The 144179-nt window shown below is 38.3% G+C and overlaps 2 protein-coding genes, 1 long non-coding RNA gene and 1 pseudogene across 4 annotated transcripts; 1 reads left to right on the plus strand and 3 right to left on the minus strand.

Moving 5' to 3' along the window:
- Window positions 1-22980: 22980 nt before the first annotated feature.
- On the minus strand, window positions 22981-29380 carry LOC101325213 (von Hippel-Lindau disease tumor suppressor pseudogene; annotated as a pseudogene).
- A 974-nt stretch (window positions 29381-30354) lies between these two features.
- SNAPC1 (small nuclear RNA activating complex polypeptide 1) lies at window positions 30355-55208 on the minus strand. Its single transcript, XM_019923089.3, has 10 exons — window positions 55013-55208; window positions 52464-52623; window positions 52166-52306; window positions 51641-51745; window positions 46610-46768; window positions 45021-45089; window positions 44246-44308; window positions 41559-41709; window positions 33497-33595; window positions 30355-30897 (listed from the first exon to the last, which is right to left on the minus strand). Exons 1-10 carry the CDS (start codon window positions 55138-55140, stop codon window positions 30845-30847), a joined length of 1128 nt encoding a protein of 375 aa, XP_019778648.1. The 5' UTR covers window positions 55141-55208; the 3' UTR covers window positions 30355-30844.
- A 9896-nt stretch (window positions 55209-65104) lies between these two features.
- Window positions 65105-99820, plus strand: LOC109547910 (uncharacterized). Its single transcript, XR_002173903.3, has 3 exons — window positions 65105-65362; window positions 83811-83865; window positions 99621-99820. It is a non-coding gene; the product is annotated as an uncharacterized lncRNA (long non-coding RNA).
- Window positions 68325-109757, minus strand: HIF1A (hypoxia inducible factor 1 subunit alpha). 2 transcript variants are annotated; one of them, XM_019923097.3, is made up of 16 exons: window positions 109424-109756; window positions 92483-92561; window positions 89827-90017; window positions 89190-89335; window positions 89019-89103; window positions 85196-85308; window positions 84067-84269; window positions 79580-79686; window positions 78289-78436; window positions 76289-76509; window positions 75386-75672; window positions 73800-73922; window positions 73263-73687; window positions 70829-70937; window positions 70135-70261; window positions 68325-69649 (listed from the first exon to the last, which is right to left on the minus strand). In XM_019923097.3, exons 3-16 carry the CDS (start codon window positions 89873-89875, stop codon window positions 69498-69500), a joined length of 2295 nt encoding a protein of 764 aa, XP_019778656.1. In that variant the 5' UTR covers window positions 89876-90017; window positions 92483-92561; window positions 109424-109756; the 3' UTR covers window positions 68325-69497. The 2 variants fall into 2 exon arrangements, with proteins under 2 accessions (XP_019778656.1, XP_019778652.1); XM_019923093.3 differs by lacking the exon at window positions 92483-92561 and having other exon boundaries at window positions 109424-109757.
- Window positions 109758-144179: the final 34422 nt, after the last annotated feature.

Consider the following 144179-nt stretch of genomic DNA (forward strand, 5'->3'; position numbering starts at 1 on the left):
TCATAGGCTTCATGCAGATAAAAATCAGGATTTATAAAATGTCTGTTTCTTCAAGGCCTTAATGAAACTAGAACAAGTTCTTTGAAAACAGAAAGATAGTACCAGACACATGTGCAGTTTTGTAGGGATGCTAGGCTATGTGTTAATACAGGAAACACCACACACCTCTTTCAAGTAATGGGTAACTGAAATACAGCAATGTGCTTAATAAAGAATTCCAAAAGAGAAAACAAAGCAGAGCGCCAAGTAGTATTTATACACCAGTGTAACTGGATATACGGATGGTGATGGTCTACATCAAATGTGAATTCAGGCCATGTGGTAGATACAGAGCTGATACGGACGTGCCCTTCCCACCACAGACACATGGGAGCTCCAGATTAAATATAACAAATGAACTAAATCTAATTACATGCATGAGCTCCAAAAGACAAATATACCCCAGATTTCAAAGTCAAAGAAAAGCAAAACCAAAGCCTCAGAAATCCACTGGGGTTTTAGTCTCAGATTTAGGGGTGATGGGCCTACACGAGGATGAATAACAGGCACTAAAGCTCCATCCAGAAGTCCCCGCCAAAACGAAGCCCAGACCACCATGAAGAACTCTTGCAAGCAAAACTTAAGACTATTCAGAGCCTGCTCACCAGCCCAAGAAAGAGCAAAGACATTGCTGAGTGTCCCAGACCTTGAGTTAAAAAAAAAAAATCACCTGTAAAAAATGGAAATTCTAAGCTCACACAAGATGGGGGGGGGGGGGTCTAAGTTTTTTCTCCATGCATAGTTTAAGAATGCAAATGAATAGTTAATATATAAAGTGATCCAAGACCACTAAAATCCCTAGGGATCCAGCAAACACAACATTAAAATCTTTACCCTTAGCAACTCTTCCACCCCTCAGGGCTTACAGAAAACTCTAACAATAAACGACCAAACTTAAATATCACAGACCACATAAGGAAACAAACCACCATAAGAGTGAGTAGCAGACCCCAAAACTGACACACCAAGAAGTAAAAACAATAGACTAGAAAAGAATCATGTTTTTAAATAATTTAGAAACCATAATGAAGAAATAAGATACTATAGGAAAAGAGCAGATTTTTTTAAGTAATCAAACAATTTTTTAAATAAAATCTTATCACTGGAATGAAAAAATGATCAGTAGGTTAAATAGCAGACTAGATCTAAGTTAAAAGAGAACTGCTGAAGTGGAAGACAAATCTGAAGAAATTATGAGATGGGGGAAGGGAGGAAAGAAAAGAGAAAGAATGAGTATCACTGAACGAGTGGTTAATAGATATGAAACACAGAAAGAGAAGCTGCAACATATGTCAGTCTAATAATGTTTAAGAAGGAAAGAACTGGTGTCAGGGGAAATAGGGGGAGAGGTAATGCTCAAAGAGATAATGACTAAGAATTTTCCAGAACTAGGGAGCTGAGAATTAATATTGAAAATGTCTTGAACAAGATAAATAAAAATGAATCACCAAAAAAAAAAAAAAAAAAATACTTCAGGGCTTCCCTGGTGGCACAGTGGTTGAGAGTCCGCCTGCCGATGAAGGGGACACGGGTTCGTGCCCCAGTCCGGGAAGGTCCCACATGCCGCGGATCGGCTAGGCCCGTGAGCCATGGCCGCTGAGCCTGAGCATCTGGAGCCTGTGCTCCGCAATGGGAGAGGCCACAACAGTGAGAGGCCCACGTATCGCAAAAAAAAAAAAAAAAAAAAATACTTCAGTATAAATCTAACAAAATATTACAAGATCTGTATGAGGAAAACTATAAAACTCTGATAAAGGAAATCAAAGAAGAACTAAATAAATGGAGAGATACACTATGTTCATGGATAGGAAGACTCAGTATTTTCAAGATGTCAGGTCTTCCCAAATTGATCTATACATGCAAAGCAATCCCACTAAAAATCCCAGCAAGTTATATCGTGGATATCAACAAACTGATTCTAAAGTTTGTACATTGAGGCAAAAGACCCAAAATAGCCAACACAATATTGAAGGAGAAGAACAAAGTTGGAAGACTGAAGTTACCTGAATACAAGATTAACTAATAGTTACAGTAATCAAGACAGCGTAGTATTGGAGAAACAATAAACAGATTAATGGAACAAAATAGCCCAGAAATAGAATCCCATAAATATAGTCAACTGATCTTTGACAAAGGCTCAAAGGCAATACAATGGAGCAAAAACAGTCTCTTCAACAAATGGTACGGAACTGGACATCATTTGCAAAAAAATTAATCTAGGCCCAGACCTTACACTCTCCACAAAAATTAATTCAAAATGGATTAAAGACGTAAATGTAAAACACAAAAGTATCAAGCTCCTAGAAGATAACATAGGAGAAAACCTAAATGACCTTGGGTATGGTGATGCCTTTTTAGATACAACACAAAAGGCAGGATCCATGAAGAATTGATAAACTGGACTTCATTAAAATTAATAACTTCTGCTCTGTGAAAGACAATGTCAAGAGAATTAGAAGACAAGCCACAGACTAGGAGAAAATATTTGCAAAAGTTACAGCTGATAAAGGACAGTTATCCAAAACGTTCAAAGAACTATATAACTCAACAATAAGGAAACAAACCACTCAATTAAAAAAATGGATCAAGACCTTAACAAACACCTCACCAAAAAATATATTCAGATGTCAAATAAACATATTAAAAGATGCTCCACATCTCATCAGGAGTGTGGACTAAAACAATGAGATACCACTACACTCCTAGTATCTAATGGCCAAGCAGAAAGGCTCTGGGTTCAATGAACCAGTCATCTCTGGTGGTAAGGATGAAGTTCTGTACTGAAAACAGGGTCTTTGGGAAGAGCCCCAAAATGAAGGGAAAGACCACTGGACATCTTCACCTCCCAAACTCACAAGATGATAAAAGCTGGGCCTACATGCTTGCATGCACAGAGTAAGAGACAGAAAACACTGTTCAAGGGTCACTGAAACATGAAAACACTGTTCATGTTATAAAAGTAGTTTTGACCTTGATGGCCCTCTAAAAGTCTTAGGGACCTTGACCACCCTGGGTTCTCAGGTCCACACTGTGAGAACTGTGTAAAGGATGGGATCCAGGAAAGAGGAGGCTCACAGTAAAGAAACAGACTGAATTTAGCAAACATTTGAATGGTTACTCTATGCAGGTCACCATGCTTATTCAATAGAATGACAAAGTTGAGGAAATACACCTAAAAGTAGATCTTTTCCTCAAGGGGCATATAGAATAGACAGAGGTTAAAACAGAAAAATATAACCAAAGAGGTATAGGTAAAATGAATGACGGATTCTGTTTGGGAGAGTTGATAAAGACGTCAAAGACAAAACAGCATGTGACTTGGACCACCATGGGGGAGAGGCACCTTTTTAAGAAATTAATTTCAGACTCTCCCTTTCTATTCATTTTATAAACAGTGATTTTATCAGATAAAAACAGAAATGCTTGTCTCAGGGAGCTAACTCAGTTTCTAAAGACTAAGATAGTCTTATCTCGATTACAAGGAGCTAATGACTCTGGTTACAGCTCTTTTACTATAGAATAGCTTTCAGGTGATAAGTAGTAATCAAAAATGAAATTGCTCCGAGTTTCAAGAAAGGGACATGAAATCAAAATCAATACTTTCCATTAGGCAAACCTTTTCCGAATAGTTTCATTTTCTAAGCTCTAACTAACTAAGGGTCAATAATTTTAAAGGGAGAATTCAAACGGTAGTTTGTCATTGCACAGAACAATACTATCAGGCAGTAAGGAAATGTCTAGTTTCCAGGTATCTGTCACCCTCTTACTAAGTCCAAAAAAAAATGATTTGAAATGGATAAAACCACTTGTAAGAGTATACAGTACAAGCATATAGAGCCTTAAAATTTAAATAGTCTCCTATCCCCACGTGATGCCTCACATGCTAGCAAGCCTTCATAAAATCCATTTGCCCCTGAGAGAGAAGAGCTTCCCTTTGACACAATTCTCACCCCCCTCATTGTTCTTACTGTGCTGTTCACCAACTCTCAGCTCAAATTTCACAGCTTCGTCCTGACGTCCTTTACTTTTTAACTTCTCCAAAAAGAATGTGAGTGTTTTCATTTTTATAATTGTGTAACAGCTTTCATAAAATGAATCCACAAGGCATGCAGTCTTCTGCTTATTCAAGCTCCCTGCAGCAGCATCTCATTCAGACGGGACTTTCCCAGTGACAGTTTAAAGGCCAAACATTACCTTCCCTGCCCCCCTCCCACTACCATCCTTCCTACAGCACATCAGCTCTCTGGCAGGAGGGAGGAGGTCAATTTCTTTTCTGAGAAAGGCAATTATCATTTCAGATTTTACCATCCCAATGTTATCTAAAGTTTAAAAGAGAAATGTGATACTCCAAACAAAAATACAATTGAAGATGTAGATACAAAAGTCTCATGGGAGTATGGCAGATAGAACCTAAGATGGTCTCCAAATGTCCCCATCTCCTAGTAGTCATGCCCTTGTTTAATCCCTTCATTCTGAGTTTAGCCAGAATCTATAACTTGCTTCTAACCAATGGAATATGACAAAGATTTTAATACCTGTCTTGGTAGGAGACTCTGTCCCTTCCTAGCTTTGATGAAGTAAGTGGCCATCCTGGGGAGGCTCACGTCTAAGGATGACCTCCAGCCAAGAGCCAGCAAGAGACTGAGGCCCTCAGTCCATCAGCCCACAAGCCCAAGCCTTTTCAGGGCCTGAGTCTTGCCAACACTATGTGAGCTTGGAAGGTGATCCTTCCCCAGTCACGCCTCAGGCCTTCGGATGAGAACCCAGCCCTGGCTGACAGCTTAATTGCAGCCTGGCAGACTCCTGATCTCCAGAAGCCCTGCCCAGACTCCTAACCTAGAGAGCTGACAAATGTGTGTTGTTTTAATCCACTAAGCTTGTTGTAATTTGTTATTCAGCAATAGATAACAAATACAGGGAGAGCACAAAGAAAATAACACACATAGCTATAATTATGCCAGTAATGATCACCCCGAAAATCTAACAATTGATTTTATGCAAATAGACCCATTAGGGAAAACACTGCCATGCACCTGTAAAAAGTCTAAGGAAAGGATGATAGGGGCTGAGGGGTGAAGGGTTGTCTTCCACCTCCTCCCTGTAGAGAAGCAGGGGCGGGCTGGTTAAAGGCAGCCTAGCTTCTGGGGACTCTACAAACCTGAGATCGACAAAGTCAGCGTGTCTCAGCCAAAACTCAAAGGAATAGTGAAACCAAAGGAAAACAAACAAACAAAAAAGAAACGATCGGCAGGTACAGAGATTACAGAATGAGCTGGGAAGCAAGAGAAACGGGGACTAACAAGATGGGCAGTGAGAGGGCCTCCCAGGGCAGGAGTGAAACAGAGAAAGGCTACCCTCAGAACCTGGATGGCCAAGGTCAGGACCAGCAGAGATAGCAGGCAGATGAGGTCATTATATAAGGGCATTACTAGAAGATTAAGCCTTTTTAGAGCTCAGTAATGGGACCACCAGCAGTATCCTCAGGCTTACCATCATCACTGGACAAGCTTTTATAAGACTTCAGAGCCAGCTCTGAGGACACACCCTAAAGCAACCTCCACCCAGTGCTACAGCTACCCATCAGTCATGGCCAAACAAGAGGCAGGCCACAAAGCCCAGAGAGATCCCCGAGAGCCAATCAGCAGAGAGGATCCCAGAATGCTCCTGGATCTTCAGTAAAAGAAGTAGTTGTTGGAGCCCCTCTAAGAGCCCAGCACTGAAACCTCCCAGGTTGTTAAAGGCTGTACGTACACATATGCACCACAAGCCCACGTACTCACATGCTGCGCCACCCTTGCACAAAACAATGAGCACTGGAAAAGAACACATCACAATTAATACCGCTACGTGAAATCTGAGTTCTGCACCTTCCGGTGATTTCTCCTGGAGTCTCCTCCCTGCAGTCTTACATTTCTAAACAGATCATTTGGTCTTCATTTTATATTCTTCACAAGGAAAAATGGAATCAATGACTAGGGACCCCATTTCTGAAGGTCGGACCTTTCTTGTAACATAAGGCACATACTATGGGAAGGATGTTGCAGGGAACGAGGAGACAGACAATTATTTGATGGCTACTGTGTGCATGATCTCAGTTAATTCTTGGAACGCCTCAGAGTGGAAAAAGACAAAGCCTCCAGGAAGTTAAACAACCTCCCTGAGGGTACCCAGCCAGTAAGTGGCAGGACCAGAGTTCAAAACGTGGGCATCTCTGAAACTAGGCCTGTGCTTTCTTCGACCATCCCACAGAGAGTTCGTCAATCTTTTGAAATTTATATTGCGCTAACTCAATCGAAAATCTAACTTTGATTGGTAACAGATTATGATTAAAGTAGTATATAAATATACTAGTATATAAGCCAGGGAAATTTTCACATAGCGTGGATAAAATCATTATATGTCTTAACCTTTGCTCCACTGTAAGTCAAACTATAAAATGTGACTTAGTGCATTCCTAAAATTAGAACTCTCAAAAATATTATACTCTGGTAATAAGAAAATCTAATGTAAAGGGATAGTATCTATGCATAAATTTAAACTGCCTAAAACCAGTTGTGCATAGTCCCTTAATGCAAGGTTGATAACTGCACATGAGAATTTTGTTTGCAATATGTGCTTCAGATACCTCCCTAATTTATTAGAAAGAGCTGTCAATCATTTTACCATCATTTTAACATACATAATCATTGTCAAATGGCATAATGGGCATGTTTTAAATCAATCCATAATGCTAAATAATAGTAATTAATTACTAAATGATATCCTAGTGATCTAAAAGAATAAATGTCATCCACATCTACCCACACTCAGGAGGTTTACTCCTCCCAAGAGATCTGGCCCGTTTCTATTACAAAACATTAGAAAGTCAGCTCAATCGAAAAAAAATGCTTCACTGGACTTACCAAATCAAAGGTGCCACGCTGAAATTAAAACTTAGGGAATTCTACTCAAATAGTATGAAATTAGTCATTCTAACTTTCAGAATGTTTCATTAGGAAAACATCAAATGAATAAATTGGTCCAGAATACTGTCTCCTTACCCATCTTTATGTTTTCTTCAGGAATTTAATTCTTGGTTTAAAAACAGAAGGAGGAGTTTGGGAAACAAAACAAAAACAAGCAGCTTCTCAGACCCTTTCTTCTACACCATTTGTAATTACCCAGGCTTTGTCAGCTTTTCAAACTTAGAACAAGTGCACAACACATATTTGTCAAATCAGTGCGTTTCTCAGAACTCTGGTTACTATCCTGCAACACTAACAAGTTCTAAATGCTATCATCTTGTATTAGAGAATTGTTACTTTTCTTAAGTGCAATAGCAGCATGAGGGTTATGGGAGGAAAAAAAATGTACACAGAAGCACACTGAACATCAGTGGTTAAAATAACATGATGTCTTGGAATTGCTTTCAAAATAGCACCTAAAAACAGGGGAGGGGGAGAGCGGGTATGTAAATGCAAAATGCTGATAATTTTTAAAGCTGGGTTACCTGAGTACACGGGGTTCATTATACTATTCTCTCTTCTTTCATATGCACATGAAATTTTCCGTAATAAAAAGTTCTGTGAACATCGTCATCTCAAACCAGAATTAGGAGTCCAGAATTGTGTCTTTCGATATTATTTCTTTCCAAAAGTAAACTAAATAGTATTAGAGCACAATGCCTAGAATTACAGATCAGCATCCCAGTGCTGTCATTTATGGGGTTTTTTTAATTGAAGTATAGTTGATTTACAATGTTTTGTTAATTTCTGCTATACAGAAGTGATTCAGTCATACATATGTATCAGAAAGGGAATGTAAAAAAAAAAACAATACCTTTTAAAAATCTCACTAAAAACAAAGAAAAATACTTAGGAATAAACCTGACCAAGGAGGCAAAGACTTAAATGCTGAGAACTATAAAACACTAATAAAGGAAACTGAAGATAATTCAAAGAAATGGAAAGATATCCCATGCTCTTGGATTGGAAGAATTAATATTGTTAAAATGGCCATACCACCCAAAGCACCCTACAGATTTAATGTGGTCCCTATCAAATTACCCATGACATTTTTCACAGAACTAGAACAAATAATCCTAAAATTTACATGGAACCATACGCTTTGTTTTGTTTTTCAAATTTACAGAAGAGTTGCAAGAATAGTACAAAGAACTCCTAGATTCACCAAATGTTAAGATTTGGCATATTTTATCTCCTTCTTTCTTGTATAACACACATATACATAAATCTGCACACATATACACAAACAGTTTTCTCCTAAACCGTTTGAGATTTAGTTGCAGACATCATGTCCCCTTACCCCTAAGGACTCCGGTTTCCCCTAAGGAAGACAGTCCCTTCCAAACTGCAGTAAAAACATCCTATTCAGGAAATCTAACATTGATACAAGGCTATTATCCAACATACAATCCAGATTCAAATTTCCCCAATTATTACAATTTGTCCTTTGTAGCATTTTTTCCTGATTTGGGTCAGATCCAAAACCATCTATTGCATTTACTTATCTCTGTAGTCTTCTTCAATCTGGAACAGTGCCTCAGGCATCTTTCATGACACTGACTTTTGTGGAATGTCTCCAAATGTGGGCTTGTCTGATAGTTCCTCCTGATTAGAACCAGGTTATGTGTTTTGGGCATAAGTGTCGCTGTATCCTTCTCAGGGCTTCAGACCAGGAAGCACAGGATACCAGTTTGCCCCATTACTAGTGATGCTAACTTCAACGGTTTGGTTAAGGTAGTGAACCCCACGTTTCTGCACTGTAACATTACCCTTTTCCCCTTTGCAATTAATAAGAAACCTGTGGGGAAATTCTCCAAAAATGTAACTATTCTGGCCTTCAAGTTTTCACACAATACTTTAGCATCGTGGATGACTACTGTATGAATCAAGTGTTACTACGATGGTTGCAAAGTAGTCATTTTCTAACTCTTTTTGTCTATATTTTTTAGTTGGCATCATTTCCAATCATAATAAATATTAAAAACTTATAAACAAGTTTACTCAAGAATTTGAGTACTTCTTCACTCAAAGTCAAGCAATTTTCTTTTAACTCCTCAACATCCTAAGTCCTGAACATCTCAAGTGTAACTGTTTAGCAGCGATCCCTAACCTTTACCTGCTTAGAGCCTAAATTTGATTTTTCCCTCCCCTGCTTTCTCTTCCTTCTGTCCTCCAGGACTAAGCAGAGTGGAAATTGCTGCTGGGATAAGTAGGATGGGTAAGAAGGAAATTCCAGGTTGTCGACCAGTAAGTGGAGGGAGGAATGGCCTGTGGGGTAGCAACTTGTGGATGCACCCGGCCAAAATGACACACTACCAACCAGTAAACCAGGAGCAACCAGATGGGGACTAGATATTTCCCCGATGAAGCCAAATATTCATCCACAACAGCCCCAAAGACCCATCCACCCAAGAATGCCCCGAGAGTTCCAGGGCATAATACAATTACATATTTCCAACATTGCCCAAACATGCCTGGCAGTTCCTGAGAAATTAGGCTTATAAACAGACTACAGCGACTTTAACAATAAAGACTCATAAGGGGAAGTATTAGTAATGGAACGAACAACATAAATGGAAGAAAAGAGAAAAATACTTCACTATGATCTGGAAACACAAAACTATCGGCAACGCTGTAACCGAAAGTGGGATCCGGCAGCTTGCCACTCAAAAGCCAATAAAGAGGCAAGGTTGGTGGAAAGGAAAGTTTGCTTTATTTTTGGATGCCGACAAACTGGGGAGGGGGGTGGAGGGAGGGGCGGGGGAGGCAGATTTCTGTCCAAAGCCCGCCCCCCACCCGACAATCAGTGGGCAAGAGCTTTTATAGGTGAAGGGAGGGGGCAACATGCAGAAACAGTACAGTCAGCTGTGCCAGTCATCTTGAAATTGGTCGTGTGGTGGTCTGACCAGTATCATCATGATTGTTTTAAATACGATTAATTTTTAGTTCCAGGGTCAGTTTGTTCCCACTTCCTTGAGGCCAGTTCTTGGAATTGTGGCAGCTTATGTCATGGCTACAGCCTGGTCATCATGTAGTTAACTTCTTCCACCTGGTGGAGGTTTTAGTATCCACAAGACAGCTCACAGGATAGGGCTCAGAATATTATCTATAGTCCTTGAGGAGGAACTAAAGGTCCTTAATTATGCTTAATGACTAAACTGTTATTATTTACTCTCGTTGGACTGTTTTCCTTTGTTTCTGCATTTTCTCACTTCTCTGATTAAACTTATTCTACGACTAAAGTTTTCCCACAGACAAAAGGCAGGCGGAGGACATGGGGGGCAAGGGCCATAGGGCCCTGCTCCATTTCAATACTTATTACTGAGAAACTCAAGAAACATAGGTCAAATACGCCACCACTTTATATAATAACCAGGCTGCTCACATTAACAGGGTTTTGGGGGGTTTTTTCCTACTATAGTCTCACCTTCTTTCTATTACAATTCCTCCCAACTGTTTCAACCTTTTAAAGATCTTATAAGCCTGAGTTATACAAATAAAAACACACATAGCCCAAGGGGAATTTAGTTTGAAGGTCTCAAAGATCCTTATCATTTCACCATAACTCTCTGAAAACCAAGGTGAGGCTCTCAGATTCTCCATTCTTCCCCTGGAATCTGCCCTCGGTCACCATGCTGTCCGAACGTAAGGACATTTTCGTTCTATTTGTTACATTCTTTTTGGTGAACATTATAAGTTGCCGGGCAAATATTTTTTAAATATCTCTATTTTATACACATTTACATGCCACATTCGTAAAGGAGGTCCTTCTGGATTCCTTCCAGAAATGACTGGAGAGGATTCAGGTTTTGCTCAGCTTTAAAACTAATTTTTCTCTCAAGAGGAAATTTCCTGGGGGACAAAAATAGAGAAAGCAGTCAGCTATAGCCCTAAGGCAACAGTGCCCAGGTTTGATTTATGTTCATAAGGCCATGTACCCGACACACAGTGACAGGACTGAAGAAGGGACTGTCACTCTGTGCTCCTACCTGCCTCTCACCTGTCATTCCCGCACTTACAGATGAGAGAAGGGCAGGGAGCATGGTTGCTTCGCCTGGAACTTGATAGAAATGTAAAATTCCCGGACTACAACCCAGACTTACTGAATCACAGACTCTGGGAGGGCCAGCAATCTGGTTTAACAAGCCCTCCAGGTGATTCTGATACAGATTAAAATCTGAGATGTATTACTTAAAAAAATAATGATGTCAAAGTATTTCTGAAAGCTCTTGGAGTAATTCTAATAAGTAACCAAGCTGAGATCACCTTTATGCTAACTGTAAGGGAATTGTGGGACTGTAAGCTGTAGATATGGTCAAGATTTGAAGAGAATTTTTCAAGACACTGGCTGAGAATACTTCCCTTCTTTTCATTTCCCTAGTAGAGACACATAGTAAGTCTCTCACTCTACTTCTGAATGAGAACAAAGACAAACTAATTATCCTCTACCTCTGGAAACCTTTCATAGTTTCAGCTCCATGCCAGCTGAGAACGAACATAATTAAGATTGCACCTAAAAATCAGCTCAAGAGCTAAGCTGGTTGAATATTACCATTTTTTCCATAAACAAAACAAATGGGCTAAAGTTTGATTCTTCAGTAGAGCTGAATATAGCGTGTAAGGAAGTCGAAGAAATATTTCTCTAAATAAATTGGGCAGAGAGAGCACGGCTAATTTTTTTTTCTAGGATACCAAATGTATCATCTTTACCCTAAATATAAGAAAATGAATAATGGTACACTGTCCCACAGCATTTGTGGGATGCAAAAAATTGCCTATAGATACTTCAGGCCCCTTTGCCTTTGTTTTTAAGAAATACAAGAATAAGGCCAAATCTAATTATCTTCCTCTTTTTTGAGTATTACTTTGTTAATAAAAGGCTAAAGCCATAATTTCTTTTCCTAGACAAAAAAAAAGTGAACTAAACTACACTTTTTATAAATGAGCAGAGAAAAAGAGAGGCTTGGCTCAAATTAGCCAATTTTATTATAAACACCTGATCTAGATTTTTTCATTTAAAAAGGGGAGAGCATGCTGGTATCTCCACACATATAAACTGATGGCAAAGAAAGAGGGCAACTACCCTGTACTAAGAGCCTACGATGTGCTCATCACCGTGCAGGAGATGTGACAGATTTGTCCTGACTTTAAAGATAAAGAAACTGAGGTCATTTGGAACCTTCCATGGTTCCATGGAAGTGAATTTCAGAGGTTTCAAATACAGGTCTGTTTGGCTACAGAAACCCATGTTCTCTGCACTATAGCAAAGCTGTGTTCTTGTCTGGGATAATAGTTTGTTTAAAAGAAAAATAATAAATTATTGCAGAAATGCTGACCCCCATCTTCCCATCTTTGTCCCTTCTCACCTTTCAAAGATGCCTACCAAAGGGCCTCTCCAGCCAGTACACCATTCATTCATTTAAGCCCCTAACATGTGCCAGGTCTGTACTAGGGGCTCAGACACAACACCTCCTGCGTGCTAGGTACGCGGCAGGTGTGACCAGTGGTTTTACTCGGACCTCCCTTTGAGGTTCCACCAACACGCACCCAGCTTCCAACACAGCTAACTTAACCAGCTTTCATAGATGTGATTCCATTTCCAAAAGCACTGAGCAATAAAGCAGTGGTGCCAAGATGCCGAAAGCAGGCCAACCCAGAGCCTTCCAACACTTCCGTTCAGTAGTTTTAACCTGACACGTCCGCGCGCTCACCTCGTTCACTGTCCATGGTGACCAGATACGGTCTCCGGCCGCTGGGAGCATGGCCCGCCTGGGGCCACTGGGCGGCCGATCGCTCAGGCCACCCTTATGCCCAGAAGGCGAACACGCAAACCCAGCCCAGAACTCGGGGCGAACCCTGAATTCAGCGCCAAGAGCTCGCGGCGCCTGGGTGGCAGGGCTCCCCAAAGGTCGGCTCTAGCCCGGGGACACCCCCCAAAGGGCTGCGTTGGCAAGGCCCGCTGCCCCGCGGCATCGAGCGTCCCCTCCACCTGGGCGTCCACCGCACGCCCTTCTGCCACATCCCTCCGGGACGGGCTGCCAGGGCCGCCTGTGCCTCTCCAGTCCTGCCCGGCCGCAGAGGGTGACGGGCGGAGGGGCGAGAGGGCACCCGGCCGAGGCTCCCGCGAGCCCTGCACAAAGGCGGGCGTCGGAAACAGGAGGACTTCCCACCCCCGGGCCCCGCGGCCTCCCACCCGCGGCCTCCGCCTCCCGAGCGCACTTACTGTCGGTCGCCATGGTCCGGCCCGGGGCTGCGGGGCGGCCGCCAGCGCCTGGGGTACCGGCGCCGAGCCGGGCCGGCGCGCTCCTCGCCAGGCCCCGCGCGCTCGGGGGCCGCGCCGCGCACAGCCCCTCCCGTCGCGCGCCCCCGCCGCGCCGCCCCGCGCCCCGAGAGCCCAGGCCCGCGGGCAGAGCCGGCCGAGCCCCGGAGCCGGGCGGCTGACTCACCCCTCCCCGCCTCGAAGCGCTTGTCCTCCCTCCGCGACCCTCCCCCTAACACAATGAACGCAGCCCCTTGGAAGAACGCTCCCGGCCGCGCTCCTTTCCCACCACGTTCCCCGCTACGTTCTCGTTTCCGTCTCACCTTTTCCAATGTCCACCTCATCCTTGCCTCGACCTTCCTGCCTGCGGCTTGGCACCTCCAAACACTGGAAGGAGCAAAGCAGGAAAAGAGAGTTGAGAGTGGGAGGCGTCGCTCAGCCAGGTGCAGGACACTAATCTCCTGGCCCGAGAGCTCCTGGGAAACCCGCCCAACACCACCCTGGTAGGTTCCAAGGGTCCCGTGCTTCTCGTGTTAACCACCTGTTTTGTCTCCAGTGTGAAATCAGTGTCTGGCCCATAGTAGGCTCTCAGTAAATATCTGTTGGGTGGGTGGGTGAATGGCTATGACGGAGGCCTGCGTGAATAAATGAAGGATTGAATAAATGGCCAACTAACTGGATGCCACCTGGATGAGCAGCTGATTAACAGAGGACCACCGGCCCAACCCAGCCCTACCAGCTGACTGTGAGTGGATCCTCGAGTACCCTGAATCAGACTGAATGAGGGAGCCAATGAATGAGTTTTGTGCCTCCCAGGCCCTTCGTGATTCAGGAGGGCTCCAAGCTGAAGCCATCTGTGAGAGATGTATAAATGTTCCTGAAGTCCAGAAACCAATTTCTGATGGGCTCTTGGTATATCAGGGGGAGTGGTACCTGAGACCCCCCCCCATGTCCCTGATGTAAACAATCAAATGACTCAAACATGTGTCCTGAAGTATATGGTGGCTGTTTACTTCTTACAGACACATCTGTTTGCTGCATTTGGGGAAGCACCTTCCACCCAATCAGTAGGGATCCCAGTAGGGATCACCCCAGCCCTGGGCTAGACACTGAGAAGACCCTGAAGTAAGGCAGGGGCAGAAGCAGCTCCCATTTGGCTGGGCAGACACAGAAAGCAACCAGGGAACAAGCCAGGACTCCTTTCTGATCCATCCACAGAGCACAGATGAGGGAGACATGGATATTCTGATTGGGCCGCATATCCAGAGCCAGTACATCTGAAGTGGGACTGAGGGCATCAATTTTTTGTTGTTTGTTTTTGATCGTTTTGTGTTTAACACAGGTGATTCTGAAGCACACTTATAATTAACCTCAGAGATCTGACTCATTTGGCTTTCACACCAACCCTCTGTGGTAGGCCCCAGTGCAGAAAGACTTGAAATGGGTTAGATGGAGAACGGGGGTGGGGGGGGGGGGAAGGATTAAATATGACCCTGGAGTTTTTTTTGTTTTTTTTTTTTTGCGGTATGTGGGCCTCTCACTGTTGTGGTCTCTCCCGTTGCGTAGCACAGGCTCCGGATGCGCAGGCTCAGCGGCCATGGCTCACGGGCCTAGCCGCTCCGCGGCATGTGGGATCTTCCCGGACCGGGGCACGAACCCGCGTCCCCTGCATCGGCAGGCGGACTCTCAACCACTGCGCCACCAGGGAAGCCCAACCCTGGAGTTTTGAGGCTCACAAACCAGGAGGTTAAGCTGATTTGAGGGGGAAGATGGTGATTTGGGTTGAAGTCATTTGAAGGGTCAGAAGAACATTGGTGAGGTTCTTTATTCATTAATTGAGCCTACCTGTGTAAGTCAGAAAGAGGAAAAATCATAACTCAACGTATAAGTTCAATAATGGTTTTCTGAATGACCAGTTCGAAAGCAAGTTTATTAACCTGGAGCCAGATGTCAGATGAGGAGAGTTAAGGAATAAGTAGACCTCAAAGAGGTAGAGGCCCTGGTATAGATAATTCTCTCCAAAAGTTTGGCAGTACAGGGAATGAGGAATGGAGAGCTTCAGAGGAGAACAGGCTTCAGGTGAGATTGGTTTTTTGTTTTGTTTTTTAAGATAGAGGATTGTTCAGAAGGAAAGATACTTCTGCCCTTATATTCAAATATGTAAAAGAAAGAAATTCGCTTTTCTACAGCTAAGTTAATTTTCTGGCCCAAGTCCGAATTCCACCTATTGTTAGGAACCTTGATTTGAGTCAGTTCGTGATAAACTCCATCAATTCAGAGGCAATTCAAAGACTTCCCTCCCCACTTTTTCTTGCAGTTGTGGAAACATTTGGAGGAAAGGGTTATAAAGCATCAGGAATGTGAAGAGGCATTTGGCCCTCGGGCACCGTGTCCTCCCTGTGAGGGACCACTTGTCTGAATTTCAGAGCTCATCAGACCTCCTCAGTCAGGAATGACCCCCAGTTGTCTGTCCACCAGTGCGGCATCCATTGTCCTCTTGCCCACACCCAAAGCCTCTCCGGGTCTGACTCTTTCTCCTTGACCTTCCCATTGCTTTTGAGGGGAAAAAGCATGACGTGCCCATGCCATTCTGGGGAAACAGGGAAATCTGGGAAGGAGTCTCAGGCCTTTTCTAACAAGCCACACACACAATCACTTTTTTGTTATTCTTTTACTGTAGTGATGAAGAGGAACTCTGCATGGTTTGCCAACAAACAAGACGTGTTTAATACGGTGTTAGACAAAGATCCCCCTAAGTCTCAATTGCCCCAATCTATCTGTAAGTTCTATCATCCCCCACCGGTCATTAGCAAAAGGACTTTTCTCTAAGAAAGTAAAAGGAATGAGTACGGGATGTTTTCAACTACATACAATGCATAAGAGTGGCTTAAACAGTAAGAACGTTGTATTGTCTCCTATTGTGAGGAATCCAAAGGTGGGTGGTCCCTTGGTTAGTTTGGCATCTCAACAGTGTCAGTGGAAAGTCAGACTCCTTCCCTCTTCCTCCTCAGCCGTTCTGAGTCTGTTGGCAGCAGTCCCCGCTCATGATCACAGTAAAATGAAACCTCATGTCCTCACAGGACAACTTTCCAAAAGGAGGGGGAGGGCATTCCTTCTCATCTCTCTCTGCAGTCAGGGAAGACAATCTTTGTGAAAAGCTCCCTCCATCAACTATAGCTGCAGTGGAGGCTGGGAAAGCAAATGTCTGTTATTTTGAGCTTCTCTGACATGAGGTAGGTTCTGTCAACAGGAAGAAGGGAGTAGGGAAGGGCTGTTAAGAATCTCCTCAGTTCTCTCCTTGATGACCCTTCCTCTCTCCATGGCCCAGGAAATCTGTCTCCCAATAAGAGGCTGGAAAAATGACTGTTAAAACACCCAGTTTTCTTGCAAATCTGTGTCTTGTATGTGGACCTTAGCTTTTGAAACTCAAAAGCCAAGGTTTGGGCCCATTTGAGTTCTCTACACAAACTAAGGCCACAGATGCCAAGGTCTACGAGCCACAACTACTGAGCCCACGTGCCACAACTACTGAAGCCCGCGCACTTAGAGCCCGTGCTCCACAACAAGAGAAGCCACTGCAATGAGAAGCCCGCGCATTACGACGAAGAGTGTCCCCTGCTCGCTGCAACTAGAGAAAGCCTGTGTGCAGCCACAAAGACCCAACACAGCCAAAAATAAATAATAAATAAAATAAATAAATTTTTTTAAAAAGAGACATGGTAAATAAAGTTACATATTAGGAGTGAAAACTACCTAAGTCCATATCAAGCTAGGATTCCAACACACTTCCAAGGGGAGAAGAAGGAGCCACCGCAGAGAAAGGATCTGAAATACAGAGAAAGGTGGGAATAGGTTTTGGATGAGAGTGGCTGGCATCACCAGTGTACAGAGTTCCACCTTGGAGAGAAAGATGCATTTTTCATCTCAGAAACTTAAGTTGAGGAAAACAGGCTGATGAAGGTCCTCTTTGTGGTTGGAAGAGGGAGGTTGAGGGAGTGCAGGCATGCTCTGTGGCCCCAGAGTTCCCTGTAATGTAGGACGCATGCTGAGTTGCCAGCAAGGAAGGGAGCAGAGAGAAGGTTGAGGGCTTAGGACAGTGGGAACGGTTTAAACTGCCTCTGTTAGGAAGGTGAAAGGGAATCCAAGGGATGAATAGAAGAAAAGGACTTTCGGTCCACAGCAAGGACCCACCTGGAATTAGGCCTCGGGAGCCCAGGAAGCAAGGCAGCCATGTGGAAGCTTTCTCCAGCATCACTGGGGAAAGCAGGGGATGGAAGGAGATGGGACTTGAAGGAAGGCAAAAGACAGAGGAATTCGAGGTCACCATGTCCCCATAGCTACTAGCTACAGGGCTCAGTGGGTTGGAAGGATAAATGAAGCCACAGCAGGAGTGAGGAGGGACTGGGAGAATGCAGAGGCCCAGGGCCTGGAGCCCCTGAAGACCTAAGTAGGAGGACAGGCTCGAATGGCCTGGGAGAACGTTTGCTCTTGGGGCTGTGTATCCATAAGGGGAGTCGGGACAGGGAAAAGACTGGACCAACCATGTGTTCATAAAATGCTTTAGCTAAGGTGATTACTGAAGTATTACTGCTGCAGGGCTTTTCTGACTTTGCCATAATTGTGACTCAAATGTCACCATCCATGTTGCTTGAGTTCACTTCCAGAATAAGAGAGGACAAATACCTCTTATACACATGGCGTACACGGGGCATGGAAATCACCGTATAGGCCCTCTGAACCTTGACCTGTGACCACATCCTGTTGACTTTATCAGCACTCTGGCTATAAACAAGCCTGAGAGCAGGGAGCGGGGAGGGGCTGCAGCCACTTTCTGTGGGTCTGCATCACGGCAGAGACTAGTTTTGGTTGAAAAAGCTATTGCTTTGTCTCTTTGTTAGAGTAGGTGAAAATAGAAAAATTACTTTAACTATGATTTGTGCATGTAGCCTGCGAGCTTCTGAGCAATATATCTGACAAGAGAAGCGAGGAGTTTTTGTTTGTTTTATGTAAAACTTGCCTTTGATTTTCATTTGGACTCTCTATCTGTCCTAAGCATCTGAACTCTCAGAACATTCAGATATGATATGGATGATGGTAATAGACAGAGACAGCTTTTTCAAAATAGGCATTAGATAATAAGTAGATCATGCTCTGATTTAACCCTTGCAAGTCACACAGGGGATGGGCTAATCAGGTACAAGTCCGGTCCAGAAAGTGGAGGGAAGGCCTGGGTCCTGGCCCTGCAGTTTGGTGATTAAGTTCCCAGCAGTTGCTGGAGAGAATCAAGGGCTTAAAATTAAAAAATCACAGCGCTTATGGTTGCCTGTCTCCCACTGCAGTTGCCTCTTAGCTGGTCCATACATGATGCCAGGTAAATGTTTAAGAAATCTAAGGTGGAATTTAGAAGAGGTAAGGGAGAACAGCCAGTCTCAGGAAAAAGTAAGAGAGAGTCGGGGAACCAGGCAGAAAAATAGGTCAAAATGATGGCTTTGCTGTTCAAAACTCTTTATGAATGCAACATTAATTTCTTTTTCTTTTTTTTTTTGCGGTATGCGGGCCTCTCACTGTTGTGGCCTCTCCCGTTGCGGAGCACAGGCGCCGGACTCACAGGCTCAGCGGCCATGGCTCACGGGCCCAGCTGCTCTGCCGCATGTGGGATCTTCCCGGACCGGGGCACGAACCCGTGTCTCCTGCATTGGCAGGCGGACTCTCAACCACTGCGCCACCAGGGAAGCCCTCTTTTTCTTAATAGTGATGAAGGGCAGCTTATTTGTTTAAAGTACATTTTAGCACTTTTTTTTTAAAGTAAAAAATACATAGTTATAGAAATAATACTAAAAAGCTCAAGCATCGTATACGAACCCTGGGATCATGTGTGCCTGGAGGAGGGGCGTGCAGGGGCCAGAGAATGCATCCTAAGAGTTCTCGATTTTTGCCAAAGGCGGGAGTCGGCCAACGTTTACCAAGTATGGGCCTCAGCGCAACGGGTCTAGAATCACCCCCCAAGAACTTGCTAAAAATGCATATTCTCAGACTCCAACCAGCACTTACTGGATCAGAAGCTGTAGCAGTGGGACCCTGGAACATGCATATTAAATGAGCTCCCCAGGTGTTGCCAACACAACCTAAAACTGGAGAACATTTGACCCAAGTAAGCGTTTCCTCACAGGGTAATAAAGCTGCCTGGAGACCTGGAACTTCAGACCCGGGAGTTTCCGCTTTGGTCTTCTCTGACAATGGAGAGTGGAGGCCTTGATAAGCTACTAAATGCTGAGAGATCAGCCACTAAGAAACAAAGGCAGTGCTAACAAACTTGTTCAATAGGGCTTCCCTGGTGGCGACACGGGTTCGTGGCCCGGTCCGGGAAAATCCCACATGCCGCGGAGCGGCTGGGCCTGTGAGCCGTGGCCGCTGAGCCTGCGCGTCCGGAGCCTGTTGCTCCTCAACAGGAGAGGCCAGAACAGTGGGAGGCCCGCGTACCGCAAAAAAACAAAAACAAAAACAAAAAAACTTGTTTAATAAATGGCTCTTATTTAGATCTAAAGACCTCTGTTTAAAAATGAAGTCCATTCCTTCTTTTTATCCTTCATAAAGATAAGAACTGGTCACAATTCTCAATAATTAATTCTTCATATCATAAGAAAAAGCTCCAAGAGTTATGGGGCCACATAGTTGCTTTCTTGCCTCCAAGCTAAGTAACTCCGATTCTCTGTCAAAATACTTGTTTGTTTTAGCTAAAATAACAAGATATAATTTTTCAGATCTGTGTTTTATTTAAGGAATAACTCTTGGACAAGGAGGGAAGTATGGCTGTCAGGAAATAAAATACCCACTTCACTTTACCTCTGAGTATTTAATATTTTTTCCATTTGATATAAGAAAACAGAGCTGGATAAGTGTAAGGGGAAATGTAACTAAGTTTTAAAACATTGATCTGCAATAATAATATATTTCAAGGTAGAATAAAATTTATGGTTTTAGTAACTCATTTTTATGTCATTCTCCTTAGTTCTATTTTCTAACCCTTTAAACGTCTTGACCTCTTGATCTTGTGCTTCCCTCTCACCAAACCATCCAGTTTCTCTCCTCAAGCAAACTTCTGAAAAGAATGATCCATCCACAGTGCATCACTTCCAATTTAATCCTCAACACGCTACTAAAATTCACCCTCTGGAAAAAAAAAAATTCACCCTCTGTCTTAACGCATTCAGACGGCCATAAACTTGGTGGCTGAAAATACAAGCATTTATTTCTCACAGTTCTGGAGGCTGGTGGTTCCAAGATCAAGGCAATGGCACATTCAGTGTCTGATGAGAACTTGCTTCCTGGTTCACAGAGGGCCATCTTCTCACATGTGTCCTCACAGAGAGGAGAGGGAATAAGAACTCACTGGGGCCTCTTTTATAAGGGCACTAATCTCATTCATGAGAGCTCCACTCTCATGACCTAATCACCTCCTGAAGGCCCCACCCACCTCCAAATACCATCACGTTGGGGATTAAGTTTTAACATGAATTTTGTGGGGACAGAAACATTCAACATTCAGTCTATAGCACCCTCAATAAAGGCAGTGACTTTCTAATTGGCGAACTCAAAAGGATAATTTTTGGTCTTTATTGTATCATACTGCTGCATATGATGACTAACTTACCACTCTCTCCTTGAAATTCTATTCCCTCAACTTGTGTGACACTTTGTTTTCTTACACTTCCTCCTGCATTTCATATCGTTATCAATAGTTCTTCTCCAAGGTCCTCTTCCCCTCAAATTTTCCTTATATTGGTGCTCCACCCTCAGTTCATTGCTCTATCCTCCACACTCCCTTGGTATCCTATCATCTCTCATGGTCTCAACAACCAATCCTTTGTAATATGTGTGCAATCTCCCCTGAGATTCAGACTCATATGTGGTGGTTAAAGCGTAGGTTCTGGAGCCAGACCACATGGGTTCCAACAATGGCTTTATCACTCAGCAGCTCTGTGATCTTGGGCAAGTTACTTAACATCTTTGTACCTTTGTTTCCTCTTCTCTAAAGTGATGATAAATTAATAACTCCTGGGACTCCCACTTCTGGCAGTATGACAGATCAGCTACTTTCAAAGGCTATTCTAACTCTTCCCGAATAAATTACTATAAAAATAATTATTCATGCATTCCTGTGCTCACTAAAAAGTAAGGAAAATTTCCAAGGGGAAGATGAAAACAATGGGCTAAAATTAGAGCAATGGCAGTAAGTCATAAGCAAGTGGGATGGAGACCAGTGAAGCAGAGTTGAACTGCTGACTCTTGCAATCAAGAACCCAAACTTTGAGCCCAAACTTGAGACTCCAGGGATTTTAGAGGTACAAGAATATTACTATTCCTGGCTCACGGTAGTGTTCCTGACGTCTTTTAAAACTATAAAACTTAAATCACTTATTGATCATTCACTTTTCTAAAAAACACAAACGTGAGAATAAAGGTAAACGTACCCAAGACTCACCAGCCCTTGCAGAATAGGAAGAAGCCTAGACAGACAGCATGCAAATGTTCTTCCTTATACCTAATGTCTGCACTTCCTCACACATTCTAGAGTCCCATGTTTTGTCACCTCTTGCAGGAGAAAGGAAACTGAAGCTACAAGAATCATGTATAAGAGGGTCACAACAACTTTAAAGCTTTTGATGCTAACGGCTGGTACATTCTAGTTTGCAACTCTGATAAACGATATTAAATAAGAACTGTCAAATACCTACTCCCAGCTAACCTTTACTGTCATTCTTTGAAACTGCAACTCTGGTACTATTTATGTTCCTTCATTGTAGCTGTTGTTTCTCCCAAAGCACAAACCCTAAAAGCCAGCAAAAAACAGCCAACGTAAGTCCCCTTTAAAGGGAAGCATCCCAAATTAGGCCCACCAGCTCCCACGTGTTAAATTCAAGAAATATATGAGCTCCAAATGAAAATTACCAAATACAGCAAGGATAGAACCAACCATGAGAGAGAGAGTTAGCAGAAACAACAAATAATAGACTGATTTGTTCAATTTCAGATATTGAAATTATCAAGTACAGAATGTAAAATAATTATGTTTGCGATATCTCATGAAATAAATGATGAACTTAAAAAACTGATCAAAGAATGAGAAAATATCAAAAATATCTAGGCAGATATAAATAAAACTCTCAGAAATGAAAAAACAAAGTGAAAATTTAAAACTCAGTGGATGGAGCCATGGCCTGGCTAGGACTTAGCTCCCCTTGGCACCAAGAATTCCAGCCTAAAGAGGCCTGCCTGGAAGGCCACGCCTCACTAGTTTTATTTCATGTAGTCACCGAGACTGTACAAATCGCTGGAGATACTCTCTTCATTTGATCAAAACTTGATGTCAGAAAGTGTGTAAATCCACCAAAGGACAAAGAGATATCTGACTATACAGCCCTGAGGAGACAGGCTACATTTTTCATTTTCTTCGCTGAAGCATTAAGTCCCAATTATGTAGAGTGCAGTTTTGTGAATGAATTATACTTGTAAATATAAGGGATTTTCAGAAAGAAAGCTAATAGAGTTATTTACTGGTACAGTAGGTATATGGGTAATTTTGTTGGTAATTCAATTTTTTTTCCTTTACTTAGGACCATTTAATGTATCCAAAAAAGCTTTTTTTTTTAAACTCAAAATAGATAAGATCACAGTCTCTTAAAAGCAATACATTTAATACATTCATAAGATTTCAAATGAGTGCATACATGCTATAGGTTTTCAATCTTCCTTGGACAACACAAAAAACACAGTACTCATATTGCAAGTTTTGACAGGAACATGAAATCTCATTTTGACACAAAGACAGGTTTAAAAAATAATAAAACCAACACTGAACTAATTGAGCACCAGCAGGCTTCCTTAAATCTTCCATCCTATCCCACTTTTGAAATCATATGGCTGCCTTCTATACCAGCATTTCTTCTTCCCTACCTAACAATTCGACAAAAAAATTAGATAAAAAAAAAATTATAGATGTGTCACTGAATGAGTACCACAACAGGCTAAAGAAAAAAAAAAGCCCACTTATTTGTTGAATGTTGAAAGAGGAGAATAAGATTAGGTGGGAAAACTGTAAGGCGTTTGATTCATTCACTTCACTCTGATATCAGAGCACAGGAACTGTGCTCAAAGGAACTAATAAAGATGCCAAGAAAAATCCCAACATTATTTATAAAAGGAAGGCTGCACTCATGTCTATGAAGAGCTTATAATACCATGGAAAAATATTTAAGTTATAAAGTTAAATGAGAAAGTAGAATACAAAGCTTATACTCAGTATGATCTCAACTACGTAAAACCAAGCAAAAAAAAGGCTAAAAGTTCAAAATGTTAAGTTAGTGGTTGTATTTAAGTAGTGTACCTAATTGGATCTTTTCTCTTCTTTATTTTTGTCTCTTCCAACACTTTCTCTACTGGGGAGTTTTGTTTTTTGTGTTTTTTTTAATGATTAGCTACCAAAAAAGGATGCCTGATAGAAGTACTGAATATGAGTTAATGAATTTAAGTCCAGCCTATAGGAAAGGATCTGTACATGTATCAAATTAGAAAACATTCCAGGCTACCCTCTGAATCCACAGTGTGTTAGCAGTAACTTCCGAGAGGCTGGAGGGCTTTGTCCTCTCCTCCAGCCAGGTGCAAAGTGTCACCAGATCCTGCCTGATGAAAACCTGCTGAATCGAACAAAAATGTCATGGATTTACAAAAAGGAACAGAAGTACCCACATTTGGCAAAAACCTATTTATAGTACAGGAGTAGCTCTTTAATACTATGATTAAACAAGGGGATGGCTATTTTCTCCTATCTTCTGTGCAGATAGCAAGTTTCAAAAAAGCTATCATCAATAAGAACTGTGGAAAGCCAATCCTGGCTTAGAAACAGAAATAAAACAGCTCTGCAACAACAGTGGACAGAGAAAAGCCACGATTTAGAAAATTATAAAAATTGCTTTCTATAAAATTGATGCCCTTGAAAACATTCGTTTACTGTATATACTTTAAGGTCCCCACTACCACCCGCCCTCAAAAAACAGGGTGAAAACCTCTAACACTTTCTACCAAAGTAGCCACTGGTATGTTCATTCAGCAAACACTGAGGGAAGGCTCATAACGTGCGAGGTACTGGAGTGTCAAAGGGCAGACGGATATGCCCCTGCCCCAAGGACATCTTGGTCTCTCAGAGCGGGACGCGGGCACATCACCAACCATGATACAGGAATGAAAAGGAGATGCCACTGCTTTCCTACAACTCAAGAATAAGCTACAATTCTCACTGAATTATTTACACAAAAGTCCTTACACAGAAACTTTCCTGACTCACTAGGAGGCAAAAATGCAACTACTTTCCCTTGATAAATACTTCTAGAAGGGACAGGCATTAAATTACATTTTGTGATATTTGCCCTTAAACATCACAGTGCCCAGTAGTGAGGTCAGTTAACTATCTTTTAAGCAATGGAGCATTTTTACTCCAAGAATGAGATACTTTGAAGCCGAGAAAAACTGACCAGCCCTAGATCTAGATCAAGACTTGTCAGGACTGTCAAAAGCCGAGATCCAGGAGTGTAAATTTCAATTAAAATCTTCAGTCTCCTCTGCCATCCACTGATTTTCAATATGCTCCTGGGGCAACCGCTCCAGGTCCTTCCACACATTTGGGTGGTCCTCCAGATCTTCCTAGAGGGATCTCGCGATGTCCAGTCTCCTGTAATCCTCAGGCTTGCCTAGGCTTCGCACAACCTGGAGGCACCACTGTTTCAGGGTGTACACTGGTAGTGTGATGTTTGCAAAAATAGGCTGTCCATCAACATTGCGAGACGGCACAAACAGCTCGGTTTGGTTAACTAGAAGCCCATCAGATGTCCCAGCATCTAGGAAGACCCAAAGATGACCCCGGTAGCTATGGATTCGGCGGCCCGTGCTGGGGGGCAGCGTCAGGTAGGGCTGCACCTCGCCGTCGAAGTTGAGCCACACGGGCAGCACCACGCGCGGGCTGCGGTTGTAGAAGATGACCTGGGACGGCTCGCGCGTGTTCACTGAGCGCACCATCGGCCGCGGCCGCCCTGCCTCCATCTCCTGCCGGGAGCGGGGCTCTTCCGGGTGGGACTCTTCCGGGCCGGACTCCTCCGCGCCGGCCTCCTCCGCGCCGGCCTCGGCCTCTTCCGCGTTCCCCGCCTTCTGGGGCACTACCTCTCGGAGCCTAAAACTCGGTAATTCAATATTTTGTCGGGTGTCAATGTTAACACTAAAGAAAATAAGCGGGCTTCCCTGGTGGCGCAGTGGTTGAGAGTCCGCCTGCCGATGCAGGGGATACGGTTTCGTGCCCCGTTCGGGGAAGATCCCACATGCCGCGGGGCGGCTGGGCCCGTGAGCCATGGCCGCTGAGCCTGCGCGTCCAGAGCCTGTGCTCCGCAATGGGGGAGGCCGCAACGGTGAGAGGCCCGCGTACCGCAAAAAAAAAAAAAGAAAAAAAGAAGATAAGCTATGTCTTTTGATTGGTTGATTAATCTTTATACACAGAATGACTTTCTAGACATATGGCCTCTAAATAAAGGACAAGGTATTTCATTTTTAAATGTAATACCATTAGTTTCTGCTGAGAAAATTTTATAGGCAACTAGTTGAAGTTTACAGAGATAATACCTTCAGTTAACCAAGTATAATAATATAGACAATGTATCAATTATGCTGCAAGAGACTAGGAAACTATGAGATAATCAACTATTTAAAACATTTAACAAAGGCAGAAGAGTTAACAAATTTGAGACTATAGCAAAATTCATTTCAGTTAAATCATTTACACTATATGAAGTTCAACAAATTATGTGGGTTAACTGAAAATAGTTAACTGAAGCTAACATAGCCCAATTCATTAAGTATTATGGTGATAAGGTATCCGAAATCAACCTGTAGATAATTATATGAAAGATTTTTTGTCATTTATCTTAAATAAGACTTTTTAAAGCCTCATATTGAAGTGCTTGTAAGAAAAGCACTTTTTTATGTGAAGGGAGAAGCTGGGAAACATTAAAAGTAAGCACATGACGACTACAGAGCAGGGGACATCCACAGCTATCAGAGCTGCCGCGCCCACTACAAGACAAAGCACCATTTTACCAGCCATGGCTCTGATGAGGCGGTCGCCTTCCTGTCCTCTGTAATCTTAAAATAAGCCTCCAGCAGTTAAGATAACGTGAAGGTGCCTTTGTTCCTTGCAGCTAAATAGGATCCTGTCCAGACTGTTCTTAAAAAATCCAGACCCGCCGTATACAGCATATTAAACCAAATAATTCAAGCAAAAGAAACACCACATAGGGGCTTCCTTGGTGGCGCAGTGGTTGGGAGTCCACCTGCCAACGCAGGGGACACGGGTTCGAGCCCTGGTACGGGAAGATCCCACATGCCGCGGAGCAACAAAGCCCGTGAGCCACAACTACTGAGCCCACGTGCTGCAACTACTGAAACCTGTGCGCCTAGAGTCCGTGCTCTGCAACAAGAGAAGCCACCGTGGTGAGAAGCCCACACACCGCAACAAAGAGTAGCCCCTGCTCGCTGCAACTACAGAAAAGCCCACACGCAGCAAGGAAGACCCAACACAGCCAATAAATAAATAAATAAATTGATTAAAAAAAAAACCACATAAAAGGGGGCTATACAATGTGCAATGAAAATTACTACATAGTTGTTCAAAAGATAAATGAAAATGTGAGAAGTTAAGCACCCACAGAGTCTCCTCAATGCCATTTTAAAAAGCGAGCATTCTTCAAACTGTAATTTAATTCAAGAATCAAGTGTAGGTTGGGAAGGCATTAATTACTGCTTATTTTCCTAGGTTCTTTATCTCAAAGCAAGAGTAATTTTCAGCCCATAGAGTTCATTTTTAAAGATACCTCAATTAAATATATTTTCTCTATATATACATGTGTGAATCTTCTTGTCATAACTGAAATAGGTTATTAGAAGAGGCTATATAGTGTACCTAATTCAACTTGATAAAAACAGACCCTCCTTGTCAATTGAACCATGAGAGCTTTGTCTCCCATCAGTCTGAGGATCTGTGTAAACACAAGCTTTCAATCATTACTCCTTAAGAAAATCACCTCAAAAATCACATTAACCACTAATAATCACTTTCGTTTCCTTGCCATCCAAGTACTTTTTAAAAGCTTACACTTTCCAGCTGTAATTATTTTGAAGTTTGGCATTCATATCTTTGCATTTTTAAAGCAATATGCAGTTCTTAATATTTTTGAAAAGTCAGTAAATGGTTCTGTATTATCTTGAATTTACAGCTGACAAAAGGATTTAGACAAAAAGAGATGAATATCTCAAGGACACACAATGAATCACTGACAGAACTAGGATAGAAATTTTTTACTTTCTAGCTTCTAGGTCAGAAAGTTACAAGTATTCAAACCATTTGGATAAAGTTTTTTAATGCATTTCCCTGTCATATCACTGTTCTGGAAATCCCTGTAGAAGACAAAAATCTTTGCCTAAAAGTTGGTTCAGTATCTCCTCTGGCAGTACAAAATAATTTGCAGACGGTACAACTGTATCTGTTTCAGGTTTTAACAGGCTGTTAAGGAGACTGGGAATGTTCCCTCACATTAAATACATCCACTCACAGTTAGGAAACCTTTGAGGCATTAAGAGAAAGGGGTTATAAACCCAGATGGGATCTTAGATGAGCTTACAACCACATAAACTCATAACAGTACCAGAAAACAAAGACAACACACTATGATTTCTTATAGAGAAGTGCACATTTCCAGGGTAGTTTTCTTCCGAAGAAATAAACTATAATAAATTATTTTATTTTCCAAGTGAAAAATATTCCCCGAATAAGCATCCATACAAGCTCCATTTTCTTCATGGCTACACTTCTTTTATTCATTGTTTGTTTTTTTATAGATACCCCAAGTAAACCTGGTATCTAACACTAAAACTATAATGAGTTTTCTACTCTGAACAATACTTTCATATATTAAGATTTCTGAAAGTAAAGTGGTATGGTTTTAAAATGTAGCTTGTGTTTATGAACACTGCCACACCCCTCTTCTCCCACAAAACATTAATTTCATAAATATTTCATATTAAAATCATGTATTTACAATTGGTGCCATTTTATTATAATCAGTTGACAATACAAATAGCTTACTTTAATAGGTAACCAGTATTTGGACACCATATTTTAATTCTGAAAACCCACTGTTAAACACAAATATGTTCTATTGGAACTCTGCCCAGTAAGCTTCAATTTCACATCTAAAGCAAATCTATCAAGTGCTTCACACCCTATCTTCAAAATATATTCATGAAAAATTTGCTATCAGCTAAAGCACTACATTGTCATATGTAACCATATAGCAAGTCACATCACCTTAATCCAATTTTGTTACTCTTTGTCAATCTTTCTACATTTTCTGCTCTTAAGATCCTGACTGTATTCAACTGTCAACAATTACAAAGATTGATAACCAGTGTAATGGAGGGTCCCTTGCAAATACTGTTAGTAGGAATGTAAATTGGCAGGCTTTTTGGAGTTCAATTTGGCAGTAATTAACAACATTTTATATATACACAGCGTTTAACAAACAAATTTATGTGTAGATTAGGTTTATCCAACAGATATACCAACCTGAGTGAGACAAGATATACACACAAAGATCAATGCAGCATTGTTTGAAATAGTGAAAAATGAAACGAAACTGTGCAGAAGTTAACAGAGCAGGCCTGAGACTGCCGTCCTAAAAAGGCTTTCTTTGCAAGGTTGGTCCTAGGCAAGAGTCTGCTAACTTGGCAGGTAAACAGTTCTCCACACTGATATAAAGCTTTCCCTAAAGACCCACACCTGGGTAAATGAAGGCATCATGGAACTGATGTACTACATAACCCAGACTGCCCCGCACCTGAGGCTCAACTGGTTTCAGATAAACTTTCCTTACTGTTTAAGCCATTCTGAAGTGGGGTTTTACTTCTTGCAGTCAGTCTGGATTTCCATCTCTGTTGGCTTACAAAAAACGACTCTGAAATTATAGGCCAGAGCCCTGTATCTGTACCCCAGATGGATTACTAACTCTGTGAATGTGGACAAGGCACTTACCATCCGGAGGTACAGTTTCTTCAGTGTACAAGTGAAATGATACCTTTTAAAAGTACTGTTGTGAAAAAAATAAGAGGGCAACTCACTGTGTTAGCTGTACAATGTCTGTAAACTTTAATGTTTATACAAATCCTAGCAAATAACCCGGTATACAAGTGGCCAATAATGGATCCCAACGTTAGAATATTTAAACCCCAGAAGCTCTGCCCAATATCCACATCATGAAAACTGCCCTATCTGTTACCAGAAACATCTGAAGTCAAGGAAAACAAGGGAAACAGTCAAGGGAAACAATTTTGTTTCACGGCTAATGTGACAGCACAGATTCTAATAAGCGAAGTTTTGTCTGGGCTAGTGTTAGTATTTTGATTTTAAAAGATTACACACATTTTCACTCACGGGGCATTTGTAGAATTCCTGAATATACCACACTGGAAAACAACATGGAGTTTAATCAATTTTAAGACAGGCTGAGCCAGCCACATGATGTGAGATGGTCTGCTATCAGCAGCAATTCAAACACCATGGCTAAAGCAATCTCCGTTTAAATCTCTCAAATGATAAATTAACAGAGAGGCACAGTCATGAAGCTATTGAATTTTTTTCTTTAAGTACCAACTTTCTGTACCAGACACATTCTGAAATGTACATTACCACTCTTAAAGGTTTTATTAGAAATAATCAGTATTTAAATGTTGTACCTAAACAATGTATTGAGTAATCATATTATATGTATAACTGGACAAATACATACATATATCTATACCTACACAAACATACATGTATACATATAGACATGTTAGGCCAAAGAGAGCTTTAAAACAAGCACAAAAGAATACTTAATTGATTACAGAAGTAGAAACTGAGCTTCCTAAGTTATCAATCACATAAGTTACTGACCATATAAGTTTCAAACATTAAAAAAATAAAGCAAACAAGGCAAAAACTTTATTGCACTTAACAACGTAATATATAAAATAGTTAATATACATCATAAACAAACATTACCAAACTAGATATAAAATAATTAGCCATTTACGTATAATAAACATTAATATTTCAAGAAAAAAGATTTTAAATAGAATAGCTAACACCTCCAGAACTGTACTAAGATAGTATAATAGCACAAAAGAGTTGTAGGAAATAGCAATAATCTGCAAATAACAGAATTATTTCTATTACATTCTAAATCCAAATTTTATCATTTATGCATATTTCACAAAAGATGTTAGAATTAAATTTTAGAGTAATACTCTAATTTTTTTTACTTTTATTCTAGAACTATATTAAAGTATTGACATTTCAAAGAAATACCTACAGCTTCCCAGAAGAACTATTTTTAATACTCGCAGTCTTCCTGTTCAATACACAAAATATACATCTTTTCTTCTGTCAGAAAGCTCAAAATTAAGTACTCTACACCAGGCTCTTTGTTCTGTGTTTTCTTCTCCTCTTGGGTGCAGTGAACTCTAAAGACAAAAAATTAAGAAGCCTGTCAGGTCTAAAAAATATAATACTTAATTGATAATACACAATTAAACTATATAGGTTGGCATAATAGTAAGAACACCTTCACAGCAAAGATACAAGAAATCTTAAACCTGACATATACATGACTTTTATCCTTCAAAATGATACTGCAGTTGTAAACTTACTACTGGAGATCCTAATCACCCTAAATACTACTTGATAATAAGCTACTCTGAGGTTGTTTCATAGGGGTAGGCCCTCCCTATAGTTAGCATGGGCCCAGTATGCCAGAGCTGAAAGGTATCTGGGCCAGTGCTAAAAGAAAGTGACTAAGATTTCAATTGCTTTCCGATTAAACCTGAAAATGTAACCCAAAACAGCAGTACCATACATCTTTTTGGCTACCATGGCAGATGCCATGACCAACACTCAAGTAAGTGTCCATCTAGAAACAGCTGTGAACCTAGAAGTTACTGATCATTAAAAACAAAGCAAATAACAGAAGACACAAAAACATGAAAATTATGGAAGACATAAAAGAAAGGAATATTCCCCTCCAATGAAAACTGAAAGGAGAGTGACAGGAAAAGGAATGAGAAAAGACAAAGAAAAAATTAAGAAGAAAAAGAAAATAGATTCCTGGAAAGAAGCGGCAGCAGGCCAAGAGAATGATGTCCAGAGTAAAGCAAGTCAGAGGCCTGGAGACTTCTTTTAAGAAGATGACACCGATAAAATGCCTAATGTGCTCTAGTGTTTCAAGGGGAGATTTATACACTGAGGAAGAGTTTGGGGGGTAAATTAGTGATAAATACATAAAGAAACAAATTAATAAGGCAAAAAAATTATTAACTCTTTAAGGCAAACAATAAGTGTTCCGATTAAGGGAGAATCATAGTATATATCACATGGCCCTGCTGCTAATAATGTTTTGTAAAATGCTGAATACTGATATAACTAAAATAATAACCATATTGAGAGGGTGGGAGATAGGAAGTATCATGTGTTTGGATTGGGAGGTAAAGAATACATAAAATTATTATATTGTAACATCTTTGTATGGTGACAGATACAACTAGACCTGTCATGGTGATCTTTTTGTAATGTATAGAAATATCGTATCACTAAGTTGTGCACCTGGAACTAACATAGTGATGTAGGTGAACTATACTTCAAATAAGAAAAAAAAGAATATATTAAGGAGAACTAAATCCTTGCCTCCCTCAATAGATAATTCATAGAACTGAAACATGAATAAGTGACAATATAAACATGTTATTTAGAAACATGGAGATCAACACCAAAATAATTATAAAAGAGTTGTCTCTAGGGAATAAAAAATGGGAGTCAGAGTCAGAAGTCTGTGGTAATGAGTGTTATAAAACTGTTCATTGTTAAATTCTGTGCTTATGTAATTATGATTTAATAAAAACCAAATTTTTAAAACTCACAAGCTGATAGATTTTAGAATGGGACTGGCCAGGCAGCCATAAAGGTATACATGTGTTTGATTGTTTACTCACAATAAAAGCTACCAGACAAAACTAGAAAGCAACTACAGTCTGAAACTCACAAGATTATAAAGGACCGTTTTATGCTGACATAAGCAAATCACAGAAGCAACTCAGATTTCTGAAGGAACAAATACTCTCTTTTAATTGTCTTTGTCTTCTATATGTTTCCATAGCACCCTGTTTCTTTACTACAAGGTACTGTGTTGTTTTTCTGCACACTAAACTGTAAGGTCCTCTGGGCACAGACTGATCTGATTCATTAAACAGTAGTTACTTAGGTCCACTATGAGCCACTCCCTGTGCTCAGATCTACACTCACTGTGATCAAAATAAAATGGTTCTTAAACTCTTCTACTATATATCTTTATATTCCCATACCTACCTAAGCACTTGAAACAAAATAGGCACTCAATAAATGCTTGCTGAATGAATACAGCGCCAAAATGAAAAAAAGTCATTAGGCAGATTCTTAATATACATTATGTTCATTATCATTGATGGAGTACCAATTATCAAGCCTAGCCTGCTATGTATAACTTATTCTGTACATTACTGTAATTATTACTAGAGATAATAATTATTTAAACTATTGTTTAACAAATACTACAAACAAATTAAGATCACAGCAATGCAAAAAGATGTAGCTATTTTAATTCATGTTGTGCAATTTACCACTTAGTTACAATCATCTCACAGGTGAAAATTTTACATTTACTAGAATTTGAAATTAAGTATTTTTTAACAATAAAATATTTTAAAAAGTTATATACAGTAATTCACATTTTGTGACCTTTGCCCTTTGTTAGAAATACACTTCAGACACCATCACAATTATGGATATTCATTTACTAATAATGATATTTTCCCTATCCTTCACCTCTCACCTGGACTGACCCCTGCCTCTCCATATCCATTCATTTACTGTATTATCACTTACTTTTAAGTGTCATGATTAACAGTCTGATTAATGCTAAAAGTCTCCAATGTACCAAAGTTAAAGCATCACAGGAACACACAGCCAACTGTCATGCTCTTCAAGGGTTCTAAACGATGCTCTGCAAGTAGTTCGATAAAATTTCATCTGTACCTGTTTCACTAAAACTTTCATTCTCCTCTTCCTCTTCTGTAATTACAGGCATACTCAGACTTAAAGATTTATCTTCCGTATGTACATTTTGCATGTCACCTGGAAATAGGTGAAAAAGTGATTTTATATGAAAACAAAGCTAATCTTTGAAAAAAATTTTTATATAAATAATGACATTATTATAATAACAAAAATTAGATATTTAAACTAAAAGCTAAAATTGTAATGGTAAACAGAAATATGCATATAAAACTACCTATCTTTTTAAAAAGTGTTAATAAATTTATAATATATTTATACCTATGTTTTGAAAACAGTCTCTAATCCTTCCATTAAAGTAAATAGAGGAAAAGGGAAGAAACAAAATTAGCCAAACATAGATATATTATTCAATCTTTATCACACACAGCATAGGTTATATCTGCAGACATCAGGGAATAATCATGTGTATTACTTCAATTTTATTAATTAATCACCAATGTAATTCTAAAGTTAATAGCCTTGTTTTTTTTTTTTTAAAGACTGATATGGATTTAATGACAAATATTCCGTATTGGTTGCTGAACACCAGAATGCTTTCCAAGGAACCATCATTAAATAAAACAACCTGAAAATAAGGCAACTCTCGCATACACAAGTGCACACGCACACACACACACACAAAACCTGTTACTTTTAGGATCATTAAATTATTCACTATTTTAACAAACAGCTGTGAAATCACATTACAGTGAAGGAAAATGTGCACAAACTTCAGAAACACAGTTCAGATTGTCTATGAACACAGGTTCTTAATTTGTACTTTTTCACATATGTACAGCCTCCTGATCTTGAAGAGGCCACGTGATAGCCTTGTTTTTGAATGCAGACACACTTTCCTGTATCACCACATATGTTCTACAAGATATATTTCTCTTAGTCAAAATTTGCCAGTAACTTTCCATTTTCTAAAACATTGGAGGTTTTCTACATCAACTTTCTGTTGCTTGAAGAAATATCCTAATCAAATTATGTCCTATCAGGTCTCACTGAGCACATAACTTCCTTGTCCCAGTAGCAACCGCCCCCCACAGTCACTCTTTGATCCTTATGCTTCTCCACAACACTTACACCACCTCATATCTTAATATATAATACATAGTAAATGTAAGCTTCACAAGGATAGACTCTGGTTTGTTTAGGTTGATGTATCCCCAGTACTTAGAAAAGTGCCTGCCATACACTAGAGCCTCAATAAACTATAAATATGGATTCAACTATCTTATAACACAGTATTTCACAGAGTATATATGTTAATAAGTACCTGCCAGCACAGGAGACAAGAAATTAAATGAAGATGAGTTTAAGCTTTCTGCTCTGAACACATGTATTCTGGGATCTTAATGGGATGCAGATTTTATGGAATGAATAGATTGCTCCAGATGCAGTTGAGTAAACTGTAGCAATAAGCTTCCATTTTAAACGCAATTCAAACTTAATAAAATAATACCAATTTCCATTAAGTTATTAAAATAGAATTTTACCTTTACTTGGAAGTCCTAAGTATTAGATACAATAATTTTTTTACATGATTTTTAAGATGACAGATAATATTTTAGGAAATCTATTTCCATATCTAATCACATTTTTGGCAGTGGAGGGGGGTGGATTTTGAACCTATAAAATTTTTCAGTTGTTCACAAGATGATAATCAGTACAATCTACCTCAAATTACTAATATTGTTCTTTATAATCTTGTACCATGGGCATCCATATCAACTATTTATGATTTTTTTTAAATCCACATTTACAACCTAACAGAATCTATCCAACAATGTCAAGGGAAGGATTTCTGAGATAAAAACTGTCACTGAGAAAAAAAAACCTTCATCTAGTCACATGATGATTAACTACATTTTGAGATCTATTTCTACATTAAATGAGTAAGTGTAAAAAAGAAAATCAGGGCTTCCCTGGTGGCACAGTGGTTGAGAGTCTGCCTGCCAATGCAGGGGACACGGGTTCAAGCCCTGGTCTGGGAGGATCCCACATGCCGCAGAGCAACTAGGCCCATGAGCCACAACTACTGAGCCTGCGCGTCTGGAGCCTGTGCTCCGCAACAGGAGAGGCCACGATAGTGAGAGGCCCGCGCACCATGATGAAGAGTGGCCCCCGCTTGCCACAACTAGAGAAAGCTCTCGCACAGAAACGAAGACCCAACACAGTAAAAATAAATTAATGAATTAATAAACTCCTACCCCCAACATCTTCTTTAAAAAAAAAAAAAGAAAATCAATGTTCTCTAAAAGCTCTGAAAAACAAAATACAATGCTTCACCCACTTATCACGTAGCCAGGAACCAAGAAGTGAACACCGAACTTCAGGATGTTTATCTCAAAGTCCACATATTAAATAAAAGCTCATGAACTTCAGTCACAGATATGTTCCTCAGGCCTTTATCCAGAACCTAATTACATTTATTTATGTATGAATAATGGCAAACCCATTTCTTAAAACCAGTACAGTTAAGAAGCAGCAAAAAGGGAGAAAAATTGCTACAAGCCTGCACACTGAGAACAGAATGAAGACACCTACCACAACAAATGTGACAGAAAAACATAAGAACTGACGAAGTCCTGCAGCACAAAGCCGTAAGTATAAAGGTCAACTGCCCCACACACTTAAGCTATTTGATAGGATCATTATATTACAAAACCCAGTAAAATAACATGCTAATGATGATAACCTTGAATCATAAAGAGAAAACTAAATTATGTTCAGGATACATTGTTCTAGAAAATAGGAGAGCATAAAATACATGTAAAAAATAATTAATGCACATTGTAGAAAACAAGAAACATACAAAGAAGAATGTAGTATGTTTTAGAAAGATATCAACCAGAATAATTAACCGTTTAAAAAGTAAATTTTGACATTTAAATAATTAACCTCAGTTATTCACACAACTAATTCCTCAGAGGCTGTCAGGTCGATAGTTTTACTCTGCTCGAAGCTAATCATGTGGAATGCAATGATAAGTAATAGACAATTGCTCAATCTCAATACATACAACTATAGGACATGCAGCTAGAATACAACAATTACTTAAGTGCGTGTCTAACTGGAGCTCCAGATCCACATTTCCAATTACCCGAGAGACAGCAAATAAGGCAGTTAAAGATTCAGACTTGGATTCAAACAGACTGCCATTCAAGTTTCAGCTCTATTTATTAGTTAGGCGACCTTGGACGTGTGAAAAAAGTTCGGCAGATAATAAGTGTTACATAAATAATAGTTATCATCTTCACCAATGTATCACCATTACTATTACTGATGTTCTTCCAGAAGCATGCGTGTTATGTTCTAGGAATGGTGAACAGGTATAGCTGAAGCTTAAATAATACAAACTTGGGTAAATCCTATCAATATACTTGAGCACCTATTTACGTGCTAGACAGCTGTTACAGAAATTGAGCCTAAAAAGGCAGATCAGGGCAAATTCTTCCCCCAAATGAAATCTTCATTCTGTGATCCTTATTCTGTTAAAGTCACAACATCCCCCAGTTGCTGAGGCATTAAGCATCTTTGTCTCATCCCTCTCTACCAGCCTAAATATTTGGTTACCTGTAGATATCCATTGGCTTTCCTGTTAATCTGCTTGTCTAATTCCTACAGCCACCCGGCCAGATCCTCATTACTCCTTAACAGCCTTTTATTTAGTGTTCCTATCCTCAGTTTGTTCCCACCTACCTTCCATACTACTCCCAGATTGATTTTCTTCAAAGAAAACTGGTCATACCACTTGCTTGCTCAGAAGTCTCACATGACTCCCCTCTGCCTACTGAATGAAGTCCAAACTTCTTGGTTCCACATTTAAGGCCTGGTCACAATATAATCCTCAACATATCTTTCCACGTTAACAGTAACTCTTCAACACATCCTTTATGCTCCAGGCAAAATGGGCCCCTCAGGGCTTCCCTGGTGGCGCAGTGGTTGAGAGTCCGCCTGCCGATGCAGGGGACACGGGTTCGTGCCCCGATCCGGGAAGATCCCACATGCCGCGGAGCGGCTGGGCCCGTGAGCCATGGCCACTGAGCCTGCGCGTCTGGAGCCTGTGCTCCACAATGGGAGAGGCCGCAACAGGGAGAGGCCCGCGTACCGCAAAACAAAACAAAAAATAGGCCCCTCACACGCTATACTTCCAACTACCTTGCCTCTTTTCATGCCAATCCCTCTACTTGCCTTAGTCTAAGGAATTATTGTTACATTTGTTTGTTTTTTAATCTTTGGATTTTTCCTGATAACAAAACATATGGTTATCACATAAAAGTCAAACAGAAATTTATGGACTTAGAAATTTCCCATCCCTGAGAATTCATCATTGTTATATGCTTCTAGATTTCTTCAATGATATATATTGTACTTCTGTCTACATTTTTTTAATTGAAGTATAGTTGATTTACAATGTTATGGTGTACAGCAAAGTGATTCAATTTATTTATATATATATATATACAAACACACACTCACACATATGTACATATACATATATATACACACATATTGTTCCTTTTCAGATTCTTTTCCGTTACAGTTTACTACAATATACTGAATATAGTTCCCTGTGCTATACAGCAGGACCTTGTGGTTTATCTATTTTATATTATAGTTTTGCGTCTACATATATATTTATTAACAAATGAATCATACTCTTCTTTAAAAAAACATTTTCACTAAGCAATGTATCAATATATTTTGGACATATTTTCATGTCAGTATATATAGAACTTTCTCCAGCTTTTTAATAACTGTAAAATATTCCTTTATATGGATTTTTCAACGTTAAACATTTTTTCAATGTTAAACATTTGAGTTGTTAACAGTCTTTGTCAATAATCCTGCAATGAATGTCCTGTGTGTTTTTGTCACTTGTAAAGGATAAATTCCTAGAAACTGAATTGCTAAGTTAGAAGGCATGTCCATTTAAAATTGATTAAAATCAGCTGACAGATGATTTCCAATTGCTCTCTAAAAAGGATGCGCTAATTCATTCTCCCACTCAAATTCAGATTTCACCTCCTCACACTTTCACTATCAATGGGTATTCAGTTACCTTGAATCTTTGCCAAAATAACGCATTACATGAAAATCATGTTTTAAATTACATTTCTTTCATTATTAATGAAATTAAATATCTCTTCATATGCATGGTAACCACATTTTGTTCATGAATTGCCTGTTCATGACCTCAGCCCATTTTTCTAAAGGGTGGTGGTCCTTTTCTTGCTAATTTATAACAGCTCTCCTAAAATTAAAAAGTTTAGCATTAGTCTTATGTGCTGCAAATGGTTTTACAAGATCTTTTGCATTTTATGGAATATAAGACACCTCTTTTTGAAAAAACTATGAAATCAAAAATACTTTTCTACTTTGAGGAAATGAACTTTTAATTAAAGAGAAACTTTTTAGTAAGCACTTGAATCTTTTTTTTTTTTTTTTTTTTTTTTTTTTTGCGGTACGCGGGCCTCTCACTGCTGTGGCCTCTCCCGTTGTGGAGCACAGGCTCCGGACGCGCAGGCTCAGCGGCCATGGCTCACGGGCTCAGCCGCTCCGCGGCATGTGGGATCTTCCCAGACCGGGGCACGAACCCATGTCCCCTGCATCGGCAGGCGTACTCTTAACCCCTGCGCCACCAGGGAAGCCCAGCACTTGAATCTGTATTAAGATGCAGAATAACAAATTACCTCTGCTTCAGAGGAGCGACAAAGCTGGTTACCTGGAATAGTTGAGTTACAATTAAGGATCTAATTCAGATCACATTTTGGTGTACTTTCTTTCTCATGGGTTAAACCCTCCCTAATACACCTGAGGTAAATTCAATAACAAACCTCAGCTATCCTTAAAAGTTAATTTCAGAGTTTATGAAAATGTTTTCGCTAACTACATTAAGTAAAAAATTATGGCTAGTGAAAGAAGTGATATTTCATAAGTTACGTGTGGCCAACATTTCAGATGAAAAGGAACTTTCATTTAAGTTCTTTCCTAGCTTGCACTCGGCTCCTCCGTTTCAACTGCATAAAAAAACTCTTTTCCAGACGTTTAAGAAAGCAGCTTGACCAACTTACCTCTCAGCTGCACTTGTAAGAAGTAAGGTGGATAATTAATAAAAAATGCTTGTGCAGGTTTCTAAACCTAAGTATCTTTGATACCTTAGAAAAAAATCTACCAGAAGTTACTTTTTTAAATATGATCAAACTAATCAATCCTTTCCTCATGTCCTCTGTTTTGGTTTGGTTTTGGCTGAATTAATATATAACTACCATTTTTAATGCGGTACAGAGCTAGGAGTTTGGATAAATGCATAGTTGTGCAAAATATTGAATATAGAACAATTCCATCACACCAAAAATTTCCCTTGTGCCCTTTTGCAGTCAACACCTCCCTCCACCCCCAGTTCCTAGCAACCAATGATCTTTTTTATGTCTCTGTAGATTCACCTTTTCCAGAATGTCTTATAAATGGAATCATATCATATATAGCCTTTTCTGTGTCTCATTTCTGTCACTTAGCACAGTGCACTGAGATTCATCCATGTTATTACATGTATCAGTAGTGCCTTTATTCCTGAGTAGTACTGCACTGTATGGTTATACCACGGTTATACAATGACCAGTTGAAGATATTTAGGCTGACTGCAATTTTTCGCAATTATGAATAACACTGCTATAAACTTTTGCATAGAAATTTTTGTGTGAATATAAGTTTTCATCTCTCTTGGGTAAATAACAAGGAGTAGGACTGCTGTGTTATTTAGTAAGTATATGTTTAACTTTATTAGAAACTGCCAGTTTTCCAGAGTGACTATACCTTTCTGTATTCCCACCAGAAATATACGAAAGTTCCACTTGGACCTAAAACATTTACTATCTGGCCCTTTACAGAAAGTGTGCTGACTCCCTACATCTGGAGGATATTTTTTTAAATCAAGAATGGATGCTGGATTTTATCAAATGTGTTCTTGGGTAACTATTAAAATGAATTCACATTTTCCCCTTTAACCTATTTATATGGCAAATTATATTGATAGATTCCTAACTGCAACATCCCTGCATCTCAGAATGAATGTACAGTCAAGTTGTTTTATATCTGAGATTCTTTTGATACATAAAACTTAGAATTTTTTCACTAATACTTATAAGTGAGATTAGTCTAACAGTTCTCTTCACAATATCTGCTAGCTGTGTAAAGAAAACTAAAAACATTCTCCTTCTGAAGTATTTCTTGATTATCCTTAACAAATGTGGTATCTCCTCCTCTGAATTCTCAATGCACTTCAAGCATTAAGTTACGGAACTGATCATATCTGGACTGTATTAAAGGTATTTAACTTCAGTTCTCCCTCCGCTGCCTCAATATAGGAAAAAAATATGTTACAAGGCTATAACATATCTTCATATACTGCTACAGTGGCTCTGTGTTTCTTATATTAGGCACTAAATATTTACTATGTTTCTAATGCTCCTTTTTTTCCACCTGAGCCTGTTAATCAGATTCCAACTTTATGTATGGTGAACATATACTATTTGTGCAATGCTTAAAAATTAAACTTTTTGAGTATATAGTCATTTTTTTAAAAAACCAAATACCAAAAGTAATTTTATAGATAAACTATTTCAAGAGAAAAGCAGGTTCAGCTTAGCTAGTGAAGTGAATGGAAAATACAGTTTATAGAATGTATTACTTATCATACCTTATTCTACACATAAGTTTGATTCACACACAAAAATTACTAATAAAGTATGCTCCGTATAATTCTGGATTGATTCTATAACTATCTAACTATATCACTTTGGACAAGTTATTTAACCTGTATGGGCCTAAATTTCATCATCTATGAAATGATGAATTTGATGACTCCTAGAGTCCCTTACAGTAGTAAGATTCCAAGAATCTAAGATAATTTATTTTTAATATTAAATCTCACAAGGTTTTTAAACAAGTAATCCTTTTTAATAAAGAAAACATGGTGAGAGGAGGTTGTAAATAAGACCTGTTTTCCCTTTTTTAAGTCTCAAAAAGTTACCTCTGTTTCTGGAAGACATCTTCCCTCCTGCTGGTTTCAATGTCTCTTTGTTTATTCTTTTCCTAGTTGCTTTGGTTTGTCCTTGACTAGATGCAGAATCAGAGTCAGAAGAATCAAGTTTGACCTGACGATGCCTTCTTGACTTGGATGCCTAAATAGTTGCAAATCCAATTAATTACAATGAATCGCAAAATGAACCCAACTGACAGGTGATTTAGGGAACAACAAAACAGACAAACAAAGATGACGAAAGATTCACAGAAATATTGTCATAAAGTACTTTACCATGATACTAGCTTGGTTAATACCTGTTACATGTATATACTCTTTTAGCTTTACAACAGGAAGAGTTCCCTGCAGCTGTCATCCTCATCTGCCCAAACGGAGTTAAAATATCCTTGCTGGGTTAAACTGTTGCAGTTGCATGGCTGGGAAATGGAGGTGTAAAGGACAAGTACCACCATTTTTACCACCTGATAACCTATTCTTTTCTTCTAACAACATTTTATTTTCCTTAGTTAGCACCATGTACTTCAAATGGAACTACTTTATGCCTGGCTCTACGTATGGCCATGTGGCCCCGATCTAGTCAAAATGAGTTTCACATTCCCAGGGCCACCATGATTTGTTCAGGGGTGGGTGTGTGATGTGTGTCATAGCTGATATAACTCAATTTTAGAATTCTGTTTAACTATGAGAAAGGAAAATTCTCCCTTTCCACTGAACCTAAAGCTGGGAACATGCAAGGCTGGAGTTGTCACGAATCGCACTTGAAGGCAATGAAAGCAACATAAGAGGTGAGAAACGGAGGGACAGTCCAAGGACTTTTTAGTTACATCAGTCAATAAATTCCCTTATTTGCTTAAGCAGAGCCCTGACTACAGGAGTTTTCAATGAATGTCATATATGTGGTGCAGGTATTAACAACAGTTTAAAAGCTACCATGCACTGTATGTTAATTATACCTCAATAATTTAAAAAACTACAACTATGCAATAACACACTCATAACAATTTATGGGGATTATAATTTAATTGTTTAATAATTTTTTTAAGTATTTCACAATGTCTTAAGAAATACATTAAACAACAATTAGCTTATATAATATGGAAATAGTTCTGGTTTAAATGAATTTGGAATAATTTATTGTCCTTGATGCTTTCATTCAACAATATTTTGTACTCAATTTGCTGTAGTACAGCAAATATATAACACTTAACTAATCTATAGTCACTTTTAATTTTTTCATTTATTCCTTTTTATTTCTACAACCAGAGAAGGATAGTAGTTTCCCACAGAATAAAGTCATTTTTAGATTCATAAAAAAAAAAAAACAGAAAAAAATACGAGCTTATTGGTGCTCCTTCCTGAAACCCCACTAAAATGAGAGGAAAGGAATAAAAATGAATAAACTCACAAAACGGAGATAATAGGAAACAATGCGGCTGTAAACAAATCAACAAAATTTTGGAAGTGTAAAAGTGATGGCTGACTTAGAATGCAGAAAGCTGAAATCTAATTGCCTGTATTGAGGAAGTCTACAAGGAAAGCTGGTCCAAGTGGATCAGGAATTGGGGTCATCAGAAGTGGGACTAAAAAAATGGGTAGATATATGAAAAATCTACATAGGGAATAGTAGCCCATTTAGCAGCCTCAAAGCTGAACAACTGACCTCTTCCTGTAGAAAACAGGAGGCTTGCTCTCTGGAGAGTCTAAACCAGAGAAGCTGAGGCTCGAGGAGACCAGTATAGCTAAGAAGCGGATAAAGCCTCTTACTAGAAATAGGTGGGTTGAGTGAAGCCTCCAGAAGGAACTGTGAGCCTGTTGGCAGATTCTCTGTAGGCACCCAAAACATTGGCAGCTGGGCTTATTTACCACTTTCCTCCCCCAGGCAAGGGAATGGAAGCCTGCTCTCTGGTAAAAATGACTAGATCCAAGAAAAGCATGGAGGCTAAAAAGCTATATCTCCACATGACCACTCTTAATGACCTGAGGATCTTCAAACGTTTGAAAAAAGCCAACAAAATGAATGACAGAGAATGGAATAAACAAAAATAAAAACTCTGGGGAAAAAGGAGGAAACTTCAAAAAACTAAATAACATCCTCAAGCAGATAAGCATATTGCATCCAGAAAAACAAAAAGATAAAGAACACATTTTTTAAGTAAGAAAAGATTCAGAGAACAAGAAAAAAAATCTTAGTAATCAAAAATAATCAGCAGAAATGATAAAAATTCAATATAATGATTCAGAAGATAAAGTTTAAGAAATCTCTCTGGGGCTTCCCTGGTGGTGCAGTGGTTGAGAGTCTGCCTGCCGATGCAGGGGACATGGGTTCGTGCCCCAGTCCGGGAAGATCCCACATGCCGTGGAGCGGCTGGGCCCGTGAGCCATGGCCACTGAGCCTGCGCATCCGGAGCCTGTGCTCGGCAACGGGAGAGGCCACAACAGTGAGAGGCCCACGTACCACAAAAAAAAAAAAAAGAGAAAAAGGTGAAGATGGTTGCCTCTTGAGATCAGAAGTACAGGGGCAGGAAGTGGTAGAGCAGGAGACTGCTGGATTATATAAACTTTACAGTATTATTAGTTAAAACTATGCACAAGTGTTACTTTGATGAAAAAATTAAAATGTGACTAAAAAAGCATCACATAAATTTCTAAATTACCTTATTAAAGAAATAACTTACCTCAACAAAAACTGAAAAGGCCCTTGATTTTATTTTCGCTAATGATTCTGCCCTTTCACTTCTCTGGAAGTAAAAATAAACAGGAAAGGGAAAAAGTTAAAACACACAAACACTGAGTGAAATTATGAATTCCCAAGTATTTTTTTTATCAGAAATAAGATTTGAGACAGAAGGCAGGGTAAAAGGAACTAACATTTATTGGACATATATTAAGTAAAGGCATATAAACATGCACTACTTTCTAACAGGTGCCATGATAACATCCCCATGGCTGTGGATTGCTTTCATTCAGGATTTAAGGAGGATATGAATGAAATTCCTGGTGACCAGGCCATTCCCTCCTCATCTTCCTATGCCCAAAGATGGCTCCTTGCCTCATGCACTAAGATGGATGAAAACTCTGGAGACAGAAGGCAGTAAATAGTAGCTTGTGCTCCACACTGGCTGAAAGGCCGAAAAGACATAGTATTACAAAAGCCTTACTCTGCCCCTGTCAGGACTGAGGACACCTTCCACCACCATCCTTCCCTCTCCCTGCTGAAAACTGTGAACATCCCACTCCCAATCTATAACTGATGTGGTTTTTCACAAGGTTTCCAGCAGAGAACAGGCTAGCCCTTCATAGAACCCATGTTACAGAATTTTCTGAGATATGTATTAGAATACTGACCATGGGACATTATGGTTAATATACAGAATCACAGCCACACATAAAATGAAAAGAAGCTAACCAAACTATTGCCCCATAAGCAATCATATAGTGAATTTTTCTGACCTCTGACTGTTGTGAATTTCCTTCACTCTTTTCTTCTCCATCTTTAGCTTTCAATTTTGAGGATAGATTCTGAAAGATCAAAAAAGTTATATTTACACATTTACAATTCAAACCAGCTAAAAATTAACTGAAAATCAATTTCAGACCAATGAAAATCATTTACTTTAATTACTAAAAAACTAAAAGAATATTTCACAGTATCAAAACATGGTTCACCACCTGACATTAAGATCGTGGTTAGGTTAAAGAAGAGTTACAAAATTCATCAAGAATATACCTAAATCCTCCTCACTAATGAAAGATGACATGCACTTTATTTGGTAGTGAGAAAGCTGGTTTATTCTCCTTTCCTTCAGGTTTTCAAAGGTCTTAGTAATGCTCATTAAAGAGAGTTGTTAAAAGACAGCACTACAATAGATGTTTACGTTAAGTGCCTAGGTCATTTGTGCAACCCATTTGTAGCACTTAAAATATTCAAACATCCTAAAATGTGCTCTCATTAAAATAAATGTCCGGAGAGGAAGCAAATTATTTCCTTCTTCCCAAGGCCGTTATCTCACCACTTTCCTTATTTATCTTTTCTAAAATTGAGTTTTGAGCCATCTCCCTTTATATAATCCAAAAGTAGCAACGAATCTCTCTGAATAATGCTATATAAGATAATAATGCCTATCTAGCATTTGTGAAAACACTAACACATTATCAAACACATAGTAAGTAATCAGAAATTACTTATTTTTTCCTAGAAGTATTTAGTAAAATTAGATGGAGTAGTGGTTTCAAAAGTAAATTTAGCAAGGCCGGTCTTCAGGTTTCCGGAGTAAAAAAGTTTCTCTAGCTGAAAAGGCTAATGTGGAATATGGGCAGTTCTAGCATGAGTATTTGGATCAGAAAACTAAATGGAAGACTTGTGTTGATGCGATTTGTAAATGGATAAAGGAAGGCAGGTAGAGCACGTGAGAAACAGAAAACACATGCTCTGTCACAATGGGAGAAGCCATCACTCAAGTCTAGCTGTCCACTGCCATGCAGCAAAGTAGGACCAGTTACCAAACCTCTCACTTTTAACAGAAGTTGGATGTCTGGAATTTTAAGTTAAGTCCACAGATATTTAAATGTTGGTAATTAATTCAAATTTTTTAAATATTAGGAACAATGTTATGCAAAGAAGAAAAAAGTATGTGCAGGCTTTGGCCCAAAGACTGCCAATGTGTAACCTCTGGAGAATGCTAAATTATAAAGATTGTAATAAATCCATGGTACACCAAGATTATTTATTCCTCTATAATTATGTATACTACATAGTGTACGTGTGAGTGTATAATGGATATTATTTAGCTATATATTATATAATTACAATTATTAATTATAATTATTTAATAATATGCTATATAATTACATATAAAATCCATTTGTAAGATTAAATAAGATCACATGGCTAATAACTGGCAAAGCTGATACTAAAAAAGTAAAGCACTCGAGATCTTAGCTTCACAAGAGGTAGCCACTAAGCAAGGCTGCCTCTCAGTCACGTATAGCCAGTCACGTATGATGCAAATGCAAAGGTGACATATCAAACAGTTACAAACCTTTCTGTCTTTGTGCCATTGCTGATGCTCCAAAACTATGTTCTTGATATTGTCAAAAAAATCATCCTTTATCAAGCTGAGGGCTTTGTCTGGATTGGATCTATCAGCTGAAATTATATGTTTCATTCTCTGATAATGGTCATGAACATTCAGCATTTCCTAAAAGTGAAACGATGAGTCCTTTAATTCAATTTTCAAGGAGAATCTTAAAGGCAAAACCATAACAAAATAAAATCACCTTCCAAAGTGACAGAGTTGAGAAGGAATAACATACTACAGTATATTGAAAATGATATAATTATGCAAACTAGTACAACATTATTAATGAAGAGTCTGCTTTCCAGAAGTATGGAATCATTGAGTTCAACTCAACAAACATTAGGCAATACACACTGTATGCAGAAACAATGGCGAGAGACTAGTAAATATAAGATTGCATTCCTAGATGTAACAAAAATGATTTATAGTATAGCATACCTTCAAGTATTACTCCTGATAACTAAGATCACATTTTTATTTCATATTGTCACATGAAGGACATTTACACAGTTCTTTATGCTCAGCTGGAAATTCCTACCTAATGACTCTCTCCCAATCCTCCACAGAGATGGGCTGACGTTCACGAATCTCAAAGCTCTGTGCCTGTCCCCATAAGCTTCCTCATTACCTCAGTGATAAGATTCAAGATTAAATGAAATAGTGATTTATGACACCATTTGAGGCATCATTTATTAGACCTTCCTCCCCCAGGAAACTCCAGACAAATGGGCAGGTATACAGGGTAAAGAGAAAGGTAGCATAAATACGGCAGGCGGACTTAAGAATCACATAAAACCAACACTGGGACTTGGCTCACAGACCAGCAGAGAACTATCCATCACAGATGGTCAACAACCTCTGAGTCATCCCCAAGATAGGCTACTCAATGCCTTTCTAGGAGATTTTGACGGACTCCATCGATATCTGTTCAAGCAATTCAAAACTGTTCAGGAGTGGCGAGTGCTCACATATGCAAGATCTTCAAGGGGGAAGAGTGTCCAGACATGGGAAGCCCCTAACTTTTTACACGGTACAATGTGCTATATTCCCATTATTTTACATGCACTACAATACAGGGCAAAGACCACTAGCTGGACCTGGTTTTGAGCCTGAATTCCGGCACCTGCTAGATTGTGGCCTTGAGCAAATCCCTCAGTCTAAGAATCACGTTCCACATTTGTACAAAATGAAGTAACGACGCCTAATGCACTATAAAAGTATTAAGTGAGCTTATACAAGTGGAAGTATTCTGTATGATGTAAACCACTATACAAAATCAAAGGATTAAGAAATAAAAGACAGTGTATGGGCTTTGGAGCTTTACACACCTGGACATTCAAATCCAGTGTCTGTGTCTTACTTTATGCAAATTACTCAACTTCTTGATCCTCAGTTTCCTTGTTTTAATTTTTATTTATTTATTTATTCTTATGGCCATGCCACACAGCATGTGGGATCCTAGTTCCCCGACCAGGGATCGAACTCGCGCCCCTGCAGTGGAAGTGCGGAGTCTTAACCACTGGACTGCCAACGAAGTCCCTCAGTTTCCTTGTTTTTAAAACTGGGAAAATACTATCTCTTCTGCAGGGTTATTATGATGATTGGTGAGATAACATACAAAAAACATTCAGCATAGTTCCTGGCACATGGTGAATACTGAACATGTAATGCCATTAATATAATTGTAAATATAAATGAAGAAACAGATTCAAAAGTGAAATGATTTGCTAAACGTCATATTTAAGTAGCAGAGTTGGAATTAGAAGGCAGATGCCTTAAAAAAATTGTAATTATGTATGGTGATGGATGTTGACTAGATTTACTGTGGTCATCATTTGGCAATATATACAAATATCAAATCCTTATGTTATACACCTGAAACTAATATAATGTTATATCAATTATACCTCAATTTTTAAAAAAAATCAGATAATTTCATTCAATATCCTATTCTCTTGTTTTATTATACCTCCTTAACCACAAAAGAGAACTAATGAGCGGCAGAATCATGACCAGAATTCAAGTATGCTGACATGAAGACTTAATAGCATTTGTAGGCAGTAGAAGGAAAATAGAAAAGTATTAAATTTAGGGATTATCAGTGAAAATGGGTCATGGGCTATGCTAGGACAGGACAAATAAAGCCAACACAGGTATTGAAGGAAAAGGCTACCAAAGATAAAGATGCCAGATAAAGTCAGGATGACTTCACACAGACTACTCCATTCTCAGAAGCTTCTAGGAATAGGCATTTCATAGCCTTGCCCTTCTGACCCTCCTCTCAAATCACCCTAAAAGATATGGCTTTGCACATCACCCCAGCTCTGTTCTCTAAAATCTCCCATACCTGCTTGCCGACATATACAATTTATTTAACAGAGGAATCTTTACCTCAACACATTGTAGTAAAAGAGCTTAAAATGAAGAAAAAAAAAAAGTTTAGCAATGTATGTTGAAAAAAATTAACATTCTACCACTAAATTAGTCAACAATCAAAAATTACAACCAACTGGGTTCAAATCATCTTCTTTTCATTGGGAGAATACTGATAAGAACAACATCTTACTGTTATAGAACACTCTCTGCCTCTCTCTTTATAATTTATATCAGTACTTCTTGGCAAATCCTTTCTGGTATCCCAGCATCTTTCACTCTCCACGACGGCTATTCCAAACTTTCTCAGTTCTTGGTTCTGGCAGGAGGCCTCTTAAAGTTCAGGCTATCGGGTCTGTTTGCCTTCTACTTCTCTTCTTCACAACCAATTATAGGAATCCATTTTCACCTCCTTCCCTAAGGTTTCAAAGGAAGAAGTGCCTTCTCCTGCTCAAGGCTAATCTCTCCACCAGGCTCTTGGTCACAGACCCACCACCTCACAGCAGGGACTGTGCTGCTTCTCTTCTACACAAACCCTCCTTCTAACTGGCTCCTTACCCCAAACCTAAATATACACTCTAAGTCTCTCCAATCTCTAAAACTTCTAAATGATTCCCCTCTGCCAAAAAGACAAAATACAAATTCCCTCTATTACACAAAGTTCTTTTCTCACATTTATTTTTCTACATAATCTTCTCCCACCTCTTTCTTGCTCAGCTGCTAGAGGGCAAAGATCCTAATTCTTGTTATACTTCACGAGATGTCTGCAAATGATATATTTCCAACCCCAGTCCCAGCTCAGAGAAGGCCTTTGCTATCCAACAAATAGGCACTGCAGCCATACAGAACCTTAGCTCCATCACTTCCTAACTTAATGTCTCTGTGCCTCAGTTTCCTCAACTTTAAATCAGGGATAAAAACACCTACTTTAAAAAAAAATTAACAAAAAATTTTAAATTGTTTAAAACACCTAATTTGCAGAGATGTTAAGGAGTAAAATAATATACACAAAACATCTTGTAGAGCTCCTGCACTATACCATGTCTTTAGATATTTAGCAAACAATTTCCCTCTAACTGAGTAATTCTTACCATTTTGGGGGACATGAATACCTTTGTGAATCTGAGGATAGAGTACCTCACCCTAACCAAGCGTCCATACGTATAATAATTTTCAATACAATTTAGGGGGGAAAGGGATCCATGAACCTTTCAAGGCCATCCATGGACCCCAGATTAGCAATTCTTGCTCAAAAATAAAGTCAGTATACAGAGCAGACCCAGAGCACTTTCAAAAATCAATTTGCTATCTGAATTAGAAAATCATAGATGCAACCTAACGGCTGAAGTTATTAAAACACGGCAGCACCCAGAACACAGAGAAACATTTGAGCAAATCAAAGATCTGATCCCTCTTTCATTCCTGATATAGGAAAAGACTGAACAGGGCTCAGGGGAAAAGCAGTAACATTTACTAAGAAGAATCTACTATGTGCTATAGGCCACACTCAGCACTCTTCAGGTACAAGTTGGTCTCGATTCTTACAACTGGATGAAATAAGGGTTGCAATCCTAATATTAAAGAGGGGGAAACTAAGGCTCAAAGAAATGAAAAACACATGACTAAGGCCCCCACCTGCTCGTGCTCGCTCTGCGCACTCTCTGTGTACGTATGAATCCATTCTTTTGAAAAGAGAATGGATCACTGATCAGAAGGCTGCAGCCCTTTAGTGAGGTTTTGTTTTAACCTCAGGGCAACATTCCCTCTCAGGTAAAACTCTGTATCACTACTTATCAATGCAAAAGAAGATTTTTCTCAACACCGCACAACTCGAATAAAATACCAAAATATATTAGATGGAAAAGCTGTTTTAAGACCGTACCCCTTATCCATTATTCTTTTTTTTTTTAAATGTATTTATTTATTTATGGCTCTGTTAGGTCTTCGTTGCTATGTGCAGGCTTTCTCTAGTTGTGATGAGCGGGGGCTACTTTTCATCGCTGTGCGCAAGCTTCTCATTGTCATTGCTTCTCTTGTTGCGGAGCACAGGCTATAGGCGCGCAGGCTTCAGTATTTGTGGCATTTGGGCTCCGTAGTTGTGGCTTGTGGGCTCTAGAGCGCAGGCTCACTAGTTGTGGCACACAGGCTTAGTTGCTCCGCAGCATGTTATCCATTATTCTTGACTTCAAATTTTCGTTTCACCAAAATAGCTTCACTGTTTTCAGTGGTGGGTTTTTACACAAGCATTGTAAAAATGTAAAAAGGAACTTAGGAAATGAACACATATTATTAAAAAAAATAATGTCACTAAATTCTTGTTTTATGACCTATCTAAAGTCAAATACAAATGGTGGTTTCAGTATTTGAATCTAAATATCCTTAGTCCAAGACAAGTCTCCTACATCTTTCTGTTTCTCACTGTGTTTCAAGATTTATTCCAGAAATTTTGATATATTTAGGATGTAACATTCCTGACACTTTAGAGAAAGTAATAGCATTCTATGATTGGTTAAAAGCATTAGAAAAGTTTTCAGTATCCAGTAGATGAAGGTATAACCTCAATATGTAGTTAATAAAACAATTTTTTAAAAAAATTCAGGAACATAAGAACAAATTTACCTCTAGTACATCTGAAGTGATAAGTTTCATTACATGATCACTTGGGTCCTTAAAGTCTTCAGTAACTTCAGGTCGTTGAATTTTTTTCTTCATTCTGTATGACAGCTAAATAATAATGAATGTCTTTAAAATAGATGTCTTTTATAAGATATATTTTAAGTACTGAAATAAGTAAGCCAGCAGCAAAAACTGTCTATCAGTAAACATGGATAAAAAAAAGCAGCTCTAAGTATATATTTACTAAATAATCCATGTTTCAAAGACTGTTAGACTTTTGAAATAACACAACTTGTGGGATTTTAGTTCACCGACCAGGGATTGAACCCAAGCCCTCGGCAGTGAGAGCGCGGGGTCCTAACCAATGGACTGCCAGGAATCCCCAACACTGTTTCCTATTTTAAGAAGGCTTTCTTCGAGTATTGGAAACTATATAATAGTCTTTCCACTTTCTGGAGACTTAGGTACTTTATGGACAATAAAGCATAATTTCTCATTTTGAGAAACAATCTATTTTAGATAACATACCAATGTAGGCATTGCTGTAAAGTGAAATGCTCTGTCTAGTCGTAGCTTCCTAAAAATATAAGCTGCATCAAAATGTTGTGCATTTATCAAATCTTGCTGAAATTTTAAAATTTCATCCCAATCCTTCACGGCAACTCTAATCTGCAAACAAGAGGAATAAAAAAGTTGTTAGTAAATCTTTTTTCACAAATGTATTATAATTTTGAAGCACTGGCATTTCTATTTAAATCAGTTGGTTGTGAAAATATTGTACCTGTTTCATATTTCTGCTGGAAGAAAACAACTCACCGAATATTACCTTTTGTTTTGGTTGACACAGTTGGGTGTTATATAATCCATACAGCAGATACAAAGCACAAACTCTGATTTGGAAGGTGTATGGAGGTAAAAAATATCTCCAAGCCAAAGCCAAAGCTTCCTTTGTAAACGCGTTCTTTTCTAAATTTCTCATTCTACCACTAGAAAACAAAGAGAAAATATATTATGGCTGTGAAAAAAAATAACAGAAGAGGTATATACTTGTTTAAATAGCAGCTGCTAGAAAGTGGATGGGCATTCCACAGCTGATCCTTTCATGATTTAAGCACGAAGACCTAATTTTCTGCTGTGCTTCTTACACTGAGACACTAGGTAAACATGATGCATCTTCCTAAAGCATCAAATTTATTGCTGAACTGGGAGCAAAAGGAGTGGGGTTATAAATTATCACTGGTTAATAATTTAAAATATTTAATATATAAAATAACCATGGTAGGGGGCTTCTCTGGTGGCGTACTGGTTAAGAATGCGTCTGCCAATGCAGGGGACACGGGTTCGATCCCTGGTCCGGGAAGATCCCACATGCCGTGGAGCAACTAAGCCCATGCACCACAACTACTGAGCCTGCGCTCTAGAGCCCACGTGCCACAACTACTGAGCCCACGTGCCACAACTACTGAAGCCCGCGTGCCTAGAGCCCATGCTCCACAACAAGAGATGCCAACACAATGAGAAGCCCGCGCACCGCAATGAAGATTAGCCCCCGCTCACCGCAACTAAAGCCTGCACATAGTAATGAAGACCCAAAGCAGCCAAAAATAAATAAATAAATATATTTTTTAAAAAAAAGAAAGAATTGGGGTAACCCCTGAAAATTGATTCTAAACTACCACTTTTCCCAAGAGGGATACAGTGAAAGATCATGGGTTTCAGAAACAGTAAGACACACTGGTTTCAACATCTACTCTACCACCTAGTTGCGTGATCATGGAGAAATTACTTAACCTTCTTAAACCTCAATTTCCTCATCTATAAAACAAGGATAATTACTGATCTCAGAGTTGTTCTATGGATTAAATACAGCTATAAATGCATTACATTTACTACCATTAAAAAAAATTAGTTCCTCCCCTTTCATTAACTGTACAACAAACAGTTCTCCATTCTCCATCCCCTACAATGTACAAACTACACAGGTAGTTATTTTACATCAACTAAGAGAAAAGAGAGAACGTTTACATTTTATTCAGCAAAACACAGAGTTTTAATCACAAGGACTCATTCATTCAGTCAATTATTTAGTCTTTTCAATACTGTAAGTATTATGCTAATGAAATACCAGATTCATCCAGTCACTGTCCTCACAGAGCTCAATCTAGTGGAAAGTAAATTTAAAAATAATAATAACAGTGAATATTTATTGAGCACTTAGAGTGCACTTACCATATAATCACAGTTAGTGGACTCTGATCAAATTCAGGCAGTTGGACTCCATTATCTATGCCCTTAACCACTACACTATACTGCCTTCTGAACTACACACTTACAATAAAATGTGGTTAAGTCAAGAGACAGGTCTTCCCTGGTGGCGCAGGGGTTGAGAGTCCGCTTGCCGATGCAGGGGACACGGGTTCATGCCCCGGTCTGGAAAGATCCCACATGCCGCGGAGCGGCTGGGCCCGTGAGCCATGGCCGCTGAGCCTGCGCGTCCGGAGCCTGTGCTCCACAACGGGAGAGACCACAACAGTAAGAGGCCCGCGTACCGCAAAAAAAAAAAAAATGTCAAGCGATAAAATAAGCACAAAGTGCTAAAAGAGAAAGAGAGCATGAACACCTTATTTAGTCTAGAAGGGCAAAGGAAGCCTTCCCTGAGGAACTGTCATGTGGGCTTAAACCTGAGTGAAGAATAAGGTACCCAGGCAAAGGGAGCTGGAGGTAAAGCTCTAGGCTGAGGAAACGCCTGTAGAGGGCCGCGTGCAGACGCTGCAGCAAGAAAGCGAGTGCATGGAGTGGACTGTAGATGAAGCTGCAGCGATGGGCAGAGGCCAGTCACGAAAGGTCTTGCCAGCCATGTTAGGGAATTTGAGCTGCACCCCAAGGGCAATGGAAACCACTGAAGAGTGGAAAGCAAGGATGTGACGTGAGCAAATTTGCACTTTAGAACTTCGGCGGTTGTGTGAAAAATGAAATCTATCATGCAGGGTTTTGTCTTTGCTTGTGTGTTTGTTTTTGTTTTTAAACATGGAGTTCTAAGAAAACGAGACTAGAGGAGGGCAAAAGATGGTGACCTAGGTCCGGGTGAAGCAGTGGAGGTGCTTAGAAGCAGTGGAAGAGTTTAGAAGGGCGGCCAAGTAGAGGTATACGTATTCGGGAGGAGGCCGCAAATGGAAGGAACCCAAGCCAACGAAATCGCCCAGGGGAAGCGCGCGGCCAAGTACAAGTGAGAGCTCAGGGGAGATGGAGGCAGTGTTCAGAGACTGCCGCTTTTCTCAGCCCTTCCCAGGTGCGGCGAAGCGAAGGGGAAGGAAGAAACCTGTCACGCCGCCTCTGAGCGGGGAGGCAGGCGGGTAGTGGACAAGAAACACCCACCAGAAGATGGTCCCGAACTTCATACTCCTCCAGAGGTCGGTGAAGTCCTCGAAGCGCACGCTGTCCATCTCCTGGAAGCGGCTGAGCAGCGCCTCGCAGTCTGCCTTCAAACCTGCAGTAGCCCCCATAGCTGCAAAGCTAGGACGCCACGCGCGGTCCACCAGCCGATGGTAGCTGAGGAAACCCGGCTCTGAGCCCCGCCCCCTACGACAGGACGCACACACCCTCCGTGATATCCGGCCCCGTGACGTTATATCCGGCCCCGGCAGCTCCACCTCCAGCCGGGTCCGCCCAATACCGCGCGATGTTAACTGCCTCTGCGTTGCCGCGTTTGCTTTTAGCAGCTCAGCTGTCTTAGAGGAGTAAGATGGACGTGTTTAATTTCAGTAGAGAAGTTTACATCTCAAGTGGCCTGTGAGCCCAAGAAGGATTTTAGGTCAACGTGAGGCTAGCTTATACAAATCGATATTACCCTTACTGTCCCTATCCTTTAAAGTAATCCTAGAGTGACAGAAGTCAAGTTTTACAGCTAAGGAGGAAAAATTCCTAACCTCAAACCACCCTCACGGGGAAAGAGGATCTAAAGAGGGTTTACTGAGAAGCAGACTGGACTAATTCTCTTACAGTCTGTACCCACATAATACGGTGCTTAATGTGTGGCTCTCGTTGTATCGCTGACAGTCTTCTGCAGCCACTCTTGAGAAGCTCTTCTAAACATCTCCCCAGCACCACCACAATCTAGCACAGTACTTAGCAGAAAGTACTGTATCGGCTTTATGTATACTTAATTGATTATTTGGTTGACTTGGTCTTGTGTGTACACACCATCTCCTAGCTTCTCTCAGGAGCTAGCTATCAAGTAGTATTTTGTACCTTTCACTATTTCTCTGATTGCATGTCATGCTATTCTTATTCTTTAAGGAGAGATATCCAAAAAACACAAGGGCTTTCTGTCTGTAGATGCGGTTCAACTCACTCAACTTTCCTGATATTGATCTTTTGTAAAAAAAAACAATTTTATGTAATATGCATTACAGGAAAACTTACATAACATGTCTGAGTAAAAAGCATAGCAGGAATACAAACACGAATGTACCTTCTACCTGTATAGGAACCAGAACATGACCAACACCGATCACATCAATCTCTAAATTCCTCCTCTAACCTATTCTCCTGCCTCTGCCATTAGTTTGGTAATGACCACCTTATTTTGTTTCTCATTCTCTTGTAAATATTTTATCACACGTGTACGGATCTCTAAACAATATATTGTTTAGTTGTGGTTGATTTTGAACTTTATTAAAATGGTATTGAAATTTCTTTTCCTCTTTTTTTTTTTTTTTTTTTTTTTGCAGCACGAGGGCCTCTCACTGTTGTGGCCTCTCCCGTTGCGGAGCACAGGCTCCGAACGCCCATGGCTCACGGGCCTAGCCGCTCCGCGGCATGTGGGATCTTCCTGGACTGGGGCACAAACCCGTGTCCCCTGCATTGGCAGGCGGACTCCGAACCACTGCGCCACCAGGGAAGCCCCCTCATTGTAGTTTTGATTTGCATTTCTCTAATGATTAGTGATGTTGAGCATCCTTTCATGTGTTTGTTGGCAATCTGTATATCTTCTTTGGAGAAATGCCTGTTTAGGTCTCCGGCCCATTTTTGGATTGGGTTGTTTGTTTTTTTGATATTGAGCTGCATGAACTGCTTGTAAATTTTGGAGATTAATCCTTTGTCCGTTGCTTCATTTGCAAATATTTTCTCCCATTCTGAGGGTTGTCTTTTCGTCTTGTTTATGGTTTCCTTTGCTGTGCAAAAGCTTTGAAGTTTCATTAGGTCCCATTTGTTTATTTTTATTTCCATTTCTCCAGGAGGTGGGTCAAAAAGGATCTTGCTGTGATCTATGTCCTAGAGTGTTCTGCCTATGTTTTCGTCTAAGAGTTTTATTGTGTCTGGCCTTACATTTAGGTCTTTAATCCATTTTGAGTTTATTTTTGTGTATGGTGTTAGGGAGTGTTCTAATTTCATTCTTTTACATGTAGCTGTCCAGTTTTCCCAGCACCACTTATTCAAGAGGTTGTTTTTTCTCCATTGTATATTCTTGCCTCCTTTATCAAAAATAAGGTGACCATATGTGTGTGGGTTTATTGATGGGCTTTCTATCCTGTTCCATTGATCTATGTTTCTGTTTTTGTGCCAGTACCATACCATCTTGATTACTGCAACTTTGTAGTATAGTCTGAAGTCCCGGAGCCTGATTCCTCCAGCTCCGTTTTTCTTTCTCAAGATTGCTTTGCTTATTTGGGGTCTTTTGTGTCTCCATACAATTGGTGAAATTTTTTGTTCTAGTTCTGTGAAAAATGCCATTGGTAGTTTGATAGGGATTGCATTGAATCTGTAGATTGCTTTGGGTAGTATATTCATTTTCACGATGTTGATTCTTCCAATCCAAGAACATGGTATATCTCTCCATCTGTTGGTATCATCTTTAATTTCTTTCCTCAGTGTCTTATAGTTTTCTGCATACAGGTCTTTTGTCTTCTTAGGTAGGTTTATTCCTATGTATTTTATTCTTTTTGTTGCACTGGTAAATGGGAGTGTTTCCTTAATTTCTCTTTCAGATTTTTCATCATTAGTGTATAGGAATGCAAGAGATTTCTGTGCATTATTTTGTAACCTGCTACTTTACCAAATTCATTGATTAGCTCTAGAATTTTTCTGGTAGCACCTTTAGGATTCTCTATGTATAGTATCATGTCAGTATCATGTCTGCAAACAGTGACAGCTTTACTTCTTCTTTTCCAATTTGGATTCCTTTTATTTCTTTTTCTTCTCTGATTGCTGTGGCTAAAACTTCCAAAACTATGTTGAATAATAGTGGTGAGAATGGAAAGCCTTGTCTTGTTCCTGATCTTAGAGGAAATGGTTTCAGTTTTTCACCATTGAGAATGATGTTGGCTGTGGGTTTGTCATATATGGCCTTTATTATGTTGAGGTAAGTTCCCTCTATGCCTACTTTCTGGAGGGTTTTTATCATAAATGGGTGTTGAATTTTGTCAAAAGCTTTCTCTGCATCTATTGAGATGATCATATGGTTTTTCTCCTTCAATTTGTTAATATGGTTTATCACACTGATTGATTTGTGTATATTGAAGAATCCTTGCATTCCTGGGATAAACCCCACCTGATCATAGTGTATGATCCTTTTAATGTGCTGTTGGATTCTGTTTGCTAGTATTTTGTTGAGGATTTTTGCATATATGTTCAGCAGTGGTATTGGCATGTAGTTTCCTTTCTTTGTGACATCTTTGTCTGGTTTTGGTATCAGGGTGATGGTAGCCTTGTAGAATGAGTTTGGGAGTGTTCCTCCCTCTGCTATATTTCTTCCAGAGTATGTTGACTGTTCTTGGACCTTTGCTTTTTCATATAAATTTTAAATTGAACTTGTCAAATTTCTCTAATAGTACCATTGGGATTTTGATTGAATTGCATTAAATCCATGTCACTTTGAGAAGGATAACATTTTTATCATACTGAGTCTCCCTATCCTATAAGTATTTAAGTAATCTTTAGCATCATCAATAAAGTTTTATAATGTTTCCTGCATGTGGATCAATTCCCTGAGCCTATGCACACAGCCACAGTGTGATGATAGTGGTTTTAGCAGGGCTCTCTTTGACTGTCTCTTGCCCTGGTCTTTCTGTTAAGTTGTCTGCCTCTTTTGGTATCACACCCAGCTAGTAGACTCCACTAAATGCCAGCTGATTGTTCTACTGCTTTTGACAATGTTCTACTGCTTTTGACAATGTCCTGGGGCATGAACTGCTTCAGAGTTCAATTATGTTTAGGTTCCTTTGCAGAGATGGCCATTGAATGCAGTCTTGAGGTTTGTTCTGATCCCAGAGGGCTCTTCTTAGTTGTCTCTTTCTCGGGCTGTCTCTGGTAAACTAGCTGGTCTGCGGTTTAGCTTCTTGCTGCATGGAGCTACCAGCCTCCTCTTAATTACTTGCCACCAAAATATGCATTGTTTTCAAGAGCACCTTGAAGTTTGAATTTTCTCACACTCTTCCAAATAAAATCAGTTCCTCTGGGGAGAACTTCAGAGTTCTCTGTTTTAGTGGACTTTTCTCTCCCCCTGGGCAAAATCTCTGAGCCAATGCTCAAGCTGGGAACGGGGACTGTGTGCCATGTCTTTCAGAGTGATACCCCTGCTTTATAAGCAGGGTTCTGGAAGGGGGCATTAGCTTCTGCCTCTCAAACTGCCTCTCCTGGCATGGAACCCCCATGTGAGCTGTGTGAGCTGGGGCGAGGGTGGCTGGGGTCTCAGCACTCATAGCCTCCTGGATCTGGGATACGGCCTCTGTCCTATGAACAGTGTCTGAAAGGAAGAAAGGAGTTCCTAATCTCTCCAACCTGCAGGACGTACTTATCTCTAATTTAACGTTTGCAACATGAAGCTAAGGAGGATGAGAAATGCTGGCAGCTTGGCTCTCCCAGGGAGATCCATAGCATTTTTACTAAGATCTGGGGGAAGAGTGAGCTCCACCTTCTTGGCCATGCCCGCCCAGGGTGGAGCTTTTGTCATACTGAGCAGGGTGGGGGAGGCAGCAGGTCATGGCTCAGGTGCCACTGACTCTTGCTGTTCCTACCAAGATTTAGTAGGTTTTCTTGAATAAATGTTTCTTCATCTGCTGTATTCCCTTCAAACGATTTCAAGAAACTTTAAATTGTTGTTGTCTAAAATTTTCACAAGTTATCGTTGTTTCACGGGGTAGTAAGTCCATAGGGCTCCTCATACTGCCATTTTCCTGGGGATGCATTTAAAGGCTACTCAGGTTTTCTACCATCTAATGTAGAACAACTCACCTCAAGAAGATAATTAACATTTTAGTGTGATAAACATGAATGAGGTGAGCACAGCACAACATGGGAACACCTAGGAGAAACTCCTAACCAGTCCCTGAGAGGATAAGCTTTCTAAAGTAGAACTGAATTGTGAAAAATCAGGGAAAGAATTAAGAAGATGAAGATGAAAATAGGAAGAGTGCTGCTGATGCAGAAAAAAAGCAACTGCAAATGCGCAAAGAGGAAGAGAGAATGTTAGGAAGTTTTATCACTGCAGCACTGGATGCAGAAGAAAGAAGTTGTAGTATTTGGAAAAATAGGCAGGAGATCCCAAGGTCTGGAATGCTTTGTGCTGGGAGATTCCCGCCCCCCCGCCCCGAAATTCTTAGTGTTCTTGTACATTCTGAGCCTTCTGAGTGAAGATGCTTGAATATAAGTCCTAAAGACAGAAAACTCTGAAGAGGTTTAGAGACTTATCTCCCCTGGAGCCATTTGCTTGCATTTCAAGGCTGTAAAGGAAAGACAGAGACCCTCCTTCCTCCCCTCACCACAGAGAAATTTGTTTACATTCCTTAGATGGGCAGATGTGCCAGCTGCTGCATGTAAGCGCCAAGTCTCATAATTTGAGGGTTCCTCTCTTGTAGTACAAAGCCTGCTGCACATACAGGTGAATATCTGGCCCTCACTGTGTAGCCTGTGGGGAATTGGGGCACCAGGGAACCAGAATTAACAAGCTCTATGAATAATAAATGGTCTGTTCTCTGGTCTAGAGGTCTGGTGTTCCTGTGTGTGTGTATCAGACCCTCACTTTTGGACTTAATACCAAATATAAAAGCATTTGAACTATCAGCTAAAGACAATCAATAGCTATGAATATTTTTAAATATCTGTTTTCTGTTAACAGAAGTAATCGTATTTCCTATACAATATTATAAAGATACAGAATTTATTAGTAGTAACAGTCTTCTGATACTCCACCCCTCAAGGACAATTACTATTTTACATTCAGAATTTTTAAGTATGGAAATAACATAACCATAGTTTTGTTTTAGGAAGATTGGTTTAGCAACAGTGCAGTGCAGCAGGGATGGGGCAGATAACAGGGGAGGTAGAGGAAACCCAGGCAAGAAAGGATGAGGCTGTATTAGTGGACATGTAGAGAATGGTGTAAATTAAATACCTAGAAAAAAAAAAAGACTCTGTCACTTACTTTGACAATTTGATAACACTAAAGCATTACTGTTAAAGTTTTAGGTGTAATAATAGTATTGCGGTATGTCAAAAAAAAGAATATAATTTTTAGAGATACATACTGAATTATTTACAAATGAAATTATATGATGTCTAGAATTTGCTTCAAAATAATGGGTGGGGAAGGGAGGGATGCGTAAAGGTACTGATGAAAAAAGCCACGAGTTGAGATTTTTGAAGCTGGTACTGCGGCTGATGCTGGATAAGGCACCCAGATGTCTCAGGAATGACTTACTCTTCTGGCTGCTGGGAGTGCAGCAGCAGGTGGTCCTCAGCTGTCAGTCCTGCTTGGGGGTTGTCTCAGCGGAAGAAAAGCGCCCTCATTAAAGGTCATTTCTTCTCAGGGCAGCCCACATTCAATGACTGATCACTGTAGGGGCCTCAGCCCTCTCTGTAACTTGGTACCCTTCTCAAGGGCTATCCCAGGTCCACACCTCCCATGTGGCTGCTGAAAGCCTCTGCTGGGACTGCATCTCAGCTCAGTTTCTCCCTCTGCCCACTTCTGCTTTTTCCTGTCCATGTGTTTTTCCTTAAAACACTCCCTGATAAATGTCCTGCAATCTCCATCTTGGAGTCTACTTCCCCAAGAACCCAAACTGCAGAGACACTTTGACATCATTATACTATTCTCTTTACTTTTGTGCATGGTCAAAAGTTTCCATAATGAACATTTAAGAAAAGGACAGCATCAGACTGGTTGTGGTGGATAAGGGTAAAAGTGACAAGTTTTGTCTAGGGCTCCGATTTTGGAGACTGGGTGGCGCCATTCACTGAGCAGGTGATGCAAGAGGAAGAGCCATTTGGAGGGCATATGAGGAGTTAGTTCTTGCTTTTTTTAGGATTTTACTTTTTTTCATCATTTTAATTTATTTTTTAACATCTTTATTGGAGTATAATTGCTTTACAGTGGTGTGTTAGTTTCTGCTGTATAACAAAGTGAATCAGCTATACATATACATATATCTGCACATCTCCTCCCTCTTGCGTCTCCCTCCCACCTCCCCTATCCCACCCCTCTAGGTGGTCACAAAGCACCGAGCTGATCTCCCTGTGCTATGCGGCTGCTTCCCACTAGCTATCTATTTTACAATTGGTAGTGTATATATGTCCATGCTACTCTCTCACTTCGTCCCAGCTTACCCTTTTCCCCACCCTGTGTCCTCAAGTCCATTCTCTACATCTGCGTCTTTATTCTTGTCCTGTCCCTAGGTTCTTCATAACCATTTTTTTTAAGATTCCATATATATGTGTTAGCATATGGTATTTGTTTTTCTCTTTCTGACTTACTGCACTCTGTATGACAGACTCTAGGTCCATCCACCTCACTACAAATAACTCAATTTCATTTCTTTTTATGGCTGAGTAATATGGGGAGTTAGTTTTTGAGAGGCCAAACTTGACGTGCCTGTGGGGAGCAGTCTGGCCTGGACATGGACTATCAAGCTAGAGGTAACTCTAGGTAATGATGATGATAATGAGTTATATTACCTTGGTAATAACTCTAGGTAAGGTAATGATGACTTAGAACATCTTTAATGACCAATACAAACTTCACTTGTGTTTACCCAATTATAGCTGAACGTGTTAGAACCTCGTAGAATGGGAATTAACCCATTGATAGCAGGCACCACATTCTAGAATATTTCTATCACCTACAGGTCTCAGAATAACCCTGTCTTAGTCTGTTCAAGCTGCTAAAACAAAACACCATAAACTGGGTAGTTTACTCTTCATGGTTCTAGAGTCTGGAAGTCCAAGACCAGAATACTATCACGGTTAGTGCTAGCTGGTGAGAGCCCTATTCTTGGTTGCAGATTCCTAACTTCTCATTGTATACTCACTTGGCCAAAGGGGCGATGGAGCTCTCTGGAGCCTCATCAACAAGGGCACAAATCCCATTCATGAAGGCTCCACCCTCATGACCTAATCACCTCCCAAAGTCCCCACCTCTGAATACTGTTACCATCTTGGAGGTAAGGTTTCTACATATGAATTCTGAGGGACCACAAACATTCAAAACATCACAAACATCTTAGACTCAGTCAACCCTCGGTAATTGTTCTTTGAATAAATGGATTTCATTGGAAAAGCTAGAAAATGGTCCTGTTTTCCCCATTCCATTCCTCTGATCATTTCTTCTCTGGTCTCTGTCACACAAGATCCTCTCCTACCTTCAATCATGTGAGTTGTCCTTGTGCAAGCAGAGTGCAAGGTTTTAGGAAAAATCAAAGATGAATCAGATAGGAACCTCACTCTGAAGGAACTAAGAGTTTGGTAGGGGAGATAAGACATGCATAAATGAGCACAGAACATTGAAAAAAAGAAAGAGAAGTAAGAAAGCAGAAGGACTAAAGGTGAAGTTCACAGGGATGGCAAATACCTGCAGTTGCATTTGCCTACAAAGAGGAAAAGCATCTACCCAGGCTGTGCTGGCTGCTCTCTAATTTGCGATGTTCGTAGCTTACTTCAGTTAGGTTTTTGCTTTAAATACTCTACCAGTAGGCTGGAGAATTAGGCAACAGCTTATAATGGCTTACCCCAAAGCTTGTCCAGTACTCCTATTAGAGTATGTCATAAGCAGTTGTGTGTGGAACCATTAAAAAAAAAAAAAGCCATTTTAAAGAGCCAGTAATATTATCCAGAAATATATGGAAAGGATCTCTACATAAAAATGTTTCATGTTTTAATATTTCAAAGATCTCTAAAAAATATGACTTAACAGCGTCCTAGACTACTTGTCAGGCTATATATGATGTTTCTCAATTTTAAAAAATGCTTTTGTGATTAACATTAAAGAACCCTACTCCTCCAATCCCCTGGCCTGCTCTCCTCCGTGAAGAATCACCAGTTTACAATGATTTATTAAGCATCCATAAGACCAAAAGAGTTGTAGTATTCTCCCTAAATAACACCTAATTAAGTACAAACATGGTGACTGAGGCTACAGTTCAGTTTTTATTAGGAAAAAAATATTTAGAACACCTCGGCCACTTGTTTTAAATGTTAAAAGAGAATTTTTAATGTCCTACTTTGTAGGAAATTCTATTTGAGAAAACATGAACAATGGATTTTCCTGAAAAAAAACAATTTAAAATAAAATATAAGATGTAGTCAGCTGTGTATATACAAAAGCGAGGTTATTTATTCTAAACAATACCTGGCTCCGTACTTTACAACAAACTGCGCAATCATAACCTAATTACAGGAGACTAAATTTAATGCCCCAAGCTTTTGTTTTCCAAACTCACCTCCCTTCTTTCCAAAAAGATTATCTTCTCCCAAAGGATTCTCAGGGTGCAGACACACAATAAATTCAAAAAACACGACAAGCAGAAAAAAACAAAACAAAACAACAATAAAAACCCACCCAGGGCAGCTAGTTTCCATTTAATTACTTAATCAAGCATATCTCAAAGTGCTTTATTTAAAATAAACGAAGCCTTTGAGTGCCTTAGGGGTAATATGTTGAAATGTACACACAACGTCTCTGTTTTTGATAAGATTAGTAGATAGGACTAATCTTTTTAAACTGTTGCGTAGTTACGCAATCTGTTAGGCGACCCCTCGACATTTCTCTGTTCTACAGAGCACAGCTTAACACTCCAAAGCATCTGCTTGGGAGTTCGGAAGACAGCTCTACCTACAGCAACACTTCACTTCTCCTTCCCTCAAATCTCCCCCCGCCCCGCAAACTCCAACATCCAAAACAGCCAAGTTTCAGTAAGGGCCGGCAGGCGAATCGAGCAGATCACGGAAGACAAAGGGCAGCGCGGGGCCCACGAGCCCCCGCCAGCCCTTCCGTCCGCGCGCGCGCGCATTCTAAAGCCGGGCGGGGCGGTGCCTCCACATGCGCTCCCACACGTAGGCGGGAGCCCGGAGCAGCAGCCACACGCGCCACTCCTGCCGCCTCGCGCCGGCCCCCAGTCCCCGGCCGCGGGCGGGGCTGGGGCTGCGGTGCTGAGCCCCAGCACGTACTGGGGCGTGGCCTGAAGCGCGGCGGGCGGGGTTTGGAGAAGTTTCTCCGGGCGGCTCACATTTCACATCGTCATCATGTAGGCACCAGGGCGCCAGGGCCAGAAGTGGTGCCGGTCCCTTCCGCATCCTTGCTGTTCTCCCCGCTGAGGGTCTGATCACTGCCGCTCTCAGGCACCTGTCTTTCCTCTCCGTGCCGGAATGGAGCCAAGACAAAGGAATAAAAGAAATTAAATAGTACAAGGAGATCGGGTGTCTGAGCAGCGTCTTGGATAATGCCGTCCACTACAGGTAAGAATAAAAATTATGTCCAAACCTCTTAAAGATGTGAACACAACAAAGCTCCGAAGGTGTTCATAGGAGGGTAGAGGTAAGGTGTAGTTTTTGTTTTACAGGGAGACTTTCATTTCACATCCTACAGATTGAACTACTTCTCTGTAAAATGATCTGGGACAACAGGCTCAGCGCTATTTAAAGGGAGGAAATATGAGCAAAGTGGTTAGTGGCAGACTTAAAAAACACCCCAGTAAAATTTTTTTTACATTTTTGTTGGTTCTACATAGCAACATGTTTGCAAAGGTTTTATTTAACCAAACACCGTTAAAAAGAAAAAGATTTTGTATTATTTGCAACTTGTTTTTGACGTTGCTACATTGGAAATTTGAACTTTTGGAATGTTGACGTTTCTGCAAAGCCAGTAACTTTAAGTTCATCATTTTTCCATTTTAGAGGTTGTAGGGGGAAATCAAACTTTAGAATGGTAGTTGTGAGGTTAATACAAACTTGTAAGAAAATAAACGTGTCTAGCATGCTATTAAATCGAACAGCGCTGACAGAACCATATCATATATTCATCTGGCCTTTTATAGTTTATCAACATGCATTTCATATACCACCTCATTTACCTGAGTTAATGTCTCCGTAACCACACACCAAAATCTCTAGCTCAAACTCAAAACCCACTAAATAGCACCAGAACACCTCTTTTATTCATTTCCATTTGCCTTGCCATTCCTCTCATAGAACATCCCCTCAGTGTCCTCTATGATTTCATTACCATCAAGGGACAACCACTCTCAGTTCCCTACACCCTCATTGCTTTCTATTTGCCATTTAAACAGTTAATGGGAAAAGGGGTAAGGTTCTACTGGACTGGCTAGCACTTCACCAGCTCAGACACTCTGAATCATAGGCCATCTCTCCAAGACTGTTTTCTCATCTACAAAATGAGATACAGGTACTATTTCATAGTGTTTTTTTGAAGATTGTGAGATAACATGCAAAATGCTTAGCACAAAGTCTAGCATTAGATTCATTTTAACTCCTAATCTAAAAGAAGTTGTACCTACCAATGGTAGGCTCCCTGGGGAAATCTTTTTCAGTTCCAGAGTTAATAGTGAGGCTTAGAACAAATGAACAAAATACACTAAGCTCCTTTGCCATACTTTTTTCAGATGTGAAAATAATACTGTGGTCATTCACTCACAGCACCGCCAGAGGAAGAAGTATAGGCATTCATCAGGAAGGGAGACAATACAGGACTGTAGCTGCTGGGGTAGAGCTATACTTGGCTCAAGGCATTATAAAGACATTTGTTACGGTCTCAAAGAGGCTGGCACAATGCTGGGAGGAAAGGCTGGTTCTGCTATTTAAAACAGCTTCAAGCACTCCAGGGGACTTATTTTCTGAATGACCAAGGGGTGGATACTTGTTTTCTCCCAGCTTTACCATCCTTTAAAGTGGCTTTCTCATCTAAATCATTGCTCCACAAGTCATTTTCCTACTCGTGGTCATTACAGATCTGACCATTAACTAATAATTGAAAACGATCAACTTCTAGATTTCAGCTTAAGTTAATTTGCTAACAAAATGAGCAGAATTTTAAATTTCAACCCGGGAATATTAAGCAACTACTTTATTCTAAAATACCACCTCTAGTACTATCTGTAATTAAATGCAGAAGCACTTTGGATCATAGTATTTGCAGTGAAATATGCCCCTAAAAACTTAGGTTGAGTCTTAATATTGTAAACTTTTGTTCCCATATTTTCATGTAACTGTAATCAGATTTTCTTCATTCTAAGATAAAAACAGCCTCCTAAGATCTGTGGCTTAATTTTGTCCAGGATATTTTGTTCCTCTAACCTCAGGATACAGGGCCTAAGGCTCTGGCACTGCCTATGTAATTTGTCCATAAAAATAATTTGCTGTTACTTCTAGGAGCAGGGATTCACTATCTCTTATTATATCTTTTTGTGCTGTCTGATTTTTTAAATTTTAAGTAGGAATGTATTACTTTTACAATCATAAAAGAAATAACGCTATTTCATTTTAAAAATATAGGGAAAAAAGCTATTTAAAAAATTTTAAATATACAGTATCATTAAGACAAAAACAAAGCAACGTTTTTCTAGTTTCATATTAGAGTCGGAAGACCTAAGTTTAAATCTTCGGTCTGCCACTATTACCTTTAAGGCTTGGACAAATCCTTTATCATTTGAGGTCTAAATTTCTTTATCTGTGAGTGACAATAGATCGGAGATCTTTAGAGCAGGGGTCCCCAACCCCTGGGCCACAAACTGGTACCAGTCTGTGGCCTGTTTGGAACCGGGCCCACAACAGGAGGTGAGCGGCAGGTGAGCGAGCGAAGCTTCATCTGTATTTATAGCCGCGCCCCATCGCTAGCATTACCACCCGAGCTCCTCCTCCTGTCAGCATTATGGTGAGTTGCATAATTATTTCATTATATATTACAATGTAATAATAATAGAAATAAAGGGCACAATAAATGTAATGCGCTTGAATCATCCGAAACCATCCCCCACCCCCCAACCGTGGAATAACTGTCTTCCACGAAACCGTTCCCTGGTGCCAAAAAGGCTGGGGACCGCTGCTTCAGAGGAACTTTCTAGCCCATACAACATTATGTAACTATAATGTTCAGGATTTGCTTCATTCATCCCATTCATATTAGAACATTAAAATTTTGTTTTACTTTAATAAATTAAAGGTTCATAAATGACAAGTTTCTTTTCTAAAAGCATACTTTTCACAGTGGAACATTACCGTTTGTTATTATTTAACATTACATTTAGGGACACAGTATAACTTAAGGTGATGGCAATACGATAAATGTAGAAATAAACAAGAGTAATGTAATATTCATAAAATACTTAAACTGTTGGTAAACAATATTATGAGTTGGAGGTGTTAAAGCAAATATTATTTTAACATAAAAGCCGATCAAAGGGGGCCTGGTCCACAGAAGATGTTTATTTGATGTAACAAAACAATACAGTTAGTGTTAGATCCAACCACAAAGAGCAAAAGGAATGAAAAATTTGTACAATGCACATAGAAAAACAAGATGTTTACTGTGACAACTATATATTTCTAAAATAATGCTTTTCTAAAATTACTCAATTATTGAAATCTATATGAAAACAGAATGATGTTAATAGCGACAAAGTGCATAAAACCAAACATCAAATTTCGAGCAAATTAACATACTAGGCAATTTTGCTAACAAAGCATGATTTTTTTCTTGTTCACAATCTGCTCAAAATACCTTTATACCAACATGGTGGGCAGAACATTTAGGTTTAATATCAATTACACAATATTAGCATAAACTTCCACAACTACAGATAGGGTATTGTTTTCTTTTGAGCTGGCAAAGTGACTACAGAAACATCAGATCATTTCTCTGAATTGAGAATTTTATCCAAATAAATGCCACATACCTTCCAGATATATGCATATCTTTCTATATCATGTAAATGGCTTTACCCATTTAAATAATAAACCATACAAGCATTTAAGAATCATTATTATATGATTAACAATGTCATGTTCCAGGTTTAATAATTTCATAGGCCAAAAAAAATTTCTTCTTAAAAACTAGTTTTATAAATGCAGAATATATTGCATGAGTAACTGCTGGTATTTTTTTAAGAAAATATATTGTGCAATTGTGGCTACCATGTACTGCTGGCAAATCATTACTGTTTATGTAAAATGTGAAAAAACTGAGTAAAAATTTTTCAAACTCATCATGATGAAAGGTTACTTGCCTTCTTAAAAAAAAATTACATTGGCATCTTATTAAAAATAATTCGATAAGGGACAAACTCCCTAGCCCAAAATAAATAAATAAAAAGGTGCATTTTAAAAATGATGCTACTGCAATGCAATGGTTTAAATACCAAAGAACTGTGAAAATGTGCTGTGTGTGATCTGGCATTAAGGAACATACTAAAAAAGAGCATTAATGTAAATTAAGTAGAAAGGGGATCAAAATTGAACTAACCAAGTTTGTGCAGTATTTGTAGCCAGGCTTCTAAAATTAGATATAGAAAATATAAATAGACTGCTTTAGGTAATGAGCCACCAGTGTCCAAAAAAAGGAATGAGATTATGAAAAAGCTCAGTTAACTTGATCCAAAGCTCTGAGTAATTCTTCACCCTGCAGTAGGTTTCTGCTGCCTTGTATAGGAGCATTAACTTCACAATCATAACTGGTCAGCTGTGGTAATCCACTCTCATCCATTGATTGCCCCAGCAGTCTACATGCTAAATCTGAAAAACAAAGATGCTTAAGTATTTATTCATCTAATCCATGAATATTATTAAACAGCCACTACGCACTAGGTATTGGGGAAAATAAGGCCAATAAGCGCTAGAAGGGTTTTAGTCTATTAGGCAAAACCACAATCGTGTAAACAAGAAAGTGCAAAAAATTGTTACTGGTGCTATGTCACAAATGTTTAAAGGTACCTTGAAGGCACAAAGGCGTGATAAACCAATTTAGAAAAAGGCATTAAAATGTGCAAGCTTCAGCTTCTATTCAATATTGATAGCACACAGACTCAGATCAAAGATAATTACTAAAAATTCATAGTTCCATCTTGAAATAGCTATTACTGATCAAATAAAATGCAACCTTACTTTTTAATCCTGCTAAGGAGTGAAAATCACTCTCAATTGGAGTAAAGCTCCTAAATAAAAGTTTCATATATTTTAATTCTCTTTGTGATGTTCAAGGGCAGAAAGAATAAACTAACCAGAGGGTATTAAAATAATTGTCTTTTGCTCCATTCCATTCTGTTCACTAGATTTGCATCCTTTTACACGTTTCCAAGAAAGTGATGTAGTAGTTGCACGATCATCTGGTTGCTGTAATAATGTTCCCTAAAAACAGTAAAGTTATTTCAATTTTACTATGTTGAATTTTTTTTAAGTCAAAACTTTGAAATCAGTGTAAGTTTGCTAACAATATGTGGGCAAGATTCTTAAATACTGCCCTAAGTTATTTTAAATTCTTTTTCTTCATACTACTTCATACTACCGGTGAATTCATTTGCCGGTCATTATGACAGCTACGTGTGTAAATGCTTTCCTGTTAATTTGGTCTGAAAATATCAGTATGGATTACACCAGCACTGACTGTTCTGTGGGTAAGAAGGGAAAGTAACCTAAAGGGAAGAGAAAGAGACTTGGTGGTGACACTGGGTGTGGAATGAGGGGAGAACTGTACTTACTCAAAATACATCTCTAGTGTTTGGAATTTTTACACCAAGACTGGATTCATTAAATGTTTGTATTTTTAAGAAAGAGTGTGTACAAGTGAAAAAAAACAATGTATAACTTCTGAAAATGTAACATTAGTATTTGGAAGATACAAGGAGTTACCTATATATCTAACTTAGAAATAGCACATTAGCTAGAATAGAAAAGCAAACATACTGTCACACTTACAATTCCTACTGCTTGAAAAAGTGAGCCATCATGTTCTATTTTTCGCTTTCTCTGAGCATTCTGCAAAGCTAGTATCTTTGGACTTAGTTCTTCCTCAGGAACAGTAGTTCTGAAAAATATTTTTTAATAAAAATATGGTTGTTTTATTTATTTAAAAAATATCCAGTTACTTTTCTAAAATGAAATATGTAATGCCTATTTTCCAACATTAAGGAATATAATGTTATACATAAGAGAACCGTCCTGATTACTAAAGTTTATTACCTTGAAAGCCCAAGTTCATTTTTTAAAACAAAATTTCCTAAAATATGCATTTCCCTATTTAGAAAATAGAACTGAACAGAACTAAATTGATGTCAAAGAGTTAAATATTGGCCTTTCATCCCACCTAATACACAGATATTCTTGGGACTACTGTAATAAAAGATTAATTTCACATTTGTGTTACGCTTTCAGTTTATAAAACATTGCATGTTCATTAGTTCACTGTAGCTTCACTCCAATCCCCAAGATAATACAGGTAATATAATACACATTCTATAAATGAGAAACCTGAGGCTTGTTAGGTAACTTGCTCTGTTGCTAATTAGCTGCAGATATGGAAGTACACTGCAGGTCTCCTGATACCCAGTCTCCTTCCCAGTGATCCTCCCACTAAGCCATTTTGCCCTCAGTATTGATCTGGTTATCAAACTTGATCTGCATCTAAAATTAATACTAAATAGTGAAGAACTGTTTTATGTGTCAAGTACATCGATTTTGTTATATCTGTTTCGCCTTTTCAAGAACCGCCCGCCCACCCCCAACATAATCACAATAGCTCCTTGCTGTCCCATCTAGTTGAGAATGGCATATGGGTAAGGGATGTACTACTCTAACGGCTCTCCTACATGCAGTCTTGTTTTGTATTTTTAAAAAATTCTATGAAACCGTCAATATATAGACAGGCAGATTTTTAAATTTTTATATAAATGTTACCTCTATTAAGCGTAACTCAGTCTATCATGTAAATATCATCTTAGTAGTAGTACTTTTAATGGTTTATTTTTAATCTTTGCTCTAAAAGCTGCAAATTGTCTGGTTTACCGTAGCACTTTGATTTTGCAAATTACCTACAGAGGTAGTAAAGAAAAAGCCTCCATATAGTTCTGAATGGTTAAGTTCATAAAGTGTTTAGTACATACTATATCGGAACTAATGTAAAAAAAATTGCTAAAATGACTAGATGTTTGTTGGACTTTGGTTTTGACAAGTACGTAGTTATTCAGAAAACCAAACAGCCCATGGTTCTCTGTAGCTGTAACTGAAAATTACAGATCACTGCCAATTCTACTGCTGTGTTCATTCTTCTCTCCATCTAATAACCATTTATTGAAGCAAGTGCTACATGTTAGGTACTGAGTTAAGTATTAGTAACACAGAAATGCCCGAGGCACTGTCACCTCCCAAAGGAGCTCTAAAGTCGGTTGGTGATAATAGTAAAACAATAATGTTAAATACTTCTTTGATAATTTAAAGCTCTAAGATCTTTTCCTAGCTCTGGGAAAAGGCCTCTCCTAGCATTCTAGGTCAAAGCAGTGATGCAGGGCAGGAGAATAAAGCCATAAGCTCTGGCTATGGCAGTGCTTTTTCCTATTGCTATTGATATCTGACTCAGTCTAGGCACTGTAGAGGAATCATTCCTCTCCTCCACACACTGCTCCACTAACTTGTTTCCTCTGACTACAGCCTAAATTTTAAATGTGTCAAATCCTATTACAAATTATACACAAAAATTATAACTTAAAATTTGGATAGTGTCCATATGTTTGCTCAAACTAGCTCCATAGAAGCAATGCCATGACACATGCTTAGATTCTTGTTATAGCTTTTAAAAAATATTTAACCTATGATATAGCTAGTGTTCTATAAATAAAAAGGAAAAATAAAAGCAATTTATAACTATACATCAATTTTTTTTAAATGCTTATAAATATCTATATTGAATACTGAGGACTGAAGACCATCAAGTTCAATTTGGATTGGAGAACTGGAAATACCCTTAAGTTGGAAAGGTTTTTTTTCAGCTAAGCTTAAAAAGAGCTCCAAGCTATGGAGGCAAGTAAGGATAGTTAATGAGTCTGATTTAAGCAATTACAAGAAACTGGGCCAATTTTTGTACATTTACAGAACTTACTGGCTGGATTTTATTTTTAGAGGTATTAGAAGACCCTTCTACTCCTACATTTAGATAAGTGATATGACTATAAAGTAATACACAAGCTAATTTAGAAATGGTTTTTTGAGTGCTTGTTTTAAGTTCAGAATTTGTACGTCAATTTTATGTTCCTTAAAGCATATAAATCAGAAAGTTTGCTACATTTAGAAATAATTTACCATCATACATGTTTCCTCAAAAATAACAAACTATAACTTTAATGTTACATATAAATACCTTTGACTCAAAGCGACAGATAACACATTAGGGCTTCTTGGATGAGATTTTTCTGTCTGTTCTATGACTCCTTTTCCTGCTCTGTTTGGTGAGGCTGTCCGACTTCCAGTGTCACTATATGGTGATGTTGTGGCACAAGTAGTTTCTTTAGGTACGTGGGGAGGAGATGGAAATGCAATCAATATTTTAATGTCTTCCATACCATCTTTTGTCACTGTTTTTAATTCATCAGTGGTGGCTGTGGTAGTGTTGGTGGTTATAGGAGGTTCCTGCATTTGAGTCGGCTGGAATACTGTAATTGTGCTCGCACTTTGAGGAGTAGTAGAACTGCTTTCCAATGGTGACAACTGGTCGAAGGAACGTAACTGGAAGTCATCATCCATTGGGATATAAGGAGCTAACATCTCCAAGTCTAAATCAGTGTCCTTTAAAACAACAAATACATGAGTTTTTACAATGGCCACACCATATAAAAGAAAAACAAGTTAAACCCAAAGCCAGTTTTGAATAATATATATAATAAACAAGTTCATATACCTGAGTGGAAAATGGATTCTTTGCTTCCGTGTCTTCAGCAAAAAGTTTCTCTACCAATTCCAACTTGAATTCATTGACCATATCACTATCCACATCAAAACAATATTCACTGGGACTGTTAGGCTGTAAAAAGAATTAATATATTTACTTTTCCCTGAAGAAGCTTACATAAATGTTTTGCTGGTTGTTAGAATGTGAAAACCTAATCTCAGAGAATACACAACAAAGTCTGTCTCTTCTATCGAATTTTATCTAACTAGTGAGAAATGAGATTTTTTGAGCTTACACTTATAATTCTGTCAATACATCCATTTCTAACTTTATGTAATATAACAGCATTTATAAGATTAAAAGATGCATTTATCTGCTTATTCTAAAGAATAAAACTCACCTAATAATTCAACTCCCAAATGGTACCTAACTGGCCAATAACCAGATGATATACTCACTGGAATCTGTGTAATGAGAGGCCATACTGCTGTGGTGATCTACCTAAAAATCTCACAGCTACTCTGGGGGGCAGGCGAGGATAGGGCTGGAGACTTAAGTTCTTTACTTGTATTCACCTTAATGAATGCAGTACTAGTTTAGTTTTCAGCAAGAATTCTAACCAAAAAACTATAGCTATGTATTCTAAGCATAAACTTTTGCTTCCCTCATCTTAACATTTTTGTTAGATTTACTTTTTATGGATTAAAAACAAAATGACTCGAACATTTTTGTGCTAGGCAAACTGAGCAACCAGAGAGTAGGATATATTTTCTAGAAGGCTATGAGATGTCAAATCTCCTACTTTTAGCTTGCCAGTTTGAGTCAGTAAATATTTAATGTAAAATAATATACCACTTTTTTTAGGCTTATTTGAGCCTCATTTATCAAGTCATAATATTCAAATCTGAGCTGCCGTACTCATGAGCATGTTTTTAGACATAGGAAGCTCTGAAATCAAATCATTCTAGATTGAGAAATAGAGCCCTATATGATACCTTCAGTCTTGGCCTAGCCTAGCCCTTAAAGACTATTTTTATTGTTTATAGAAAAACTAGTATCAAGACAGAACTTGAATTAAAAAGTTACTAAGTAATTTTTCTGAGTAAGACTTGGTGAGACTTTCATGTTACTCTTATCCAGAATGTCAAAATAGTGATGGAAATTGTGCTAAATTGGGCAAAGAGCTTAGAGTCCTTTCCCTTTTAAGCCTTGCTAATAATAAGCCCTTTGCCACTGGATAATTCTCCAACTCAAAGGGTAATATGAATGGGCTTAGATCATTCATAGGCACACAGTATTGTTCTCTGTGGATATCTAAGTTCAAGACTTTTTTTATCCTACTGATATAAATACACACAGGAGCAACATATGTTTTACCTTTTGCCTTATGTTAAGGCAGCTCATTCCCATGTTCCTGACTGTCTTTGAGCCTAAAACATGGACTGAGGTCTAAGTCAGGCATAGCTTTTGTAGTAATTTTAAAAGTGCTAAAATTCATAGAAACAAAACTATGACATGTGGTTCAAATTTATATATATGTCCCTAAACATTAAAATCTGTAAGTTATCCTTTTCTTGTTCTATCATGACACCTACCTCAGGTGAACTTTGTCTGGTGCTTCCATCAGAAGGACTAGCTGGCTGATCTTGAATCTGGGGCATGGTGAAAGAAAGTTCCAGTGACTCTGGATTTGGTTCTAACTTTAATGCAACTTCCTGATTGAGTGCAGGGTCAGCACTACTTCTAAGTGGCTTTGGAGTTTCAGAGGCAGGTAATGGAGACATTGCCAAATTTATATTCTGTAATTTCTCATTGGATGAGGGGAGCATTACATCATTATACAATGGAACTTCCTCAAGTTGTTGTTCATCAGTTTCTGTGTCTGTAGGGGAAAAAATTAGTCAATTTAAAGACTATCTAGATTTCAACATATACAGAAATGTATGCCCCCTTTTACAAAAGGTTTATCTAGTTCACTCAAGTAACAAAAATGTTACCAAATTTTACTTAATCCGAAAGTCTGCAGATATTATGGTATAACCATAAGTCTAAGTTCTTTCCAATCCACTACTGACAACTTCTATAATCTATATAGCATAAAAACTCCTTCAATTCCAACCTTTTCATACCTTTTATTCATTAAAATTTAACATAGTTTGAAATTACAGTTTTCTTTTTCAATGTTTGATTTCTGGTATGACTGCTTATTTATCCTTTAATGCAACTTATGCCTACTGCAGTATACCTGCTAACTTGTGAAAAAATATGACAGTAGGCTATAGAAATAGCAGAGCTTATTAAAAGTGAACAATTAAAAGTGGGAAAAAGAAATACCTTAAAAACACTTTGAAGCACAATTTCCAACAATGTGCAAAAGCAGGAATGCTGAGAAATTACAGGGGCAAAGACCACAATGTCCAAATGATTACCAACAAAAAATGTTAAAGTTTAGGCAATTAACATAGTTTAGGCAATTAACAAAATAACTAAAGACCCACCATTGCTGCCAAAATCTAAAGATATGATTGTGTCTCCAGCAGCTGGGGCCAGCAAAGTTAAAGCATCAGGTTCCTTCTTAAGTTTATCAAAGAGACTACTTGTATCTTCTGATTCAACTTTGGTGAATAGCTGAGTCATTTTCATGTCTGAAGATTCAACTGGTTTGAGGACACATTCTGTTTGTTGAAGGGAGAAAATCAAGTCGTGCTGAATAATACCACTGTCAAAAAAGAGAGATTAGTAATTCTTAAATGAGCACTTGACACAATGTGGGGGGGAGAAGGACTCTGAAATGGCCTTGTCTCTCAAAAAAATTCAAAATTCTGTTTTATGGAAAGGAACATTTTAAGATGCCTTAAAACATCTCTCATGCCTACCTGGTCACATTCAGGGTTTAAAATACCAATATGAAATAAAGACCTATTAAAATTCACAATACAAGATAATTCAGGTATTTGACTAATTTCAATTAAGAAACTTCAGCTATTCCTTTGAGAAGATTGGTGGTGACAAAGAAATGTAACAGTCAAGTACATGTAGGACGATAAGCAGATCTTTTGTGCCCACATGTAAGGATATTGGCACAGAAGAACTCTTTGACATTCATATATGAAGCATGACCTAAGGATGGCCCTAGAATATAACGATATATAAATGACAAAGGTCCTTCTAAGAGGGGCACTGTTTTTTCCTTGGTGGTAAGAAAATGATCTGGTGATACCACCTACAGGATAGAGTTGAAGAGAGATGATGAACAACAGCTCCATCTTCATGTTTGGCTTAATTTTATTGCTCCTTTAATCAACAAACATTAAGTGTTTACTATGTGAAATGAACTGAGGATACAAAGTTTAAAATATCTAACCCTTGCCCTCAGGAAGTTTAAAACCCATTGTGAAAGTATGTGTGCAAACAACTGAAATACAAAGTGATAGTTGCTAAAATGGAGAAGGTTTGTGTCACAGAGGCCAGTAAGCTGAAACTTGGACTCAAGTAGGATCTGTTAGACAGACTGGGATAGGGGAAAAGAAGGACATTCCAAGTGGGTGATTCTTATATAATGGGAAGGTCACAAAAGAACTCTTTTGCCTAATTTTAAAACATTAAAGGATGGTGTCAGAAGTGGCAAAAATAAAAACCAAATGATGAAAGTCTTCCTAAGAGAGGGGTGGCCACAGATTTTAGAAAGAAGGCTAAATCTACAAAAGCATGGGAGTACAGAAAATAATGACAAATGATGCTACGCAAGTAGGCAAGGGTTTATTTTGGGGGTGATAAAGGGATCTTTAAAACAACTCTAAGGAAAATGAGATGATCAGATATCCATGCAAGAAAACTCAGCCTGGTGGTAATGTAGAAGATGGACTAGAAGTGGGCAATTGCTTACTGAAATAGATCAAATGAAAGATTAGTTTATGATATCCATAATATTCACAAGCCAATCATCTAAGAGAAGAGTTCATGAATACACACGAGCCATGTGTCACACATACAGCCTTTTACAGTAATTTCACGTAGAATTTCAGTTAATCCTCATTTTAACCTTTTGAGGCAAGGATTCCTAAATGGATGAAATTCAGAGAAGTAAGGAGACTTCCCCAAGTCATGGAGCTAATGAGGGACAGAGGTATGATACAAACCTAACTATTCCAGGGCCAGAATTCTTCTTATAAAAATAACATAGCTGCCTTGAGATAGTTTATGCTGATAGCTGTATGACTAGAACAAATTAATCCATAGGAGATCTGGTATTTTTTTCAAAGTCTTTTAAAAAATGGGAATAAAAAAGGATGGGGATGAATAGCTACTGATGGTAATTAGTGGAATCACTAAAATAGCTGGCCTAGAAACTCAGGTCAGAATACTGAAAACCATAATTAGGTAGAAATGTGAAAATAAAATAAAATTCAGTGAACATTTATAATCTTTCTATAAAAGAAAAGAGAGTATTCAAAGACTTACTACTTGTTCCCCCCAAATATTTATTTTCCAAGCTTACCTCACAACATAATTTACACATACAATGCACTGTGGTTGAGAGTTCTTAGTGTTATATATGACAGTTGCTTGAGTTTCAACCCAGACATAGCCACCTCTTTTGGCAAGCATCCTGTACTGTCCTGTGGTGACTTGTCCTTTAGTAAACACTAGGAGTGAAAAGGAAAAGAGTCATGTAGAGAAAATAACTTTGAATTTTTAATCGAATGAATAGATGCTGAATGTTGATCATTGTTTTAGAAAAAAGGAGAAATGTTTAATAGAATCAGTTTTAACTGTTTAAATTGAGAGACAGAGAAAACACCCCAGGATAGCTGAAAATGTACCTATTTCATTCTTCTAATCCCCCCAATAAACTCCTTTCCTGCCAACCTTCACTTTAAATAAGATGAAAGCCAGGGATGAGGGACAGCAGCGACTAAAATTCCTTTAACTACTTACAGGTTGAAAGTATCAGAAATATTAGAGAATGAATAACCCTGATTCCACAGAGAACATTCAACAAAGTGGCACTGCTATCATTTCCTTAAATTCCTGCTGTAGTTTCCAGAGAACCAAAGATGCTTCAAATAGATGTGCTAGCATATTTGAATCTCAGTTGATATCATGCTGAAGTCTTCTGGCAATTTAGGCAATCTTAATTATTGATTTGGGAGAAAGTACTAGATAAATAGTAACAATGATATCATCATGAGTATTGGGACCCTGACTCTGGACTTAGGCCCGTTTTGCAGTTCAAGGCTAATCATGCTAACTCAGTGACATTCAGGCATTCCCAATCACACTGGGAAGTCATGTTTAGGTACAGATTAAACAGGCAATTGAGAAATTCCAAAGTTTTACTTATCATGGGATCCTCAAATAACATTCATATGAGTAAAACTGAGCATTATGTCTTACGTCAAGTGTACCTGTTTCCACTAACTAGTGCATGATGTTGATCATATTTGCATTCATTGATTCACTGAACAGTTATTTTCTCAGTGCGTTCTTTGTGCTAACCGTTCTGAATACTTAGGTAAGAATTCTGAAAATGATGCTATATTCTATGATACATATTTTTTAGATTTTGTAAAATGCCAGGGTAGTTTTATATATCATTAAATGATTCTGCGTTAACTGGTATTGGTTACAATAAATACAAAACAAAGATTTAATGACCCAGATCACTTATGAAGTGGTTTATTAAAATGTGTGGTCTAGGAAGACTGGTTAATTTTAACCAAAAAGTTAGATATATAACCAAACAGTAGAAATTGCAAGAGTTAAATAATTAGAATATCTATACTTACTATCATGATGAGTTTTGGTCAGATGATCAGAGTCCAAAGCATGATAATATTCATAAATTGAGCGGCCCAAAAGTTCTTCTGGCTCGTATCCCATCAATTCTGTAATTCTGTTAAATAAAAAATGTAAGTAAGAATAAAAATGACAGAAACTAACTAATGAAGGACATTTTGCTTCTCCAGAGTAACTGATATGCCTTAATCTTATGGACAATTGAATTTTCAAAAATAAAGAGCATTCTTCTTTGTTTAGATAAACTTATATCTCACCTATAGTAACTCTACAGTTACTAAATGCAGCACCATGCATTTCTTTAAGCCCTAAGGGTTCATCCTGCTATTTAACCCTTTTATCTGTTACCTATTTTTATCATGTTTAATTGTACACACTTTTGCTAATAAGACAGTTAATTAATGTAATAGATAGATACGAAGGTCTGCTAAATTAAATGATAAAAGCTTTAAAAGTAGTTAATGACATTTAATTTAAATTATAGACTAAACCCATAACATTATTCTACCATACAACCAGATTCCTTTTGTGTGTGTGTATACTAAATCAGATTCTTTATATAACAGTTCCTCTAGGCAAGGCTTTACACTTTGGGGGATCAATATCTACTACAAAATTTTAATATAGGAACTAAATAAATTCATATTTTGTTGGTTTGGGTAGATACTCTTGTACTTAGTTTTTGAAATTACATAAAATTATAGGAATTCATTTCAGATGAAACTGTGATATCAAAGTGAAAACGAACTGGAAAATAATCCATTTACCCATTCTGGTTCCCTGGCAGTTCCTTTAGAACAGAGACTAGATCTTATGACGTCCTCTAACCACAGTCTGAAATGGAGCCCATTTCATGAGAAAAAGAAAGCTGTCTTCTTAGCACCATGCTAAACATAAATATTCTCTCCTTTTCAGGGAGCAAAACATGAGTTAAGTTCTTTGATTTCTCAGACTTTAGGATTCAAAGGACTTTCTAACTGAGGCACAAGCAAAAGTTATATAATGCACTGTATCCAAAAAACCAGCTAACTCCAGAAAACACACAGGGGAGATATCCTTCTCCTAAAAAATGTATAAAACTAATACTGTTTGTGTTGTCATACCTTAAGGCAAGATCTGCCATAGTGTATTCCAAAATAAATAAACAGATAAATAGCTGAAAAAAACAGAAACTAAACAAAACTAAGCCAAAATCCAGAATTCTTTACTAAGGGATATCTCTAAACACATCTACGCTAGGTGGCAGCATTACAAAGGAAACTACTGTTACAAAAACCCAAAAATCCTATTTCTTTAAATTATGCTTTAAAAATGATTTTAATTGGTCTCATATAGGTTATATGTTTGAATAAAACTCTCATGGAATTAAATTTTTTTCATTATTTAAACCTTTATATTCCCATATGTGCCTGGCGTTGTTCTAGATGTGAAAATGCAAAGGCAAAGTATGGTGAATTTTCTGGTGCACTTACCACAGTACTTATGAAATTATGTGGCAAGTGCAGTGATGGGAATCGTGCAGGAATCAGAGGAACCAGCCCTATCCATGATAAGGAATGGTGGCGGTGAGGGACAGCTTCTTATAGGAGACTTATGAGTTGAGTATAAAAGAGAGTCAAAGAGAGAGCAAAACCATTTCGGAAAGAAGGTACACTACAAGCAAAGCCAGAGATGAGAAAATGGTCAACACTGTACAGGCAACAAATACTCTGACGTGGTTAGCAGGGGGAAGTGGGGAGGTGAGGCTGGAGAAGTAGGCAGGAGGATGAGATTAATGAGAGCTTTTGTGTATCACGTTAAGGAGCTCTGATTTAATCAGATGTCAATCAGTGCTTCTCAATCTGAGCTGAGGTATGTCTATCACTAAAATATAAACATCAAAATACAGCATTATTTTCCTAGGTCAATTGTATTCATATTTGACGAAGGTCAAGATAATTTAACATTAGAGAATTACATAGCTTTTTATACCAAAAAGGGGAGGAGTGATCCAGAAAGTTTAATCAAAAAGTGTTTTTAATGGACTAGGAAACCTGTAATCTAAAGCAACTGTGCAGTACAGGATTCATTCATTCTAAGTATCATGGGGTGAGAATTAAACTTCATTTCTACTTTAGTGCCAGTTGTCGTGCCACAAACATAGTAGATGCTCAAATGTTTGAATGATTATAAGTGGAAATTAGTATAATAAATAATAGCCATTTGTGGGACATTTTGGATATAAGAAGTTTGATATGTTAGATTTTCTCAAAATTGAGAAAAATTTTTTCTATATCTTGGTTCTTAGGGGTTATAGCTGTGAGAAGTTCCTAAAAAGAGCTCTAACCAGAAAACAACAATCTCCTGGTCAGACTCAAAACCTTACTTGGTTGGTCTCTAAGCAGGCTGCCTTTACCCCTCTGCCACGACCATTTTGCTTACTTTCTAAGATAACCAGAAGGGGAATGTCACTCCCTTTCTTGTTTTCTCATTGTAGCTCCATCACTTTTCTTTCTCCCCAGCCCACCCCTATACTTCATACTGAGTTCAAAAAATAAAAAATAATTCCTAAAAAAATGATGGGCCATCTCTGTTCTATCATACATTGACATAAATACAGGCAGTAAACACCATAAAATACTTCTTAGCTCTTCTGTCTTCATTCTTCTTAAAGCTAACCCCAGTGGTGAAGCAGTCACTATGCGTACTAGGCACTCAACAAACCCCTTACAACGGCCTTTTGAAGCGTGACCCTTATTTAACAGATAAGGAACATGAGATTTAGAACAGTTAAGTTGTAACACCCAGGCCACACTATAAGTACCAGGACTGCAAGCCAGGACTGAATCAAGAATTATGTGATTCCAAAGCCAGTGCTCTGTCACATTTTCTTGTCCAGTAGGGCTGGGGCTTCTTATCCACTTCATGTTAGAGCTAAGGGCTTCAAATCGGTTTTCTCACATAATGTTCAAGTTGAAGATAATACAGATACATGTATTATACTCTAAACAAACTGATGCTCAAAGAAAAGTAGTAATGTGTCTAAGATCATCTGGATATAGGCAGCAAAGTCAGAAGTTAGTAGTCTGGGTACAGAACCTATGCCTTCAGCCACTGTGTTACACAGTCTTACAGTAAAAAATGGGACAACCAAGCAACTAATTACAAAAGCTGAAAAAAGGTTATGACAGAATATGTATAAGGAATGGTAGTTTTTTAAAGAAACAAGGAAAGCTCTACAAGTAGATGCAGTAGGTGGCTCTTGGAAGCTAAGTACGTGTTTGGAGTTGAGAAAACCATCATTGCACTAAGACAATAGTGCATGTGGAGTTCTCTGGCTGTAGGGTGTTGGGGGCCGCATCAGAAGGGGTCTTCCCCTTCTCCTGATTAATTTGGAGAAGTCAGCAGGGGCCAGATCATAAATATCTTTGCTTGCCATGCTAAGAAGTTTAGATATATTGCATAGGTCTGTTTTTCTTTCAGCTTTTCAAAATTTATGTCTTCCTTTGATAAAAATCTCCTGCTCTTATAATATTTTTTATAAACAAAAGTTTTTTTGTGTGTGAAGATGAAGGGAAGCAACTGAGGCATTTTCACATGACATGATATGATTTTCACATGAGGAATTCCACTTCTTGGAAACCTGGATGAGATTAAAAGGGCACAAATCTGTTGGCAGAGATGCAGTTAGGAGACTATGGCAACAGTTCAAGCCAAAGGTAATAATAAGCTGAAGAACTCAATGGCAGGAAAGCAAGAGTGGAAGGAAGGAATGGATCAGGAGGTATATGTACATAGTAAATCTATTAAGATTTAGGAACCAACTGAGTGTAGATAATGAAAGCAAAAGAAAAGTTAAGGACGACTTCCCAATGTTTGCTGGAGTCATGTGTCTACAGTGGTATATTAATCGTGATAGGCATTAAAAGAGGAAAAGCTGTTTCTGAAGTGTTGTTTAGGGGTAGGAGTGTTTCAGTCAAGTACAGAAATATTTAGTCTATAATACAGAAGAATATCCAGATAAAAATATCAAATTGGCAATTAAATGGAAATAGTTATGAGTAGAAATTTGAGAAACAGCAATAGAAACCATGGGCAAGGATGGAGCTGCTCAGGAAAAATATGTAGGATGAGGAGATGACCAAAGACTTTGCTTTCTAATCCACAAACAGAAGTAATCCTTCCTCAAATTATGCACTGTATATCTCTAAAATATATTTATCTTTTCTTTAAATAAATTAGAACCCCTAAAGGAAAAAGACCTCATCCTAATAATCTCTGGATAGCACCTGCTAGAGTAAGTATGTATGGTACATAGTAAATGTGCAATAAATGTGGCTGAATTAATCTATAAAGTTAATTTTACTAAATTCTAGGATGTATGGTTGTATTCAACTTAAGTGGAAGAAAGCATACATAGTCTTTATTACAGTTAATAGTTAAAAAAAGTTCTGTGGACTAATTAAAAATTTCAAGTTATATTTTATATTTCATTTACCTTTCATCACAATAAGAAAACTTCATATCCAGACTGTGACGACTGAGAAAAGTCTTGCTGTCTAAAGGAATTTCAATATTTGACGGATGAGGAATGGGTTCACAAATCAGCACCAAGCATGTCATAGGTGGTTTCTTATACCCACATTGAGATTGGTTACTATTGGTATCATATACATGAATATGGCCTGTGCAGTGAAGTACCTATGTATAAAGAAAAACAAAGCAGTTTTTAAAAAAATTTATGCTAGTAAAAAACAAAATGCAGAGACAGTTGAGTCTGACATGGCAAGTAAGCTTTGATAAAATTTACTGTCATTAGTAGATTACTACATTTTTGAAAATCAATAAATGTTTTCCCTACAACACCACCCATGACCCCTCAGGCACCATAAGATTACTCTTTAAAAAAATCTGCCTTCATACAAATCTGAGCTGATTTTTCACTCATCTGGTCACTGTTTGATGGTTATTTCTTGATCTGATGACTGTGTTTCAACACTGAGCAAAGAAATGATACAACAACGAATAGAAAATTAATCTCTATCAAGATTCAAACACTGGGTGGTTGGCAAAGCCAGTAGCATCACAATGCACATAAGTTCATGCCTCAAATTGGTGAATTACTACACTGTTTGGATGTTAAATCTATAAAGGCCAAGGAACAGTAAGTTTTTCCCTCATAGTTCTAATGCTATCTTAATTTTATTTATTTATTTATTTTTGGCTGCACTGGGTCTTTGTTGCTGTGCACGGGCTTTCTCTAGTTGTGGCGAGTGGGGGCTACTCTTTGTTGCGGTGCGCGGGCTTCTCGTTGTGGTGGCTTCTCTTGTTGTGGAGCACGGGCTCTAGGCATGCGGGCTTCAGCAGTTGTGGCACATGGGCTCAGCAGGTGCAGCTCGCAGGCTCTAGAGCACAGGCTCAGTAGTTGTGGCACACGGGCTTAGTTACTCCGCGGCACGTGGGATCTTCCCGGACCAGGGCTCGAACCCGTGCCCCCTGCATTGGCAGGCGGATTCTTAACCACAGCGCCATCAGGGAACTCCTCTAATGCTGTCTTAATATTAGAAATGTCAAGATGTATTAATTTATCTATAAATCAAGTGCATTCACAGATCATTTTTACTTACTTTCCATGTTGCAGACTTTATGTTCATAGTTCTTCCCCGGCTAGTTAGGGTACACTTCATTCTGAGAAAAAAGCTCCGCTGTGTATTTTGCTCTTTACCCTTTTTCACAAGGCCTAATGAAAACATGAAATAAACTTAAAAAACATAATTAAACACACAAATTTATTACAGTAAGAATAGCATAGTCCCCAGCACCTAGGTGCTATTCAATGAAAAGTGTCAACATGAGCACAACTGCTTTGCGCATTTTAACATACCCAAGGGATTTAACACACTTCTAGTAAGTAATGGGTTCACAGTAGTAGTGATTCCCTGAGTTGGTGGGATGAGAATCCATATTTGGGATAGCACCTAATCATTTCACATTCAAGCCAGTAAGGTTGGTCAAATTACAAAGAAATATAAACACTGTATGAATTTGCCCTATAACTGTGTTATCAGTGTACAAAGCACACCCAAAAAAAGAACTTCAGCAAACTCCTCCAAACTTTTACTAGATGTGCTAGCTCAATTTATAATAAATATTCTGTATATTTATAGAACTTTTAAAACAGAAAATTTTTCTTCAATAGCAAGTAACATTTTTATATATCTGATTTTTCTTAAATCTTCCTGTAAAGCAAGCAGGAAATTATCTCTACTTTGTTACTAGGAAAAAAAAAAAACATGTTGAATGACTTTCAAAGCAAAGTTAGATTTAAATAAACTCAAGTCTATTTACTCCCATTCCAAGCCTCAGATAACTAAAAAAATGAGATTAGACTCAGGTGACTAAACAAACAGCAACTTGATTTCTCCTCTTCCTTGATCAGTCTGATTCACAACAAATACAAAAATATTCATTATTCAGGATCTGGACTAGATACTTCAGGCAATATAAAGATGAACAAAACACAATGCCTCTCCTGAAGAAGTTAAAAATTGAGTATACGTAGTGAGGCCAATGACAACAATATGATGTAGAGTAAGCGCCCAAGGCTTACAAGAATTCTTTAAAGGAGTACAGAGAGAGATTAGAAGATAACTTCTAGTCAAGGGGAAATCTAGTCAAGGGGAAACCAAAAAGTCCTTCTTAGAAAAATAGACATTAGAATTTCAGTAAGTAGAGATGAATAAGAAGAGTATTCCAGGCAGAAGAACAGAACGAAAAATAGAGAGGTGAGAAAAAACAGCACATATTTGGGGAACAGTGCATAGTCCAGTTTGACTATAATATAAAGTACATGCAGAGGAGTAATGAGACAAACTTAGAAGGGATGGTTAGGCCTATAACTATAGAGGGCTATGGATGCCACAATGAGGAGTTCAGCCTTACATATACAAAATACAGCTTCTAAAAAATTTGAGTTGGGAAGCACAATAGGAACTTAAGGAACATTAATCTAGCAGCAATATATATGATGTGTTAGAATACAATGATGGTAATGAGGGGCTGAGCAGCAGGCAGTAGAAGTGAAAAGAAGGGCAACAAAAGACAAGTGAAGAGGTAGAATCTATAAAAACTCAAAGATTAATGGAAATAAGGGAGAAGAGAACTTTTTAAAAGACCTGGAGATTTTGAGCCTAGTATATTGAAAGAAAAGTAACATGTGGAAAAGAAACAAGATAATACGTTTAAATTTAGGCTGCTTAGCTAGAAATACTGGACTCTTGAGAAAGAAGAGTTCTAGTTCATACTCACAATTACAGAATATAGGCAAGTTGGGGCAGTCTTGGTGCTGATACAAGTTATTTGGGTTTACTTAAATAGGACTGAATTTGCCCTCCCTAGAAGCATTTGAAAGTGGATTTTAAAAAGACACAAGAACCACAGTGGTCTTGGTGATGGTATTAGGGATGTGTGTGTGGGGGGGTGGGCGTTGTGGTAGCAGCAGAGATCCACATGTAAATTCTTTGGGGTATTTTCAGTCCTTCAAAATCTAAACTTGAATTGGACTGACCTTTGGGAACCCAAAGCCTTTGAACTGGGACATGAAGATATTAATAAATTTAAAAACTATGGTAAGTGAAAAGTACTAGCATTTTCCTAATGAAAAAAAGTTTTTAAACAACTAAGTTTTTAGCCCTATAAAAATAAATATTTTATAATAATTTAATGAACTCTAAATCTTATTTTTAGAATTTAAATGAAATAGGACTATGCTGTATAAACAATACCACAGGCTCTTAGTGTATCATCGAAATGTGATGCATTGCAGCAGCCGCACTTTGCTAAAAGTGAAAATCTGCATTTTTCTTTCCCAACAAGATATCAAAAATTCATTAACATTAGGAATGATTTTTTTAAATGTTCATAATTAAATCACAAATTTATTATAAGAGAGCATATGTGCTTTGAACGTTCATGTGCTTTAAAGAAACATTTGGTTAAAAACATACATTTAAGCTATAATAAGTAGACTATATCTGATTTAGAATAATGCATTAGCATCATTACCAAATCAAAACAAGACTTCCATATATCCATGCATTTATAGTCTAGCCCAAGGGAAGCACTGAGCTGCCAATACAAACCTCAAAGTGTAAACACTATATTAAACTCATCAACGGCCCACTTAGGTCCTTGCTTAGAGTATATTTACTCCTCCTTTACACAGAATTCTAAAAAGTATTCATTTGCTTTCCAAGTTCACAGTAAGAACACGGCATGAAATTAAATAACAGAAGAGGGCTCCAAGGTGAGAAATGGCAGTAGAATGTAATGAGAGTTGGTGAACATGAAAAGAGCTCTAAAGTACTAAGGAGTGTGGACTTGAGCCAGTCTACCTTAGTTTAACCCTTATTCTGCTGTTTACTAACCAAGTAATCTTCAGCCAGTTATTCAATAACTCTGTAACTCAGTTTCCTCAGTAAAACAGAAATAGTTAACCTCACAGGGTTTTTAAAGGAGTTAAAGCACATAAAATTCAGAAAACAGTGTCCTGGCACAGAGTAATCTCTCAATAAAGGTTAACTATTAGTATAAATGAGGTGAGATTAAACAGAAAACCATAAAAAATTATTAACAAAGAAATATAAATGAGGTTGTTTAATGTAGAAGCAAACAAACTTACACTTAAGTGGGAGAGCTGCAAAGAACAACCACAGAGCAAAATGACAAATTTTCAGTGTGGTAACTTTTGAGTCATGAAAGAAAGATCAAATTATGATCTATATACTCTATTTAAGAAGGCACAGCTGTGAAAAGACTTTAATTCAGTTTTTGTAATTCACAAGGTACTTTTCTCCCAAATCTTCGAAGATTTGATTATTTTTAACAATTCATTCCTGAGTTAAAGGTCCGAGCAGGTCTTTTTTGTTACTGCTAATGTGGAGGCATCCATAATGTAATACTTTCTAACTGAACTGCATAGTCTCAAATTATTGTGAACAACCTGAGGGGTCAGACAGCAGTTATGCTCTTTAAAATTGGGGAAACTTTTTCTTTTTCTTGGGCATTTAGAAGCTTGAGCCCAAACTGGCACCTCAACTTTAATAACTGTCTAAATCCTATTATTTGTATTATGACTTCCCCTTGCCTTAAAGTTACATTCTAAATTAACTTCCTTGGTCCTGATTTTCATTTATTTTTCCATTTTATCAATTCTTATATTTGTATAATTATTTATGGATTAGGTGGGCTTTTTAAAAAATTTAGGTATTTTTATGAAATTCCTAAAAAATAGAATAACATGGACTTAACAAAGAATAGAGTAACATTTTATTAAGCATGAAATGAGGTTTGGCCTTAGGTTACAACAGCAAAATTTTTAAATTAGTGACAGTATCCAATTAGGTAAAACCACCTGTCACAATAAATCAAACAATAAACTTTTCTTCTCACCATTTCTGTGTGTAAGCATTTCTCTCATTTCCTCATGGTCACACGGATGGGTAAAATCAAACACACTGTGTCCGGTTAGTTCAAACTGTAAAAACATTAAAAAAAAAATTAGACCTATAACATAAAATCATAAACACATACAGAAGGGCTCTTAATATGTGGGTATTTTACCTGAGTTAATCCCATGTATTTGTTCACATTATCCGAAATGTAAATCATGTCACCATCATCTGTGAGAACCATAACAAAACCGTCCAAGGCTTTCAAATAAAAGCAATTCATCTGTGCTTTCATTTCATCTTCAATATCCAAATCACCTAAAAAAAGCACAAGAAGAAAAAAATTAGTTAAAAAGTTATACTTAAATGATAGTAATATTCAGATGTTTTTATAAAGTTTTCCCCAGATACTTTAATACATGCAGCATATATTTTTTCTATATATTTAAATTTTTTCTCCTGTCATTCTTTTAACACAAAACACAGTCAAGGCCAGAGGACAGAAAGACTAAAATTAGATTTTCCAAGGGCTTTTAATGATTATTTAAACTAATGAAGCAAGGCAAACCACTGAAAAGAGACGGGTCATGTCATTAGATACAGGTAGGTAGGTAGGTAAGTGCAGCAAGAGAAAAAGAGGGGGAGGGAGGCCAATACCTTAAAATTCCTGAATGAAGCTTTAAAGGCAGGTAATAAAAAGGATATCATGTTACAAAAGAAGTGAGAGTATGACCACCTTCTAAAAGTAATTTCCAATTACTTCTGATTTCTAATTTTTAGACCTATCATGTCCTTGTAAACCAACTCACCAGCATCCAGAAGTTTCCTCACACGCAAATAGCTGATGGTAAGCCTCATAACAGAAGCCTTATCAAGATGTGAGCTCACATTATGGGGAAGTGGCAACTGATGAGCAAGCTCATAAAAAACTTCAGACTCTTTACTTCGTCGAGATCTGGCTGCATCTCTAGACTTCTCTTTTCGACGTTCAGAACTTATCCTATTTAACAAAAGAGAGGAGGAGGAGGAGAGAAAAAAGACAATACGTTAGTTTGCGTCTGCTTGAATAAAACTCATTTTACATTTTTCTGCTTACCATGAAAGGATAAGAAGATGCCATGTAGTTAAATTTATATATAGAGATTTATCCTACTACATAAATGTATTTTTTTAAAGACAGCTACACAAATTGTTGGATTACTGCAGACAAAAGGAACTCTCACAAGAAGTCCAAGGTGAAGCTTCACACCTGTCCAAAGCAAGTGTTTCCTCCCTGGCACATCAAATTGGAGAGGATGTTTTTGATTTGGCCAAAATCTTAAAAGTAGCCTGTATATCTAAGGCTGCACTTTCATAGCCATTCAAAAGTAGTCTCAACTTAGAGACTTTTTTCCCTCTATGCTACCACATGAGCAATACTGACTGTGAGCTACAGGAATTTATATCAGCATCTATAATCAGCTACTGTTTTCAGCTTGCTTACTCCTTTAGCAACCCCTTATCTATTCAGTATTACTGGCACAAAAGGTACCAAATAAATGCAGGCGTATGGAAGAAAAAAATGATGTGGCATAATACTAAGAATTTAAGAGAACAGTTTAAGAAAAACTAATAAGGGTGTCAATATAATCATACATCTTTAGGGAACTCTTCCAAGAATAAAATCAGTCAGAAAGATTTTCATAAGTCATCCAAGCAGAGCCATCTTCCTTTGCTTCACTGTGTAGCACTACCTATTCCTCCTGACCCAGCTGAAGGTAAACAAGGCTAACCTGGTTCTATCCTTAGCTTCTTCTTTAATAGCTATTGTTTATTAAAACCTACTATGTGTCAAACACTATCCTGTACTAGTTCTCTCATAACAACCTGTAAACAGGTTAAATATTATCCCTATTTTACGGATGAGGAAACTGGGATTCAGTAGGTTAAAAATAGCCATGCTGTAGGAGACAGGATTTCAACACAGGTGGTTTTTTTAAATTTTTTACTTAAGTCTCTGCTCTTCCACAAGGCTTTATCTTCTTAATGGAGAATGCTGCTTCTACCTCAAATACTCAGCTGCTCTCCTATGACCCTCAACCTAATCCAATTAAATCAATTATTTATTAAATGTTGAAAATAGCCATTACCATTTATTGAGCACTTAGCACTGTGCTAAGAACCCTGCCAGCATTATTTCACTTAATCTTCCTTATATTCTGTGAATTAAGTACATGATTGTCTCCACCTTAAATCTCTCCTCCCTCCACTATCTACAAAGTTATGAGGTTCAATCATAGAAGTAACATTCTCAAAAACAAGCAAGGCTCTTCATTCTCAAGAGTATGCTCCTGTTATGCTGTGTAATTACAAAGTGAAATTCCATCAGCGGTGTTGTGACAATAGTGATGATATAATTTTAGCACTTGCTCACGTTTGTGTGCTCATCTGACTTTTATACTTTAATAAGGAATGTGAACATTTGCTATTATTAGTGAACTTTGATACAAAAATTTCAATTCAAGCAACTAGATCAATTTAACTTGAGTATCTTGAGATTGAAGGTGAGCTATTAAAAATTATTACTACTTATAACTACTGACCTATATGAATCAGGATTTTCTCAATGCTGTAGAATTTTTTAAAAACACAAAAATATATTCGATGCTATAAGTCTAACATGAAAATCCAAGTGTCCTCAGTCTACAACTTCATTTTTTATTTGCATTAGAACTTCATTGTTCTCATTGATTTTAAGTAAATGTATTAAATTTGAACTTTAAAATGTACAATAATAAAAGTTTAAAAAACCTATCTTATACATGTACTGAAGTTCCTGGGGGTGGGAGAGACATCCAGTGTGTCCCCATTGGCCCTAGCATCTCAGATACTGTTTCTCTCACTTCTTTTCCCTTTTGAATTGGCAGGTAAGAGGCAGCAGTGGAGCGGGAAACAGATTTCTATCTGGTTCAAGTAAAATCACCAAAAAAACAGTGATGATCAATGATCTCATGATAAACCTGAATATTGGTTCAAATGCCACAATTAGTCCAGGTGATCAGAATTTAATCAGCAACTTTCATCAGATTTACTAAGCCCTTTCTTTTAAATTACTCAACCAAATCTAAGCTACCAACAAATTACTACCCAACTGAAACACCTGGTGAAAAACTTAAATCCTTATATTACATGCTATATGCTTTTAAAGGGCATCTGATCAAGCTAACCATGCTGATGGATTATCTCTATATCTTTAGAAATAGTTGTATTGTTCAGAACTTTGAAGATAATGAATGTCCAAGATATGGCAACCAAGTTTTATAAGACAAATCCATTAGAAATGTGAGCTTGGATAGAACATTTAAAGGATAATATATTTAAGCTAGTGAAGACTGTGAGAATAAGAATTTGAGCATGAGCCAGGATTTTGGAAAAAAAGTAAGCCTCAATAAAACAAGTAATATGATATCTCAAGAGTTGACAAACCTAAATTAGATGAAGAAGGTGATGAAAATCAGTATGTCTTCTATTCATAATCAATCTAGACATAAAGCAATCAGGAGACCTGTAATAAAGATTTAATGAAGAAATTTATCTGATGTTCTTCACATGTGACTATAGGAGCTCTTAAAACATTTCTCAGCTTAAAGCTAAAACTTCCAAAATTCTTAATAGTTTTAGCATCTGAACTGCCCAGCTTCTTGTCTACTCACAGGAAGGCTCTTTTTATCAGTTCATACCCCACAGAATTACAGTACTATTGACCACAAATTATTTCTGGTAGAGCATGGAATCTAGGTCCCACAAAGATGAATCCTGTACTATTTATTTACTTACTATTTAGATGGCACAATAGAAGTTTTGTAGACCAGAACAGGCAGATTTTTAGCATGCAAATAAGGGCACCGTTATTCTCTAAATTATCAATTCCATCTATGTTGTTTTTATTAAGTACAGATCAAGTAAAGATAGTCACACTAGAAATCAGTCAAGAGTACAGTAAAAATTCTGTCTTTTGAATAGTTTGCTTACCCATTTCCATGACCATTTTAGAATCAATGTTTGAGTAAACTAGCAGTACAGCTTAATCTTTGTGGTACTATAGTTTTCACATACTTACTATTTCATTATTATTTAGCATACAGTACTGGACAAGAAGCTAGTAGTTATATCCTCATATGATTTTGTATAGGAAATACATTTAGAGCTGCTGTCTTATTAAGCTTCTTGTGTACAGAGTTCATGAATAAGCAATAGCCATTTTACAGAGAAAGCCTATTATTCTTCAGATTAATAAGAACACAGAATAATTGCATATATGTTAATTCATCTGTGTTGTCTACTAATTGCACAAGAAAAGCCTGTTGGCATTCCTAATTGTAAATATTGGTGACTTTAAGAACTGAAGTTAGATCATAATCATTCGAAATGTTAACAGATGAACAGACATTTCTAATAAAGTTAAGGTATAAATTAAAAAAAAATCTCTCAGCTCTATTATTTGCGGCTTTAAAAATTCTTTCTGGCCTTGAAGGTACAAGTTGTTGTTGTTTTGCACTTCTTGTGTATTTCTATAAGATAGACATTCTGAAGTGAAATTCCATGATCTAAAGGATATGGCATTTAAGTTATCCTTTACCAAAAAGATCTGTTTCCATTTTTGTCTCTGCCAACCCATGAATGTGTATTTATTTGCCCATGTGTTCTGTGGTAATATATATTATGGGTCTTTTTTATTGTTTTAATTTTTCCCAAGCTGAGATATGAAATTTGTATATCTCATTGTTTTAGCTGCCCTGTACTTCTTAATGTCTCAGGTCAGAGGAAATTCCAAGGAAATTTTCATTCTTTATTTGGCATTTTGGCCTGCAGCTTTAAATCTAAACATCTATACATGGTGCGTACTATGTACACAGTGGTATTCTAAACTTTTTTCACCTATTAACTTATTTAAACCATTATATCATCACCATGTTACAGATAATGGAACCTGGATAAATAGTTTACCCAAGTTTACACAGTTAATAAATGGTAAGCCTATATTCAAACTTAAGCAGTCTGGCTCTAGAAACCATGCTATTAACACTAGACTATGCTGCCTCTCAGAAACTCATTTTAATAACCAAGATAAGTATTTATAAGTCCAGGGCATTATTATAAAGTTCAAAATTGGTCTACTTTACATCTCCAAAGACATAAAAGAGAGGTATAGGGGTTGGCTTTGGAACTTAGGACCTGACCCTAAGCTATTCAGAGGAACTCATGGCCAGGCTCTTTCCTGGAGTCTGCCTATAAATCCAAAATTCTAACTGAAAGGCATCTAACAATGACAATCCTTTCTGCCCCACCGACTACCTGTTCAAGGCAAAGCACCCTTTAATGGGTACTGCCAGCCACTAAGGGGAGAGAATCAGTAATCCAATCAACTCATACATTCCCACTAGACTTTATTTTTAATTTGTGCAGAGGAGCATCTCTGTACTTAATTTGAACATCTTAAGCTCACTATTGTTGGTGTTTTTTTATTTGCTTAACATCCAGATCCCCAAAGTAAAACCAATCTGCATACTTACTTCAGGAGCTCTGGTCAGGCATAAACCAATTGCCAAGATACCTATTTACACAAAGTACCATGAGAGAAAAGATGAAGAGAATTTTCCCCCTTCTAACATTTATTGAGCACTTACTATGTGCTAGGCGCTGTGTATTGCTTTCACTTAAATATAATGCTTTCATATATTAGCTCATTTAATTATCATAACTCTTTAGAGAACCAAAACACTAGATGGGAAGTGGCCTTCCTGAACCTCAGAATAACCATCTTCATTCAAGAACTATTCATTCAATAAGTATTTATTGAGCATTTATCAAGTACCATGCACTGTGTAAGTACTAGGAATATAGTGATAAGCAGAACAGCCCTCATGGAGCATAGCCAGCCTCCCACTTAGTCTACTGAAATAGTTACCTAATGCGATATTCCCAAATGCTGATCTAGCTGCATTGTAATTACTTGGGGACAGTCAATATTTCAGACTTCTGGGCCTTACCTTTGTAAATCTGATTCAGTAGATCTGAAGTAGGGCCCCCAAATCTGGGTTTTTTAAAACTCCCAACATGTATATGATACACAGTGAGATTTAGGAACCACTGACTGAACTAATCTGCACTGTCATTTTCATTCAATTTCGCCCTCAAATCACTACCACAATGATACTTCCAAACGAAGAACTCTGATATTATGTCCTGCTTAAAATCCCATCAAAGGTACACAGGACAAAGTCTAATTATTTTCAGATGAAACCCTCCTTTAGCTAGTTTCCTGCCCATCTCTTCATCCTCATCATTTCCCACATTTCTTCGGCCACATTGTAGTTACTCAAAAGCATAGTATGTTATTCATTTATGGCTCACTCACTCCACTCTCTCTGCTGGGGTATCCTTCTCAATATGTAACTTGGTAAATTTATGTGAGAAACTTTCAAGATTCAATTCCATCATCACTTTTTCTCTGTTTTGTCTTCCAAAAACTGCTCCTCTCCCCTAGATCTGACCACTCTGGTTATTTTGCTATATTTATGTTCCTCTACAGTCCTTAAATCTTCCTGGAGGCAGGAGACTGCCTCGTTCAGTTTTGTGTTCTTAGTAGGCATGTGTGTAAGTGGCTTTAAGTATTTGGCCCAAATCTGCTATTTGACTTTAACTTCAGTCCATGGAAGGTTAACTGCCCCTTCAACATTCTTTTTTGGTATCACTGAATTTGTGATTCACCAGCATTCCTGTGATCCTATAGATTACAATCATAGTTAAACAGCATAATGATGTCAGTACTGGGAACAAGGCATACTATTTGGATTTACTGCAATTATCTGGATATGCACTTTCAAATATAAGTAACCATACTAGATGTTAGAATGGAAAAAAAAAAAAGCTAAAAATAAAAAAAATTCACCAAGCGGTGTAACAGTGAATAGCACGGATACCATCACCAAGGAGAGTAAGTGATCTTGACAGAGAAGAGATTTACAGCATAGGAAGAGAGCTGAGAAACTAGAATACCTATCTGCTAAAAAGAAGCTTGAAGTTTAAGATTACTTCCCTTATCACTGCAATCTATGTCAGGAAAATGCATGAGTTATAGTTAATGTTGTTAACCAATTAAATCAATACCTTTATCACATTTATGTCTTCCTAGTCCAGCTGGAAACATGAGAGTTGATTCCTTTTATTTTCTATAATCTTTTCCTAGAAACTGTTGTAATTATTATCATAAGACACAAAAGTTTTCAGTAAGTTGATTTCTAATCTTATTGGCTTTTTTTCCAACGGGGGGTTAGCCTTAGACAAGTATTTCAGATTTATTATTAGGAGTATTCTCATAAATAGGATTTGTTGTTATATTTTCCATCTAGTAATTGCTGTAAAACCAGAATACTTCAGATAATGTTTAATTTTTTAAAATCCCTCTTAATGGACAAATCAACAAAAATTTGACATTTCAAATTAAATTTTCAGGACGGTTAGCTAGCTATTATTTATAATTAATTTCTCCAGAAAAATGTCTCTGAATTCTAATCAATAAATTTAAAAATGAACCTTTAGGATACTCATGTTAGAGAATATATTCATTTATTCCACAAATGTTTCTTGGTCATCTCCTATGAGACCGATGCTGTTCTCAGCATGGGACATAGTACAATAAACAAAACAGACCAAGTTCCTACTCCCATGGAGCTTATATTCTAGGACAAATATGTCTTCGTTTCTTGTCTTTATTCAATAGTCGTTACCAGGGTCAATTCCTAACTGACAGAACATTAGCCACAGAAATAATCTTCCCACAAAACCAAGTAATATAAAATTTTAGGAGACAAGGCAAAGTCTACAAAAATTAATCTGTAGTTATATAAGATGTTACAATACAGTAGTATGCAAAAACAGCAGGCTCTACAACAAAATTTGAGTATGAATCCATTTCTCTCTGTGTCTATATAATGCATATTTATGTATATGAATAAATGTATAACTTATAAATGCACAGATAAAACCAGAAAGATACAATATATAAAGTGTTAGCAAAGTTTACACGTTAACAACAGCAGTTTCAAGATGGCAGGATCACAGATTATTTTGTTCTTTAAGAATATCCACCACTGAACTAACACTAACACTAACACTGACACCTGCACTTGTCAGAAAAATCTGAAAGTAGTCATCTTTTAAACTTGTCTTCTAAAAAGACTAACTGAAAACAAGTTAAATTTTTTCTTCATTTTGGAATAACGCAAGAACAATCATATTTTTTCCAGGGAATGGAAAGTAAAACTGAGTAAGCAATATAATTCAGTATTTTCAGTTTCTCATTCTAATCTAATTTTCAGATTTTGAAAATTCATCATTTTGTAATTAATTTGAAATTCCAAAAGGCAGGTGAAATGGTTTATAACAAAAAATATTAAGAATACATATACTTGTATTATTTTTGAAAGCAGCTTTAAAATTTCTTGGTTTAGATGATAATTATCTTACTAACTTAAGATCTCTTAAATGTCCACAATTAGAGAAAGATGGATTATTCACTTTCCAATAACCTCACAAAAATGCTTAGTTTTAACACTCGATTTTCTAATGTTGCAGTAAAATAAATAGGGGGAAAAAGAATCACTTTTAAATTAGAGGGTACATTCTGAAAATGAAATCTGTATCACATCTGAGATAGCATTAATATGTAAATGTTTTATCTATGCACTAATTAAATTAATTAGCTAATACATTTACATCTGTTTAATGATTGTGTATTGAAGTTCTGTTTGGAAAAAGAATATGCTTTTGTTTTTAGATTATTCTTAACTAGTGATTTAAAAATCAACTCTCTCAGTTCAGAATTGGTATTGAGCCTCTCAAAAAATCTTTGATCCCCTACAATATATAAAGTACTAGATAAATTTTTAAAATGTGAAGCTATTACTCTAAGATGGAGGTTCTCAAACTTTAGCTTCCCTCACAATCAGAGTTTCCAATTTGAAGGGCTGGATGGGGCCTGAGAATCTGCAATGCTAATAAATTAGCAGATAATACCAAAGATGCTGGTCTGGAGAATACCTTGAGCCCCTCTGCTCTAAGAAAATACTTCATTATGTGTCCTTCAAAAATGCCCAGAGAAGTAAAAGATTGTTCATCAACACTCAAAAATTGTCTACTAAATACCTTCTCTTTAAAAATCTGCCCAAATGCTTTACAAACAGGGAAAACATAGCCAGACTCTAAGACATTAACATAGCCACATACTTAGAACTCAGTAACTATAAAATACAATATGGACTTACACAAAATTAATCAATGGTTGACCTGTGGTCTGCATCACAATCACCAATAGAACTTTTCCCCCCAGATGTTTTGTACCTAGATCCCAATCCTGGAAATTCAACTTGTAGGCTTGGCATGCCAGTTTAAAATAGTCTTCTGTGTACAACATGATTAATAAATTGGCACTGCTGTATGTTATATATGAAAGTTTGTAAGAGAGTAAATCCTAAGCATTCTCATCAGAAGAAAAAACTTTTTAAAAAATTTTGTATGTATGTGAAATGATGGATGTTCCATAAACTTATTGTGGTAATCATTACATGATGTATATAAGTCAAATCATTATGCTGTCCACCTTAAACTTATACAGTGCTTTACGTGAATTATATCTCAAGAAAACTGGAAGAAAAAAATAGATGAAGTCCAATTAAAAAGTAAAAATAAAAAAGAATCTTCCAGGTGATTCTGATGAGCAATCCTAGCTGTTCAAGGTTTGTGTTTCATTTATAGGTGCTTGTAAAGTTTACACATTCCTGAGTCCCATCCTAAATTTACCGAATCAGAACCTCTGCGGATGGGTACCTGGGAACCCTTATATTAATTAAACACCCAGGTGATTCTTAAGCCACAGAAATTTGAGAACCATCAGCAGATCTTATAGCAGAAGTTTAACAGGTTAGCCAGCAAATCTGAAAACAGAAAAATTTATTTGTAGCTGCAGCTACCTACACATACCATGATAACTGTGTTTGTCAGGCAGAACACTGAACTGAGTGGATTGGGCAATACTATGTAGAACGAAGTACAATTGCTGGGAATAAGAAGCTAGAGGTACCACTCAATGACAAGCCAGTAATAAAGTATGTGCTTAGTAAAAACCATAATTTTCCTCAAAAAGATCAGAGCATAATTAGGCTTTAAAGATGACCAAATGAAAAATGTGATAATGGTGCGACGTTTTTTCAATTCTCTGTAATAATTTTTTATAAATCACCTTTTAAACTCTTTATGAATGCCACAAACATCAAAGGATTGAGACTCACTGTCCGTGAGTAACAGCTGTGTGTTAATGGCTTTCCCGAAATCACGTCACCTACGCTATTACCCTTCTCCCTTAGCATTTACCTCCCTCTCAGCTTGTAAATGCCTTTCTGTTTCCCTTATCATATGCTTTCCGATAGTAGTAGAACTGAGACTGGAAATCAAGGTCAGTGACATTAAACTTTATGCATGTGTATATTCAGAAAAATGTATCCTTAATTATTTGCTTAAATATAACGATACGTAAGTTATAATAATCAAGTTCTTTCTTATATAGTAGGAAAAAAATCACATGGAATGAAGGTATACACACAGAAATCACACCCTGAAGATTTTTCCTGTTTAGTTCTAAGCCGTGACCATGATGAAGTTTCTGGAAACGATGACAAAAGAGAAGCTCTTCTGAAGCAAATGTCTTGATTTTCCACCTACACCAATCCATCCTATCCAATGTTACCAACTAAAATTTCAACTAACCCTCTGATCCCGTTTCTTTGTCTATAAAAAGAGGATAAGTAATACTATTATTAAGTGGCAGCTCTCAGATTCCACCTAGGAATGATGCCTCTGTATTTAATACGGCCGATGCCTTTCCACACATCAGATGCTTAACATATAATTTTTAAATTTAAATTAAAAGATTAAAGAAATTTAGGATGTTTTTACTTAGGAATAGAAGGAAGAGACATGATAACTACCTTCAGATATTTGAAAAGGATGTCACACAGAAGGCAGATTTCATAATTTATGCAATTCCAGAGAGTAATAAGTGGGAGTTACAACATGGCAGGGTTTGCTCAATAGAGTTAAGCAGTGCTGAAGGTAAGCTATAAGAATTTTTAAATCTTATTCTCATTTTGGTGGCAATGTAAGAAAAAGAAAAGGAAAAAAGCATGTTATGGATCATCTAGAAGATCTCTATATAGATCTCTATCATTGTTAGAAACGTTCTGTGTTTGAAGTTGCATTTGTTTATGATCAAATTGGTACCAAATGATCACTAAAAGGAACAGGGTTACATTTTTAAACATGGTACACACAGATTGAGGTCACTGGGCACATCTCAAAGGTTCACAAGGATTACTTTGCTCCAGAAGAGATCTAAACAGTAGTCAGGGTTGAGAAATGCTGGGATAAAGAACTTTCTAACATTTAAAGCTGCAAAAATGTGGGAGTGCTTTTTGTGTGTGTCTAAGAAAATTCTCACAGCAGACTGGCAAATTTGTAAACACAATTATAGAAGATACTCCTGTGATGGCTGATATTAAAATAAATAATAAAACAAATAAAAAAAATTCAATCCTAAAGTCAATTATTTTGCAATAACCTCAAACTTAAATCACACTGTACTAAAAAATAAAACATGGAACACATAATGGATGAATCAATTAACACCAAAAACTGAATGTTCAACTATGGCCTGAGCCATCAACAATTCACTGCTCTGCCTGACAAATTAGATGCACAAATATCTGCTGAATAAATGAATGTGCAATAATATGTTACAGGCCATGGTGGTTAGGTGCTAGAGTAGTGGTCTAGGGTTGAAAAAAATTTTTGAATCATTGAGATAAATCAACTTCTTCATATTATCCAAGAAAATATCCCTTCCTCCACTCACAATGAAGGTTCTATTGATTTGACACATAACTCATTTAAACATTTTAGCTATGTTACCTGCAAAGGTAGGCAATTTCCAACTGTCCTCTGCAAACAGACTAAATAGACATTTAATGACGTTCTGACATCAAAAGAGCATGGAAAAGTAGGCTTTCTTAATTTCCCATCCTGTAACAGCCACACAAATACCCTTGAGAATATTCTTCTTCCTTTACTATTATCACTGTAGAAAATGATTATTTTAGAATAACCTGTCTACACAAAAAAACAAGTATCTTCACTTAATTTTCAAAGGCCAGACATTCATGGAAAAATAGCAATGTAGAGGAAAAGCACCACCAACTATTCTACTACTATTATAAGTTCACTGATGGTTTGGCTCAAAAGGACATCAGCCTTTGTCAGACTGTCCTAAAGAAGGTTTGAAGGATTCTAAATAATACCATGAGACTTAAAGGGAGTGAAACTCTTCTGAAAACAACTTAATAAATATAATAATAATATGGATATAATTGGTTTCTAGTTTATTAAGCCCTTACTTTGTGCCAAGAATTGTTATGAGTGTTCCACATGGGTTAATATCTCTTTTGTCCTCACAACAATACTATAAGGCAATTACCCTTACCCTAATTTACGGATGAACAAAGTGAGACCTAAAGAGGTAAAGCAACTTGTGCAAGATTACACAGCTAAAGTGGAAAAGTAAGCAGCCAGCCTCTAGAGCCAAACCTCTTAGCCATCAGTCATTCATTACTACATCTTTCTTAAAGAAATGAAAGCCTTAGTCCAGAGAAGAGATTTTAAGCTTTCCCAAAGCAAGAACAATTGTAGACCAACTAGATTTGATAGAGAACTCTGCAGAATATGAATTCTGGTGATTTGCAACAAAAACCTATAGCCCAGCATTGATCAAGAGTCCTGTATAAGGAGATAATAATCTACATCAAGACAATCAAATAATCTACAAAAAGACATTTGACTCATGTAATAAGGGAACCCCATTGACATTTAAAAATGAATAGTCCAAGCAGGGAAACGGGCATTCATCCAAGAGACTGATATGTGGATACTAGAAGACAGAGGGAGTTTCTTTTTTTTTTTATCATCACAAACTGTATGCATGCAGACATGGGAATGCTTAGTGGCCATAATTCATACCATATTAATAGCTTGTCAATGGCAGAATGAGGCCAACATGCAAATCAAGCAAAATATAAACCAAGTAATATTCAAGAGAAAGCCTGAGATTACACTTTAAGGACATCACTTAAGACTCTGGATCTAACTGTCCCTTAAACCAAAGCTAGATTGTGTGAGCTAGTAACAGCCTCCCAGCCCACACCCCCCAGACTAGTTTGAGCTGTGTTTCATCACTTGCAATAAAAAGAATCCTAATACACTTACAAACTGCCAGTGTTTCATATTAAAAACAAACTTTAATGATGATAAAGTACAAGAAAAGGGCACTCTCAAATACTGCTAGAGAATGTAAACTGGTCTAAACTTTCTGGAAGTTTAGAGTAAATTTAAGAAATGTTTGCTAAAGATGAAACAAGGGTAAAGATATTTTCCACATTTGCCTAGCTGATTTTCCCCAGCCATACACGCCTCTTAGTAAACTTTTTACTCAGTGTTCTAAGTACATAGAATTGGCAGGCACTAACCTTTAACATACCTTAAAATAGGGTATTGAGATCTTTTCAAGGCCAGTACATGTTACCTAGCTATATTTATTAACAAAAGTGTTTTCTGACCTGGTTTTAATAGATACTATAAATGTTTTTAAGTGATGAAAAATTACAATTCGAGATTCAAGAAAGTTCTAAAGTAGCACAAGAGATGCCCCAGCATAAGAAAAATTCCTATCAAAAGTGCAACATAGAAGAGCAATAACGACTTCCAAAAAATCCTTTTAAAAATCTTAAAATCGTCCTCTGCTTTCTTTGTTCATTCAGTTATCCTTTCATTTTGTTCATTTATTCATTCAAATACTTAGGAGGTCACTGTATGCCAGTAATCTCTTCTCCATCACAAGTTTCAAATTCAGTCTATTTGTGATCTTGCTCATTGAAACATGTTTCAATTTTATAACTGAAAAAAGGGGAAGGGGTCACTTTAAATAAATTTGCTTAGCATCTGAAATCATGAGAAAAGATCTATATATAAGAATAGAAATATATTCCAACTCAAAGACTTAAATGTTCTGCCTTTAAACCTTGTTTATTTTTACCATACTATTATTCAGTTGGAAAAAGAAATTCTCACAAACTATTAGGAAAAGTGGAGAAGCACAGGGAACTGTCACTAATGAGTGAAAACTGCAATATAAGCTAGGAGACACTTTAAATATATTGTGACTTTCAAAACAACTGGTAGAACTACAAGAACTACGGTAAGTTACGTTCCATCACTAATTTTTGTCCCATTTACAAAACAATAAATTTTGAAAATCATACTTGGAAATAATCTTTATGTTTAATATTATAACCAAGTGAAATTTTTAAATGAGGACACGCATAAATAACAGGTGAGATCACCAGAACAACTAAAAGATAACATCTTGGGAACAGTTATTTTATAAAAATAAGTCATTTCAATTATAGTTTTAAGTTCTTTAAAACAAAGTTACTAATGAAATGGGACTTTATCAACAACAGAACAGGTAGAGACCATTTTAAACAGTAAGTATTTTTCTGAAGAAGTACTGGCACATCAAATCTTTCTAAGTCACTAGAAAAACTTAATTCTCATTTTAGAGTTGCTTAATCTCACTTCTGATAAAGCTTCCAGTGGCAACTGTTCTCTGCTGTTAGTTTTAAGTTTAATTATTCACAAACTAACCCTTAAAAACACAACCACTTCAACAAATCTATTATGATACCTACTACCATAAAAACAGAAAATAACAAGTGTTGGGAAGGATGTGGAGAAATAGGAACCCGTGTGCACCGTTGGTGGAAATGTAAAATGGTGCAGCCACTATGGAAAACAGTATGGGCAGTTCCTTAAAAAATTAAGTTACCATATGATTCAGCAATCCACTTCTGGGTATACATCCAAAATAAGTGAAAGCAAGATCTCAACGAGATATTTGCATACCCATGTTCATAGAATCACTATTCACAATAGTCAACAAATGGAAGCAACTGACAAAAGAAATGTTCACATGTTGAGGTGTGGGGAAATCATTCTGGCTTATACATAAGTTAACTTGAATTTTATGCTAACTAGAACAGACTGTGGCCTACCAAATATACACTGTACATCTGCTTTAATTATTACAGAAAAGGGCACACTGACCAGAAGTAAAGAATGTCCATGTTAAAAATAAAGATTAAATGCCTCCCTTTCTGGGACGCCAAAGCTGGTACTCCTTCGATGATAAGACTCCCATCCCAGGTGCCAAGGCCATACTCGCTGTGTACTTGCTGATCTGCTTTTTTTTGAAACCTTGAAGGAATGTATCTCTGACTTGTTTTTGATGTTTTTTGTTCTGACAAGTCATAAAACTATGCTAAAACCATGCTTCTCCAGAGCAGTTTCTCAGAGTAATCTGGGAGGCTGTCTTCTGGGCTATAGTCCTCAGTTCGGTTCAAAGAAAACCCTTTCCTATTTCTATTATAGATTGTCTATTGATTATTTTTGTCAACACAACCTAAGTGTCCATCGAAAGATGAATGGATAAATAAAATCTAATACACATTATTCAGCCTTAAAAAGGCAGAAAATTTTCACATATGCTACAACATGGGTGAATCTTGAGGACATTATACTAAGTGAAATAAACCAGTCACAGAAAGACAAAAATTGTATGATTCTAATTATATGAGGTATTTAGTAGTCAAACTCATAGAAACAAAGTAGAATGACAGTTGCCGGCGGGGGGGAGGGGGGGGCGGCGTAGGGAGAGGGGTAAATTGGAGGTAGTTGTTTAATAGTTACAGAGTTTCAAATTTACAAGGTGAAAAAGCTCTGGAGATTGATTACACAACAATGTGAATTAACACTACTGGGCTGTACAGTTATTAATAGTTAAGATGGGAAATATTATGTTGTTTTTTAAAACCACAACTTAAAAAAACCCTACAATCACTTCAAAAGCTATGGAGGAAAAAAAAGTCATGAGGTAATCATTAAAGTTTGTTTTTATAGATTTAGATTTTATATATTATATTTTCCTAAAAGGGTCATGTCTGGCAAACAGATATGGGTTTATTACTTTTTACTGCAGAAAATACAAGTTTTAATATAAAACTCAATGCACATACAAAATAGTTAATTTTTGATGCGCCAAGACACACGGATACAATTATCTTTAAAATTCCAAGGCCTATAGTAGATTTAAAAATTATCACTATACTTTCACCGAAAATACTGAGCAACAAGAAGATTGGCTCGTCTTAGTTTCAAATTCTTTTTCGAACCCTCTAGTTAAGCAGAAACATACACAACACATATATCATACATACATACATACATCACAAATAGCAGAAGGCTGGGTAAAATCCACCAACTGGATAATTAGTCCCAATGTTGAAAAAAAAAAAGAGAAAGAAACAAGAAAAAAGAGCATTCTTCTTATGAATTAAAATCAATATCTTAATAGAAAACTAATCCAACAACACATTTAAGTCAGATTATTTTCTCCTACTTGAAAAACAGACCTATGTTAACCATCTCAGACAAGAAAAGAATATAGTATTTTAAATATGTAAATTTTTTAAAATTATATTTTAAGAGAACATGTCTATAAATAAGCACAGTAATCTAACCCAAATCTTTAACATCCATGCATGGTAAGTTTTTTATTTCACCATCAAACACAGTAAACTATTATGAGTTCTTCTGAAAAAAAATCAGTCGAGACTAATCCTCCTCAGCCTCCTATACACCATTCCTAACATAAAACAATAGAATGTAACCATAAAATCTTTACCTTGAGCCCAAACACCATTAGAGCTGCAAAGACAATGGAAGTCAATAGGTAGAAAGACTGGATGTTATCTAAACTGCACAAAATGCTTTGCAGTGGACCGCAGGAATAAACTACCACACATAATCTAAAACAACATGATAATTCAGTAAACACATACACATGGAAGAGTGCACTAATATAAATTTTATACAAATCAAGCTACAAAAATCAGACAAACCGTACAGGCTTGAAGCCTTGCCTTGAGATAAAAGCCTAAGATCTTACCTCTGGAGAAATTCATAAGTAAAGTACAGTTTTTCTACTATGTAGGCTCATATGTTTTACCACAAGTATTTTATCAAGTCATCATATTTAGCAAAGATTAATATTTATAAAATTTTCTACTCCAAACTGTGGCATCAAGACAAAATAAAAATGTTTTAAGTTACTGCCATTCCTAAGACTGCAGTGCCTTGCACATACCCTGCTGAAATGAACTGTCTGACTAGTATATGTGTTTATGACTCTAGTCTCTAAAGTCCAGAGGAAATTTTTAGTAGCCTGTTTGGGGAGGAAACAAGGGAGTAAGGAAATGTAAAAAAGGGGGCCTAAGGTAGACAGTAGATCAGATGCTCAAGAATAATTGACGCTAGATGCCAACATAATCCAGGGATATACTGTTTTAACTGAAAAGAATCCCCTTTAAAGTTATGGATCCAATGACAGTCTTTTCATTTTTAGGAGATATAGAAAAGAAAGTGGGGAGAAGGAGAACTAACACAAAGCAACATTTGGAAGGACTTGCAAAAAAGAGTTTTAAAGTGTTGTGGAAGTTTAAACTAAAACTTTAACAGGTAACACCTATTTTCAAGTATATAATGTTACCAAGACTCCTAAACCAAGCACTAGGCATTATCACATTTAATCTTCATAATAACCACTAAGATGGTTGCTATTATTATCATCATTTCAAAAGGAGGAAATAGGCTCACAAGCATTCAGTAACTTGCCCAAGCTCACAAAGCTAACAAGTGAAAAGGCTAGACTCAGAGGTGTCAGGTTCAAATCCTATGCTCTTAACCACCAGGCAACCTCTTCAAGAGTTTCAAGAGGAAATCAAAGTAAAATTGTAACAAGAAAAAAGTTTACTAGTAAATGAGAGCTTCTTGATTTTTAATGACCAAAGTTAAAGAAGGAAGTTAAGGAAAGTCCATTCTCTGAGATTTTAATGATCCAATAACTATGTTTCGGAAAACACTGAAGGAGTCTGGCCTGAAACTTGAAAGCGAACAATGAACCTCTTGACATTCCACTGAAATCTAAAAATCAACATTAATGTGCTATTAATTAAGTCCAATCCCTACTATTAAGGAATCAACATGAAATTCCCTATGTTAAATCTATTATAACTATACCCAACCTCTGTTCTGATTTTTTCCAATCCTTCAGCTTTTGAATTTCCTAACCCTCCTTTAAAAATGACAAATTTGTCTCCCCACCTGCACTCTACAGGCTCACTTGAAATGGAAAAATTCTAAGGAGAAAAATCTCTGCCCCTCAATCTTTCAGTTATCTTTTCAAAAAGTTTTAAAATTATTAGTTAGAAAAGGATAAAAAAACAGACATCTTTAACAAACAACATCTAAAAGTTGTTGAGTAGCTACCATTTATTGTTTAACTTAATTTTTCAGTTTTAAGAACCTCTGTATTAAGAAACATTAAATCTGATCCAAGTTTGCTAAATTTTCAAATGAGAATATTTTGAAAATAACAAATGTGACTGAGGAAAATCTAAGAACTAGTTTAGACTTGGGAGTGAAGCACAGTAGCTAATTAACTCATTTATATTAAAGCTGCTTATGCTCCTCTCAACTGATGAACTCCAAAGGAGAAATAAGTAGAACACTGCATACAAAAAGGGAGTGACTGGTGCATAACTTCATGCACAATATTAAATATGATTCAGCATATAAGGACAGAATATTGGCAATACATAGAGATGATATGCCTTAGGTTTACAATATAGCAGCCTCATCATTTCATCAAAAACCTTGTAATCACTTCTACAAAATTAATTGCAATTAATTCCTGGCAACCCTTGGAATGGAAATCTAGACCTGTTTTCTCACTTTTTGAATTTAATACGTGCTTCCTCTGGTGTATACAAACTGCAAACTTATCATTCCATTAGATAAAGACCAAAAAGGAATCCACAAAATAGCAAGAACATAAACAAGTTTATCTTCTGCTGATGCTGATTAGGGCAGTTAATCTCTCCCAGACGAGTGGGAGGACTTAACAGTAAAGCCAGCCTACTAACCAGAACTCTTACCATAAATCTTCAATTCCTTAAAATAATTTCCTCAAAGGTTAAAATACCAGAGTGGACCAAAAGGTGGGAGTGGAGGTGGGTCACTTAATTCCACTGGTTGGACTCACAATTCTTAATCCTATAATGTACCACTTAAGACTCAAAATTCAAGGTGTTTTTAAAACTTGCATTAAGTCCTAACAGGATGATTATTTACTTCGGGTATATCTTAATATACTTCAATTTCAGGAAAATGAGGCAGGTCTGTCCAAAAACTTTGCAACATTTTACTGCAGCATTTCAATTGCTCTGATCATATACTTTTCTTTCAATCTCATTAAAAGTGTCTGCCTGAATTTAGCCAGCCGCTACGTTTTCACTAAAATATTTCCAAGAATAAATGAAGCATATAATTCACTTATAAAGTCTGGGCTCTCTTGACAGGTGACAGAAAGTATCCAATTCTTATGTTCTCATTAAAATGTTGCCATTCCCCTAAATTCCCGTTACTCCGACTCTCGCTCTAGGCAAGTTTTTCAAGGCGATTAAAACCACACCAAACCAAACCAAACCAAACCTGCACGTGCAAACTAAAAAGTTAGCATCCCAGGCCATCACGGCAAATCCCTAATGCACAAAGGCAAAGACACACGCCTAGCCGGACAACCGCGGGGCAAGCTCATCCAACCACGCGAGTCCCTGGGTCGGAAACCCAGGGCCCCGAGCCCACAGGGAAGCCAGGACCTGCGTGCAGGGGCCGCCCCGGGGCCGAGTTTTCAATGGAACCTGAGAGGATGGGGGCGGGAAGGAGCGGAAGCTCGGGTGCAAGCGGCGGCGACTGAGCTGCGGCTCATTTCTCTTCCCGGGGTTTTCAGGCTCGGGGAAGTCCACCCGGAGTGGGGCACGGGGCAGGCTGGGGGTTTGAGGCGGGTAAGGAGGGCGGTGCGAGGCCCGGGCGGCCGGGAGGGGTGGCGAGCAGGGCCCAGCCCCCAGCCCCCGGCCCCCGGCCCCTGAAAGCACTTTCGACGCGTCTCCCACCCCCCACGACAAGATGGCGACGTGGACAGTGGGGGAGGCCGGCCGGCGAGGCTGGGGGAGAGAGAGGGGAGGGGAGAGAGGCAGGAACAAAAAGGCGGCCCCCCGGAACGCGGAGGCCGGCCAGCGAGCCCCCGGCGGCGGGCGGGCAGGCGGGAGGGCCGGCGGAGAACGCGGCCGGCTGGGGGAGTGGGCTTACTTTTTCTTGTCGTTCGCGCCGCCGGCGCCCTCCATGGCGAATCGGTCACCGCGATGCCTTCACTGCCCGCGGCCCCCAGGCTCGCTCCGGCCTAAGCGCTGGCTCCCTCCACACGCGAGGAGGGGAGGAAAGGCACGTCCAGAGGTGGGGGGTGCGAGGCGGGAAACCCTTCGTGAGACCAGAGGCGGGAGAGCAGACGGCTATCGCAGGGGTCCAGGTCCGGCTCCGAAGAGCCTCCCCTGGGGCAGTTTGTCAGGGCCCGGCCCAACGCACTGGCGAAAGCAGCAGCGAGGGCGATCCTCGCGTCCCCTCAGACGAGGCGGTTCTGTGCACTGAGGAGCTGAGGCAGCGGCAGGGGGCGGGCAAAGGCGGAGGCGCGCGGGGGGGGCGCGCGATCGCGCGGGGGGTGGGAGGGAGTGTCGGGGGCGCGCCCGCCCGCGGAGCACAGGGCGCGCACACGCAAGCCCGCCTCACCTGAGGGGGAGGCGGGTTCCCTGAGAGCCAATGGCAAGCGACGCAGGCGGCCAGTGCCCACCCCAGCCCACGTCTGTCTCAGCCAATCAGGAGGCGGTCAGCTGAGGCACAGCTGGGACGAGCTGCCGAGCTCACGTGCTCGTCTGTGTGCCGCTGCGGAGGAAAGAGAAAGGAGATGGGGGTGCGGCCAGCCTGGGTCTGGGGACTCTGCGCCTTCTCCTAGGGAAAGCACTGGCTGGCTTTGGGAGGCGCTGCTGAGAAGGGATTTCGGTTTTTGGGTCCCAAGCCTGCATCACACTTCCTGATTTCGGAGCAGCAAGTCTCCCGCTGTCTTTTTCTCCGGCAGCTGTGCTGTGCAGGGTTGCCGCGCGCTCTGCCAAGTCTCAGTTTAAAAAAGCAGACTTTTCGCTTCGTGGCAGCAAACCCTTGGTCCCTTTGCTCAGCTGTGTTACGGTGGGGTCTTTCTTGCCAGGTTACCCAACCATGGGCCATGTCACCGACCGCAGCCTTTGCCATAGAACACTAGGGTACTCTCTTTGTCCCCTAAGTTTCTCAGTGATGAAGTTTGATTACTGCGTAAATACGAATAAAAATATAAAATAAACTCTTCTTGCTGTAAACCTCTCAAGGGAAGTAGTTAAGGTAGCAGGAACTCTTAAAATCTGAAATTATTTTAAGCATTACAAATAGATATGTGACTTTAATAAAAGAGTATAAGCCCGAATTTCAGAAAAAAAGAAAAAAAGAGTAGGAAAAATGGTTTTAGGTTGACATTTATTTTCTTGGTACTTTTCAAAGAGTGGAAAATAATCTTAGGTGGATTTAGAAAAAGGGGAAGACGATTTACCACCTTGAATTGAGACTTACCACCTTGAAGTGAGTTCACTGTGCAGACAGGAAAGAGGAAGGAGACTCCAAAACCGGCACCGAGACCTGAGCAGGGGACCTCAACTCGATATGGTGGCAGCCACTATTGCCTGTTTGCTAGCATGACTTTGCAAGCTCCTGGATAAGACTTAATCACTTTTTGGCTTTTGAAGCGTACATTTCAAGCCTGTCAGTCTTTTAAATGAAAAAGAAACGTGTTTTGAGCCAAACAAAGAAGCACTGCACACATATCTCTAGCTGGCACTAGATTATTTTACTTCTCACCTTTGCCTTATTAGTTATATTGTTACAATCTAGCTTTGGGTTATAAATTAATGTGGATATCTGTAGTAGATTTCAATTATATTGTCATGTAAAAACAATGGTCCACGTAGCATAAGCATTAAACTCTGGTAAGACAAAAATCAATTCACATAGCACCTCTTAACTGGTCAGCAGATCCAGAGATATGGTTAAAGATTGATCTTAATGCTACTTTTTTTTTTCCCAGATCTACAACACTGAATGATAAGTCTTCTTGAAAAGTAACATGGGAAATGCCTGAAAAAAGGAAAGGACCAAAAATAATGATTCATGTTTTTCTTTTTTTAATTGTGGAAAGAATAATTCTGTAAGTTAAAAACATTTTAATTTAAAATTCTGAAAACTCAGTGTTAAGAACACTGATGCCAGAGTCAAGAGTGAGCTTGAGTACAGGCTCTGACACTTTCTAACAAGTCATTTAACCTCTCTGTGCTTCAGTTTACTAATTTATATCTATGCCATAGAATCTGGGCATGATTAAATGAGATAATACATATAAAGTACTTAGAACAATACCTGGCACATAGTAAGCTATCAATAAATGTTAGCCATTAGTATTGTTGGTGGTCTTGTTTTCATTATTCTTATCATTATTATTACCCCCAAATTTGTGCCTCTGCTAGTGATAATTACTTGGGCTTCTACAGCAGTTCAGCCAGTTTTAACTTCCTAAGAATGCCAATTATGTTCATATAAATTCACATATATTCTCTGTTTTCAACTGTGGAACTGCCCATAATGTTCCCACTCTTGTGTATGAGCATGATTGCAGAGATCTTCAATCATTTCCTCTCATTATGCTGGTGAGAAATTCTCTCTGGCCAGTGATTATAGCTAACGTGTATAGTGTTTATTACAACAACAACAAAAAGTGAGCCTTTTGTAATACCAAATCTAAGTCATTTAAAAAAGTTTAAAGCGGAATGATAATCCGATCAGCAAAAGATATTTTTGAATAGTCATTACATTTGCCTCAAAGTTCAATTTTGCTTTCAGAAGAATGTATAAAATATGGTATTTTATGTGTGTATGTAGACATATATATGTGTATACTCACACATATGAACATGGAAAGCGGTAATATTCAACTTGTTTTCACATAATTACAAAGTAGCTAAATAGTGTTCCCTAGTTCAATCAATCCTGTTAAATAACAGAATTCTAAAAAGCAAAACTTTCTATGGGGTAAAATTTTAAATTATCCTCTTTATAAACACCCATTAATAAATGCATTTAAGTTATTATAATGTGAATAAACCTTAACGAACAACCTTACTTAATTATTTTCTAATCTTTGTAAGTGTCCAAATTTCATTCCAAGCCACTTTGCAGAACTTTCTAAGTAGGCTGAAAGATTACTTGCGAATGACTCAGTTGACCCTTAACCCATATTTATAGTAGTAAGTTAGGCAGTGACTCAGGAAGAGGCAGGGTAAAACTTGAAATCTAGATTAGTACTAAATAACATAGAGCGTTGAGCCTTTTAAAGAGTGAAACACATCAGATTCAGATAATTTAGAATGTATCAAACTATATAAGAAGACCTAGTGGTCAATAAGTGATTCTTGTCTTTGCGGTGCGCGGGCCTCTCACTGCTGCGGCCTCTCCCGTTGCGGAGCACAGGCTCCGGACGTGCAGGCTCAGCGGCCATGGCTCACGGGCCCAGCCGCTCCACAGCATGTGGCATCTTCCCAGACCGGGGCACGAACCCATGTCCCCTGCATCAGCAGGCAGACTCTCAACCACTGCACCACCAGGGAAGCCCGATAAGTAATTCCTGATTCATTACTATCCTTAGTGCTCCTCTCCTCCATCTTGATCTATTCTATTATAAGAGCAACAAAAAAGCATATCATTTGGAAGGAAGTGCTTAGCAGATAATAGACATTAAAAGTCTTTTATTTTTTCTTTCAAGGATCAAAACAGAAAATAAATATGTATATTTGTCTGAATTTCTGGAGAATAAGAATAGACTGAAATTTTGCCACTAGCACTTTTCAGTTATGATAGACATTTTAAGCATAAATTTACAAAGGATTTTCAGTTTCTGAAAAAGAGCTTGGAAGAATCCATCCTTGCAATAAGAAAAAAACAGCTTAACAAACTGAAAACCAACAACTCTTCTTAGATCCACCAGGGAAATGAGGTCACAGGGCAAACTGCTGCCCTGAAACCTGGAGGGACAGATAGACAGATATAGAGAATCAAAGCTCACCAGAGGATCACAGTTTACCAGGAGCGGAAGCCAGAAGCTGAAGTCAACATCACAGTTGGAGCCAATATCAGTAGGAACACTTTAAACTGCAAGTGAGGAACTGCTGGAGGCTCTGTGTGGACCAGCTTGAGAGTTAAAAACTACAAAGGGGGTTCAGCCTTAGAGGGGCCCCACAACTTTCTTGAGTTTCAACTCCAGGAGCCTAACAGATAATCACTGTGAAGGTCTGAGGAAAATCTCTTGCTTTTTGCACAGCTAGAGAAGAAATTACCTTTTTGAAATACTTTCAGAGCATTCTGTTCTTAACAAGATCTGTCCTCAAGGGAAGCTATTTTACCAGAGCCTAACCTACCTTAGGGAAAGGGAACACTCAACTCCAGCCCCTTCTAGCTTTCAACATGAGAGAAGGGAAATACTCAACACAGGCTCACAAAAAGGCTGAGCCCTAATCATAGGATTATAGAACGCATTCCCTCCGTCCACACCTTACCATACCATACCACCACATCAGTAAGGCTCCTGGGTAATAACAGGGGATTAGAGCTAAAAGAACTGCAAGACTCAGACCCTATTTAAAGAATCACTAGGGATATCCGAAAACAATAAGAGAAACAAAAACAAGGACACTAGAGAAAATTTTAGCTTCAGACACCACAACTACAGCAAAAAGTAGCATAGCCTATCTCCTCACCAGCCAAACATAAAGCTTTATTGTAAAAGCCTATCTACCTAAGTTCCTTTTACCTAATATACCATGTCTGGTTTTCAACAACAAAATTAGAAGACATGCTAAGAGACAAAAAACATAATCTGAAGAGATAAACCAAACATTAGAACCAGACTCAGATATAGCAGAGATTTTGTAATTATCAGACCAGGAGTTTAAAATAACTGTGATTAATATGCTATGGGTGCTAATGGAAAAAGAACAACATGAAAGAACAGATGAGTAAAGTAAACAGAGATATGGAAACTCTAAGGAAGAATCAAAAGTAAATACTAGAAACTGAAAACAATGTAACAGAAATAAAGAATGCTTTTGATGGGCTCATCAATAGACTGGACATAGCTGAGGAAAGAATGAATGAGCTTGAAGATATGTCAATACAAATTTCTAAAACTGAAATGCAAAGAAAACAAATTAATGAAAAAGATGGAAAAGAATAAGATCTGTGGGACAATTACAAAAGATGTAATCTAACTGTAATGGGAATACTGGAGAGGGAAGAGAGAGAGAGGAACAAAGAAATATTTGAAGAAATAATGGCTGATAGTTACCCAAAATTAATGACAGACACTAAACCACAGATCCAGGAAGCTTAGAGAATACCAAGTAGGAAAAATATCAAAAAGTATTCAAACTGCAGAAAATAAAAGAGAAAATCTTGAAAGAAGTCATGGGGCAGAGGGCTGTAGTGGAAATACCTTACCTATAGAGGAGGAAGGGTAAGAATTACATTGGATTTCTCTTCAGAGACCATGCAAGCAAGAAAAGATGGGTGAAATATTTAAACTGTTGAAAGAAAAGAACCACCAACCTAGAATTCTGTACCCAGTGAAATTATCCTTCAAAAATGAAAGAGAAATAAAATTGAGAAAATTTGTTGCCAGTAGATCTGCCTTACGAGAAATGTTGAAAGAAGTTTTACAGAAAGAAGGAAAGTAATATAGGTTAGAAACTCAAATTTGCATAAAAACCAGAAGAGTGTTATGGAACAAATAAATGAAGGTAAAATAAATTTTTAAAAATTTTTCTTATTTTTGGTTTAACAGATAACAAATAACAGTTTGTTCAGAAAGATAATAGTAAAAGTATAGTTGATGATTATACTTTATAGATAAGTGAAATGAGTGACAGCACTATTAAAAGGGATGGGGGAAGAATTGGGAAAACCCTATTAAAAGACATTTGCACTACTGGTGAAGCAGTATAATGTTATTTGAAAGTGGACTTGGATTAGTCATAAAGGTATATTGCAAACTCTAGAGCAACGACTAAAATTTTTTGAAGTATAATTGATATGCCAAGAGAGGAGAGAAAATGTAATCATATAGAATGAATCATCTGGAAAGCCTCTTTTTAAAACCAAAGAAGGCAGAAAGAGAGTGGAAGACAAAAAAGAAACAAAGAACAAGGGCAATAAATAGAATTCCACAGAATCAACAACAACAACACAAACAGAAAAACTCCTAGAATGAATAAGTAATGATAGCAAGATTGTGGGATATAAGTTTAATATATAAAAGTCAATTGCTTTCCTAAATAAAGAAATGAGCAATTGGAATTTGAATTAAAAACACACAACACTATGAACTATAGTTAATAATACTGTATTGTATACTTGAACGTTGCTATGAGAGTAGAGCTTTAATGTTCTCACCATAAGAATAATAACAACAACAAAATGGTAATTATGGGAGGTAAAGGATGTGTTAACCAACCTTACTGTTGTAAGAATTTTGCAGTATATACATGTATCAAATCATTACATTGCACACCTTAAACTTACATAATATTGTAAGTCAATTATATCTCAGTAAAATGGGGCAGGGGGGCTGTGGGGACAAAAGACTGTTTACATTAGCTCCAAAAAAAAAAAATACTTAGGTACAAATCTAACTTAATATGTACAAGACCTATGTGAGGAAAACTATAAAACTCTAAGGAAAGAGATCAAAGGTCTAAATAAATAGAGATTTCACGTTCATGGATAGGAAAACTCAATACTGTTAAGATGTCAGTTCTTCCCGTAACTGATCTATAGACCCAATGCAATCCAAATCCCCAGCAAGTTACTTTGCAACATCAACAGGCTGAGTCTAAAGTTTATACGGGAAGGCAAAAGATCAGAACAGCAAATGCAATATTGAAGAAGAACAAAGTAGGAGGACTGACACTACCAAAATTCAAGATTTACTATAGAGCTACAGTAATCAAGACAGATTGGTATTGTCAAAAGAGTAGAAAAATAGAACAATGAAATAGAATAGAGACCTCAGAAATAAACCCCCACAAAAATAACCAAATGATCTTTCACAAAGGAACAAAGGCGATCCAATGGAGAAAGAATAGCCATTTCAACAAATGGTGCTGGAATAACTGGACATCCACTTACAAAAAAATGAATCTAGACTCCAACCTTATTACACCTTTCATAAAAATTAACTCAAGATGGATCCTAGAGAGACTTCCCTGGTGGTCCAGTGGTAAAGAAACCGCCTTACAATGCAGGGGACGCAGATTTGATCCCTGGTCGGTGAACTAAGATCCCACATGCTTCAGGGCAACTACGCCCACGTGCCACAACTACTGAGCTCACACGCCTCAATGAGAAAGCCCGACTGCCGCAAACTACAGAGCCCACATGCTCTGGAGCCCGTGTGCCACAACTAGAGAGAGAAAAACCCTCATGCCACAGCTAGAGAGAAACTGGCACGCCTCAACAAAAGAGCCCGCGTGCCTCCATGAAGATCCCACATGCTGCAACTAAGACCTGCCGCAGCCAAATAAATAAATAAATATTTAAAAAAGAGATGGATCCTAGACCTGGATGTAATATGAAAACTACAAAATTTCTTGATGATAACATAGGAGAAAATCTAGGTGACCTTTGCTTCAGTACCAAAAGTGTGATCCATGAAAGAAAAATAGCTAAATTGGACTCGATTAAGTTAAAATCTTCTACTCTTCAAAAGACACTGCTAGGAGTATGAAAAGTCAAGCCACATACCAGGAGAAAATATTTGCAAAACACCTATCTCATAGAGTACTTCTATCCAAAATATACAAAGAACTCTTAGAAATCAACAATAAGAAAATAGATAACTCAATTAAAAACTGCATAAAATTTCTGAACAGATACTTCACCGAAGAATATATACAAATGGCAAACAAGCCTATAAAAAGGTGCTCAACATCATATATCATTAGGGAATTTCACATTAAATAGCAATGACATACCACTACACACTTAAAATGGCCAAGATCGAGAATACTGACAACACCAAATGCTGTTGAGCGCATGGAGAACTAGGAACTCTCATTCACTGCAGCTAGGAATGCACAATGGTAGAGCCATGCTGGAATACAGTTTGTTTGTTTATTACAAAGCACACATAGTCTTACCATACAATCCAGCAATCATGTTCCTAGATATTTACCCAAATGAGTTGAAAACTTATGTTCACACTAAAACCTGCACATGAATATTTATAGCAACTTTATTCAAAATTGCCAAGAATTGGAAGCAACTAAAAGTTGCCAATGAGTGAATGGATAAACAAACTAGGCCACATCCAGACAATGGAGTAGTATTCAGTGCTAAAAAGAAATGAGCTATCAAGCCACCGAAAGACATTAAATGCATGTTTAAGGAAGACCTTAAATGCATATTGCTAAGTGAAAGAAGCCAATCTGGGACAGCTTCATTCTGTATGATTCTAGCTATTGATATATGACATTCTGGAAAAGGCAAAACTATGGAGACAGAAAAAATATCAGTGGCTTCCAGGGATTAGGGAGAGGAGAGGAGGGATGCATAGGTGCAGCACAGAGGATTTTTAGGGCAGTGAAACTATTTTGTATGATACCCTAATGGTGGATACATGACATTATGCATTAGGCAAAACCCATAGAAATCTACAGCGCAAAGTGTGAACCCTAATGTAAACTGTGGACTTTAGTTAATAATGTATCAATATTGGTTCATCAATTATAACAAATGTACCACACCAATACAAGATGTCAATAATAGAGGAAACTGGGTTTGTAGGTGGAGGAAGAGGGAGTATATGGGAACTTTCTGTTTAATTTTTCTGTAAACCTAAAACTACTGTAAGAAATAGTCTATTAATTATAAGAGAAAAAGGGAATACTCTTCCAAAGTCAAGTTTTCATATATTCCTCAACAAAGCAAAAGGCTTTAATTTGTAGCAATGAACCTTGATGAAGCATCCCTTTGAATAGAAAGGAAAGTGATATTTGGATATTTTTCCAACATCAAAGTTAGTTGAAAGATTCTGAAAAGCCACAGCTTCATAAGGTTTTTCATTTCTAGAAAGGAAAGACATAAGAGAAAAAAGAATAGTCTTGTCTTTGAAAATTAATGGTACTACTACCTCCTGATCCAAATAACTACTTACAGGATTTCAACTTTTTTTCATCTGTATATAAGTTGGTACCTTAATAAACCGAAGAAAGATGTATATTAAGAATCTGTCTTGCCCACTTCCTAGCCCCCATCCCAGACCACATCAACATGTTAGCATAGTTAAAATATATCATTGTTTCATTCACTGATTCAATATATATTGTAGCCATTCTATTATGGGCCAGACATATACTTTTTGCTTAATATGCAGGTTTGTGTGCCATTATAGAGTGTAGAGAGGTTTTGATGGACAGGAACTTTCATCTTGGCAGCCCCAGAATGTAGGATGCTAACCAGTACACAAGAACAATCATCTCTTGAACAGCAGCCCTATTCTAAGCACTGTGCTTAGGATTTTTAGGTGTGCTCTTTCATTTAAGCACTAGGACAGCCCTATGAGATAGATATTCTGGTGGTCCTATTATGGCTCAGTAAGCTTATGGTCAAAGAGCTAAAAATACAAAGTCACAAAGCTAAGAATCAGTGGAACCATGCCACTCCTTTATGCTATTCAAACTGTGATACCTGTGTGGCAAAGAATGCTCAAAGCTGTGGAAGTCAGGGGTGGGGAGGACAAAAGCATAGTATCAATTTTAGAATGAGGAAAAGTTGAGTAATATAACTACGTGTGTGTTTGTGGATATGTTATGCATTTGGCAAGAAAAAAATCAAATACAGCAAATGAGCAAATATAAAAAAGTTCTTCTGACTTCTCTTCCCTCTTCTTTCTCTGTAGAGGGAACTGCTGTTACCAATTATTTGTTTCTACCCAGAGATATTCAATTAATATACCAAGTATTCTGTCTTGTGTCCTTTCCTTTTTGTACAAATGATGGTATAGTATAGACTTTGTCCACCAGTCGAATTTACTCCATGTGACAAAATTGTTTGTAGGTTATTTTTTATCCATTTGTATAGATCTAATAATTTCAATATTTATAATAAATAGATGTACAACGAAGCAGAATGCAAAATCACAAGAATTTTAAAGTAAAACTAATGTAACGTTAATATCTATGAAAAAGATCTTTTACATTTGATTACATATACAATTGGGTTTCTCTAGGTTAGCAGAGACATTCAACAGCTGGAAAGACAAACTTTTAATATATAGTTTTCTTTGGGAAAACGCTACCGTGTCAATTTCTGTTTGTGAAAGCTATCAACCTTAAATGAATTACAAATAGAGAAAATCGCTTTCTACCTATACTCACTATTCTAATCAGTTAAAAAATTATTTTTTCTTTCCTTTGTCCTTACTATCCTACAGCAACTACTCTGATTTTGCATATCATACATTCTATTTTTCAGCTGCAAGGATATGAAACCTCTTCGTTGTAAATAACTAACAATTTCAAAATCTGGTTCAAACCAGCTTAGCTCATTCTGATTTTTATGAAAATGAAGGGTGAAAAGTACTCTATGAATCTAAGCTTTCTAAAGTAGGAGTTTTAAGAATTCGATTACTAGATTTTGAGCATTTATAGTTGTGATATGAATTAATATTATACAATTATTCCTTATTTGGGGCCAAAATTCAGATTTGCTCACACATCTCTAGAGGAGAAAATCTTCAAGTTCTATATACAGTCTGCTGAAGTTCTGCCCAAACCCTGCTAAACGATAGCTCCTGCTAGACTGTAACGTTCCAGAATTTCTGTGCAACTCCATCCAACTCTGTTTCAATGTTACAAGGAAAACTTTTTTTTTTAATATAGTAATTCAGGCAGTCAGATGACTGAAGGTAGGTGAGAGAATCCCAAAATAAGTCTTATGACAGAAGTGCTTACTTTTACAAACTGTGCAATATAGTCATCCTCTCCAAAACAACTGTGCTTTCTATCAGGAGGAAAACACTACCAGAACATTAAAGATGCCAGTGAACACGCCATTTAAAAGGTATTTTTCTTCTAGATAATAATTTCCACTACAAGTTGTATCTTTTTTTTTATACAGGGATTTTAAAAAATAAGCATTTTTATTTATTTATTTTAGAATAGGCATTTTTTTTAACGTCTTTATTGGAGTATAATTGCTTTACAGTGGTGTGTTAGTTTCTCCTGTATAACAAAGTGAATCAGCTATACATATACAAATATCCCCATATCTCCTCCCTCTTGCATCTCCCTCCCACCCTCCCTGTCCCACCCCTGTAGGTGGTCACAAAGCACCTAGCTGACCTCCCTGAGCTATGAGGCTGCTCCCCACTAGCTATCTATTTTACATTTGGTAGTGTATATATGTCCATGCCACTCTCTCACTTCGTCCCAGCTTACCCTTCCCCCTCCCCGTATCCTCAAGTCCATTCTCTACGTCTGCGTCTTTATTCCTGTCCTGCCCCTAGGTTCTTCAGAACCTTTTTTTTTTTTTTTTTTAGATAGAATAGGCATTTTTAATTGAAAAACTGTGACAGAAAAATTAAAGCAGAAAGAGAAGAAGGATCTTACATTGACTATTTATTCTAGCTTGGTTTTCTTTCCATGTGTGCTAAGACACTGGCAACTCATATTTTCCAAACTTTGGGTGGATGATGTTTTCCCTTTGATTTTTTGTGGGTAATGCAGAAACATTAGCTGTTTGGCTCTCATATTGGAAAACTTATAAAGGTTCTTTGGTTAAGTGTGTCAGAACTTGCCTATGAAAAAGCAGAGGCAGTCGCAAGAAATTGGTTTTTATATAATGCATGGACTTGCAAAGACAGGTTAGCTACTCTCCTGTGTGAGTGTGAATTACAGGGCAATACCAAGGAAGACAAAGCTTCACAGCATTGTCTTATTATCAGGGCTCAGGATACTGAACATGTACTATGTGCCAAGGTTTGGGGTGGATCTTGAGAATTACAGACATTGTCTCTCATTATTTCAACCAACACCTTCTAGTCCCGACCCTCACTTCCATTCTCGTTTCCTGTCCACTCTTCCAGGATTGTGAGGGACAACGGGAAAACAATCCAATTAGTTGTTAAAAGTGTTTGTATTTGGACAGATAAGCATCTGGATCCATGACCTGACTGTTCCCTCCACATTCCCCATGTGACCAAGCAGCAGAACATCTATGATACTTGCTTCGTGGATGTTCTCCAAGCCCTTTCTCAATCCTGTTAGCAATATCTGTGGCAACTAGCTTCAGGGACAAGAGTTTATCTCAAGGTCTTGTTGACCTGGTACTTCCTTGATACTTTCTGTTGGAGCAAAGACAATCCCAGAGCTTGGCTATCCTAGGACCTGCAGGAGGACATAGCTGAGAAGATTATGTGGTGGGAAAACAGGAGTCCATACTGAAAACTATTATATTGGTGTCATGGTGGATACACAAGTAGTTCCATATTTCAAAACACATCAAACTCACATAAAATGGATTTATATTACTGCTTGTAAATTATATCTCAGTAAAGTTGATTAAAATTTATACCGTCAGGGCTTCCCTGGTGGTGCAGTGGTTGGGAGTCCGCCTGCCGATGCAGGGGACGCGGGTTTGCGCCCTGGTCCAGGAGGATCCCACATGCCGCGGAGCGGCTGGGCCCGTGAGCCATGGCCGCTGAGCCTGCGCATCCGGAGCCTGTGCTCTGCAACGGGAGAGGCCACAGCAGTGAGAGGCCCGCGTACCGCAAAAAAAAAAAAAAAAAAAAAAAATTTATACTGTCATAATGAGGCTCACCACCTGTCCACTGATCCACTCTTCTAACTTCTGACCCTTTACTTGGTATCATTCTCACCAGACTATATTTCACCCATCAATTAGTTGATCACCAGAATGTTGTCTACACCCTAGCCTTTAGTTGTTCATCTCAGCTCTGTCTATGGCCCATTGGCTCCTGGGTCCCAGCTCCATTTCTCAGAGCTTTACACACCCTGCTTTCACTATTTCAACCAAAAGAATATATATAGCAGCTAATGGTCAGCTGGCTCAGAGGAGAAGAATCCAGAGGATAAAATAGCTGAATGAATTCTGTCTGCTCCAAAATGTTGAGGGAAAATAAAATGGCCAGACACAGATGTTAAAAGCTGGCTCTTTTCTCCTTCTGCTCAACCAAGTGCCGCTGCATGTTTAGGAGATGAATGCCACCAAGTGTATAAGCAAAATATGTGTTTCATTCAATACAAGGTAGATGTGAAACATAAAGGTGGTTCTCATATTGCATGTGGGCTTCCATAGACATATTCTTTTTTTTTTAACATCTTTATTGGAGTATAATTGCTTTACAGTGTTGTGTTAGTTTCTGCTGTATAACAAAGTAAATCAGCTATATGCATACGTATATCCCCATATCCCCTCCCTCTTGAGCCTCCCTCCCACCCTCACTATCCCACCCCTCTAGGTCATCGAAAAGCACCAAGCTGATCTCCCTGTGCTATGCTGCTGCTTCCCACTAGTCCTCAAGTCCATTCTCTATGTCTACGTCTTTATTCCTGTCCTGCCACTAGGTTCATCAGTACCATTTTTTTTTTTTTTTTAGATTCCATATGTATGTGTTAGCATATGGTATTTGTTCTTCTCTTTCTGACTTACTTCACTCTGTATGACAGACTCTAGGTCCATCCACCTCACTACAACAAATAACTCAATTTTGCTTCTTTTCTATGGCTGAGTAACATTCCATTGTATATATGTGCCAGATTTTCTAAATCCATTCACCTGCTGATGGACATTTCAGTTGGTTCCATGTCCTGGCTATTGTAAATAGTGCTGCAATGAGCATTGTGGTACATGTCTCTTTTTGAATTACGGTTTTCTCGGGGTATATGCCCAGTACTGGGATTGCTGGGTAATATGGTAGTTCTATTTTTAGTTTTTTAAGGAACCTTCATACTGTTCTCCATAGTGGTTGTATCAATTTACATTCCCACCAACAGTGTAGGAGGGTTCCCTTTTCTCCACACCCTTTCCAGCATTTATTATTTCTAGCTTTTTTGATAATGGCCATTCTGACTGGTGTGAGGTGATACCTCATTGTAGTTTTGATTTGCATTTCTCTAGTAATTAGTGACGTTGAGCATCTTTTCATGTGCCTCTTGGCCATCTGTATGTCTTCCTTGGTGAAATGTCTATTTAGGTCTTCTGCCCATGTTTTAATTGGGTTGTTTATGTTTTTGATATTGAGCTCCATGAGCTGTTTGTATATTTTGGAGATTAATCCTTTGTCAGTTGCTTCATTTGCAAGTATTTTCTCCCATTCTGAGGGTTGACTTTTGGTCTTGTTTATGGTTTCCTTTGCTGTGCAAAAGCTTTGAAGTTTCATTAGGTCCCATTTGTTTATTTTTGGTTTTATTTCCATTTCTCTAGGAGGTGGGTCACAAAGGATCTTGCTGTGATTTATGTCATAGAGTGTTCTGCCTATGTTTTCCTCTAAGAGTTTTATACTGTCTGGCCTTACATTTAGGTCTTTAATCCATTTTGAGTTTATTTTTGTGTATGGTGTTAGGGAGTGTTCTAATTTCATTCTTTTACATGTAGTTGTCCAGTTTTCCCAGCACCACTTATTCAAGAGGTTGTCTTTTCTCCATTGTATATTCTTGCCTCCTTTATCAAAAATAAGTTGACCATATGTGCGTGGGTTTATCTCTGGGCCTTCTATCCTGTTCCATTGATCTATATTTCTGTTTTTGTGTCAGTATCATACTGTCTTGATTACTGTAGCTTTGTAGTATAGTTTGAAGTCCAGGAGCCTGATTCCTCCAGCTCCATTTTTCGTTCTCAAGATTGCTTTGCCTAGGGCTTCCCTGGTGGCGCAGTGGTTGAGTATCCGCCTGCCAATGCAGGGGACACGGGTTCGAGCCCTGGTCTGGGAAGATCCCACATGCCACGGAGCAACTAAGCCCGTGAGCCACAACTACTGAGCCTGCGCGTCTGGAGCCTGTGCCCCACAACAAGAGAGGCCACGACAGTGAAAGGCCCGTGCACCGCGATGAAGAGGGGCCCCCGCTTGCTGCAACTAGAGAAAGCCCTCACACAGAAATGAAGACCAAACACAGCCAAAAATAAAAAAATAAATTTATAGGGAAAAAAAAACCCTTCCTTTAAAAAAAAAAAAAAAGATTGCTTTGCCTATTCGGGGTCTTTTGTGTTTCCATACAAATTGTGAAATTTTTTGTTCTAGTTCTGTGAAAAATGCCATTGGTAGTTTGATAGGGATTGCATTGAATCTGTAGATTGCTTTGGGTAGTAGAGTCGTTTTCACAATGTTGATTCTTCCAATCCAAGAACATGGTATATCTCTCCATCTATTTGTATCATCTTTAATGTCTTTCATCAGTGCCTTATAGTTTTCTGCATACAGGTCTTTTGTCTCCTTAGGTAGGTTTATTCCTAGGTATTTTATTCTTTTTGTTGCAATGGTAAATGGAAGTGTTTCCTTAATTTCTCTTTCAGATTTTTCATCATTAGTGTATAGGAATGCAAGCGATTTCTGTGCATTAATTTTGTATCCTGCTACTTTAACAAATTCATTGATTAGCTCTAGTTTTCTGGTAGCATTTCTAGGATTCTCTATGTATAGTATCATGTCATCTGCAAACAGTGACAGCTTTACTTCTTCTTTTCCAATTTGGATTCCTTTTATTTCTTTTTCTTCTCTGATTGCTGTGACTAAAACTTCCAAAACTATGCCAAATAATAGTGGTGAGAGTGGAAAACCTTGTCTTGTTGCTGGTCTTAGTGGAAATGCTTTCAGTTTTTCACCATTGAGAATGACATTGGCTGTGGGTTTGTTATATATGGCCTTTATTATGCTGAGGTAAGTTCCCTCTATGCCTACTTTCTGGAGGGTTTTTATCATAAATGGGCATAGACATATTCTTAACAGTTTTAAGGACTTGGAAACTACCTCTAGGAAGATTGAAACTTGAGTATTAATCCAATATGGAGAAGCAGTGATTCAACAGAGTCTTCCAACTAAAGGAATACACTGCCAAAAAGGGTATTAGCTGTGTCTCCTATAAGCTTGAGAGAACAGGTTACTTTTAACCCATGTATCGTTTTTATGCTTAGTATTTCAGTGGAATATAATCTCTGGAAGTGGTTTACTGTCTTGTTAAATGCTAAATCTTCAGTGTCTTGACTAGTGCCCAGAACAGAAAAGGAAGTCAATAAATACCAATTTGTTGACCTCCTAAAAACTGGGCTCCATGAGCACTAGTCTGTAAAAGCTCTGGGAATAAGGAGTGGTGTGAATAAATATCATATATCTTACTTGGAGGTCTGGGCAATAAGCATGGTGGACAACTCTTCAATGAATAATTTCTGAAAAAGAAGACATAGTGTCTCGAGAGCACTCTTGTTTGATGTGATGAAATCAGTACTACATGCATCAGTATCTTGGGTGCCTGACATTTTACCCCATCTGTTATCTAGATAATCTGCCCTTCTTTGGACTCAATTTCCTCATCTGAAAAATGAGGGATTTGAGCTATAGAATCTCCAAAGTCCCTCCTTCCAGCTCTAACATTTTATGACAAAGCTCATCTAAAATAATTTATCTCACATCTTCAAAGGAATAAAACTGAGAAACACAGGGTGAATGTCATAACTTAGTAGGTGGACAATTAAAGTCAGAGACCAAAATTTTAATTAACAAGAATCCTTCATCTTTCACTAGTACATTTAATATTTTCAAAGCACTTTCACATCCATCATCCTATTTGATAGTCAAAGCCACCTTACGAAACTAATTTAATTCACTAAGAAATAGGTTCATGGCATGAGATCACAAAGAAAATTAGTTACAGAGATAAGATTATAATCCAGATATCCTGAATCCTAGTTTTAGTTTTTTCCACATATATATGTAAAACGTTGTCCAGAAAAACTTTTACATTTCCTTTGAGAAGGTACTAGGGCATCCTAGCTGGGCCAAAACTGAAAATTGGATATAGCTATGGGCAGAGATAGGCAACTTCCTTTCTACCTGCACCTATTTGTGCCTATTTTGTTTGATTTGATTTAAACAGATGCTGATAAACCTTTTGGAAAAATAATTTGGACGAGTGTTAATATTGGATTTCAGGCATATATATGCATCTATAGATTATGAAGCAACGGGAGCAAATTACAATCAAGGGACACCTGAATCTCAAATACAAATTACCCTATAGGGAGAAAGGTCTGGTGTGGGTTGGATTTAGCAATATAAGCTAAGAGATTGAAGAGAGCTTATCTAGATTTTTAGAAAACACATTAGAGTTTAAGAATGTTGCTTTGAGACCCTCAAACAGCATAATACAGAGAGAAAATTGTTTTCCTTCTCACTTTGCAGCTCACTGCTGCTGTACTGTCACACTCAGCAAGGGTTGCGGGCACTGGTAGCTGGAGTGTTGTCAAGGATCTCGTATAGAACATCAACGTAGCAGATTTAAGCAACAGCATTTAAGCAGATCTCCAGCTGGCATTTAACCACAGCAGAGCTCCAGCATGGCAGAGGATAGCCATAGTATGGAAAGTGAACGACCTGAGCTAATTAGTTAATGCATGTGAGATATTCCTCTGGGATTCTCAGAAATACTTTGGAGAATTGGAGTTCCTGCCTAAACAAGTGGAGAATTTTACTAACAAATGTCATGTGGGATTATAAAACAATGGATTTTTTTTTCCTGGATTTTGGCCCTTGAGTCATGCTGCTCTAGCTTGCTTTCTGGTAAGAAGTTTGACTTCTTAAACTATCTGAAAAACACTAAGCTTATTCTCAGTGAGTAATCCATCTATTTCAATCAACTCCTGCATACCTTGGAACCATTTCCTCATTCAACCAACTAAAAGTACTTCCAGTTTTGGGAATTCCCTGGAGGTCCAGTGGTTAGGGCTCTGTGCTTCTACTGCAGGGGGCACAGGTTCCATCCCTGGTGGGAGAACTAAGATCACGCAAGCCACATGGTGCAGCCAAAAATTTTAAAAAATAAAAATGAAATAGAATAAACTATTTCCAGTTTTTCAGTAAAGGTCGCTAAATTTGCATATTTATCACAATTTCACTTGAAGTTGAAATGAGGCTTCATAAAGTTACTGGAAAATTCAAACCATAGTACATAAGCTGTTTTTTGTGTTTGCTGATCTTCTTTGCTAAATTTGTCTCCTTTGCTTTCTGAAAAATGAATTATATAAGAAAAGGTGTACAGGGGGCTTCCCTGGTGGCGCAGTGGTTGAGAGTCCGCCTGCCGATGCAGGGCACACGGGTTCGTGTCCCGGTCGGGGAGGATCCCACATGCCGCGGAGCGGCTGGGCCCGTGAGCCATGGCTGCTGAGCCTGCGCGTTTGGAGCCTGTGCTCCGCAGCAGGAAAGGCCACAACAGTGAGGGGCCCGCGTACCGCAAAAAAAAAAAAAAAGAAAAGGTGTACGAATCTTGTTAGTTTATTTCAGAAGGCCATCTAGAAGGCTCACATACTGTTCCTTATCAACATTACATTTTCTGAAAAGGTAATCATATTTGCTATGATATTATGGGTGGTTCGAATTATAATAGTGAGAAAAAGAGCTGCACTAACATTTGTTCCAACTAGTTGATGTCAATGCACAATGCAGTTTATTGCGAGAACTTCAGGATGTATTTCCTTTAGGTGGGCTCTAAACCTTTGTGTCTTCCAACCCTGCAATTTGCTCCATCAGAAGCACTGGGCACCTAATTCTTCTATGGTATTGGTGTTTCATCAAACCAAAATTTTAGAGCAGCAAAAATACATACCCTAGTATAGTCAGTTCCTAAAAAATTTACAAACATCACTTTTTACAATTTAACATAATCATAGGTACAACAAATAGAAGGGTCTTATTTTCAGTAACTGTGTTTCATCAACCTAAATAAAAATTTTTATTGTTTTTAATGTACCAATTAATTGTTTTTCAAGGTTAACAGACAATTCATAGATACATCTTTGAATTGAATCATTACTCAATGGCAGTTCTTTTTAAATACTGTATTTTGCTGTATCACAATTGAAATTGCAGACTCTACATCCATATACTCTCAACAAGTGTATGAGAACTACCAGATTTTTCAGTGATTTCTGCAACTTTATAAGACTCAATGATTCCATTGTTATTTGTGTGTTCTTTTTTTTCTTTACATTTTAAAATTGAGCTTTGAGAGGTAGCACAGAAAAACTTATATTTTCAATGTATCATGTTTAACCAGAAGTTCACATATTAATTTTTTTATTGAGGTGGAATTGGTATATAGCATTATATAAGTTTCAGTTATACAACATTATGATGCCACATCTGTGCTCATTACAAAATGATCGTTACCAAATGTGTGTTCTTCTTAACTAGAAATTATCTGTTACATAACTCAAAATTCTCTTTCAAAATTTTGAAATATTCTAAACTCTTACCTGCTTTATTAAGATGTTTTCTTTTCAAGTGATCCAAAAGTCTTATTGGTTTCATAGCCTCAGTTGCAAAAGAACTATCACAATATATGACATAGAGACTGTCTTGAGTTGAATTGGCTTTCAATAGAACCATAGGCCGATATTCAGTAAGATATTGCTGACCATCTTTTCTTTTTAGCACTTGACATAATTAATGATGTGTTGAAGGACTTTTGTAGAATTAAATAATAAAATGTAAACTATTTTTACTTAATTCTCAAAGTCCAAGTCACACACATAAACACTGAGGATCAAAGATAGACAACATCCACAAGGTAGTCAATGCAACCCATAGGAACATGCAGTCTAGTCTCGCTATATGACTTTAAGATAGAAAATCCATCAAGAGAAAGCCTGCCAATCACAGCCATTGTTCACCATAGTTTTGTAGCACTCACCTTATATACCTTTTGTGTATTTCCATGAAGTCAATGTCAATGCTGTTCATGTCATGCTCATGAAAATTCAATAAGAGAAATGAAACATTAAAGAATAATAAAAAAAAAAGAATAATGATTTTGGTCAGGTAGAGCTGAGCTTTGGAGAACTACCAACCATTGCAATTGTCTAAGAGTTTTTTTCCATCCAATAATCAATTTTTACCCTCAAACTGCATGTAATAGAGGTATTTGTGGTGGGAAATGAGATCATTTGTAGTTCATGGGAAGTCTCAAAAGGAAAATCATAATGTATACCTCTGGTGTTCTGGCACAAGGCCATGCCTTCTGCTACAAAGAACTATAAACCATTCAAAAACTACTTGGTGGGCTATTTGGTCACAAAAGAGACAGAGCTTATGACCATGAGACATCAAGTAGCCATTAAGCTAGTGCTGCCCAGTATGACTTACCTAGGGACCCACTTTACAGCAAAGGAGTGTAGCAGTGGAACATGGCCATGGGGTCCATTTGTCCTTTCTTGCTGTATCCCGCAGAGGCCATCAGCCAGATAGAGCGGTAAAACAGCCTCTTAAAGATGCATCTGAGGCTCCATCTTGGAGATGTTACCCTGTGAGGTTGCCACCATCTCCCAGGATGTTGTGTACATCCTAAATAACAAAGATTATATGATACTCCTGTATTCCTAATAGGTAAGCTGCAAGTTTGGAAACCAAGGAATGGAATGGAACTGTCCCTTTATATCATCATCTCAGAGACCCATTTGAGAAATCTGTACGTCTCATCCCTGCGTTGGGCACCGTGGGCCTGGAGGCCCTGTTATTAGAGGACATAATGAGTCCCATTGCATTTTAAGCTTCAGCACTCACTTGGTCACTTCGGGCTCCATGTGCCAAAAGACTAGCAGGCAAGAAAAGGAATCACCATCCAGGCAAGTAAAGGAATCACCAACCTGGCAAGAGTAATTGACCCTAATCATCAGGAGGAGGCAGGGTTACTGCTCCACAGTAGGGGCAGGAAAGACGATGTTTGGCACGCAGGTGATCCACTGGAGCCTCTCTTGGTTTTCTCATGCCCTCTTGCTAAGAGTAAATGGACACCATCAGCTGCCACCACCTGAGGAGAGCAAGGGTAACTACAGGCTCAGATTTCTCAGGCTGCCTGGGTCACAGAGGTGCTAAATGAGGGTGGATAGTGGAGAAGGATCATGAGTATCAGTTATGGCCCTAAGATCAAATGCAGCTTCGGGAGCTGTATTTCATCCCACTAACCTCTCTAAGTTGCTCAGAAAACATGAGGTTTTCCAACCAAACTCCTGAAGAAGCTACTCCGAGATGGAACAAACTTGTAAGAAACAAATGGACTGCTCTGTGTGATGGTGGGCTCTAATGGCTTCCATGGCTCCACCCAGATCGCCTCTTCAGGGCTGGCTCATCCAACCCACACTGCTGCGAATATCAACTGACAGCTTGCAGCTGTGTCTCTCCCAGGGCGTTGCCCTCAGCCACAGAGAACAGCCTTGCCATGTGCTGCATCCTTTCCTATGGAGTGGTCTGTAGCCAAAGCTTGGTTGATGTATAGGCACAAAGGCACATCCCAACTGCCTTAGTTTAAGACAACTCTGAAAGGCTATCTCAGCTCCAGGGCTCACTATTGGATTATCTAAAGTCTCAGTTGCACATGCATTGTGGACTGGCTTCTCCCTCTCCCCAGTTCTATTTTCCTCTCTTCTTTGTAGGTATATTTCCTTAAGAGGTCTCCCCAGTAAACCTCCTGCATGCAACTTTTGGTTTCAAAGTTTGTTTCCAGGAAACCCAATCTCATACAACTATCTGGGCATGCAGCCAAAAGCTTCCCAACATATTAACCTTAGCAGTTATACCCAACTGCAACCAGGTGGTCAAAATTGTTGGGTTCAGAGAAACTAGAGGTGGTTGAACAAGAACTCACTCAACTTCCTGCATCCCCTTGACAAAATGACCTGCATCTATTCCCATCCTTATCTCTTTGTCTTTGGGAAGGGATACCTCTCCTGCTGTGAGCAGCTAATTTCTGCTCTTGTGTTTGGATTTCATCACTTGTCCTTTCTTCAGGGATCTGGAACACCCTTTATCTCCTCTGTCACTTGTATTGGGTTGGCCAAAAACTTCGTTCAGGTTTTTCCATAGGATGTTACAGAAAAACCCGAATGAACTTCTTGGCCGACCCAATATCTTCACCCTCCACCCTGATTCTTTCTCCTCAGAGTACTGACTCTTTCCCCTCATGGTACAAACAAGGTCAAATGCCTCCCATCTCAAAAAAAGACTCTTGCCATTGCCCCCTCTACCTGGCACCTGACAATGCTTTCCCTTCACAGCCAAATTTTCTAAAAAAAGTAGTTTACAGTCATTGTCTCCCCTTTTTACTTCCTGATCACTGCTTATTCCCATTGTCTTCTACTCCCATCACTCTAAGAAACTGCCTTTCCCTAGGTTTCAAACTACTAAGTTCAATAAATGATTTAGAATTCTTATCTCACTTTACTGATCTGCAGAATTTGACTGTTAGTTACTTCCTCCTTGAAACACTTCCCTTGATTTCTAGAATACCACCCTTTGCTGGTTTGCCATCTGCCTCTTGAGTTGCAGCTTCTTTAATTAATTTATTTCATTTTTATTCTGTTCTATTCTATTTTTCTTTGTTTCCTTCAGCCTTTTCTCATTTTTCCTCAATGCTTTTTAATGAAAAATATCAAATTGGAAAAAGTTAAAAGAATTGTTCAGTGAACACCCATATACCTATCCCTTTCTCACTTACCTTCTCACACTCACAGCCATTCCTGTCTCATATGTCCACTTTAGACCATTTCTGAGTTCAGACCTGTCTGGTCCAAATAGACATTTCTACCTCAATGGCCCAGAGGCATCTCAACCCCAACATGGTGAAATTCAACTCGTCATTCTAGATTCAACCTTTATTTTTCCTTTTTCCTTATCAATCAAGCCAAGTCCTGTTAATTCTATTTCTTTAATATCTCTTCACTCTGTCCAAGTTCCAGCTCTAGCCATTTCTTGTCTCAACTGCTCTTCCTGCAGCCAGGCTTGCTGTCTCCAATTTACTCTCCACATAGCTGCCAGTGCATTCTAAATGCAAGTGTGATCATCTCATTTCTTGTTTAACATCTTGCAGAAATTTCAGTTTAAGCTCTTAACACTTTAGCAAGTCTTTCATTATCCTCGTTAGCCTCATCTTTCACTATCTTTCCTCTCAAACTTTATGAACTGGGCTATATAAAGCTACCTGAAGTTCTGGAGTGTGCCTCTGTCTTCATATCATGTTAACTTTTCTCACACTTTCCCTTACCTTTCACCTACTTGTTTTCCTTCCAACTTCCAGCAGTTTTCCAAGTTGTCCTTCAAAATTCAGTTAAGATAATACCTTCTTTGGGAAAACTTCCCCAACCTTCCTTTCCTACCATTCTGTCACCCCCTTATGGGGCACCCCCTTACAGGGCACCTTCCCAGAGCACCTTGTGTATTTATTAGTTAATTAGATGATTCTTTCAATAAAGATTCGAAGGCCTACAATGTAGTGTTCACTGTGTTAGGCAATAGGAGTAAAACAGTGAATAAAATAGAGCTCCTGTGCTCAAAGAATTTAGCACAATTTGAGAATTTAGATCAGTAAAGGGACAATCATGATAAAGTGTGATTAGCTAATGAAAGAAGTATGCACAAGGCACTCTGCGGATACTTAGAAGGGACACAGTTGGACTTGGAGAATGAGGGGTGGCTGCTTAGAGGAAGATTCATCTAAGATATGAAGGAAGAATACGAATGAGGGAAAGGGAATGGGTGAAGGAGGGAGTGGCTGAGGAAGAGGAAGGAGAGAGGGAACGTGATTTCAGGGTGCTGGTTAGTGAGAGCCTGGATCATTCACTGTAGGGAGTGTCCCTAGGGCTTGGCCCAGTGCCTGACAGAGAGTAGGCAGCTCAATGAACATTTATTGCTTGAGTGAATGCATGCAGGCATGAATGAATGAATGAATGAACACATGGTGCTGAAAACAGAAGGGGCCAGATTAGAAGGACCTCATATGAAAAGGAATTTAGATTTTATTCTGAGGACACCCCATTGGGACTCCACAGAAGAAAGGGTTTAAGCAAGAGGTTGACATAATCAGATTTATACTGTAAAGATTAGTTTGGGTGAAATGAAATGGAAGGAGAGCAAAAGGCAAGTCTAGCAGCAGGAGGTCAGTTAGGAGGCTGTTGTGGTCATTGATGTTAGATGGTGGTGACCTGAAAGAAGGATGTGCAGTTGGGATGGACAAGAATGACTCTTTTGAGAGATGAAGCAGACAGAGATCAACAGACTTGGCGATTGATTGTCAGAATGAGGATGAGAAATCAATCAAGGATGATATCCAAATTGTTGGCTTGGGCAATAATTGGCAGCCATGAAGGCAGGAAAACAGAGGAGGATGAAGAGGTTCTGGGGATAGGGTTGGGCTGTGAGAGAAATGAAAACTTTCATTTTGAAGGTTTGAGGGAGTTGGAGGCATGCGTTGGTCCTGGGCCTGTTTACCCACAGATCATTTTCCTTGCTCTTTCCCTGCTCTGTGGTGTGTCACCAGGAGCTGACTTGCTGGCTATGATCCCTGGGCTCTCATGTTAGCTGGTTTCTGGTTTGGTTTGGGCATGGGAGGCACTGGCAAGGGATTAGAGAACAAGAGGAGGGGAAAAGCCAAGATAGATATTGTTTCTCTTCCCTTCCAACCTCTGGCGTGTCTCTAGCTGTGGCTGCGTCTGCTCTGGAGATACTCAGAATGGGTTCTGTTTGTTTGTTTTTTTACATCTTTATTGGAGTATAATTGCTTTACAATGGTGTGTTAGTTTCTGCTTTATAACAAAGTGAATCAGTTGTATATATACATATGTTCCCATATCTCTTCCCTCTTGCATCTCCCTCCCTCCCACCCTCCCTATCCCACCCCTCTAGGTGCTCACAAAGCACCTAGCTGATCTCCCTGTGCTATGCGGCTGCTTCCCACTAGCTATCTATTTTATGTTTGGTAGTGTATATATGTCCATGCCACTGTTCTGTTTTTTTGAGGAAGATCCAAGTGGAGATATGCAAAAAACAGCTGAGTACATAGAAGAAAGATATGGGCCCAGAGTCACCAACACACAGAAAACTGGAGTTTTTATCATAGCACTTACTTCCCTGGAGGGCAATTGTCTCCTTACCTGCCTGTGTCCTCCACCAGCCTGAGAGACCCTTAAGTGTAGAAAGCCCAGCTTTTTTTCTCCATATTCCCAGGGCCAGCTAAATGCCTGGTAAAGAATAGGCACTCAGTAATGTAGGTTTATTGAATGAAGAAATGAATGCATAATGCCTACACACTATTGTTGAGTGATATTAACTGGTGGATCCATTTTTACAGTAAAACTGAACCAATCAACCTGAGGAGTGCCCCAATCTGAATTAATAAGAAATCTGAATCATTGAATATTGTTAGCATAGGCAGTTTTATTGCCCTCAGGATTGTCACGATACAAATGAATGAACGGCAATAAGTTGCCCCAGTTGTTAAAGTCATTTATTGAGTAGATAAGAATAGTTAGAAATCACTGCAGTTGTGCATACAACTGTGTGTATAAAGCGTATTGCTAAATAAACTGAAGATAGTAGGTTTGTTTAAATGCATTAAACATTTCTCTGAATCCTCAAACCTTGGATACACAATTGGTTTCCCAGAAAATGATCTGCAGAGGTAACCTCAGCCAGGGTTCATATTACCAACTCTGAGCTGTAGCTGAATATATCGGAAGTTACAAACAGGGCATTACAAAGTGTAAATGTTGATATGGCATTAGTGGTTTTGACAGTAAGAGCAAAGAAATGCTATTAAGATAGGACATTTCATAATTCAGTAAAATAAGAGCCAGCTACATTGATTTAAATCACATATTGTTCAATTTACCGGTTCTACGACTGTATCTTCTTACACACACACACACACACACACACACACACACACACACAGGGGAAATCAGTTGTTTGAGGCCTTTGAGAGTTTTTATTTCATTATTTTAGAACATGCGAATAAGGGTATCAGAGCAGCCACTTGAATGGCAAGACTAGTCAAATCAAGGAACACTAATGCTCACAGTTTAGTAAAATTTTCAAGTAAAGAAAGGGAATTTTGGCAGCAGTACATAATTCAAAAAGACAGATGGTTTTCATAGTAGGAACGCTCCCATTTAAAGTTATTGATGCCTATATATGATAATTTCTTTTAAGAGCAAGGATTCTCTTATTCAGAGGAGAGTCAAGTCTGTCTTTGAGAGCTATGGTTCGTGGGCTTTGCTTCTGTCACCAGTGGGAGGGACCACGCTGGGCTCCAGGGGCTTTGCATGCTGCGCGATCTGTGGTTGGGAGGAAAGGAATGAGGCCAGTGACAGCTTCAGTTTGTCCCCTGTCTTCTGGTGGTGGAGAACCCATCAGAAATATTTCCCCCTGCTTTCTACAGCAAAAACAGAAGCAGCAGTGAGAAGCTAGAGAAAGTGAGTCCTTATCTCATACTTTGAGTATGAAACTTGTATTTTAGAATCATTTTAATTTTGTAGAAAAACAACAACATAGGTTTATCACAAAAAATAAAAATAAGAAAAAAAAAGATATTAAGTCATGCCTAATTCGCTACGTAGGGGCTATCTCTCCTTACAATTCAGAATAAATTCTTCTAAATCCATTGCCAGGCAAATTGCTACAGACTGTTTGTTTCCTTCAGAATTCATTTGTTGAAACCTAATCCCCAATGTGATGGTATTTGGAAGTGGGGCCTTTGGGTCATGAAGGTGGAGTCCTTAAGGATAGTTATGCTGTTATAAAAGAGGCTCCAGATTGCTCCCTTGCTCTTTCTCCCTTGTAAGGGCACAGCAGGAAGACAGCCATCTATGAACCAGGAGGCCATCTCTCACCAGACGCCGAATCTGCCGGCACCTTGATCTTGGATTTCCCAGCTTTCAGATTTGTGAGAAATAAATGTTGTTTATAAGCCACCCAGTCTGTGGTATTCTGTTATAGCAGCCTGAACAGAGTAAGACATGATTATGTATTTTTAAGTGTCTTCATATTATACATACTGCTCTGCAGTCCACTTTTTCCATGCAAAAATATGTGAACAATGTTCCATGCCAGTATCTGGTTGCACTTTTGATGGTTGTATGGTATTCCATTTCATAAATTCACCATAATTTATTTAACCAATAGCCCCCCGAGAGATAGTTGGGTAACCTCCAATTTTTCACTATTGCATACCTAAGATGAGCCAGCAGCAACAGATTTTTAAGGTGAATCTTCAAGCTCCTGTAATAAGATATTTTGGGGTAGATTGTGAGAAAGATGGAGTAGGAAGAAGAAGGGGCTCATGGGAGGGGGCAGGGAGGTGTTTATGAATTGATATTGTTCTTGATATGTAAGAGACATCAGTTAACAGGCGTGGGGTAGAGGAGGATAGTGTGTGGGGGCAAGAAAGTAAGAGAGAGTGAAATGACAGGTATGGAGAGAGAGAGAGAGAGAGAAACACAGAGTCAGAAAACAGATTGAGAGATAGATAGATGGAAAAAGGGAAAGAAAGAATGCCACTAGAACAAGTAGAAAGGATCAAATAATTATCAAGGCTGCTAAAAAAGTTTTGTGATGATTAAGAAAAGGACAGTGGCATTTACACCATTCAGGTAATCATGTATTATTATTTTTTAACATCTTTATTGGAGTATAATTGCTCTACAATGGTGTGTTAGTTTCTGCTTTATAACAAAATGAATCAGATATACATATACATATATACCCATATCTCCTCCCTCTTGCGTCTCCCTCCCACCCTCCCTATCCCACCCCTCTCGGTGGTCACAAAGCACTGAGCTGATCTCCCTGTGCTATGTGACTGCTTCCCACTAGCTATCTATTTTACATTTGGTAGTGTATATATGTCCATGCCACTCTCTCACTTCGTCCCAGCTTACCCTTCCCCCCCGTCCCATGTCCTCAAGTCCATTCTCTACGTCTGCGTCTTTATTTCTGTCCTGCCCCTAGGTTCTTCAGAACCATTTATTTTTTTAGATTCCATACATATGTGTTAGCATACAGTATTTTTTTTTCCCTTTCTGACTTAATTCACTCTGTATGACAGACTCTAGGTCCATCCACCTCACTACAAATAACTCAATTTCGTTTCTTTTTATGGCTGAGTAATATTCCATTGTATATATGTGCCACATCTTTATCCATTCATCTGTTGATGGACACTTAGGTTGCTTCCATGTCCTGGCTATTGTAAATAGAGCTGCAATGAACACTGCGGTACATGACTCTTTTTGAATTACGGTTTTCTCAGGTATATACCCACTAGTGGGATTGCTGGATCGTATGGTAGTTCTAATTTTAGTTTTTTAAGGAACCTCCATACTGTTCTCCATAGCAGCTGTATCAATTTACGTTCCCACCAACAGTGCAAGAGGGTTCCCTTTTCTCCACACCCTCTCCAGCATTTACTGTTTGTAGATTTTTTGATGATGGCCATTCTGACCGGTGTGAGGTGACACCTCATTGTAGTTTTGATTTTCATTTCTCTAAAATCATGTATTATTGAATGAATGAAAAGGGGGCCAAATTGCTAAAAAATTGTGGGGAACTTTATGTGGTTATCAGAGTAGATACGCAGTAACCTTTTAAAAACTAAAAATAGTAGGAGATGTAAACTATTATATATAGAATGGATAACCAACAAGGTCCTACTGTATAGCACAAGAAACTATTTTGAATATCCTGTAATAAACCATAATGGAAAAGAATACAAAAAAGAATGTATATGTATATATATATATATATATATGTATAACTGAATCACTTTGCTGTGCAACAGAAATTAACACAACGTTGTAAATCAACTACAATAAAAAAATTTTAAAACTCTGAAACAAAGATAAATAATAATTAAATATTCTCATTCTATTTCACTTAATTCACTAACCCACATGCACATGACAAGTTGAAGATTGTCATTAAAAAAAAAGCTTTCTTTGACTCTTGCTTATTTCAACTGTGATACTTTTAATTATGTTTTCTCTTACGGTGATTAACTGGGGTTAAAATATTTTGCATCACTGCTTTGCCTCACAGCCCCAGAAAGAGTGAAAGAGGAAGGTTAGCTTCCCTTTTCTCCTACTGTGGTGCCTACTTCCTGTTTTAGAAAAAATAAAATAAGATGTGAACACTTTCTCTTGAAAATCATTCTACAGTATGTTTTAGGGTAGGGTGGGGTGTGTATTTGTGGAGGCTGGAGGATGGCCTCTATTGTAAAACTTTCTACATACGTTTGTAGGGAAAATTGAAAAAGCACCTGTATAATGAACATCACTTGTATACATATTACAGTGCATTCAAAGTTTTAAAAAATCAACTTATATAAAGAGAACAATCCTGACATCTCATGGGAAGCTGTGAGACACAAATGAAATTATTTACGTGGAAGTGTTCTGCAAACTCTAAAAGTCTGTACAAGTACAAAATATTCTAAATTATTGGAGCTTTCTTATATTCTGCCATCTGCAGAATCTTCTCAAAGACAGAAATTTCTGCTCCTTTCCCACACACAGGGGTTGGAATGAGGGAATAGATCCACAAATAGTGTTGCTCTTCATTTTCCCCCAGTATGATCATCTGCATGGACAGAAAAATTAAGAAAATGCCTTTTCCTTTGTCACATCTGTAAGGAGTGGTCAGGTTTATATTCTTTTAACTGGAAAAAAAAATCTACTCATGACTGGCTCATATTAATTACATCGTGTGTGGAACTCTGTCCTGTGTCACTGACACACCCTAAGCAAAGGGAAAGGGTGGTCATTGTTTCCCAATGCTCGTAAGGGCACTTTAATTAAAACACTGATGCTACTTGCCCCACAAGTATAGCATGACTCAGCAAGATTAGTCACACCATCCCACCCCTGGAGTATCGGAACATGTCTAGTCACGTGACCTTGGAGCACAGGGGGCACCAAACCAGACTGATTTAGCAGAACTGCTCACTCAAGTCAGTCCTGTTACTGAGCGACCACGGAGTAGGGCGGAGCAAGGACAGCACAGACCACTGTGAATCCTCAGCACAACATTTCTCTATCAAGTTCCTTTTTGTCTAGCTAAGTGTGTGCCAACCATCCCTACAGAGGGGGTGGAGGCAAACCTCCTCAAAGGTTCTGATCTGCAGCTTCCATTTGGAGAGAACTTTTGTTCTGTTCATATTTGTGGCTTTTCTTTGTTCCATTAGGGGTTGAGGCATTGCACACATGAATGAGCCCAAAGTATTTTAAGTGAAAAAAAGCTCCAAATCTCACCCTCCACCAGCTACATCCCACCTCATCATTTTTTCATAGTACCCACATGTGATTTAGTTCTTTCTGAGCACCCTCGTTTTCTGGAAGCATAAGCACTGCATGTATAATTTGCTTGCCGTGTCATTCTGAAATCTTTAATGCATGTGATTCAGATATCCTGTTTGCTTTTTTGTTTGATTAATGCAATGCCAACTTAGTTACAGCAAAAAAATCTACTTCTTTATTCTCCTGGAAAAAAAGTTAAATACAATACACGTTTAAGGAGTTCTGGTGTTCCAGTCTAACACAGAGGCTGCTGCTGAAATACTTTAACACAATGTCAGGGAGTTCCACAATTCTGTTTACTTTTTGGTTTTATTTTTATATGTTTTTTAAAAATACGGTGTATTGTTTAACTGCTACAGTACAAGTTAGAAAGACATTTTTAATGTCAACGATGCAGTTTCTTCACTCTGGAGTTTTAAAATTGGCCAGTTCTAAAAGTGAAGAAAACTAACATATGTGGTCAACTGTACTTTTTGTGGCTCAGCTGTGTGTTTCAGAGATGTTAGGGACTCCAATTAAAAACAAACAAACATATCTGCAACTGATCCAGCAATTCTGGTGTATAATTTTGTTTGCTGGTTTTGTGTAAGAGCTTCAAAATCAGCATGATATCAACTCACGCAGCGTCTAGTTTTGGATTTAGGAAGGATGCCACTTGGTAAATTTGGTTTTTGCTTTTGCTTCTTGGAGTTTTTGAATTCTGCTCACAAATGACAAATATCTCCTCCCTTGGGCTTTAGGTAACCATCAGACTCTACATTTATATTTCTGTCCTTTTTTTTCCAGTTAACTTGATGGATGTTTTGGAATGTCCTCTGCAAAAAATCACACTACCATGTAGCAGAGAGATTTGTTTCTTTCTACTAGCAGCTCATCCTGTGACATGTTTAGGCCTCAGAGTATAGCCACTATGGTAGATAATATCTGAAACTCCATTTCTGACCCCTTGGAAAATGTGGTCCTTGAGAAGCTGAGTTGAAACTCACACAGGCTTTCAAATGCTAGATGGTTTCAAATTCAACATCATTTCCTTTGAAATTGTTAGGAAATAATTTGAGTAACAAGTCTAATCATCACCATATCCTGATAACCCACCAGGCAGATAAATGACTTCCTGTAAGGTATGACATTTTATCTCCACCCACAGCAGCTTGCTATATTACCCAGTTGATTTCTAAGTAAATTGTGTCTCTGAAAATAGTTATAAGGAATCCAATGTAAAATATACTCACAAATATTTACCAAAGTACAAAGGTATATAGTATTTAAAAATAAGTAAACACAGTCTTTTCACCCTCTAAATGTGTCAATTACTGAAATTTTCTATGGCATCTTGATCCTAAAAGGAGCCCCAGAAAGTAATCTAATCCATTCCCAGACATCTGGACAGACTAGCTAGCATTATCTTAGTCTTTCACAAATGTGGCCAAGGCTCCTTGTAGCCCTTAACAGTTTTGCTTTATATGTGGCTTGTTTTTTTTCTCTCTCAGTTGAATATACCTGCTTCAGAGTATTGAGTCAATGTCTGGTCCCATCTAAAGGAGTAGAAAAGAGAAAAATTTGCCAGGAAAAACTTAATGGGAGCAATCACTATATTTTAATTTGGAAGTTGTTCTCAGACCACACAGTATACAAGTAGACAATGACATGCACATTATTATGAAATGATATGTGTGGCCCTAAAAATACTTTCTAATGGCTCCAGCCTGGCTGTTGCTCCCTTTCCACTTGCTCAGAATGGGGCTTTTACAACTCCCTCCTGACAGCTATGCATTGATTCCAGTTGAGGAGTAAACTGACCTTCGATCCATGTCACAATGACCCAGCTGGTGTGTGTGTTTTAGAAATGGAAATATATAGCAAAAATTTGTTCCTTCTCTGGTCCAATGAGTTGGGCAGTATTATGGCTACAACACAACTATGTGTGCTTCTTATCTTGTATAGTTTTTTTTTTGTCTGCTTGAGTTCTTTCATGGCTTTTCAATGTCCAAATGTAATTTAGTACTTCCCAACAATTATACTTTTGTAAAAAGCATATCTTTTGTACTTGTTATTTTCTGTAATTTCATTGCTTGGTCATTCAGAAACTCTTTTAGCCAGTTATCTTATTTAGGATATACAATTTATTCACTCTGGTAATATTTATTGTTATTATCATAAAAAGCACTGCATTTTTACCCTAAGGGGAATATATCTAATCTATTTCTCTCATTTCAGGGTTAAAAAACTGAGCCCAGAGAAACCAAGTGAGCTCTTCAAGGTCAATGGACACTGGGATAGTTGACTGAGCTGAGACTAGCACGTAGAGCCTTCTGTTTTCTAGCCCAGGACTTTTTTCAGGGTGAGGGGAGGAGTCTTTTTTATCACTATATGTGTTTTGTCACAGGGATTTCAAAAATCCTACAGATAATTTAAATGAGTGACGAGTTTCTCCTCTGATTATTTAGATTATATCAATAGTTCTTTAATGATTTAAAATGTGGTGCAAGTGGGGCTTTCTTCTCTGTGAAAGTGGGTACATCATTTCCCAACTCTTGTCTTCCAGAGTCACTAAAAAATGGAGCAAAATATTTACACTTAGATGGATATGGTGTTGTACCATTTAACTCACTGGTGATCAGCCTGGACCTCTACGTGGAACAGGTCAGTTCACGTTTTATTTTCTCCTTCCAGAGAGTGCCAAGAATACAAAGCGACCCCCACCCATCTCCTTGCTTAAATCTCACTGGAAAGAAATTCAGAAAAAAACATTCAAATATACAGTACTGAGGCATTCAAACTGCATCATTAAGTAGGTAGAACACAGCCTTCTAAACCATAGTTCCCCCAAAGTATCTTTTTGTTTGTGAAAGTACTTCATTTAAGAAAAACTTCCATCTAAATTAGTATCAGGACTTCCCTGATGACACAGTGGTTAAGAATCCGCCTGTCAATGCAGGGGACACTGGTTTGAGCCCTGGTCCGGGAAGATCCCACATGCCGCGGAACAACTAAGCCCTTGCGCCACAATTACTGAGCTTTCACTCTGGAGCCCGCGAGCCACAACTACTGAGGCTGCATGCCACAACTACTGAAGCCTGCATGCCTAGAGCCCGCCCACCACAACGAACAGTAGCCCCCGCTCGCCGCAACTAGAGAAAGCCCGTGTGCCGCAACAAAGACCCAACACAGCCAAAAATAAATAATAAATAAATAAATAAATATTTAAAAATTAGTATCAATCTAAAAATAAACTAGCACATAAATCCAGAAACAACTAGGGAGAACAGTCAATAAAATCATCTAGGTAATATATATGGGAAATCACTTTCAGAACTCTCTGCCCAATTTTTGGACTAGCCATGATACCTTGATATTTCTTCCAAAGAGAATATTTGAATTAAAGTTCTCAAAAAGCGCTATTTTTACTCAGGGGTAAGAGTATCACTGACTAGAGCATCTGGATTAATTTATACCTACATTCACTACATCGTAATCATCTTAGCAGAAGCAGAGTTCAATGGATTTGGATCCATCTTTAGGGAGTTCAGGTGCAGGTGGGATGGACTAGAACCGTGATTCCCAAACTTTAGTCATTTGCCAGTCACATTTACGATTTTTGCCATTTCTGACTACATACCCCTTATCCATATCTTATGTCATATATTTTCTTGAAGTTGAGTTAATTGAAAACTTAAATATGTTTATTTAAAAAGACAATTTTATCACTCTTATAAACGGGGAACCAGGGCACTTGCCATAATAGATAATAAATGTAAAAGTAAATAAAATACAAACCAACACTACTATTCTATTTTAGTTAAATATTGTCACAGCAGAAGGCTGTGATCCCTTAATCTGTCATCTTTTTGTTAAAAGTTAGAGTAACAAATTTTGCATGAGAGGAGTGTTGAGTACGAACTTACATCAAACTGAGACCTTTTCCTTGCAGTAATCAGAAAGATTGAAAGAAACTTGGGAAAGGGAAAAACCTGCTTCTGCAACATCATCTCCCCCAAGATTAACCCACGCTGTGATTCTGGGGGCCTCTGAGCTGTTCTGCCAATGCACAGAGTCCACATCTGCTTCAGCACCTTCACACTTGCTAGTTCCTTCCGCTGGGTGGATTTCCCCCCAGAATCTTACAGAGCTCTCTCTCTCTTTCTCTCTCACTGGCTTCTACTCAAATCCGCTTTATCAGAGAGGTCTCCCTTGACTGACTCCAGTCAGTAAAATACAGGCATATCTCATTTTATTGCACTTTGCTTTATTGGGCATCATAGATATTGCCTTTTTTATTTTCTTTTCTAAAAGTTAATTAATTTTATTTTTTGCTGAGTTGGGTTTCTGTTGCTGCGTGCGGGCTTTCTCTGGTTGCAGTGAGCGGGGGCTACTCTTCATTGCAGTGCACGGGCTTCCCATTGTGGTGGCTTCTCTTGCTGTGCAGCACGGGCTCTAGGTGTGTGGGCTTCAGTAGTTGCAGCACGTGAGCTCAGTAGTTGTGGCTCGTGGGCTCTAGAGTGCAGGCTCAGTAGTTGTGGTGCATGGGCTTAGTTGCTCCAAG

This window comes from Tursiops truncatus, chromosome 2 (assembly GCF_011762595.2).
Source record: "Tursiops truncatus isolate mTurTru1 chromosome 2, mTurTru1.mat.Y, whole genome shotgun sequence".
Classification (NCBI taxonomy): domain Eukaryota; kingdom Metazoa; phylum Chordata; class Mammalia; order Artiodactyla; family Delphinidae; genus Tursiops; species Tursiops truncatus.

Excerpts from the sequence above, each read along its gene's own strand:
- SNAPC1 (XM_019923089.3), bottom strand. The coding sequence starts at position 55,140 with ATGGGGGCTACTGCAGGTTTGAAGGCAGACTGCGAGGCGCTGCTCAGC. Across the intron at positions 44,309-45,020 it reads GAAATTCACAACAGTCAGAG|AGAAGTGAAAGGGCAGAATC; the intron begins GTCAGAAAAATT and ends TTTTACTTCCAG. Across the intron at positions 30,898-33,496 it reads TGAAAGTTTTAGTGAAACAG|AGTTCACTGCACCCAAGAGG; the intron begins GTACAGATGAAA and ends TTTTGTCTTTAG.
- HIF1A (XM_019923093.3), bottom strand. The coding sequence starts at position 109,458 with ATGGAGGGCGCCGGCGGCGCGAACGACAAGAAAAA. Across the intron at positions 89,104-89,189 it reads AATACATGGGATTAACTCAG|TTTGAACTAACCGGACACAG; the intron begins GTAAAATACCCA and ends ATGTTTTTACAG. Across the intron at positions 70,938-73,262 it reads TCTGTCGCTTTGAGTCAAAG|AACTACTGTTCCTGAGGAAG; the intron begins GTATTTATATGT and ends AATATTTTTCAG.